Below are 144,179 nucleotides of genomic sequence, written 5' to 3' on the forward strand. Positions count from 1 at the left end.
AGATTTCAGTTGTTCGTTAATCGTGTTTGAGGGAAGCATTTCGTGCGAATGGTATTGTTGGTGATAAAGTGTCATATTGTGTTTATTTTTCGTATAGTGACGAGTGTTGTATGTTTTGTAAATGATTACGCGATCGATGAAAAAGGCAAAAATGATGGATAGTGAGAATGACGAAATTGTTAATATGGCGAACTCGCCAACAGAGGAAAACAGTATGATGAATAATGAAGTAGAAAACAATTTAATAAGCAGGGAAAATAGTCCAGAACCAGTTCAAAACTTTTCACAATTAAAGAATTTTCAGAATACGAGATTAACGACAGAAGATTCTGGAATAGTATCGAACACAGATAGCTTTACAGCTATGACGAACGAAGCTGGTTTTGCGGGAAATGTTAGGGGCAAAAAGAATTTCGAACCAGTCAATGTGGAGCAGTTGATGAGTGCAATATTAAATTTGGGATCTGAATTAAAAACAGTGGGATCACGGTTAGACTCACTAATAGGAATAATTAAAACAGATATGGGAACATTGGCAACACGGTTAGAAACTGATATGGGAACAATGTAAACACGGATAGACTCACTGGGATCACAGTTAGGATCTGAATTAAAAACAGAGATGGGAACTTTGGCAACACGGTTAGAAACTGATATGGGAACAATGGAAACACGGTGAGAATCACGGATAGGGTTCAAATGGCTCTGAGCACTATGGGACTTAACATCTTAGGTCATCAGTCCCCTAGAACTTACAACTACTTAAACCTAACTAACCTAAGGACATCACACACATCCATGCCCGCGGCAGGATTCGAACCTGCGACCGTAGCAGGCCCGCGGTTCCGGACTGCAGCGCCTAGAACCGCAAGACCACCACGGCCGGCTCACGGATAGGGACATGCTTCAAAAACATGAAAGATGAATTAAAGAAAGAAATTAGAGAAGGAGTACAACCGATTTTGAATGCTCACAATAATAGATTAATTTCAATAGAAAACAGACAAAAGGAACAGGATAGAGAACAGGAAGAAAGAGATCGCGTGATAGTACAAAAATTTTCAGAGTTAAATTTACAACGTGCACACGATAAGGAAGAAGTATTTGAAAGAATCGAGGAATCCGTACCAAATGACAGAATAAATAACCTAACACAACAATATGGACAGTTAACTACTAAATGTGTCAATACTGAAACCCGAGTCGCGACACTTACGGAAGACGTAAATAAACAGAAAGAACAAATAGGTGACTTATCGGAAAGAGTTGAGGAGATTTCAGATAAATTGACGAATCTTAGTTTACATAGGGACAGAGATTCAGATGATACAGCTCCACTGCCATTTGCAGAAACAGAAGAGTACCAGAGCATAAATAAACATGTTGAAAATCAGGGAAAATTGAATGAACGCGTTAAAAGGGAATTTGAGGCATTACGAAAGCAAGTCAAACAAATTGAAGGCGAAATCGTAGGCAAAGACAGCAGAAGAAATTTAGAATCACAGATAACAGAAGTGTTTGAAGAAAGTAATTTATTTCATTTACGAGAAGCAACAAGACAGCGCCAGGCGCGCGAACTTGACAATAATCGACATTGGGACTGGGACAGACGCGGTAGGTCTTTGTCGCCACGAGGAGAGAACTTTGACTATAAACACTTCTTAACTGTTCGGAAATTTAAGATCTTTCGCAATTGTAAGAATGACACACATCCATGTTTATGGTTAGATCAATTGATGCACGCACTTCCACCAAATTGGCCAATAAGTCACAAACTGGAATTTATGCGTGGCTATTTAGGTCCTCAGGGGATTCACTACGCTAAGTGAATATGTGCTGTAGCGTGCACAGGGCCCCAAGCTGTAGTAGTGCTATTTCCCTTTTAGTTTTCTGCACTGCTGCCTACTCTTTTACTATTCTTTGCATCTATCAAAACAACTCTTCAACTATCAATCTATCTAGGGAGTCAGTAAATAATAACCGTATATGACTAATTTACCCAAAAGAGATTTCGGAAATTACCGTTTGGACTTACTATATTTTCTGCAACATTCATTCGTAGTTTAAACGAAATTTTTCCTGTTCATCTTCGTGACAATATTACTTCATATGTTGACGATATTCTTATTGCTAAACGTTCTTGGAGTGAGCATAACAAAATTTTGGATTCATTATTACGTATTTTTCAAGAGTTGGCATTACAGTGAACTTGGAAAAGTCTGAATTTGGTCGTTCTCAGGTGAAATTTCTTGGTCATATTATTTCTACAGAAGGTATTCTTCCTGATCCAGAGAAACTAGATGCTATTCGTAATTATGCTGTTCCTACTACAAAACGTGATGTTCGTAGTTTCCTTGGTGTCTGTAATTTTCTTAGACGCTTTGTTAGATTGGACAATTTGGGCACACGTCGTTTATGTGAACTATCTGGAAAGAATTCTAATTGGTGTTGGGATGAGGGAGCTCAATCAGAATTTGAACAACTTCGTGATGCTTTAGTTGCTGCTCCACTTCTTTCACATCCGGATTTATCTAAAGATTTTTGTTTGGCGACGGACTCATCATACAAAGGCCTAGGTGCACATTTATTTCAAGAGATAGAAGAAAACGGCGTTGTAGTACAGAAAACTATTGCATTTGGAAGTCGTGTTCTCTCTGAATCAGAAAAGAATTATTCGATTACGGAACTTGAAGCATTGGCTGTTGTATGGGCTTTCACAAAATTTCGCATATTTTTGTATGGCAGACATACTAAGTTTTACACCGATCATCGAGCTCTGGAATTTCTTATGTCAACAAAATTAACACATGGCAGATTGTCACGATGGGCGCTGTATCTACAGGAATTTGATTTTAGTATTGTTTACATACAGGGTTCTTCAAATATTATTGCTGATGCTTTATCACGTGCACCTATGGGTTTGAAACAAAGTGCTGAGGAGGACTGCAAGGAAAGCAATTATTGTTTGAAGTATATTAAATATGTTGCGTTCGAAAACTCTATTTCGTCTTTGCTCCAGGACATCGCTAAGGAGCAAGATAAGGATCCAATCTGGAAGGACATTAAGGAGAAGTGGAGGAGAAAGGAAAGCATAGCGATTAGACAGTATTATTTAGTCCGCAATGATATTTTTTTTAAACGAAAATCGGTCGACAACTCTTTTTGGTTAGTTTGCATTCCTGATGAGTGGGTTAATAAAACTGATTTGGTACACACATTTCAGTTATGCATACTTTGGTTCCAGCAAATGCTTTCATAAATTACGAGAAAATTGCTACTTCAGTAATATGGAAAAACGTATTCGATCTGTTCTTGCCAAATGCAAATTATGTCAAAAGGCTAAGCCGCCAACTATTTCTCACAGAGCACCGTTGTTTCCTATCATTCCAGCGAAATTAAAGGAGATGGCTGCAGTCAATTTGTTCGGCCAGTGGTTCGTTCTGCTAATGGTTTTTCGTACATTTTGGTAGCAGTGGAATTGACATCAAAATATGTGTGTTTTACACCTTTACGCAAACCAACAGCTCGTTCAGTATCTAACGCTTTCATCAAATATTTTCTTAAAGAAGTGGGTCATGTTGATAAGGTTATATAAGATAATGGATCACAGTTTCGCTCTAAAATTTGGCTTCGTACTCTACGGCGTCGTAAGATTAAACCAATTTTCATTTCACTTTTTCACCCTCAATCTAACGCTTCAGAGAGATGGATGAAGGAAATCAATAAATTGTGTCGACTTTGTCATCAGAATCACAGAACATGGGATCAGTATCTTCATATTTTTCAAAACAGTCTGAATGAACTCCCTAATGATTCAACTTCTTTGCCGCCTATATTGATATTAAAAAATAAAGCACCGACAAATCGCATTTATGAAATCGTTCCTTTTCGGCCTACATGGAAACTGCGGCATTCTGAAGTTGTCAACCTGGCTCTACGAAATATTGCCCTGCGGCTGCTAGAAGAGAGAAATCAGCTAAACGTCCTGGTCGTTTAAAAACCTTGTCAGTTGGTCAAAAGGTGTTAATTAAGTCTCACCGGTTGTCTCACAAAGGAAAGGGCTTGTGTCGCAAATTTTTTCTGCTTTATAACGGTCCATATAGAGTTCGCAAAATTATTCATGATAACACTGTCGAAGTAGAAACTCTTAAATCTCGGCGCTCTAAGGGAATACATCATATATCTAACGTTAAAATTTTTGTAGGATGATATACTTTTGAAAAATTTTTGTGGAATGACATACTTTTCAGAAACTAACAGCTAGATGTAAACATGCGGAGAGTACAAGGATACCGCGCTGTGTTTTGGCGGCGGCACATACTCAAAGCAACAGTCAAGTCTGCGCGCCGCACAAGGCAGTCAGTCGTTGACCGCAAACAATTACTTCCTACGTCACGCGCCTACAGCTGATCGAGCGCTCAGTGCGAATGCACTGACAGCCGTAAACAAATACACAGTTTAATTTCTCCGATTAAATTCAGTATAAAGCTATAGTGACTTGATGAATTATGTTATTAACGTTCAGTATTTTTTAGGATACGGTTGTATAAAATATTTAAGAACTTCAGGTAAATTCTGAGTGTCTCCGACGTTAAGAGGACTTGCTATCGAGAAAATTTCAGAAAGAATGTAATTTCCAAGAAGAAACTAATAAACTAAAAAGGTAACTATTAATTGAGTTTATTTTTCAGGTAACATATTTCCACTTAGGTACGTACTTTAGACGTAATTTGCTGCTCGCGATTACGTGATTCATACTTTGTGCTAAATTTCATGTTCTATGAATTTGTGAAGCGACGTGCTTGCGTACATTAACTGATTTTGACAATGATTGATTAATGAACAGGGTTGTTACTTGTGTATATTATGCATCGCTTGGCTGCTATGCTTTTTCACTGATGTCACATTTTTTTATTATGTGCCTTCTGTGCTTATTTATTTAAATTATAATTGTCACCTGATTAATTGTGCTGATGTGGTTATGTATGTAAGTTATACTTTGTGAATTATCTGCTTGCGCCTTCATTTTTACTTATTAAGATTACATATGAACATTTATTTGCTTATACTGATACGATGGTAATGACCTGTTTATTATGTAAGATACAAAATTGCTGCTTGCGTATGGATTGCATATTTATACATTTTTGTTTTGTTGTCATAACTACTCTTAATTTTGGTATATAGAAATGCTGATGTACTGTGTACAGACATGGAGTTTAGGTCACACTATGGTATTAATTATAGATTGTTCGCTTGGCACAGCCTCGTTGTAGGGATTGTGTTTGACATTCTGTTCTCTACTGGTATATTTACTCGCTATTGCATGTTTTGCTTACGCTCAGTGCCTTATATTTTAAGATAAGAAAATGAACTGCTATAATTCTACAAACGACATTGGTACAAGAAACTTCATTGAAGTCACATGAGCTGGAGGTTTTATGGAAGCTGTATAAATTTATGTTACTAGGAAGGAAGCTAACGACATGACATACCAACACTAGGTTTAGACCATTGACAGTTATTACACTGCATTCTTCGTGAGCAATTGAAATAGCAAGTGACACTTGACACAAGAAATACTCCAAATGTTTCCTTCTGTTTTGCCATGATTCTTGAAGTGGTGTACACACTGTGAAATATTACTATCATTCACACTCCGAACTCGTACTTACTTACTGAAAGTTATTCAAACTGAAGGCTGTTAGAGGTCATGTATGCATTTCTTTTATTTTATGATGGACAACGTAACCAAAATGTATTTTATAATTCATAATGAGTAGAAGATTTGGCTCAGGTGGACTACACAGAGGTTGTGTGTGGACATTGTGTCTTCGGATTGTATGGGATGATGAATTGAGGTTTGCACTAGGATTTTATCTGTACTTGTTCGAGGAGACTGAATAGAGGAAAGAGTTATGGAAGTGAAATGATATTGGTGATAAGGTTTATATGTATCGACGTATTGAAGAGGTATTATTGAAGTATTGAGATTGTGTGAAGTTGATGATTATTGGAGTTTTGGTGGACAAGAGGTAAGGTAAATGATATTGATGATAAGGTTTATATGTATCGACGTAAGAGGTATTATTGAAGTATTAAGATTATGTGATGCTGATGATTATTGGAGTTTTGGTGGATAAGAGGTAAAGTAAGTGAGGAGCATATTTTTTTGTTGTTGGTTTATATGGAACAAGGAGGATGAAGATGGCAAACTCGAACACTCAAGTGGAAAGAAGATTGTCTACACTCATACTTTGTTAAATCACTAAGCAGTATATACTTTTTTTTTTTTTTTTTTTGGAGAGAGGAAGTATTTGCATATCTTGGCACACTGACAGTTGTTCAGCAACTATACATTTTGATTTGGCTTGGCAAACATTGGTCTTGACATGATGACTATGACGTTGACTAACTATTATTGACTGTTATACACTGCTGCCATTACTACTTGATACACATGTCGAACATCAAATCTTTGTCAGAATTGCATTTACACAGATAACACTATTCAATTACACAGTAGCACTTAATGTGTATGAAAGATGAATGGATGTGTTTTGTGTGTTTTCCTTCCTAATCCCAAATAATTGGTACCGACCTATCTCCTAAATATTATTTTACTTGTTTGTTGTGGCTTGCACTGACACCCATAAATATTATAGGTTTACTGATATTTGTGTATTTGTAATATTTAATACGACAATTATCTGATATCATTTGTGTGTTTATTATAATTTGTATGTTTAGTGTAGTTTTGTAAAAGCAATTGTGTGTGCATTCAAACTGTTGTTAGTGCTTGCACCTGTTCAACATTGATGGGTGCCACTTGGAAATGTTTAACTTGTGCTAATGAACTCTGATGAACTGTCTAATTAGTGATGGGGAATATTATGGACTGTTACCTGCACCTGTTCAACATTACTGGGTGCAATTGATGGAACTGCTTCTACTGAAATGATGTCACTTGTTGGTGCCTGCACCTGCTCAACATTGCTGGGTGCCACTGATGGAACTGTTTCTACTGAAATGTCACTTGTTGGTGTCTGCACCTGTTCAATATTGCTGGGTGTCACTAATGAAACTGTTTCTACTGACACTTGTTGGTGTCTGCACCTGTTCAACATTACTGGGTGCCACTGATGGAACTGCTTCTACTGACATAATGTCCCTTGTTGGTGTCTGCACCTGCTCAACATTGCTGGGTGTCACTAATGGAACTGCTTCTACTGAGAAGATGTCACTTGTTGGTGTCTGCACCTGCTCAACATTGCTGGGTCCCACTGATGGAACTGTTTCTACTGACATAATGTCACTTGTTGATGTCTGCACCTGCTCAACATTGCTGGGTGCCACCGATGGAACTGCTTCTACTGAGATAATGTCACTTGTTGGTGTCTGCACCTGTTCAACATTGCTGGGTGCCACTGATGGAACTGCTTCTACTGACATAATGTCACTTGTTGGTGTCTGCGCCTGCTCGCCGTTGCTGGGTGCCACTTTTGGAGCTGTTTAATTAATGCTGATGAAATGTTATATGACTGCTATTTGCACCTGTTGACCATTGCTGGGTGCTAATGCTGGAACTGTCAACTACTTGTTTATTGATATATTGACAAGATTTTATGTGAATATTTGTATAAACTGATTTTTTTGTGTATTTACTGTTTATGAAATGTTATGAGACTCTTACGTGTACATATTCGTCATTGCTGACGCTATTGATTGAATTGTTTAACCACATGATACTTGTGTAAACTATTATTTAAAATCACATGTATGAAATCATTTGTATTCCTTACTGTATTTTATATATTAGGATATGGAACGGTCAGTGCAAAGCCAAAATTTTATCTAGTTATGCGATATTTAATTATTAATATTATCTTTTATTTTTGTCTGTATTTTTTTTGGACGAATTTGGTGGTATTTTCACCACCAATGCTGGCAAAAATACCATCAAATTCTGGCCCGTGGAGGAGGGGCATATGAAAGGTAGCTACACTGAGCCACAGCGCCAAAGATTGCGCCAAAGAGTTTTATTCCGCCGCCTCCACTGGCAGTGCTTATTGAGAAGTAGCAGTAGGCAGTGCTTGTTGAGATGTAGCAGTAGCGAGTCGTAGTTGAGAAATTGTGGTAGTGAGAGCTTGTTCAGATGTTGTCATATTGTTTTGATGGGCTATACACCAGATATTGTTGGATTGGGGATGCTGTAATGACCAGAGTGTGCTTTTCGTCAATATATATAAAGGTAAAAAATCCCTTTTCTTTCATTATTTCAATGTCTTAAACAATAATGCCTCTTGGTCACAGGTTCAGTCAACAAAGCATCTGGCTCGTGTTCTTGTATTAGACTGTATTTCTGGTTTCTATGTGCAATTATAGTATTTCTGTTTTTTTTTAAATTACTTCAGTATAAATGGTATTTACAATATCTTGTCTTATTGAGGAAGAACCGTGCCAGATGTGTACGTTGAATCACACTTCCACACAGAACAGCGACGCTTGTGCCTTGTTGTTTCTTAGCTTTCATAGTTGCTGGGGACTTAATTAATTAATTGTGTTAACGGAAATTTCGTTTCATTCTTTGTTGTTGTTTTATGCAGTCAGATTGCGTACAAATACTAATCAGGGCCAGCCGTTTGCGAGACTTCGTAGCCGGACATTCAGCTACTAAAATTAAAATTATTTGCATTCTATATAATTAAGCCCCCATGCACCATTTCTAAAACAGAGAATGGTACAATGTTGTTCACTGATGCACTGTGCAAGGTGATCAATTACGTAACGGGGAAGAGCAGCGCGCTGTGAGAGGACGGGCAAATTGCGCAGTCCTTGGCGCAGATTATGGGCTATGAAAAACCGGTGTGTGTGTGCGTGCGTTGCCTTCTGGGCGTTGCGTTGGGCGGTCGAGGCCATCCGGGTTCACGCCGGAGGTCAGCCAGCGCGCTGTGCGGCGGCCAGAGGAAGAAACGCAGGCCGTCAGTTCGTCGCGTCGGCGCCACCCGCGAAAGCTGTGATGTCACCCACGCAATTCCACAGAAAAGCGGCGTAACTGCCGCCGTCCGATTCTGTACAAGGGGCCACTTCTGGCAACGGTATGTTCCCAGATGCACCCCATACGACATCTGCGGTTGCAAATAATACAGCAAGCTAAACCAACACGAACGTGAGTTGCACGCGTCGGCTATAACGGTGAAAACTTCGTGAGCACATCTGTGGTGTGTACCGTACGCACCTGCCTCCGAACGAATATCAAATGTGTGTGAAATGTTATGGGACTTAACTGCTAAGGTCATCAGTCCCTAAGCTTACACACTACTTAACCTAAATCATCCTAAGGACAAATACACACACCCATGCCCGAGGGAGGATTCGAACTTCCGCCGGGACCAGCCGCACAGTCCATGAATGCAGCGCCCCAGACCGGGCGGCTAATCCCGCGTGGCTGTCTCCGAACGAATAGCTTGGCTTTTAAGCATCTATTACGAACAGTAGTATAAACCATTTATCGTTCTTTGTCGTTTCTTTCTCAAACGTAACAGGTCCCAACTTCGGTTCTCAGTCTTCAGTATCATTTTCATCAGTTAATGGCCTAAATTGAGTAAGTGATGCTGTTTTGGTGATCAGACACTGACGAAACAGCTAAAACGGAGGGTCTGGGGTAAATTAAATGTTACACGTCAGTTCATACTTTCTTTGGAAGGCGAAGTGAAACATATTATCTGGTAAAAAGTATTGGGGCACCGAATAGTGGACATTAGTGCGGAGTGTACGCCCGCCTTCGCCTTCAGGACTGCTTAATACCTGCTGGGGACACTTTCAGTGAAGTAAACGGAATGGGAACCAATTCGTCCTCAAGAGGTGAGACCAGTGGTGGTAGTAATATTGGTCGCTGGGATCTGAAGCTGAAGTTATAACTCTTCTCAGTGGCATTCGACTGGGTTCAGGTCCGTGCTCCAGGCAGGCCAGTCCGTTTCAGGAATGTGGTTGGCCACAAACCAATGCCTAACAGATGTTGCTTGATGTCAGGTTCAAATGTGTTCAAATGTATGTGAATTTCTAAGGGACGAAACTGATGAGTTCATCCGTCCCTAGACTTACACACTACTTACACACTAACTTGAAGGTAAGGACAACACATACACCCATGCCCGAGGGATGACTCGAACCTCCGGCGGGAAGAGCTGCACGATTAGTGACATTGCGCCTCTAAACGCGCGGCTGCTTGACGTCAGGATCCATTGTAATTTTGATGTAGAGTCTTTATAAAAACCCTAACTACGAAAGACACCGGCATACCGTAACACCACCTCCCACGCACTTCACTGTAGGCGCTACACCTAACCGTTGGTAAGATTCTCCAGGCATTCGTCAAACCTGGTATTTTACATAGAATTGCGCATAGTCTCCCAGTCGTTTCCAGTATGGTCGCCCTTACGAGGAACTGCTCGAAGTTTGTCCCCATTGCTTTAACTCCGTACCTATGCTCATTCTGCTAGTTACACTGTTGGAAATCGCGAGTGAGTTATTCCGCGGGATAGCATCCGACTGTTTTGCAGCCACACATCGCAATAGACGACCGTACCTGTCAGTCAGTAAACGAATTCTGTCTAGTTTTGATCTAGTAATTGTTGTTTCTATGTGTTTCCACTTCAGCCGCATCGCCAATACTCGACCTAGGGAACTTTAGAAGGGTTGGAATGTCCCTGATGGGTATGTTACTCAGGTGACATCCAGTCCATGTTTGAAGCCGCTGAGCTCTCCACACCGCGCCATTCTGCTGTTGCTATTTCTCTCCTGACTACACATTACTCCCCACTTTCCTTTATAGTGGCAGATCCGCCGGTCGTGACATCTAATGGTCAGTTCTGTGTAACATAGGAGTATCCGGATAGTTGGGGTCAGATGGTGTGCAGATTATGATTTTGGCCACTTCTGGCACATTTTACAAGCCTGAGGTAGACATTCCTCAGAATGTACGTTTGGAGCACGGCATTTTATGGTAGTGAAGCATGGAAGGTGGGGAACACCGGAACAGAATAGAATCGAAGCATTTCAGATGTGGAGCTACAGACGATAGTTGAAAATTAGGTGGACTGATAATGTAAAGAATGAGGAAGTTCCGCGCACAGTCAGACAGGACAGGATGATTGCACATCTGTTAAGACATCAGGGTACGACGTCCATGGTACCAGGGGGAGCTATAGAGGGCAAAAACTGTAGAGGGAGGCAGCGATTGGAATCCAACCAGCAAATAATTGAGGACGCTGCTTGGAAGTGCTACTTTGAGACGAAGAGGTTAGCACAGGAGAGGAATTCGTGGCAGGCCGCATCAAACCAGTCAGAAGACTCAATGATATATTCTGTCGAAGTGAATTACAGGAGCCGACCGGTGTGGCCGAGCGGTTCTAGGTGATTCAGTCTGAAACTGCGCGACCGCTACGGTCGCAGGTTCGAATCCTGCCTTTGGCATGGATGTGTGTGTGATGTACTTAGGTTACTTAGGTTTAAGTAGTTCTAAGTTCTAGGGTACTGATGGCCTCAGATGTTACGTCTCATACTGCTCAGAGCCATTTGAACCACTTTTTTGGAATACAGGACTGCCTCGAAGAAATCTTTCAAGGTAGCTACAGTCTCATGACTCGTATTTACTACAGCCGGCATATTCGTCGCGAGAGAAATCATCAACTGTGCTGATATTTAAGAAATAATTTTTATATCGCTTATTTTCCTACCTCAGTTGCAAATCTTTTACGCAATGACTAGTTGCAGTTGCATAAGGAATCCGTCGTGTCTGTACTGGAATTAATTACTAGTCAGCAGGTGGTGCTGACAGCAGGCCATCACTGCCGGGCAGGGCATATTTTGTATCTCAAGATAACGAGTGACGTGTGTTTCCGATACAAACACGACAGGTAACTATTGTAATTACACTGTTCCGAAGATAATCCAGGGAGGAAAACTATTGATACTGCAAAAAAGTGAAACCGGCATTGAAAAATAAACGCTATAAAAAATTTAGAGTCGTATATAGCTTATTCCACTGCGTTACAGCTATTCCGTCAGTGTTCAAGTCTCTAAACAGCTCCATCATCTTAATAAAGTGATACTGAAGAATTAAGTTTATTCTACACTACTGGCCATTAAAATTGCTGCACCAAGAAGAAATGCAGATGATAAACGGATATTCATTGGACAAATATATTATACTAGAACTCACAAGTGATTACATTTTCACGCAATTGGGTTGCATAGATCATGAGAAATCAGTACCGAAAACAAACAGCTCTGGCCGTAATAACGGCCTAGATACACCTGGGCATTGAGTCAAACAGAGCTTGGATGTCGTGTACAGGTGCAGCTGCCCATGCAGCTTCAACACGATATCACAGTTCATCAAGAGTAGTGACTGGCGTATTGTGCACCCAGGTTCGTTGTTGAGTACACCATCGCAGGCGCTCCCGTCTGTGATGCAGCGTCAAGGGTAGCCGCAGCCATGGTCTCCGAACTGATCGTCCATGCTGCTGCAAACGTCGTCGAACTGTTCGTGCAGATGGTTGTTGTCTCGCAGACGTCCTCATTTGTTGACTCAGGGATCGAGACGTGGCTGCACGGTCCATTACAGCTATGCGGATAAGATGCCTGTCATCTCGACTGCTAGTGATACAAGGCCGTTGGTATCCAGCACGGCGTTCCGTATTACCCTCCTGAACCCACCAATTCCATATTCTGCTAACAGTCATTGGATGTCGATCAATGCGAGCAGCAATTTCCTGTTACCATAAACCGCAATCGCGATAGGCTAAAATCCGACCTTTATCGTAGTCGGAAACGTGATGGTACGCATTTCTCTTCCTTACACAAGGCATCACAACAACGTTTCACCAGGCAACGCCGTTCACCTGCTGCTTGTGTATGAGAAATCGGTTGGAAACTTCCCTCATGTCAGCACGTTGTAGGTGTCACCACCGGCGTCAACCTTGTGTGAATGCTCTGAAAAGCTAATCATTTGCATATCTCAGCATATTCTTCCAGACGGTTTAATTTCACGTCTGTAGCACATCTTTTTCGTGGTGTAGCAATTTTAATGGCCAATACTGTATTAATTGTGAGGGAAGAACATGTCGAAAACCTGAGATGAGATTGTCTCGTAAATCGTAATGGAAGTCTAGGGGTCTAACTGTTTCGAGAGGGTCACATTCCTACTGGATTGATAAAACCCATATAATTTTATCATGGTTTGCGGCCATGGCTCAGTTATTCGATGTTTATCACCAATATTTGTTTTATTTCTGCGAGACACTTCGTGAATATATTCTCGTTTTTATGCTGTGACACCGGCATTATTTTATCAAAGTTTAAAATATTTCGACGATGATTTTGGTGTGAGAAGTCTGGTCTAGCCCAATATTGTGGTACTAGAAAATAGCCAAAAGCAGATATCGTGGTAGTTCAATAGAGTAAACGATTTATACAATGTAATGGCGGAACTTTCACGAAAGAAATCTCATAGCCTTCTTAAAAAGGCGGCGCACGATTTCCTTGGACTAGGGCTACATAAGAAACACAGTTTGCCGGTAGCGGCCAATGGTTGGTGTTGTTGTGCGCAGGCGACCACTACTAGTCCGGTCAATATTTTATATCTCATGACAGTGAATGAATGCTCGAAAGAAGCTGTGGCATACGCCAGCTCGGCTGCTGTGTGTGTGTGAAATCTTATGGGTCATCAGTCCCTAAGCTTACACACTACTTAACCTAAATTATCCTAAGGACACACAGACACATCCATGCCCGAGGGGGGACTCGAACCTCCGCTGGGACCAGCCGCACAGTCCATGACTGCAGGGCCTTAGACCGAGCTCGGCTGCTATTTTCCGTGTAAACTAGCCTTCTCAAGGCAATGTGCGCACGGTTGTAGCTTGAAACCTCCCTTCGGGACACGTTTACTGATTGAACAGTGAGAGCAGCCTCATTTTCCCGATCACGACTGAAAATGCAATGCGATATAGAGAACCACAGCGGGAACACCGGTTTATATTTATGCCCATCCATTACACAGATGGCTGTATACAGTGATTTCTCGTGGTCAAAAGAGCGTCAAAAAAGAGGTCTGCCATTAACTGAATACGAACTGTGCACCTCAGGGAAAAATTTGGAAATTTGTTGTAAGCTTCTACGGGACCAAACTGCTGAGGACATCGGTCCCTAGGCTTACACACTAGTTAATCTAACACAAAGTAACGTACGCTAAAGACGTCACATACAGCCTTGTCCGAGGGAGGACTCGAATTTCTGACGGGGTGAGCCGCGCGAACCGTGGCAAGGTGCCCTAAACCACGCCGCTACCCCTCAAACCACCCAGAGAAAACTCCAGCCTCCCCCTCCCCCCCCCCCCCCTTACCACAGCACGGTGTCTGACCGCGAAGAGGCAAAAGAGGAATGACAGAAGGAGAGCGGGGAATGGATCACTCCGCAAAGCGATGTATTCTCGTAAGGAACTTCGATGGCTTGCATGTGCCTTGGCTTAATATTTAGTATTTCTGGACAAGCTAGATTACTCACAAAATATTTTTGCATTATTATTTTTGGCGCGCTGAAGACATAATAAAAATTTGTGCTTCATACAAACTGACGGACAAAGACTATTTCGCTGATTTCCGTCGCTCAGACTGCCACGTAATCGCGACTAGTTCCATGATCGAAAAAAGACTTTCATGCACATAAGTTGATCGAAACATTGAATTACGTTTGCAACTTCGTTATGGAGACATGGAAACTTCCCCATGAATACTACTTAGAACTCCCGGACAGCCTTTACATAATAGGATTTGTCTTTTGAACGACAAATGCGTTGCACGTGATGAAAGATAGCGGTAAGAGAAGTAAACGTCTGGTATGGATTGCTGACCTCGAATTTTAAGTAATATTTACTGCACACTCCACTGTAAGCTTCATTCAATTCCATCAAATACTGTTGCATCTGACGTTACAATAGTGCGTGCAACTTCGGAACCTTACTACTCTTACCGCTAACTTTCATCGCGTGTTCCCTGTCTGTAAATTTAGCATAAAGTGCGTTCTGATGCTTAAACCAATGAATTACCTAAAAATCGTCCATCGATCGTTGTAATTCTGGTGCTCTTTCATCTTCAGCTAAATCTTCAATCACTTTCTGCATGGTGTTGTAATGCCGTTCCACAACAAATCTGCGGTACCTTCCTATTATGCGAATGCATAATAAGCTTCTACTATCCTCATCCTCCTCATATGTGATACCCGTCAATTTTTAAAGGCTTGTCACTATGGCACATTTGACTGTCTCTTATTGTGTAGCCATTTACTGATCCCATGAACTTCCCTTATACCACGAACAATTAGCGAAGGATTAGCAACGCTGACACAAAGATTGTGTCGAACTGAAAAAACAAGGAATGTTACTTATAATCCGTCTTGATTGCAAAAATGTTTGCCGGCCGGGGTGGCCGAGAAATTCTAGGCGCTACAGTCTGGAACCACGCGATCGCTACGGCCATAAGTTCGAATCCTGCCTCGGGCATCGATATGTGTGATGTCCTTAGGTTAGTTAGGTTTAAGTAGTTCTAAGTTATAGGGGACTGACGACCTCAGAAGTTAAGTCCCATTTTGCAAAAATGTTTATTCACATTACCAGTCAAACTTCTCTCTTGGATTCCTTTCATGTTAATTTTTTAAAACTGTTGTCATTTACGGCATACATTCCACTTTTGAATTTACTGTGGTGTTTCTGACTATCTGGGAGGAGACTGAGCAGTGGAATGTGTTACTTTTGCACATAAACAAGAACGATCTGTCACACTACTACACTTTAAAACACAGTTTATATGTAAATCGTGTCACACAGTCTCATACGGAACCTACATCCGCTTTCTTTTATATACTGTATATCATAAGATACTGCCATCCCTCTTCCCGTCTGTGTGAGAGGATGAATGAGCAAATGTATTTCTAGTTGCATGCTTGATGGTAGCAGACAAGCCTGTCTGCTAGAGAACAGTAGGACCAACGTTGGAACAGGTAGCTACACTTTCTAAAAGCAGAGAGGTTTCTATTCTTAGTATGGTCTTGTCCGTCCCTTGTCATGTTGGTATAGGAAGCTGCCTCTCTGGTCACTTCCGTTTGTATCTGTTAAACACCCTCGGTAGGGGCCCAGGCAGTCTGTCCACGGCGAGCGACTGCAGTGGTAAGATCTCCGGCTAAGCGCGTCTCTGCTAAGTCCGTAGGACAATGGATTTCTTAAGTTTAGCTCAACTGAAAATTTAATCACCTTTATTTCAGGTTTAGATTTAAAATATCTAATGTTATCCTAAATTGCAACGCAGTATAATTCGAGTTTGTAGTTCAGAATATCTTCCAGTCGTTGCTTTGTCGCTACTTTGTGAGTAAAGTGGAACCACGTGTGGATGATCCGTAACTCTAACTAAGAACATCAATCTTAAATGTGAATGTGCGTGAGATTATAACGTCTCTTCTTGAAAATATTTTTCAATAGAGCAACTTTTCTTTATGTTCAACCTACTTGGGGTGTACTTAGTGAGACCATTACCACGGGCTTATACAATTGTTTGACCCATCAGGTTAATAGTAAGACGATAGTAACCAGTTCGATGTTTTTCTTTAGTAATTTGTGTTTCGATGTAATTTATTTTAATTATCAAAATTATTATGGAGTTACACTTTTTGTGTAAACCAAGTTGACCACGTGAAGCATGTAGAGTAACATCAAAGTAGCCCTCAGCTATTCTTTTCGGGAAGATTTCACAGAGAGTTAGTATGAATTTAGTATACCAGTGTGTGGTAATTTCATGACTACAGGATTGCACTACGAACGTAACTTCTTTGGGTGAAAATTGAATCGGTTGGTTGTGGTTAATTTCCTCTTGCATATGTTTCAACGTTCTTCGTGTGTTATTTTATGAATGCAGTGTTGTATGCAGTCTCCCAATCTTGGCTCCATATTTGATGAGTTCTGTAAGATCACAAACTCACGTTTTCACAATCCTAAATAAGGCACCAGTTTAGTTATGAATCAAGTTTAATATGCTGAAATTTCAATGATCAATCTTAAAATAAATGTCCAAATGCGAACTAATTTATTTCTTCTTATTTAAATTCTCTTTATATATATATATCACCGGTTGTCGTAAGATGACTATTAAAAGATTATAATTAATGTTAGTCTCGTTGGGAATTTGGTAAGCTAGACCGTATACCTGGTGAAGCAGTTGCTCACTAGTTCAAGGTTATCTTCCCCAGACAACTTACAGCTTTTAACCCGCTTTTATTGCTGAATATCAGCACCGCTTTCAGAACAAATTAATGCAACAACATTACACCAGTCTTGGTTCCTCTAAAACCATCTTCAGATCTGCAATTTCGGTTACAGGAGTAACCTGTCCACACACAGCAACCTTCACATGCGTCACACAGCTTCCTAAAAAAATTATGGAAATGAATACTTCTACCTAGGGAGTAAATCATTTTACTCCCCTGACTCCTTGCTTCTCCTGCACTTCATCCCACACCATCGGTGGTTGGAATATTAATGTATGGATTTAGCGAAGTTGTAGAGGGTGGCCTGATGCCCTTTCTGTCGGAATTTATGCCTGCGACTAACGTTATAGCTTATGAAAGTGTGGGAAAGTCTCGTAATACTTGCGGTACATGGGAACTAGCCCGATATTCACCCAGCCGAATGTGAGGAACCGACAGAAAACGACATCCAAGTTAGCAGGCACACCGGAAATCGTCGTTACTCCGCCGGTCGGATTCAATCAGGGGCCTGCGCGTCTCCCCGAATCCCAGAAGCGGCGTGCTAACGTGTATGACTTACCAGGCGGGTCTTATACTCATGTATATCCTTTTGCTATTGTTACTTTTACTTCAGTTTAGTGTTCAGCCTATTACTTAGGGCTTTACAATGATATTGGAGTTCATTCTCTTTTGCAGTTCTTTTCGTCGTTTTGCATTTTCACTTTGTTTGCCAACTGGTAACTTTGCGCCCTCTTTTTCCTTTTCATTTCAGTATTCTTTCAAAGCACCTGTCAGCCCGTTTTTCTCTTTCAAACATGCTATTTATATTTGTCTGTCTTCTCCAGCCCTTCCTAATACTTCTTCTTTCTCAAGTTCCTGTATAGCTTATCTGCTTCATACTCCTACACATCTACATCTCAAAGGTTTCAACACTTTTTGATCTGCGTTCCGTAACGTTCAAGATTCAGCGTCATACAAACCAAACTTCACACCTTAAACAAATTAAAGGCGTCAATATTAACCCATTAAGTCCCAAATTAATTTTTTTTAAATTGAATTTTTTATTCCTTAATTATAATGTACATAGTGTATGAACCACAATAAGTACAAAAATAGCCAAAGAATATTTATACATGCTGATATAATGGCCGTCCTCAAAATAGGACGCTGGGATTTAACAGTATCGTATAGCATACTAAACGGTATTCAAGGCTTAACTATTTATTTCTTATGAAATGGTACAAAACACTTCACACACCGTGTTACACGGCATTTAACACAGTTTCCCGTTGCATTTAGCTCTTACGCATCTTCTTCGCGTGCTTTTTTTGTCATATGACCAATTTCATCAAAGCTGAAGTCTGGTATCACTTTCAACTGACTTGATGGGTATTCCATTGGATGTCCAATATTCGGTCTTCCAGTGTCCAATTTCAGGTATGTAACTGGACTGTAAGGCGTACCCAGATCACAATGTAGTAGTGATGGAGAGTAGGCTGAAGTTCAAGACATTAGTCAGGAAGAATCAATACGCAAAGAAGTGGGATACGGAAGTACTAAGGAATGACGAGATACGTTTGAAGTTCTCTAACGCTATAGATACAGCAATAAGTAATAGCGCAGTAGGCAGTACAGTTGAAGAGGAATGGACATCACTAAAAAGGGCCATCTCAGAAGTTGGGAAGGAAAACATAGGTACAAAGAAGGCAGCTGCGAAGAAACCATGGGTAACAGAAGAAATACTTCAGTTGATTGATGAAAGGAAGAAGTACAAACATGTTCCGGGAAAATCAGGAATACAGAAATACAAGTCGCTGAGGAATGAAATAAATAGAAAGTGCAGGGAAGCTAAGACGAAATGGCTGCAGGAAAAATGTGAAGACATCGAAAAAGATATGATTGTCGGAAGGACAGACTCAGCATACAGGAAAGTCAAAACAACCTTTGGTGACATTAAAAGCAACGGTGGTAACATTAAGAGTGCAACGGGAATTGCACTGTTAAATGCAGAGGAGTGAGCAGATAGGTGGAAAGAATACACTGAAAGCCTCTATGAGGGTGAAGATTTGTCTGATGTGATAGAAGAAGAAACAGGAGTCGATTTAGAAGACGATCCAGTATTAGAATCGGAATTTAAAAGAGCTTTGGAGGACTTACGGTCAAATAAGGCAGAAGGGATAGATAACATTCCATCAGAATTTCTAAAATCATTGGGAGAAGTGGCAACAAAACGACTATTCACGTTGGTGTGTAGAATATACGAGTCTGGCGATATACCATCTGACTTTCGGAAAAGCATCATCCACACAATCCCGAAGACGGCAAGAGCTGATAAGTGCGAGAATTATCGCACAATCAGCTTAACAACTCATGCATCGAAGCTGCTTGCAAGAATAATACACAGAAGAATGGAAAAGAAAATTGAGAATGCGCTAGGTGACGATCAGTTTGGCTTTAGGAAGAGGAAAGGGACGAGAGAGGCAATTCTGACGTTACGGCTAATAATGGAAGCAAGGCTAAAGAAAAATCAAGACACTTTCGTAGGATTTGTCGACCTGAAAAAAGCGTTCGACAATATAAAATGGTGCAAGCTGTTCGAGATTCTGAAAAAAGTAGGGGTAAGCTATAGGGAGAGACGGGTCATATACAATATGTACAACAACCAAGAGGGAATGAAAGAGTGGACGATCAATAACGAAGTGCTCGTATTAAGAAGGGTGTAAGACAAGGCTGTAGCCTTTCGCCCCTACTCTTCAATCTGTACATCGAGGAAGCAATGATGGAAATAAAAGAAAGATTCAGGAGTGGAATTAAAATACAAGGTGAAAGGATATCAATGATACGATTCGCTGATGACATTGCTATCCTGAGTGAAAGTGAAGAAGAATTAAATGAACTGCTGAACGGAATTAACAGTCTAATGAGTACACAGTATGGTTTGAGAGTAAATCGGAGAAAGACGAAGGTAATGAGAAGCAGTAGATATGAGAACATCGAGAAACTTAACATCAGGATTGATGGTCACGAAGTCAATGAAGTTAAGGAATTCTGCTACCTAGGCAGTAAAATAACCAATGACGGACGGAGCAAGGAGGACATCAAAAGCAGACTCGCTATGGCAAAAAAGGCATTTCTGGCCAAGAGAAGTCTACTAATATCAAATACCGGCCTTAATTTGAGGAAGAAATTTCTGAGGATGTACGTCTGGAGTACAGCATTGTATGGTAGTGAAACATGGACTGTGGGAAAACCGGAACAGAAGAGAATCGAAGCAATTGAGATGTGGTTCTATAAACGAATGTTGAAAATTAGGTGGACTGATAAGGTAAGGAATGAGGAGGTTCTATGCAGAATCGGAGAGGAAAGGAATATGTGGAAAATACTGATAAGGAGAAGGGACAGGATGATAGGAAATCTGCTAAGACATGAGGGAATGACTTCCATGGTACTAGAGGGAGCTGTAGAGGGCAAAAACTGTAGAGAAGACAAAGATTGGAATACGTCAAGCAAGTAATTGAAGACGTAGGTTGCAAGTGCTACTCTGAGATGAAGAGGTTAGCACAGGAAAGGAATTCGTTGCGGGCCGCATCAAACCAGTCAGTAGACTGATGACAAAAAAAAAAAAAAAAAAAAAAAAAAAAAAAAAACTGTAACAGTACGTCTGAAATCCAGTAAATCCAGTGCATTTTTCCCATGTACTAGTCTGTAGAAGAGCCAGGCATTTACGAGGGCCATTTCCAGCATATGTGTAAATAGGATCCAGTATAATTTTTTCCCTCTAATTACCGTCGCATATTTTCCAACTAACCAGTCATGGTGGTCAACACCTCCCATGTACGCGTTATACGACTTCAAAACGGCCCGGTGTTGCACTTGCGTCTTCTTAGTTGCTTGTCTACTGTACCGCGTAGCTGCTCCCAAAGGTTCAACTTTGTCAAAATTTGTGCCAATTGTAACAAAGCTGTTGTCGTGCTATCGAACAAATAAGACTTCACCATTCCTGTCGAACTGGTAGTCATGGTTTCCTCGAACTGTCTTTTTCAGTTCGTTGTTGCTCAGTAGTGGACAGTCACCAACTCGATTCTCTCTGACAGTCCCAGTTGCTCGAAAACCCACATTTCTTAGATGAATCAGAAGATCTCTACTAGTGAAGAAATTGTCAAAGTACACACAATGATTCTCGGGTTTTCAATGCAGTCGAGCATGTTTAGTACTACTCTTGATCCCAATAGTAGGTCATCCCTTGCAGTATCTTCTGGATCCTTTCTACAGTATAAATCAAATTTGAAACAGTAGCCACTTGCTCCACAAAGAGACCACAACTTATAACCAAATCTAATAGGCTTGCAGTATTCGAACGTGCAGCAATACAAATAACTGAAATGATAACACCAAGTCCCAGTGTCCTATTTCGAGTACACCAAATTTTATAATAATGGAAAACAATGAATATAACTTCAATTGAGCTAACAGTGCAAGTAGTTTAAAAGACACATTGTTGACCATAAATAATCACAAAAATATCTTTGCCACATATTTCAAATATTACTAAATTGTCGATAAAGTAAATACCTGTAATAACGAAAAGTGTGCCTTAGTATTCAATAATCAATTAACGGTAGGATTTATTGCTTTTTTAATTTCCTGTAAGCATACATTTGTTATAAAAAGCATCAACAAATGACATAGAACAGTAATAGTTGCTAATTAATAATTTATTGTGCATTTATAAATAAATATGTACTCTGTCCCCAAAATAGGACACTGGTACTTAATGGGTTAAAATCTTCTCTGTATAAATATAGTATATCCTATATTATACGCTATTATTTTCAGGAAGTAACAACTACATTGTTTCATACATAGGTACTTCTACACAATTTAAAAGACCAAAGAATATAAAGCAAAGAATATTCGTGGAACTTTTTACTCTCTGCACAAGAAACATCGTGATCGTAAAGGTGTTGTCTAATAATGCTCGTAATTCAGTTGAATTTAAGCAAGCTTTTTTCTTCTGACAGCGAATTTGATGTGAAGTTCAGAAAACATTTCGCTTGTGTTCTACCACCACGAAGCAGAATTAATATCCTTTGTCGAGCCTTGTTTCGCAGACTGATTATCCTATTAAAACGACCCGTAAAGGCTACCACAAACTTCCTAGAATATTGTAATACCTCTTTAATCTTCAGAAGTGGCCGTTTGAAAAATTCTGCTAGCTATCGACGATCAGAAGTGAACAAAAGCAGTACACAAAACACGGCGTGCTTTAGAATACCTGCCACGGTACTTGTATTTCAAAGCCGGCCAGCGTCCAATTAAAGGTACCTGCGTAAAGTCCGTCTGGCCTCTGGCCAACGCAATACGTTGTGCCGCTCCGTAGTTACACCGCAGCGTTTTAACGACGAGATCGTATTTTATGATTGTTAAGGCTGCTATGTGCCTGCGGCTGAATGTAGAGTGCCCGGGGTATATTTACAAATTGACAACTGATAAACCGTATTAAAACTGAATGTCTGACATAAACCAAGTGGGTGCAGAGCAGTTATAGGAGAGGTGCGGGGAAAAATATGTAAAATGATTTCCTAGAGACAGCTCTCTTCTATAGTGAATAACGTAGTGGTGCTCGTGTAAACTAAAAGTTTGCGCGTTAAGCAATAGGAACACGGTAGGGTCCAAACCATCCCTGTACTGTGATAAATGGAGGGACATGGCTCCAGTAGTATGTAAGATACGGCAATGGTGTAGCACCATCGTCATACTAAGAAGGAGGTGTGATAAAATAATAAAACATGCCATCGGTCACCATGTACTTTTTTCATTCCTTTACACAACTCAGTGCGTGCGCTCTGAGGATGGAAGATTAGGGGATTACGTCCCATCGACCAGACGATTATTAGAAACGGACACAGGCTCAAATTACAGAACGATGGGGAAGGAAAAAGCTATACCCTTTCCAAAGAAACCATCCAGGAATTTGCCTGAAGCGATTTATGTATATCACGGTAAATCTGCATTTGGATGTCAGGAGGACTATGTCAACCACAGTGCCACCTGGCTGGGTGACCCACTGTGCACCACCGGGTTTTTTATCATTTTGCAGTACTCCTCTTGCTCAGAGAGAGGTAAATTGGTCGACATGTTGCTGTTAGAAGCTTAGGTGATCGAACTCACTGGTATACATTTTGTATTACATATGTAATATGTCACTACTCATCTACTCATTGTTATAGAATCCAAATGTGCCATGCAGTACTGCGTAAGGTTTTAGAGATGTTTAAAACCATCTTCCTTTACATTTTCAGCCATTTTTCCCCATTTTATTTCCTTAAATTTTTTACTTGCCTGCCCTCTTTGAAGAAAAAAAAGTGTGTGTCTGTATGCACACAGAACTGGTGGTTTGTTTCAAGATTTGGGTGTTCAGCATAAACTTCTGAATTAAGTATTTTTTTGTTGATGTAACAGCATCTTGAAACCAGTATTATTGCGTAAAATCAGTAAATTTGGTTCAGTCAGTTGATATGATGGCAACGTATGAATTCATGATCTAGAGGCTAGAAAAAAAAAACACTTAAAAGAAAGAAGAAGAAGGAAATGCACCATGCAGGAATTATCCGAATGCGATGGAAATCGGTAGATGCGATGTGCATGTAAACATAAACAAATGATTACAGTTTCAGACAAACTTGATGATCTGTTCAAGAGCTTCACAAACTGAGCAACTCAATAATGCATTGCTCCATATCTGGCCCTTATGGCAAGCAGTTATACGACTTGGGATTGATTGGCAGAGCTGTTGGATGTTTTTCTCAGGGATATTGTGCTGAATTTTATCCAACTGGCCCGTTAGATTGTCAGTATCTCGTGCTGGTTGGAGGGCTCTGCCTCTAATACTCCAAACTTCGTCTGTTGAGTAGAGGTCCGTCGAACGTGCTGTCCAAGGTAAGGTTTGACAAGCACGAAAGCAAGTGGCAGGAACCAGCCGTTAGCGGGCGGGCATTATCTTGCTGAAATGTAAGCCCAGGATGGCTTGCCATGAAGGGCAACAAAATGGGGCGTAGAATATTGTTGATTTATCGCCGTTGCGTAAGGGTGCTGCGGATGACACTCAAAGGGCTCCTGCTATAAAAAGAAACTACACCGTAGAGCACCACTCCTAGCTGTCGAGATATAAAGATGGCTCCATAAAGAGGGCTCTTTTAAAGAACTGATGTCCATTTGTAACTGCTAATCTCCGTTTGTTGTGAGATCATGTCACAATCATTATTGCAATAACACTAGCCAACAGACATTTTGCATCTGGGATATGATACGTCAACTAGTGCGTATTCTGGTGTGTAGAATCCGAATATACCATTTGAAATGTTCTAGCGCGTACCAGTTCTGAGTTTTTAAAGGCTTTTTATTTTTCTTATTAATTATTTGGCTTTTTGATGTTCTTCTGTTTTGAGTCCGCAGCTCGAGGCCTCGCGGTCGAGTTCTCGCTTCCCGAGCGCGGGGTCGCGGGTTCGATTCCCGGTGGCGTCAGGGATATTCACCTGCCTCGAAATGACTGGGTGTTTTTGTTGCCTTCATCATCATTCATGAAAGTGGCGAGATTGGACTGAGCAAAGTTTAGGTTTTTGTACGGGAGGTGCTAACCGCGCAGTTGAGCGCCCCACAATCCAAACATCATCATCATCATTTTGTTCTGTTTTGATGTTCAGTTGTTTGTTTTTGATTTGCAGAGGAGATCTAGAAGATCTAAAAATCATTAGTAGATGGTTGGTGTGGTAATACAGTGGTTTGAAAGAGATGCTCAGTGAGTGTTCCCTGTGAAAGACAATGCAAAGCTTCTGTGTTTCAAACTTACACTAAGCAAAATGGCAACTAGTAAAGCTCGTTGCTGGCTAAACCACCTCGACAACTTTTGTTATGTGTATGGGAAATTCACTCCAAAAGCCCAAAGAAAACCAATCACTGATTTGGTTAAGAGGGCATGTAAATGGTATTTTGTTTCTCCTGTTGGTGATCAGGATAAAAATTTTGCACCGCATATTGCCTGCATAACCTGTACTACAACCTTAACTGAGTGGTAGAAAGGAAAACGCCGAGCCATGCCAATCGCTGTTCCGATGGTGTAATGTGAGCCTAATGGCCATTTTTTAGACTGTTACTTTTGCCTTACAAACTAGACATCAAAGAAAATATCCAAATGTATCTTCAGTGCATATTCCTGTGTCCCATGATGAGGGGTTGCCTGTTCCTGTCTGTAACTTGAAACCCACGGAACCAGACACCATCTCAAGTGAATCAGAAAGCATTGATCATATAGAAGAGCACTGCCCTCAGTATCATGACACTTCACCTCAGCTCTTTAATCAAAAGGAATTGAACGATATGGTTCGCGCTCTAAAACTTTCAAAACAGCAAGCTGGACTCTTGGGGTCGAGAATACAACAACGGAACCTTCTAGCTTGAGGGGCAAAAATTTCCTGTTTCAGATCAAGAGGTGCTTCCTTCGCTCAATATCTCGGTATGCAGAATTCAATGTGTGTGTGTAGAGATGATGCAGCTAGGTGTACAACATAATCCAAAGGAGTGGCGACTATTTATTCACTCCAGTAAAATCAGCTTGAAAGCAGTACTACTGCATAATGGCAATGTATTCCTATCGGTACCTTTGGCTTATGCAGTAGACATGAAAGAAACTTATAAAACCATGGCTTTGCTGCTAGAGGCAATCAAATATAAGGATCATGAATGGCAACATTGACATGATTTAAAAGTTGTTGCACTTCTTACAGGTATACAGGCTGGATTCACGAAATAATGCTGCTTCTTGTGCCTTAGGAACAGCCGTGACAACAAGAACCACTATACAGTCAAGGAAGTCATATGTTGCTGGAAACGTAAATGTGAACAATACCCCATTGGTTGAGCCCGGTAAAATCATTTTGCCTTCCCTTCATATCAAGTTGGGCCTTATCAAGAACTTTGTAAACGCTCTGGATGAAGAAGGAAAGGTTTCCATAACTAAGTGAGGCAAGGCTGAAGGAGGATATATTTGTTGGACCACAAAATAGAAAACTGCTGAAAGATCCAACCTTTGAGACCAAACTCGCAGATATCCAACTAGCTGCTTGGTCTTCTTTTAAAGCAAGTGTGAAGGTCTTTTTGGGTAACAGGGAAGACAAAAACTATGTTACCAATGTGAATGATCTGTTGGACAACTATAAGAACATGGGATGTAGAATGTCGCTCAAAATTCGCTTATTACATTCTCACCTTGATTTCTTCCCGGAAAATCTGGGAGCCGTAAGCGATGAGCATGGTGAACGCTTTCACCAAGACATTCTTACCATGGAACACCGTTACCAAGGCCATTGGAACCCTTCGATGACGGGTGACTGCTGCTGGGGTCTTGTTAGGTAGAATGATGAAACGGCAAACAAAAGAATAACTCCGTCGTCGCATTTTTCAAAAACCAAAGACTTTTAAAGGTGAAAATAACTTCTGAACTAATTTGGACCTTTTATTGGCACTGTGACCGTACATAAATACAAAATAGTATTGATTTCAAACGATCTGAATGTGTATTTTTGTTTGACTTAATTGCGTCAATTTTCGCTTTCACCATTTTTTATTCTGCTGTGCGGAGATGTGACGTCATAGAGAAAAACAGATTTTACCAGTGTATTCAGCATTCCAAAATTAGGTAAATCCACTCATTTACAATCCAGATGTAGAGAAAAAGTTTAATAGGAATTAGAGGCCGTTAAGTGCAAAACTAATAGTGTCTATTACGAAGGAGGTAGAGAAGTACTTAGCAGGATTACATTTAGCTATTAACCGATCTTCTAGCGTTCTATAAGGCACATGCCCCGCCAAAGTCAAACGCAATGGGTGATGAATCATTCGTTAATAATCTTAGATAAGTACGGGTCATCATTGAGGGACATACTAATTTGGACCTGAAAAACAGGGCAGATAAGCAGAAGAACATGACACTCCGGTATCAGAGTCCCGTAAACTTTACTGTTTTGCATTCCTGATGGTATAAAGGTAGCTACCTTGGCTGCGATGAGGAAATGACAACATCTTGAATAGAAGCAGCCGCTAGTAAGTCGAGTGGATACCGACACGAGTTGTGGGGCGTACCTGCCACACGACTGCACGTGGTTGGCTCTAGAGCTAATACGGGTTTTATAAGACGGTCGCACCTTATTGTTCGAAGGCTGAGAGTCGTTTTACAAATGAATTGACAGCTGTAGATAAATTACACAATATAAACGAGTGTTGTTTGTCGGTAGTCGCATTACTAGCACTTAACACAATGCAAAACATCTGGGTAGTGTCCTTAGTATTTTAGCTAAATCCCACCGATTAAAAGCTAAAACTGTTTAAAATATGAACTATTAAAATTCGGTTTCGTATCAAGAACAACTAGTTTATACTATATTAATGCTTACCGTTGAAAGTCAGATTAGGAAAGCAGCAAAAATTTACAAGGGAATCACGTCACACAACAGTGTACAGAAAAACTTAGTGAATATCAGAACCATAATTCAAAATGCAGTTAATATGAGATACGTAAGTTGTTACAGTGAAGGGACTACTCGTAAGGAAGGGTATAAGCAAACCGAAATAGGAGAGAGTGACTCTGCGTCTCAGATTCAGCTGACGGTTCAGTTCAAATGGCTCTGAGCACTATGGGACTCAACTGCTGAGGTCATTAGTCCCCTAGAACTTAGAACTAGTTAAACCTAACTAACCTAAGGACATCACACACATCCATGCCCGAGGCAGGATTCGAACCTGCGACCGTAGCGGTCTTGCGGTTCCAGACTGCAGCGCCTTTAACCGCACGGCCACTTCGGCCGGCGACGGTTCAGTGTTTGGTATTGATGTAGCGGTGGGTAGTGCGTGGTATGGATTTCTTAGATCAGTCATAAAAAAGTTCATATGGCGCAGCATTGACCTCAGTATGCATCCCACTTCGAAGACGGGTCTGGGGACACCCCGGTCAGCAGTGGGATATCAACGGACTGCCGCCGGCCATACGGCCAGAACAACAAGGAATGATGGGCTGCAGTGCCATATCTTTTCGTAGCAGGACCACTTTGGTTGTTATCTGCGACACCATTCCAGCATAGTGGTACGTCACCCCGTTTTGTTGACTTCTTATTAAGCCATCATGGTCTTACATTTCAGCAAGATAATGCCCGCCCTCACACTGCGACAGTTTCTACTGCTTGTCTTCGTGACTGCCAAATCTACATTAGACAGAAAGATCGCAAGCTCTCTCCCCATTGACAACGTTTGGAGCATTACGTGTAGGGACGTTCAACCATCTCCGGATTTTACGATCTAACGCGTCCGTCGGACAGAATTGCGGCTCTGATTTCTGCATGTCAAAATTAGGTAAGCGCATCCAAACAGAAACCATATGCAGGTAAACGCTTTAGTTTCTTGAATAGTGTTATATAAAATTTCAGAAAACGAAGGAAATCGGGGGAAAATGAACAAATTTAAAAAAAAATCTTGTTTGGTTTTCTTTGATTCGCGGTTTTCAGAAATTTTACGTATTGCTTTCTCGCATCAGGAAAGTACTTTTCCACACGTCAGTGCGACTTAAGAGGAAAAAAAAGCAGCGTAAAGCTCATCTTACTGGCGATGACTGAACCACAGCGAACCAAGTTCATCGTGGAACGCAATATAACTGAAATGTTTCAGTGTAGCAGTGGATAAATGGGGAAAAATAAAAGGAAAAGAAATATGCTATGGCTAGCAAGCATTAGCTGAAATATTTTTTGCATTATACCACATATCCTGATTCAGTACCGAAAATATTTGTATTGAATCTGACTAGAGATAAACCGTTGCTCACACACTACGGTGTGTAGGAGGATTGTTGGCGGTACAGAAGCAGCTATGCTGATTTAGCAAGTTGACAGGAGGAAACGTTTTTTCATTAATACGGAGCAATATTTAACGGCTTAAAACATTGCTTCATATCTGTGTGTACCAGCAATTTTACCTAAAATCGCCCGTAACTGATGTGCAAGCTTGGGCAAGAGAAAATTAGACCTGTATCAGAATTAATTAATTTAATAATTTATTTGGGGGATTTGCAAAATAAATAATTATATGAGGAAAATCATTCGCAGAGGATTAAAAACGTTAAAAGGACTGGGAATCACAATTTAATCTCTTACTTAAATAAAAGCTGTCACATAGCGCTACGGAAGGCTGTTTTATATTTAATTAATCGTCTGGCTTATGACCTTATCCTAATCTTTATACTAAATACCACTTTGGTAGCTTACGACGAGAATTTTTATCGGCACAACGAAGTAGTTGTGTGTCTTTCAGAAATATCATAATTTCCCATTCCATTGGAATGACTCTGCTCCATAACCGTGATGTAATGCAGGACAGAAGGAAGGTCAGCACCGGTCGTAATGTCCTGTGTCTTTTCTTATTGCGTTGCATATCTAGATTTCAACTGTCAGTACAGCTGTCGTCAGTGAGTTACAAGCAGTCATGTAAATTGAACGTAATTGTACCGACACATATTCCGGTGTATCTTAGACTGGAATATGCGTGGTTATAATTACGTTCAATCTACGTGACTACTTATAATTAGACGGCGGATTATTAGGTTGGAAAAAGTGCATTTTAGGCATTTCAGATAGTCTTTTTCAATACCTCAATTTAAATCTATAAAACCTAAAAGAACTCCTAAAAAGTATTTTGCAGAAGAGCTAAACATAACGTGAAATATAAGGTGTTGACAAATGAGCGTATTATTATTCACTTCAAACAAGGAAAATGAAACTATGTACAGCTGCACAACACAGCAAACATTATTTTATTTTAATGTTCAAATTCATGCCAAAACTTTCAGTTTATCTAAGATAAAAATACAGTATAAAAACATATTGCCATATGATGAAATGCGTGTAGTGTCTAATTTAATAAATTCAGTATAAACATGTGGTTTACAGCATTCAGATCATAAATGGCGTCACAATAAAAAACCAGGTTTTATGGAGACAAACTAAGCGCTTGTCAGTCAGTAGCAATTTATATATCGAAAAAGAGCATTCTATATCAACGGATTTGGGAGGTGCGGTAAGTGGTCGTGACGTGAATGCTGCAATCAGGGGAGCTGGATTTTCCACTAAGTATGTATGTGTGGTGTGCGTACTGTAAGACCTTCGGTACACACACCATCAGATTATTTGACTTGTCGCTCTAACGAAGTTGGCGAGTGTCAGCAATATGTCTCATGCTCTTATTGTGGCGTGTTTATCTTCTGCCATTAGGTCAGACGATAGAAATGCCACTTGCACGCTTAGAGTAGCAGATTGACGGTGAGCAACTTTAAACAGAACTTGATTAATTTTCACACACATTTATTAAAATAATAACAATCATAAACCTTATTTAACTTGATTCTGGATGCTATTTACAATTGACAACCTGAACTTCCTTTGGTCTTGGTACATTAATCTTATTCTCACATATCTCTGATACTTGACTAAGTGTCTATACATTTATCTTCATGGCTATTTACAGGAATATGATAATCTTATTAGGCGCCGACTGAAACTTCAAATGGTTCAAATGGCTCTGAGCACTATGGGACTTAACATCTGTGGTCATCAGTCCCCTAGAACTTAGAACTACTTAAACCTAACTAACCTAGGGACATCACACACATCCATGCCCGAGGCAGGATTCGAACCTGCGACCGCAGCAGTCGCGCGGTTCCGGACTGAGCGCCTAAAACCACGAGACAACCGCGGCCGGCTGACTGAAACTTGACTACAAACTAATGCAGACTAGTGCGGACTGACTCATTGGAGGTCTGTACACTCGTTATAATACCTCGAGCGTTCAGGTATCACTGCACGCGTGATCCGCGAGGAGAAAAGATTCTACGTTAGCAGCAATCTCATTGGCTGCGTTACATGTTAATACGCGGATTGGCGGAAGCAGAATCTGGTCCGTCTCTAAGGCAGCGCCATCTCGTAGTGCGGAGATGGACGAGCGCTGCGACTGCGCTGTTGTGCTTAACGGGGCGCGCTCTGTTGGGAAAGTTGTGTATGCGCTGACTACACGAAACTGTGTACACAACAGTATATTACTACACACAAGTACTTCTGGCCATTGTTCTACTGTAAAATTCCTAAAGTAGAGAAATATTCTCGTACATATGTCTCCCCGACATTTCGAGTTTGGATATAGTTCTTACGACAAAAATGTAGTCCTCTTTAGGCAGACAGATCGTTTTCCTGGAGCTATAGAGGCGGCACCCTCCGGGATATTTCAGGTTATGACCTGACCTCGATATCACTACGCTTGGCCTCCCGCAGCCATTATCGAAACCACTCACTGATGTTACACTGAACAAGTATGGTGGTGACTGCGAATGATTTTAACACAGAGGAGCATATACTGTCACGTGGTTCAGCGTGTCCTCGTGAAATATCACAATAAAAAGTCATGATAAGCCGACCGAAGCCGCCTTACATCCAGGTGCAATAACAGTGTGATCGACTAATACCCTGTACAGCTCTAGGAAACTCATGCTGTTATTCCTCTGCTGCTAACCACGTGCCCCAGCGGGTAACAACTGATTTAGATGGCAAGGAGGCATCTGGAAGTTTTTCTCTCAATGTCTGTATTCTTGATGGTGCCTAAACAAATCTTTAATTATCGTGGAGCTTAATTTATTTACCTTACGGAATTCTGGCCATAATTTCTCTGCTATACTACACTCCTGGAAATGGAAAAAAGAACACATTGACACCGGTGTGTCAGACCCACCATACTTGCTCCGGACACTGCGAGAGGGCTGTACAAGCAATGATCACACGCACGGCACAGCGGACACACCAGGAACCGCGGTGTTGGCCGTCGAATGGTGCTAGCTGCGCAGCATTTGTGCACCGCCGCCGTCAGTGTCAGCCAGTTTGCCGTGGCATACGGAGCTCCATCGCAGTCTTTAACACTGGTAGCATGCCGCGACAGCGTGGACGTGAACCGTATATGCAGTTGACGGACTTTGAGCGAGGGCGTATAGTGGGCATGCGGGAGGCCGGGTGGACGTACCGCCGAATTGCTCAACACGTGGGGCGTGAGGTCTCCACAGTACATCGATGTTGTCGCCAGTGGTCGGTGGAAGGTTCACGTGCCCGTCGACCTGGGACCGGACCGCAGCGACGCACGGATGCACGCCAAGACCGTAGGATCCTACGCAGTGCCGTAGGGGACCGCACCGCCACTTCCCAGCAAATTAGGGACACTGTTGCTCCTGGGGTATCGGCGAGGACCATTCGCAACCGTCTCCATGAAGCTGGGCTACGGCCCCGCACACCGTTAGGCCGTCTTCCGCTCACGCCCCAACATCGTGCAGCCCGCCTCCAGTGGTGTCGCGACAGGCGTGAATGGAGGGACGAATGGAGACGTGTCGTCTTCAGCGATGAGAGTCGCTTCTGCCTTGGTGCCAATGATGGTCGTATGCGTGTTTGGCGCCGTGCAGGTGAGCGCCACAATCAGGACTGCATACGACCGAGGCACACAGGGCCAACACCCGGCATCATGGTGTGGGGAGCGATCTCCTACACTGGCCGTACACCACTGGTGATCGTCGAGGGGACACTGAATAGTGCACGGTACATCCAAACCGTCATCGAACCCATCGTTCTACCATTCCTAGACCGGCAAGGGAACTTGCTGTTCCAACAGGACAATGCACGTCCGCATGTATCCCGTGCCACCCAACGTGCTCTAGAAGGTGTAAGTCAACTACCCTGGCCAGCAAGATCTCCGGATCTGTCCCCCATTGAGCATGTTTGGGACTGGATGAAGCGTCGTCTCACGCGGTCTGCACGTCCAGCACGAACGCTGGTCCAACTGAGGCGCCAGGTGGAAATGGCATGGCAAGCCGTTCCACAGGACTACATCCAGCATCTCTACGATCGTCTCCATGGGAGAATAGCAGCCTGCATTGCTGCGAAAGGTGGATATACACTGTACTAGTGCCGACATTGTGCATGCTCTGTTGCCTGTGTCTATGTGCCTGTGGTTCTGTCAGTGTGATCATGTGATGTATCTGACCCCAGGAATGTGTCAATAAAGTTTCCCCTTCCTGGGACAATGAATTCACGGTGTTCTTATTTCAATTTCCAGGAGTGTATATATAGCGAATGCCTCACAAGTTAATTCAGCATCAAAGGGTAGAGTATTTGAAGCAATTGAAACATTGCAACCATATATGCCGCAGCATCTGTGAAGGCCTGTCTTCATCCACGCCATTTGGACAGAGTACCCCATTATTGACAAGATGAGCAATATTTTCCTGGTTAGTCTTTAGGATTTGCTTTGAACGAATGAAATATGCCGTGGATGACGAATCTGGGTTCAACTTGCCAAAAATCTCATTTGCTATGTGCCGACCAAGTGTGTCTGTAGTTTCATCAATTGAAGTCCATAAGCAAGACTCCCCATATTTTCTTGGATTCTGCGCAATGCGTCAGAGCAAGCTAAATTTACATAATTTTTACACAACTTGACTATGCAGGAACAGACTGACGTCAGTACATCTCAAGCAAACCTTTGAATATAGGACTTGCTTGTTTTCGAAAAGGGATGTTTGCTGCCACAATAGCATGACACAAGTCATTGCAGAATTGGTTCTGTTGGTGGATTTATCAGATGTCTTTGTATAGAGTGTTCGCTTCAGTTTTTATTTTCGTTCAAAATTTGCCTTGTGTAACACTACATCTACATATTGAGTTAAGTGGAACTTCATATGACTGGGAACCTAATGTAAGAAATAAATAATATGCAATGTAGAATTGCGTATAAAAAGTGTTTGATATTGTCAATTTTAGCCAAATAAACAATAAAATAAGAAACCAACAATACTGTTTAGCAATTTTAGTTTTCCAACTATCCTGTTACTGCACAGGGTTTTTTACAACTCAGAAGTTAAAAAATCAAAGCTGGATGCATCATCTTAGAAACATTTGCACTGAACAGCCAGAAGATTATGGCTACCGATCTGCTATCGATATAAACCCATCAAGGAGAAAGCAGCGTCACCTGACAAGGAATAACTGCTCGTCAGACACATTCACGGTGCATGTAGTACCAGTGAGCACGCTGTCCGTCTGCGGAAGAGGAATGCGCCTGATCTATCGGAGTTTGATCGAGGGCAGATTGTGATGACCCGGAGGCTCGGCACGAGCATTTTTGTAACTGCATAACTTGTCGTATGTTCGACGAGTGCTGTGGTTAGTGTCTTCAACACGTGGCGGATCCAAAGTGAAACCACGTGCAGACGTCGTGGTGCTGGGCGGATATCTCTCATTACAGATGTCGGATTGGTAAAACAGGACAGACGGCGAACTATGGCGGTACTAACAACTGACTTTAATGCTCGACATAATACAAGTGTGTCTGAACACAGTGCATCGAACACTCCTAACGATGGGCCTCCGCGGCCCATGACTCATGTATGTGCCCATATTAAGACCACGACATCGGCCACTATGACTGAAATGGGCAAGTGACCAAGAGCATTGGATGTTGGCACTGTGGCAGAGCGTTGCATGGTCTGATGAATCTAGATACCTTCTTCATGTTGCCGATGGGAGGGTGCGAATCCGTCATCTTCTAGGGGAACGGCTCCTTTACGCAGGTACGGCAGAACGGACCCAAGTTGGTGATGGCTCCATTATACTCTGGGGAACACGTACATGGACCTCCATGGGTACAGTGGAGCTCGTGCAGGGTACCATGACGGCCAAGGGGTATCGTACACTGCTTGCAGAACACGTACACCCCTCCGACCTATCATGCATCCCCAAGGTAATGACACTTTTCAACAAGATAATGCGCCATGTCACAAGCCAAGGGGTGTGGTGGAGTAGCTCGAGGAAAATCAATGGCGAATTCCAGTTGGCGTGCTGCTCCCCCCCCCCCCTCCCCCCAACTCGCCAGATCTGAACCCGATCGCACACATCTGGGATGTAACTGGCGTCAGAGCTCGTCGCGGAATTATGGAGATTAGGTAACTTGTGTGTACAGATGTGGTGCCAACTCCCTCCAGGGACCTCATTTTTTCTATTCCGCTGTTATCCGTGCCAAAGGTGGACATACTGGCTATTAGGCAGGTGGTCACAATGTACTGGATGATCAGTGTATGCTTTTTCCAGTAGGTTTCACAGGTTATCATTCCTTACGTGTTCTTAATACGAAAATTGACCTCAGCAGCTTGCCGGCCGGACTGGCCGCGCGGTTCTAGGCGCTACAGTCTGGAACCGAGCGACCTCTACGGTCGCAGGTTCGAATCCTGCCTCGGGCATGGATGTGTGTGATGTCCTTATGTTAGTTAGGCTTAATTAGTTCTAAGTTCTAGGCGACTGATGACCTCAGAAGTTAAGTCGCATAGTGCTCAGAGCCATTTGAGCCACCTCAGCAGCTGAAAAATTGTGAAGAAGTGAAAAATTGTCTTCCGGTGTCTCTTAGCATATTTTTAAACAATATTTTCAAAGTAATCTGCTTCACAAATACTCTGACATCGAAAGATGCGAGAAGTAACTCGCAATTCCAACATGGAAGGGCATAAAAACAACTAATCTTTGTTGCACACTTCGCCTGGTGTACAGTGCGGGAACACTGGCAACCAACGTCTTATACGATCAGACTTTGAACTAGCAGTTTTTGGAATTTTCTTATAATGGAATATTCGCACACTGAACTAGAATAAATTTTCAACAATGAGAATGCCAGATCTTTATACGTCCAAAGTACTAGTTTAGTTTTGCTGGTGGATCATAACAGTTTGAACATGGTCTCGCTTTCGTTCAGTGAGAGTCTATGTATAACCAATTAGAGGTGAGGTAATTTACTGCAATGGCTAGACAGCTTTAATTTTCCTCTTGTGTATGTGTTTTTCATTTCTGATCAATTCAAGGCCTACTAGTATCTTTATTTCTAGAAAGGTCAGTCCAGGATTCTACGAGCTACACCCTTTTTTTTTTTTTTAATGTCGCCTTCAATTCTTCCACCTTAGATTCTTGTAAGCAAGTCAAATTTTTTTTTAATTCAAAAATTTTATGCAACGTTTAAGAAATAAGTATGTTTCAGGATTTTACAGCAAAAATAGGTAAAACAGGTGTTAATACCAAAATTCACTGTTTTAGATGCTATAAAATTAACGATTTCGGGTTAAATTAGGCATGAAACGCATAAATTAAAGTTTATTTGCTGCTAGGAATTCAGGAAAAGAACAGGGTTTCACGTACAGGCGCGCAGTCTACTTAAAACGCACTGTGAGTTGAAATCTAAATTCACAAATTAATAAAAAATAATTTATTACTTTCGATGTTGACCCTTTTCTGTCCTAGATTCCAGAAATATTTTACTACTACACTTTATAATGAGTTAAAGGATAGCATTAGTTGACAATTCGCGCTTTTTGTACATGACATTGATGAGGAAAAATTGCACTAAAATGTAATTAAGTATCTACAAAATATCACCCTAGAACTACGAGTAGGTCTTAAAAACTATATGTGCGAAGCTGTGCACATGACGAACAATAATGGGGGTATCTATTGGACAAATTACAAACTGAATCCTCGGGCATGGGTGCGCGTGTTTGTCTTTAGCATAAATTAGGTTCAGTAGTGTGTAAGGAAGAAAGCTTTTGACAATGTTGATTGGAATACTCTCTTTCAAATTCTAAAGGTGGCAGGGGTAAAATACAGGGAGCGAAAGGCTATTTACAATTTGTACAGAAACCAGATGGCAGTTATAAAGAGTCGAGGGGCATGAAAGGGAATCAGTGGTGGGGAAGGGAGTGAGACAGGGCTGTAGCTTCTCCCCGCCATTATTCAATCTGTTTATTGAGCAAGCAGTAAAGGAAACAAAAGAAAAATTCGGAGTAGGTATTAAAATCCATGGAGAAGAAATAAAAACTTTGAGGTTCGCCGATGACATTGTAATTCTGTCAGCAAAGGACTTGGAAGAGCAGGTGAACGGAATGGACAGTGTCTTGAAAGGAGGATATAAGATTAACATCAACAAAAGCAAAACGATGATAATGGAATGTAGTCGAATTAAGTCGGGTGATGCTGAGGGAATTAGATTAGGAAATGAGACACTTAAAGTAGTAAAAGAGTTTTGCTATTTGGGGAGCAAAATAACCGATGATGGTCGAAGTAGAGAGGATATAAAATGTAGACTGGCAATGGCAAGGAAAGCGTTTCTGAAGAAAAGAAATTTGTTAACATCGAGTATAGATTTAAGTGTCAGGAAGTTGTTTCTGAAAGTGTAGCCATGTATGGAAGTGCAACATGGACGATAAATAGTTTGGACAAGAAGAGAATAGAAGCTTTCGGAATGTGGTGCTACAGATGAATGCTGAAGATTAGATGGGTAGATCACATAAGTAATGAGGAGGTATTGAATAGAATAGGGGAGAAGAGGAGTTTGTGGCACAACTTGACAAGAAGAAGGCACCGGTTGGTAGGACATGTTCTGAGGCATCAAGGGATGACAAATTTAGCATTGGAGGGGAGCGTGGAGGGTAAAAATCGTAGAGGGAGACCAAGAGATGAATACACTAAGCAGATTCAGAAGGATGTAGGTTGCAGTAAGTACTGAGGGATGAAGAAGCTTGCACAGGATAGAAGAGCATGGAGAGCTGCATCAAACCAGTCTCAGGACTGAAGACCACAACAACAACAGTGTGTAAGCTTAGGGACTAATGACCTTAGCAGTTAAGTTCCATAAGATTTCACACACATTCTTGAACAAACTGAATCTGTGAATCAAATAATTGTTTGAGAGTGCTAATGTCCTATTGCAGTGGAACAATTATGTAGGCTGGTTGATAAAAGAAATGATATTGGTCGAATGTGGGGCGGAAGTGAATTGCAGTCGAAAGAAGGAAAGAATTCTGGTCAGACGAATAGAGGGCAATGTCAACAGCAGCAGGAAATGGTACAACGGGAGTAACACTCCTTATGAACACGAAGATAGAGTGAGTTACTTTGCATAGCCCAGTGATAGAGCTGTTTCCATTAGAAAAGACAGTAAACCCACACCAACAATACTCCAGGTACAGAAGATGAGGTCGCAAGGAGAAGAGGAACAGACAGGGATAATGAACGGGTAATTCAGTTCATACACGGAGATGAAAATTTAATAGTCACTGAGGGGACTGGAATGCTGTTGTAGGAGAAAGAGTAGAATAAAGTGTTACGGGATAATATGGGCTTGGTAGTAGGAATGAGAGAGGAGAAAGAAAAACTGAGTACTGCAATAAATTTCAGATGGTAATAACGAATACTCTGTTCAAGAATCACAAGAGTAGGTGGTATGCTTGGGAAAAGCCGTAAGACAAAGTAAGATTTCAGTTACATTACATTACGGTCAGGTACAGATTCCGAAATGAGATACTGGATTGTAAGACGTATACAGGAGCATATGTAGAAACAGATCACAATTTAGTAATGATAGAGAGTAGGCTGGAGTTTAAGAAAAAAGTGGTTCAAATAGCTCTGAGCACTATGGGACTTAACATCTGTGGTCATCAGTCCCCTAGAACTTAGAACTACTTAAACCTAACTAACCTAAGGACATCACACACATCCATGCCCGAGGCAGGATTCGAACCTGCGACCGTAGCAGTCGCGCGGTGAAGTTTAAGAGACTAGTCAGGCGCGAAGAAGTGGGATACGGAACTACTAACGAATGAAGAAGTTCTGTACGGCCTTAGATATTGTGATAATGAATATCTCAGTAGGCAGCTCAATTGAAGAAGAATTGACATCTCTAAAAAGGGCAGAATTGGAAAGAAAAACGTAGGTACGAGGAAGGTAACTGCAAAGAAACCATAGGTAAAAGATGAAATACTTCAGTGGATCGAAGAAAGAAAGAGGTACAAAAATATCAGGGAAATTTAGGAATACATAAATACATCTCGCTTAGGAATCAAATAAGTGGGAAGTGCAGGAAACTAACGTGAAATGGTGGCATGAAAATGAGAAGAAATAGAAAAATAAATGACTGTCGGAAGAAGAAGAAGTCAAAACAACCTTCGATGATATTAATAGCAGGGGTGGTAACATTAGGAATACAATGGGAATTTCATTGTTAAATGCACAGGAAAGAACGGATAGGTGGAAAGAGTACGTTGAAGGCATCTTTCAGGGGGAAGACTTGTCTGATGACGTGATAGAAGAAGAAACAGGAGTCAATAGATAAGATATAAGGAGTCTAGTATTAGAATCAGAATTTATAAGAGATGTGAAGACCTAAAATCAAATAAAGCAGAAGGGATGGATAACACCCTATTGAAATTTCTAAAATCAGTGGGGGAGGTGGCAATAAAGTGATTACTGACGTTGGGGAGTAAAATGCATGAGGCTAACGATATACCATCAGACTTCTAAAAAAACATGTTACACACAGTTCCAAAGATTGCAAGAGCTGACAAGTGGGTGCGAGAATTATCGTGAAGTCAGTTTAAAAGTCAGCGCTTCCAACATGCAGACAAGAATAATACACGTAAGAATGGAAAAGAAACTTGAGGATATGCTGGATGTCGATCAGTTTGGCTTTAGGAAAGGTAAGGGCACCAGAGAAGCACTTCTGGCGTTACTGTTGATAAAGGAAGCCTGACTGAAGAAAAATGAAGATACGTTCATAGGATTTTTCGACTTGAAGAAAGCTTTCGACCATGTAAAATAGAGCAAGATTTCCCAAATCCTGAGAAAAATAATGCTAAGCTATGCGGAAAGACGGGTAATATACAGTAAGAGTGGAAGAAAAAGAACAATGTGGACGGATTAAAAAGAGGGTAAGACAGGGCTGTAGTCTTTTGCCTCTACTGTTCAATCTATTCGTCGAAGAAGCAATGATGGAAGGAAAGTCAAGGTTGGGGAGTGAGATTAGTATTCAAGAAGAAAGGATGTTAATGTTGTAACATTCGGTAATGATATTGCTTCCCTCAGTGAAAGTGAGGAAGAATTACACGGCCTGTTGAATGGAATGAATACTGAGTATGGACTGAGAGTAAATCGAAGAAGGACGAAAGTAATTAGAAATAGCGTAAAAGAGAACAGCGATTAAATTAACATGATAATTGGTGATCACCAAGGTAACGAGGTTAAGAAATTCTGCTACCTAGACAGCAAAATAACGAATGACGGACAAGCGAGGAGGACATAAAAAGCAGACTAGCATCTGCAAAAACAATATTCCTGGCCAAGAGAAGTCTACTAGTATTAAACATAGGCCGTAATCTGAGGAAGAAATTTCTGAGTATGTGCGCTTGTTTGTCAGTGAGATGCTGACTATGAAAAACCGCAACAGAGGAGAATTGCAGGTGGGATGGATGTTGAAAATTAGGGTGACTGACAAGGTAATGAAAGAGGAGGCTTTTAGCAGGATCGTTAAGTAAAGGAATGTATGAAAAACATTAACAAAAAGATGGTACGGGATGATACGACATTTGTTAGCAGTTTAGGGAATAACTTCCACGGTACTAGAGGGACCTGCAGAGGGTAATAACTGTAGAGAAGACAAGTATTTGGATACACGCAGCATATAATTGAGGATGTATGTTGTCAGTGCTACTCTGAGATGAAACAGTTGGCACTGGAGATGAATTAGTTGCGGCCCGTATCAGACCAGTCAGAAGGCTGATAAAAAAAAAAAAAAACCGAAAGGTTGCATACCAAACTTACGTGAATGATGGTGAAGTGTATGTGACCCACATCAGTCCGAGAGGACAGGAGACATGAACATATTTAAGGACGGGTGGTGCTAACGGGAGCAGGGTTATTTCAACGACGGCAGTGAGGTAAATGAAATATTTTAACCGAAAGACACGTGAGAACTTGCTAGGAAAGCTTTCAAGAATCGCCTTAACAGTAGAAACTATGAAAATTCTACAGTCCGTTCCGTAATTACTTCGTACAGATGGTGCAGAAAAAAAAATAGAAGAATAACAATCCGCACACATGTGTGCAAGTCATCTCCCATCGCTTCGTCCTTGAATGACACTAGAACAAATCACAATACGCACCGTCTGTGAATGACAGTGGTTCAAATGGTTCAAGTGGCTCTCAGCACTATGGGACTTAACTTCTGAGGTCATCAGTCCCCTAGAACTTAGAACTACTTAAACCTAACTAATCTAAGGACATCACACACATCCATGCCCGTGGCAGGATTCGAACCTGCGACCGTAGCGGTCGCGCGGTTCCAGACTGAAGCGCCTAGAACCCCTCGGCCACTCCGGCCGGCTAATGACAGTGGTCTTCGTTGTGATTTGCAGAGAATAGCTGCAGCTAGATACTGCAGACAAGATAGTCACAGAATACAGGCTAGAACCTGTAAAGAACAATCTACGTTTCCCTCGGCTGTCTGTTATATGCGACTGAATTCCCAGACGTTAATTTTTTTAGGTCATTGCCCAGCAGTAGCTTGTTTTATGGATATGTGTTACCTTAGAGTATGTGCTAGTTACAGCTCTCAACTAACATGCTGCATTTTAATTCATTTACACCCATAGTATGGGAAAGAACGTCATTAGCACATATTACACACAAATTAGCTACAGATGATTTTTAGAATTTCATTGTCTCTAAGATAGAGACTGTTTTAAAAATACCGATATTGGAAAATACGCTATAAAATGACTTAGGATCACCTAAGAATAACTTAGAAGCATATACTCTAGATGTAGCGAAGCAGTTTAAATCATATCATTAAGGCAAGCCCTCCGGTCTAAATCGTTTACCACTTAGGTTTCTTTCAAGGGACTGTGTACTGATACAATACTCCATACTTAGCGACCATATATAACCGCTCGCTCGTAGAAAGTTTCGTACCTAAGGACTGGAAAGTTGCACAACTCGCACCAACACCCAACAAAGGAAACCGAAGTAATCCGCTGACTTGCTGATCCACGACATTAATAACCATTTGATGTAGAATTTTGGAACATTTACTGTATTCGAACACTATGAATTAATATAATTGCGTAGGCTTCCGCGGCCAGAGTCAGTTGACATAATAGTTTTCTGGGTTTGGTACCGCGTCATAATGTAAAAACTACTGCTGCTATAGAAAAACCAACGTTTCGGCCACGATTGCAGCGGCCTTCATCTGGGTCTAGTAGTGCGATCTGGCTATGCAGTGTCCTTTATAGCCGGCCATTGTGGCCAAGCGGTTCTAGGCGCTTCAGTCCGGAACCGCGCGACTGCTACGGTCGCAGGTTCGAATCCTGCCTAGGGCATGGATGTGTGTGATGTCCTTAGGTTAGTTAGGTTTAAGTAGTTCTAAGTTGTAGGGGCCTCAGATGCTAAGTCCCATAGCGCTCAGAGCCATTTTTTGTCCTTTATAGTTTGTTGTTAGTGTTGGCTGCGCATGCCATTACGTCATAATTTTAAAAGATAAAAAATGGCTCTGAGCGGTATGGGACTTAACTTCTAAGGTCATCAGTCCCCTAGAACTTAGAACTACTTAAACCTAACTAACCTAAGGACATCACACACATCCATGCCCGAGGCAGGATTCGAACCTGCGACCGTAGCGGTCACGCGGTTCCAGACTGTAGCGGCTTTAACCGCTTGGCCACACCGGCCGGCTTTAAAAGATAGATAGTTTCATTGGTCACTTCAGAAAAAATGAGAGGGAACTTTATTTTAATAGATTGTTGCGTTGGAGGGAGAACGTGACCTCTGCTGTCCATTGGCTCTTGTGTTATGTACCATGATTGGTGGCCACCGTCGAATGAGAAGTTTGCTGCTGTTTACCAACTGCTGGACGTCGGCCTCGCGGCGGCAGTTACTCGCCGGTAGTGCTCGCGCCTCGTGTTGACAGTGCGGTCTGTTGGGCTCTGATTGCTGGCAGCCAAGATGGGGCAAGCCTGAGTCCATCCTCCCTGTTCATGTTGTTAGGGTGTTTAATTATTTCGATGGCCTCTCTGAGTTTGCGTTTCGTCATAATAGGCTGTTTGGCCAACACACATGCTTCGCTGAACTTCATTTCGTTTCCGCAGTCATGGTGGTGTTCTACCACTGCGGATTTGTTGTGTTGCCCTAGACGAATATGACGCTCGTGCTCCCGAATGCGCGTTGCTATTGGCCTACCAGTCTACCCTAACAACATGAACAGGGAGGATGGACTCAGGCTTGCCCCATCTTGGCTGCCAGCAATCAGAGCCCAACAGACCGCACTGTCAACACGAGGCACGAGCACTACCGGCGAGCAACTGCCGCCGCGCGGCCGACGTCCAGCAGTTGGTAAACAGCAGAAAACTTCTCATTCGACGGTGGCCACCAATCATGGTACATAACACAACAGCCAATGGACAGCAGAGGTCACGTTCTCCCTCCACGGCAATAACCTATTAAAATAAAGTTCCCTCTCCTTCTTCCTTAAGTGACCAATGAAACTAACTACCTTTTAAAATTATGACGTAATGGCATGCGCAGCCAACACTAACAACAAAATATAAAGGACACTGCATAGCCAGAACGCACCATTAGACCTAGAAGAAGGCCGCTGCAATCGTGGCCGAAACGTTGGTTTTTCTATAGCAGCAGTAGTTTTTACATTATGACGCGGTACCAAACCCAGAAAACTATTATGTCAATTACGAATTAACTCAAAGAAAACGAGTTACTGATAAGCAGCCAACACGGATTCATAAAATATCGCTCTTGTGAAACACAACTAGCTTGCATGTGTAGGGAGTGCGTCTCAGCTGTGAAACTGGATTCGTGACTTCCTATCAAAAAGATCACAATTAGAGTAATTGCCGGACAATTGCAAAATGATTTAGACAAAACATCTGTACGGTGTGAAAAGTGGGAATTGACTCTAAAAAATGTAAAGAGAAGACATCGACATCAGTACTAAAAGGAATCCGCTAAATTTCGGTTACGTGGTAAGTCACACATGTCTAAAGACTGTAAATTCAATTAAATTCTTAGGAGTTAAGGTTATGAATAACTTCAACTGTGACAATCACATAGATAATTTTGTGGGGAAAGCAAACCAAAGACTGCAATTTGTTGGCAGAACACTTAGAAAATGCTACAAGTCTACTAAAGAGACTGTTTACACTACACTTGCCCGCCCTCTTCTGGGGTGTGCTGTGTGGAGTGGGATAAGGTAGGATTGTCGGAGGATATCGAAAAAGTTTAAAGAAGGATAGCTCGTTTTGTATTATAGCGAAGTCGGAGAGGGTGTGCCAGGGATTTGACAGCGAACTGGCGTGGCGATCAGTAATTCATTGCGTCAGGATCTTCTCATGCAATTTCAATCACCAACTTTCTCCTTTGAATATAAAAATATGTCGTTGGTGCCCACCTACTCAGGGATAAACGATCATCATAATGAAGTAAGAGAAATCAGAGCTCGCACAGAAAGATTTAAGTATTCGTTTTCCCGCGTGCTGTTCGAGAGCGGATAGGCAGAGAAATAGCTTGAAGGTGGTGCTATGAGGCCCCAGCCTGGACTTAGCTGTAAATCACAGAGTAGTCACGCAGATGTAGACGTAGATGCAGGTGACAGCATTCTCATCTCACCTGCAGATTGCTGAATACATGATACTTTTGCAGAAAACTTCCATATAGACAATGTAACGTCGTATGACGCACGACAAAGTGTCAGGATGGCGGCTGTCATTGAGGCTTCCCTTGACGGTGGAGCAGAGAAAAGACAACACTGGACATGGCAGTGGCAACCGCGTTGTCTTTTCAGACGTGTTCCCATTCGATGTACGTAATCACAAAGGACGTGTCCGTGCGTGATATTCCGGGAAGAACGTTACCAGATTCCAATCGTCATCGTTTTTCTTACCCGGCATCTGGTTTTATGGTATTGTATGTCACAGGGTGCAAACCAGAGCAGGTATGGGTCACACTGCCCATAATTAGGACTGCAGACGTTAATATTTCTGACGCGTTAAGACTGATAGCTCTGCCTTGTCTTCAAGGTCCCACTCACAATTTCCAACAACGTAACGGAAGACCGAATGTAGTCCTGATTGTCCTGCCGTGCTTCGAAACAGAGAGTGCTCGTCCCCCAGGCTTCTAACCTATCTGGAAACATCTAAGTATGTCACACTCCAATTCGCCATTGATTACGATCGACAAATTATGGTTTAGAGCTCAACAATGTGAAATAATGTACCCTTACATTTCAGCCAAGCTCAGTTCGACTCCATGACCACACAGGTTAGAGCCGTTTTTGCTGGCAAAGGTTGCAGCTCTGTGTACGAAATCCAGGACGCAGTGTACTGAATATATAACCTACAAATTTAATTGGTAGAGAACCTGCCCGTGAAAGGCAAAGATCCCGAGTTCGAGTCTCAGTCCGGCACACAGTTTCAAATAAGTTTCATAACAGCGCACACTCCGCTGCAGAGTTAAAATCTCATTCTGGAAACATTCCCCAGGCTGTGGCAAAACCATGTCTCTGAAATATCCTTTCTTCTAGGAGTGCTGGTTGTGCAAGTTCCGCAGGAGAGCTTCTGTGAAGTCTGGAAGGTAGGAGACGAGGTACTGGCGAAAGTACAGCTGTGAGGACGGGGCGCGAGTCTTGCTTGGGTAGCTCAGTTGGCAGAGCATTTGCCCGCGAAAGGCAAAGATCCCGAGTTCGAGTTCGGTCCGACACACAGTTTTAATCAGCCAGGAAGTTTCAAATTTAATTTGTGGTCTTCCTGTTGTAATGTATCAGCAGAGAGGGTAAAGTTACATTATCTGCTACTGTTCCTGGTGTTGAAGTTTTCAATATGGTTTAATAGAGAAGCCGCCATATCATCAACTGAATTGTTCAGAGTGCCCATCAAAGAATGTCTCTGTTATAAACTGTAATGGTATCAACTGTAAGCGTTGCAGAGTGTTGGTTCAAGGTCACAACTAAAGAGTAAGTCAGTTGTAGATAAGCGCAAGCGAAAGGACTGCTTGCTTTCCTGCTTCAAACGCCACGTATGTAATATGGATACTCCTGAGCGCAAAAAGCGATTTGTGTTCAGGAATTCGCCGGCCAGAGTGGCCGAGCGTTCTAGGAGCTACAGTCTAGAACCGCGCGACCGCTACGGTCGCAGGTTCGAATCATGCCTCGGGCATGGATGTGTGTGATGTCCTTAGGTTAGTTAGGTTAAAGTAGTTCTAAGTTCTAGGGGACTGATGACCTCAGAAGTTAATTCCCATAGTGCTCAAAGCCATTTGAATCAATTTTTGACCAGAAATTCGCCAAGAGTGAATCTGTGAATCCAGTTTAACGTGCATTGTGATCCCCAATCCGTCAAAAACATCCGCCAATGATACAGCAAACTCGAAACGACCAGATGTCTGTGTAAAGGGAAACATACGCGATGAGCATAAGTGCCCAAAGAGGATGTCGACCGTGTCAAAGCATCTTCCTACGTATTCCTAAGAAGTCTACCCAGGAAGCAAGTCTTGAACTTCAACTGCCAAAGACAACAGTGCGAAAAGTTTCAAGAAAATGTGCACGTGCGTCCATATTGATTGCATGCTTGAAAGCCAGATTATTACGGTGTACGTTATAACTATGCAAGAGAAGTGTTGCAGTTAGAAAATGACTTTCGTGATCGTATGGTGTTCACTGATGAGGAAACTTTTCATTTGAGTGAAAGATAAATACTCATAACGTTCCATAAACTTCCTCATGAAGCTTTACAGTAAAAAGACGTTCCCTGAAATTAAACTTTTCTTCGCTGTGTACCGTCTTCAGACGCACTGACCATTTTTTTCGCTGATGTTACCGTAAAATGGATAGCCTAGCCAGATATGTTGCAAGAGTGGCACGTTCCGCAACTATATGAATCTGAAAACTTTGTGTGGCAACAAGGTGGATCCCTCCTAGTTGTCATCTCATCGTAAGAGAGTGATTGCACGTCGAAGTCCCTGACCGATAGAATGGTCGTAATGGTCAATACGGGAGCGCACTTTTCCCGTAGCTTCCCTTCTTCTGACCTCACATTATGTATTTGTTTTTCCTTTGGGCTTTATAAAACATCTTATTTCCGTTCCGCCACTATCAAATGATTTTTCCAAACTTGAGACAAAAAACTGAATGGGGAATTGCATCCATTACTTTGGGCTTGCCAACAAGAGTGAAGGAACAATAGGATTTTATGTTGGATGTGTGCATACATTGAACATTTGTGAGAAAAAGTATTTCAGTTTACCTTTAATTTGGTGTCTGATTTCTTGCAATCAGCTGAAGTAATCCGTTGTAATGTAGCATTGAAACTGGGACTTTTTTACGGGTACCCTGTTGATGTAGGAAAGCAATCAATGATGTGAGTTCCAAACCCACTCACATCAGCGCTGCCTACCTCTAATTAGCAATCAGTAACGTCGTGGATGACACCGTCCTAAGCCGCTTGATCCTAGCTGCAGCGCCACTTCCGTACATTTCTGATAAATTAACTGCTGTTTGTGTACGGAAAGAGAGATCCAGCAGGTGTCCGACATTCAAATGTCACGGACACTGAGGCGCCAGGCACAACCGGCGGGAGACCTCGAGGGGTCCTTTGTCGCCATTTACAGCCACAAACGGATAGCAAATAATTACAGTAGGAATAGACGTGCAGTAGATTCTGAGTTTTTCTTGATGTGTTCCGTACGTAATCACTGTGTGTACACTCGTTGAACTACATTACATACTTACATTGACCTGTGTTGAGGTCCGGCGTTTCTCACTCAAGTCACGCTTGTACTCTTAAATCTCCTTTGGATGAACTCTGTAAAATGGTACTGTATCGTGAATCACTTGTTCATGCAGCCTTGCCCTTGTTACGACCATTTACCACTTTTATGGTAATGATCTCCTTGTTAATTCCCTCCTGCCTCTGACACGACGTCATTTCCTTTTCCTACAGTTATATTTAGCGGGCGTATTCTTCCACTTAGACCCTTACATGCTTAGGATGGTAAATACAGTACTTCTATATTCGCCTGGTACATTAACAGTAGGGTTATCGATTAACTAATTAAAGATAGAATGGCCTCACTGGAGGTATGTGATGTCGAACACGACAGTAGGTCAATAAAATAACAGTTACTCAAGGACATGTTACTTATAATACGTCTTGATAGCAAAATTTTTTATTCGTATGACCGATTTCGGTTCATTCAGAACCATCTTCAGATCTGACATTTCAGTTACAGGAGTAACCCGTCCAAATCCAGCAACTTTCACATGCTGCGTCACTATTTACACTGAATGAATATGAATAAAAAATTTTGCAATCAAGACGGATTATAAGTAACATTATACAATCACTGATTGCTGCTATCCCATCAGACATTATGTCTGTTTTTGCAAATACTCAAGGACAGTTGGTACTGATCACTTCTACTGATGTCTTAGCACAACGAAAATATAAATATGTTGCAAATAAATCTATTCATCATCTCTACCAAAGTGTTTATATGAAGGTTTTTATTATACCCAATCATTCTGACCAGTCGCTCGTAAATAACCTATTTTAATGTAAACAACTCCACAGCCTCTTCAGATGCTATTAAAATAAAAGAAGAATACGTATGCCTTCAAATGTTCTACATTAGTTTAATGCTAGCAAGAGACAATTTTTTAGTGCTATACGAGGTTAAGTTCGTTGACAAGACATATGTGACGTTACTCGAATTCAGCCCCAAAGCTAAGGTATTAGGTCACGTCAGAGTAGGCGTGATCATTATACTCCACACAGTTCCTTCTTATTGTGTCGCCAGCAGAAAATTCCGGCGTCGCCCAGTTATTTATTGACAGCTGTGCGTTCACGCCCGTACCGCGCACCGTCTAGCCTTCATGTTTATGAAGTCATGTCTCCTGAAGCGCAGCGCCTGGCCCTCATGCCCAATGTTTATGAAGTCATATCTCCTGCAGTAAGTGTCGTACAATGATGTAATTATATATGTACATTCGACGGAGTACGTGTTTGACTGGAATTAACAGCAACGAAGTAATAAATTTAAACGGCACCAAGCGGCAGTTTTCTACGCATCTCACTGTTTATGATGTCATGTCTCCTGAACGTCATGTCTTATAATGATACAATATTCTAAGTACAATTAGCTATATACTTGGACACGGACTGGGATATTTATTGCGAATAACGTAGCAAAGAAGTAATAAATTTAGAATTCATGCATGATGCGGAAGTTTCTCACGCATGTCATCGTTTATGATTTGAACCGGTGTCCTTTCGAATGGAAGTCCAGGGTTTTACCACCTACTTGGTGATGATCGAAGCAGCCAATTCTCTTTGTAAGGTAGTCAACTGTCAACACCGTAGTACAACTATGTATGGAGCAAGGAACGTTTAAATGAGAATACAACTTTCTCCAAAAAGTGTATGCACAAGCATCTCACATAACGATAGTCCACTTGTGAACAATGACCTACTCAAACTTTGTCACAGGATGAAACGTTTGGCAGTGCCACGTCTCTCAGTTATTGTAACAATTAAGTGAGTCCTATCGCATTGCAGTGCAACAGACAGAAAGGAGTACAGAAGTACAAAAATGTTCCGTGAAATTCAGGATTATAGAAACAAAGTCACCTAGGAATGAAATAAATACGAAGTTCAGGGAAGCTAAGGCAAAATGGCTGCATGAATAATGTGAAGAAATCGAAAAAGAAATGATTTTTGGAAGAACTGACTCAGCATATAGAAAATTCAAAACAGCCTTCGGCGAAATTGAAAGCAATGCCGTTAACATTAAAAAAGAACTGGGAATCCCACTATTAAATGCAGAGTAAGGAGTGGACGTATGGAAAGAGCTCAATGATGGCCTCTATGAGCGGAAAAACTGCCTGATGACGTGACAGATGAAGAAAAAGGAGTCGATATTTAGGATATAGATGATCCAGTATTACAATCAGAATTTAAAGGAAGAAGGGACAGATAAACATTCTATCATAATTTCTGAAATCGTTGGGGAAAGTGGCAAGAAAATGACTATTCACGTTAGTGTGTTAAACGTATGAGTGTAACGCTATACCATCTGACATTCGGATAAACATCATCCCCACAATTACCAAGATTGCAAGAGCCGACGACTGCGAGAATTACAGCACAGTCTGCTTAACACCTCGTACATCCATCATCCAAGTTGCTGAAAAGAATAATACACCGAAGAATGGAAAAAAAAATTGAGGATGTGTTAGACGAATTGTTTGACTATAGGAGAGGTAAAGGCACTAGAGAGGCAGTTCCGATAGGATTCGGCGATTTGTAGAAAGCGTTCGACATTGGAAAATGGTGCAAGATTTTCGAAATTCCGAAAAAAATAAGGGTTAACTATAGAGAAAGATAGGTAATATACAATACGTACAACATCCAAGAGAGCACAATAAGACTGCAAGACCAAGAACGAAGTGCTAGGATTATAAAGGGTGTAAGCAAGGATGTAGTCTTTCGCCCCTACTCTTCAATCTATACATCGAAGAAGCAATGAAGAAAATGGAAGATGGGTTTAAGAGTGTGATTAAAGGATATCAGTGATTAGGTTTTCTGATGACATTGCTATTCTCAGTAAAAGTGAAGAAGAATATCAGGATTTTCTAAATGAAATGTACAATCTGATGAATGCGGAATACTGATTGAGAGTAAATCGTAGAAAGCCGAAAGTAAGAGAATTAATCGTATAAAGCCGAAAGTAAGAGAATTAGCATGAATGAAAACAACTAGAAACGTAACACCAGGATTGATAATCACGAAGCGAAATAACTCCTGACGGTCGAAGCAAGGTGGGCATGAAAAGCAGACTAGCATTGGAAAAAAGGGCATAATTGGCCAAGAGAAGTGTACTGGTACGAAACATAGCCCTTAATGTGGTGTGGTAGTGAAACATACAGTATGGGTAACCCGGAAAAGAAGAGATTATAATCATTTGAGATGTGGTACAGAAGAAAGTTGAAAGTCAGGTGGATTGATAAGGTAAGCTATGAGGAGGTTCTCCGGAGAACAGGTTAAGAAAGAAATATAGACGGAAAACACCGAGAAGAAGACGAGACATGGCGTTAGGACATCTGTTAAGACATCGCGGAATAACTTCGATGGTATTCGAGGGAGTTGTAGAGGGTAAAAACAGTACAGGAAGACAGAGATTAGAATGCATCCAGTAAATAATTCAGGACGTACGTTGCTATTGATACTGTGAGATGAAAAGGCTGACGCAGGAGAGGAATTAGTGATGGGTCGTACCAAATTACTCAGGGTCTGATGACCCAGGAAAAGAATTATTCTGCATCACAGATACCTCTAAAAGTGGGTAGAACGCACTACTAGAAGCCTGAAGCCGCCGTGCTGGCGTCATAGTAGGAGAAGGTGCCGTGGAGGAAATACGTGACATATAAGGCCGAGTAAGTCAGGAACGGCCGAGCAGCCAATAAATTTGTGACATGCTTTTCATTTGCGTCTTGCGCAAACTACACCAAACTGCTGCAGAACCTTACGAGAAAGGCAGAACTGTATTGGAATGCTACTTGTAGTACGCCGCAGTCTAATGTCTCGTTGATTCATTTGATACTTTTATTACAAGTCTCCGTAGCTTCATTCCTGCTGGGAATACTTCAGTGGGTCAACGCAGTCGTTACATGTGCATTCGTGAAGAATGATGTACTCCACTCTGTAATGACATTACTATCGAAACTGTGATTTCATTTCACAACCAGTATATACTACAACTGAACTTCCCGCTATATAAAAATGCATGACTGATGGGTGGTCGTATCATCACTTTTGCGGTTTTCTGATTCTTACCAGGCCAGACAAGCTGGAAAGTCGATATAATTCGCCCATTTAAAGCGCAGTACAGGTACGGTATTTATCACAGGGAGAGAACACAGAATGTTCAAAATGCAGTTACAGCTTAACTTTTTTAGGTCAGGAAGTCTGTGATGGTTGATCCGGAGCTCATCTTAAAATATGCAAACAATTTGGCATGGTCTTGTTTTAAGGCTCCGGCCTAGTAACTTTTTTCAGAAATTTCACTACTTTTTTTGCAGTTCTCACTGTAGTAATTTTGCGATAGTCCTTCACACTCATCCCAATACATATTCGAGCGGACGCTGAAGACCTTACTGTCGTGTGCCGACAAAACGTTTTCCACGTCGTCATCACCAGTAATTGTTTGGATAGCTTCAGGCCATTTCTAAGAATTCTGGAATGGTATTTGTGAGATATTTTGCAGCTCACACCATACACGAAGAAAACGTTTCTTCACTGTGCTGCGTCTCTCTACCCACTTATTTCTTTGCTCGAGAGTCCTCAGTGTAGTGGATTATACTACGTACTCTAAAATAGTTGCTGACCTCGCCACGCAATCCTGAAGTAATAATTTCAGTAGCCACTTTTGTGTGAAATTTTAAAATATTTTATTCTCAGCAGTTTCAGTGGAACGATAAAGACCTATCCCATGTCAATCAGCGCAGCTTCTCTTGCACCTGTGGTTGTAAAGCCGGTTCGATGGAACACCTCAAAATAACACCCAGCACCGAATAATTACTAGCGATAAAGGATTAGGAAGTTGCTCACGTTAAATATACGTGTCGACAGACCTATGAACATACTTAGGCAGCGTGAAGGCTAACGTTTTATCAGCTATCGGCCTTATAGTTGCCTTAACCACCAATATTCCGAAGCGTGTCGACTGTTGGCGAATCGACCCCAAATATCCCTGACATTTCAGTGTCGGATGTCATCTGGGACGCTGCTTCCGTATACAGATAACTGTCCAGTCATCAGATATGTACTGTTAAACAGGGAGTGGAATAACGGTTGAAATATTGCGCCTGTGTTCCATTCGTGGTTTAGTGGTTAGATCGTGGGCTCCCAGGTTCTATTCTCCGTCAGGTCCGATTTTATCCTCTCGGAGATTGTGTTCTGTGTTGCCCTCATCTTTATTTCAGCATCAGCGAATGAAGTGGCGTAAAAAAAAAATAAAGAAGAGAAGAGGGCGTATAAGCATTAGGCATTCGAACTGCACCAGGTGTGCAAATGTCTCACGGCAAGTAATGACATGCGATCATTTCATTTCGTCCCTTTTCATTTGGAACCGAGCTAACACTTCGCCCAGGCATCAACACCATATTTAATCTTAATTTCCACGCTGAACTTGATTTCATAATACGCTAAAAAGTTTAGCTGAAGTTTATTAGTGATTCAGTCCTACGAATAATACGTAGTCATTAGTACTTGTATAACTTTTTTACCTCGTACACATGGGCATCAACGTCGCTCTCTTAACCATTTCAAATGCTCTGGCTACAACTGCGTAAATTGACTATTACTGTCTTAGCTGCAACAGACGTAATTTTTCTCAATCGAAATCTGAGGTACACATTTGTGAATGTTCACCCTTTACATCATTCGCAAGTTCTGCCAGCTATTGGGCATCACTGCGAAAATATCAGCAAGTCATTGAAGCAGTGAGTAGCAGCTCGTGACCAAGAGAATGGGGTCGGTTCGCTATATTGCACTTGTTAATTCAATACAGTTATTATTATTTTGTATGGTAATTATTGAATGATCATTTTATTATCTATAACAGTGGAGAATATTTAGTAACTAGTTACTAATCCATGAAATGAATCCATGTGTACAAAGTTTTGGAAACTAGTAAATATTTTTGTACAAATCTTGCAAATTAAAATCATTAAAAAATCATATACGATCATTACCACACGAAGAAAAATTTTTCTTCCTCCATGAAGATTCCAGGTTTGAAAGGGTTAATCGTTTTTGTACTATCCTAGTAGCTATTATGTATGTCGCTATTTGCGGGTCTTTATTTCGTTAACATATGTATATAGCCGCCCGAAGTGGCCGAGCGGTTAAAGGCGCTACAGTCTGGAACCGCACGACCGCTACGGTCGCAGGTTCGAATCCTGCCTCGGGCATGGATGTGTGTGATGTCCTTAGGTTGGTTAGGTTTAAGTAGTTCTAAGTTCTAGGGGACTTATGAACACAGCAGTTGAGTCCCATAGTGCTCAGAGCCATTTTTAAATCTCTCTCTCCATAACAAAGAGGTTAAGCGAAGCTGTCACCAACGTCAACGTTGGTTTAGACACCAATGTGCTTTACTAGGCATGGTCCTATTGGAAGTGGTATGCCCTTGCCTTTCTCCGATCTCCGAAATGACTTACCTAGCTAATTATCAGGGGACCTGCATTTCAACATGGACCTTAATCCACTATGCTACCTGGCATTTTTCACATAAACAAATTTTTCCAGAGGTGAAAGAAGTAAAAATTGACAGATAAAAATCCTAGGACTGGCCGGGGCCAAAACCCCAGACCTCTGAATTCACAATCTGGCTAAGAATATACAAAAATGTATCAGCAGCAGGAACGCAATACCTGTAGATTTAAGTTATAACTAATAAAAACGTCCCACATTGGAACAGATTATAGACATGTAGTGGCGAGACATCAAGAAACCTCCGTTTAGAATGTTGAGCAACACCACTGGTCTGAAACTTACTAAATTCTTGTGAATGAATAACGCACTGTAGTGAGAGAGCCACACTGAATTCAGATAGTGTAAAATTTTTTTAAAAAAATTTCGTCCTTGGCATTCTCTCAAAAAGCGATGATAAAAGAAGGCCAGAGTTTGAAATCCATGAATTAAGCTGTGTCTCATAGAGTGAGAACATGTGCCACAGTTTAATTAGGGGCTTAATGCTATCCAAAATAGACGATAGTTTCAGAAAGTCTGATTTCATGATTACAATAATACAGTCACTGAACTAATTAAGTTTTTCAAGCCTAGACTAACAAGTTTCAAGAATTTTCTATCATTTTCAAGAGCTGTATGAGTTACCATCATTTTAGTACTATTTTTTACTATTTTAGTATATTACATACGCAGACATAATGTTATGTGTGATGTAACGTACTACTGTACTTGAAAATAACAATTAATTATAGTGCTATGCATGAAAATAACGGAGTTGTTATAGCAACTTTACTACTCAGAAAATTACACTGGCATTCTACCGAATGGAGACACTGATGTCCACGGCTGCATTCAACCTGATCAAGGACAGTAGAATATGTGAAAGTAATAAGGTTCGCTGTCGCCCCCTTTTTCAATTCATTCAGTTATACACAAGCGTATAGTCACGCGGTAATACGACCTTTCGATGTCATCCACACAAGATATGCATACGCTTGGTATACTTCAGTGGGGGAAGATTAATGACCTTATCTCAGTATGGCATTTTCTATCAACATCCAAGGAAAAGATCAACAGAACAAGTAAATAATCAGTGATGCCTTAAGGTTCACAAATGGCTCTGAGCACTATGGGACATAACATCTGAGGTCATCAGTCCCTGGAACCGCTCGCCACACCGGTCGGATGCCTTAACTTTTTGAATATCAGTAACTCGAGCGTTACACAGCCCGTGGCAGACTACGTAAGCATCTCGCTGTGTGGAGTACCGCTAGGTACCAGTCACTCGCAAAAGAGAAGAGATGAAAGAACTTGCTGAATGGCCACCATGAAAAATCTTCCCAGACAATCTGCGATTTAGTCACAGTTACGTTGCATTCAACTCACGATGAGGATTATGTCAATTTTGTAGAATTAACAAACTGATTGAACATGTTTTCCAAACCGGTATTCGATCTCGGACCTTTGCCTTTTGATGAAACTGCTCTCTCAGTTTGTAAGAAACGACTGAATTGGAAATTTTATAAAAGGAGTTACGCTAGTGAGCTTTCCAGTTATATGCAGCGTATGCCTACTATTCGCTAGCCTACCTTTTACAACAATGGTGCGTTGAAGTTTAAATTCTCTGATAGCATACAATACTCCATGAGCTGTATTACGCCTTTCGTAACTTAAGCAATCTTTATTGTTCAACAAAGACGTTTAATAGCACGAGTTTACTTGAGGGTGCTCAGGCGAAACAAGCGCTGTATCAGTGTAAGAGGTACAGAGGCGAGCGAGTGGGCTTACCCCCACTTCATTACTACCGGCGCCACGTCATCATATCGCTCCTGGACTTAACATACAAAGGACTACATCATAATCTCAGAGTAAAATTAAAAATTAAAATAACTTTTCCAGACTCGGACAGTGTATGCTTAAGTATGTTAATGTTAGTCTCAGACTGATCAAAAGACTATAGCAGACGAAAAAATACGATCTTAAGAAAAAATAAATGACGATAAATAATAAAACTAGGAAGGCAAAAATTGATCAGAATACGCAAAAGTAAGTTACAAGTCTCAACTTGATCACAGCAATATTTTGGTAAAAATCGGCATTTTTACGAAAAAACTGAAGGCGCTAAATTTCAAAGTCAGAAAGGTTAAAGTTCGTATGTTACTTCAGTTACATATAAAAACATTAACTGTGTGCCACCAATAAGCCATCTCTATTAGTCTTCGAGTTATTTCCTACAAAACACATACGAAATCAAAACTATCTTATTCATGGTAGATCAAGTATAATTGGTATATCTAATAGAAAGTTCCAATTACAGCACTCTATTACATTCAGGAAACAATACGACAGTACAAAGATGCAAAACTGTATTTTAAATAACTATGAATACAAGGAATCTTAAAGAGGCAGTTCAGATATCATATTCTCCTGTTAATTCTGTTCTAAAATTTCTAGCCGGCAAAGTTTAAACGCAGTCGAGCTAAAACTTTTTGAGTAACTATAGCATGCTTAACTCTATTTATATAAAAAATAAGAAGATTGTAAATCATTAAACGACAGGGATATTAATTAATACATGTCCAAGAAAATGGGCCATTTATACAGGGTGTTACAAAAAGGTACGGCCAAACTTTCAGGAAACATTCCTCACACACAAAGAAAGAAAATATGTTATGTGGACATGTGTCCGGAAACGCTTACTTTCCATGTTAGAGCTCATTTTATTACTTCTCTTCAAATCACATTAATCATGGAATGGAAACACACAGCAACAGAACGTACCAGCGTGACTTCAAACACTTTGTTACAGGAAATGTTCAAAATGTCCTCCTTTAGCGAGGATACATGCATCCACCCTCCATCGCATGGGATTCCTGATGCGGTGATGCAGCCCTGGAGAATGGCGTATTGTATCACAGCCGTCCACAATACGAGCACGAAGAGTCTCTACATTAGGTACCGGGGTTGCTTAGACAAGAGCTTTCAAATGCCCCTATAAATGAAAGTCGAGAGGGTTGAGGTGAGGAGAGCGTGGAGGCCACGGAATTGGTCCGCCTCTACCAATTTATCGGTCACCGAATCTGTTGTTGAGAAGCGTTGTTGTACAGCAGCAACTTCTCTGACACTGACATTAGGGTTATCATCAACTGCACGAAGAATTGTCTCGTCCATTGCAGGTGTCCTCGTCGTTCTAGGTCTTCCCCAGTCGCGAGTTTTGGAATGTTCAGTGCTCCCTAAGACGCCGATCAATTGCTTCGAACGTCTTCCTGTCGGGACACCTTCGTTCTGGAAATCTGTCTCGATACAAAAGTACCGCACCACGGCTGTTGCCCCGTGTTAATCCATACATCAAATGGCCATCTGCCAATTCCGCAATTGTAAACATTGCACTGACTGCAAAACCACGTTGGTGATGAACACTAACCTGTTAATGCGACGTACTGATGTGCTTGATGTTAGTACTGTAGAGCAATGAGTCGCATGTCAACACAAGCACCGAAGTCAACATTACCTTCCTTCAATTGGGCCAACTGGCGGTGAATCGAGGAAGTACAGTACATACTGACGAAACTAAAATGAGCTGTAACATGGAAACTAAGCGTTTACGGACACATGTCCACATAACATATTTTCTTTATTTGTGTGTGAGGAATGTTTCCTGAAAGTTTGGCCGTACCTTTTTGTAACACCCTGCATACTGCTATCCGGGCCTAGGGCGGTTCATAGCAGATGTTCCGTTTGACCGTGCGCTGCATTCATATACACTCCTGGAAATGGAAAAAAGAACACATTGACACCAGTGTGTCAGACCCACCATACTTGCTCCGGACACTGCGAGAGGGCTGTACAAGCAATGATCACACGCACGGCACAGCGGACACACCAGGAACCGTCGAATGGAGCTAGCTGCGCAGCATTTGTGCACCGCCGCCGTCAGTGTCAGCCAGTTTGCCGTGGCATACGGAGCTCTATCGCAGTCTTTAACACTGGTAGCATGCCGCGACAGCGTGGAGGTGAACCGTATGTGCAGTTGACGGACTTTGAGCGAGGGCGTATCGTGGGCATGCGGGAGGCCGGTTGGACGTACCGCCGAATTGCTCAACACGTGGGGCGTGAGGTCTCCACAGTACATCGATGTTGTCGCCAGTGGTCGGCGGAAGGTGCACGTGCCCGTCGACCTGGGACCGGACCGCAGCGACGCACGGATGCACGCCAAGACCGTACGATCCTACGCAGTGCCGTAGGGGACCGCACCGCCACTTCCCAGCAAATTAGGGACACTGTTGCTCCTGGGGTATCGGCGAGGACCATTCGCAACCGTCTCCATGAAGCTGGGCTACGGTCCCGCACACCGTTAGGCCGTCTTCCGCTCACGCCCCAACATCGTGCAGCCCGCCTCCAGTGGTGTCGCGACAGGCGTGAATGGAGGGACGAATGGAGACGTGTCGTCTTCAGCGATGAGAGTCGCTTCTGCCTTGGTGCCAATGATGGTCGTATGCGTGTTTGGCGCCGTGCAGGTGAGCGCCACAAACAGGACTGCATACGACCGAGGCACACAGGGCCAACACCCGGCATCATGGTGTGGGGAGCGATCTCCTTCACTGGCCGTACACCACTGGTGATCGTCGAGGGGACACTGAATAGTGCACGGTACATCCAAACCGTCACCGAACCCATCGTTCTACCATTCCTAGACCGGCAAGGGAACTTGCTGTTCCAACAGGACAATGCACGTCCGCATGTATCCCGTGCCACCCAACGTGCTCTAGAAGGTGTAAGTCAACTACCCTGGCCAGCAAGATCTCCGGATCTGTCCCCCATTGAGCATGTTTGGGACTGGATGAAGCGTCGTCTCACGCGGTCTGCACGTCCAGCACGAACGCTGGTCCAACTGAGGCGCCAGGTGGAAATGGCATGGCAAGCCGTTCCACAGGACTACATCCAGCATCTCTACGATCGTCTCCATGGGAGAATAGCAGCCTGCATTGCTGCGAAAGGTGGATATACACTGTACTAGTGCCGACATTGTGCATGCTCTGTTGCCTGTGTCTATGTGCCTGTGGTTCTGTCAGTGTGATCATGTGATGTATCTGACCCCAGGAATGTGTCAATAAAGTTTCCCCTTCCTGGGACAATGAATTCACGGTGTTCTTATTTCAATTTCCAGGAGTGTATAAATACAGCCACAGAGGCAATGAAAGGTGACACTTTGCACCGAGATATGAATCTGTTCGTGACAGTTGAACGCCTGCTCGTGGTGTCCCTTGGATGACGTAGAACTGGATAAACTTGAGTGCGTTTTCGGTAAAGGTAGAAAGTGAACTCGCGAGGACTGTTCACCATCCTGGGTCTCTTTGATTTCATTGACATAGCTTTCTCTTGTGAACATAGCTTAGCATAGCGTAGCATAACAGCATGTAAACCTTTAAACGTTGATGTTCGGTTTTATGGGAGCGTTCCCTACCATACCATACTACCTTTAGCACGTTCGTATTTCTTGCTGAAAATTTATCACGTGGTTCTGACTACGAACGCTGAGATTTGCTTAAGATGATTTGACTCTAGTTTGTACCTGAATAAGCATCTGTAAGTGGGGTGAAACAGGTGGTGCCTAATAATAAACGGATTTTACTGCTGAAGCTATTTTATTTCTCAATGATTACCATATATCTTGGCCGTGGTTGGCCAGAATTAAACTGTGTGCTACGACCGCACTCGAACCTCAAATCTTGGATTCTGCCTTTCAAGGGCACTACAGAACTAATATTGCTATCAAGAAGCACCTCCTAGAGAACAACTCAAAGCTCCAACTTGTCCCAGACTTCACAGTCGATCTTTGATTATGCTGTGGGACTACTGTTTACAAGGGAAGGACACGTGGAGAGCTGTCCACAACAGAACGATTGTTGCTAAGATTTGATGCCGCACGGTTTTACTTCTCTCACATGCGGCGAACGCCAGGTATATTGTGGGAAATGATTTGAGTGTCAGGCTGTGGATTAGATAAACCCTCCTCCCCTCCCCCCTTCCCCCCCCCCCCCACTTCCCAATACGACATCCTTCCTTTCGAAAGGTTTGGTTCTGAATTACAGAGTGTGGGGCTATGAAGAGTATGGAAGAGAAGTGGGAAGAGGTGACAGCTTTTGAAGTTCGAACATGTCACTTGGACACTTAGAAATGGCTTAACTGATGACATACAACTCGGGAAACTGAGGTGAAGCGTGGAGGGGGGGAGAGGGTACGTAGTTCATTATTTTGAAATACAATCAATAATTCCATCATTTATTTTCGCTGTTACCGAACAGACGCAATAATTCCCCTTTTAAAATCAAACTTCCAGTGCTCTTTTTCGTAGTAGACTATTGTGGTGGAAGCTCACTGGAAACGTAAAATCTAGGAGGTTCTGAGGAAAAATGGTGGGTGAAAGTATGTTTTCGATCCCGCTGACAAGCGAGTAATTTGAGAAGGATATCGGGAAGAATGGGCGCAAAATCGTCCGTCACCTTGCATTCAGTTAAGTGGTTCTAGGAAACGACGAGAAAATTGAACAGGGAATACAGAGGGAGAACACGTCTCCTCTGCCACAACCACCACTCACTGCTGCTGTGCTGTTGAAGCATCGTATGATCCGTGCAATTTCAACCGGTGTTTTATATGAGTATGTCTGGTAACTAATGAAATAAAAATAAAACGCTTTCAAATATTCATATTTTTACGTCGTAGCATGACACAAACCAAGAACAACGCTACTCCGATTGCCCAGAAGGCAGTAGAAAGAACTTTTTGGAAAAAAAATAACGTGAGCCCGAATCAGTACCGATCGATAAAGCCAGAATAGTTTTGCACAAGACACACTCTTACACAGTTAAGGCTTAAAATTCAAGCACAAGAAAGTGAGAAAGCAACTGTATTCCAGAATCGACATACTGAATGCTCCAATGAGGAGATAAGAACTGCCGATAAAAAACCACTGGACCAGACATTTATCTTATACAGAAAACAAAAGCTATTCCCCATGTGACGAGTTTGTGTCGACTACTGGAGTAGCGACAGCCGAAAGCAGAATTTTGTGCCACAGAAATAATATCGCTACACCCTTCAAGTCTCACTTTTTCGCCCGACTGGTAGGGTATTATAGTTTTGCGGTCATTGTGGTATAGGGATAGCGTCTTTGAGTAGTAATCAAAAGCCGGCCGCTGTGGCCGAGCGGTTACAGGCGCTTCAGTGCGGAACCGCGCTGCTGCTGCGGTCGCAGGTTCGAATCCTGCCTCGGGCATGGATGTGTGTCATGTCTTTAAGTTAGTTTGGTTTAAGTTGCTCTAAGTTATAGGGGACTGATGACCTCAGACGTTAAGCCCCATAGTGCTTAGAGCCATTTGGGTAATCAAAACTTTCTGGGTACCGCATTTGAATTCAACCACTGCTTTAATTTTGAATAAAAATCATCAGTAATGGCGGCCTAAACTTCCGACATACGTTGTCACCCTCATTCTACCAACGGCATTGTCAAAGAGGGCGGACGGGTGGGCAGAGGTTCAGAGCACTCTCTTGCCATTGGTGTGGGAAACTACCCCTAGAAGACGGATGAGTCAGCAATGATCAACAGCATGAGAATGCAGAAGGTAATGGTAACCACTGCACTGAAGACACATACGGTATGTCGACGGGACGTGTGGCTTCCAACTGAAAAAAAAGGTAATGATGATCTTTCCATTGGTAAAAGTTTTCAGATTCGTCTCGCATTCGGATCTCTGGATGGGTCTGCCAAGGGTATTGTGATCACGAGAAAAAATGGAATAACGAGCGACAGGAGAACATTCTACGAGACGGAATATGAAATACCAGAAGTCTGTACCCAATCGGAAAGCTAGAGGGTCTGAAAAGGAAATTCAAATTTTAAAGTAGATATAGTTGGTGTCAGTGAAATGAAATGGAAAGAAGATAAGAATTTATAGTCAGACGAATACAGGGTAACAGCATCAGCAGCAGAAAATGATATAACGGGAGTAGGAATCCTTGTGAATAGGAGAGTAGGGCACAGATGAATCTACTGTAAACAACTCAGTGACAGGGTTGTTTTCCATCGAATTCGATCGAAAACCAACCCCAATAACGATGGTTGAGGTATTTATCCCGACTTCGCAAGCAGAAGTCGAGGATACTGAGAAAACGTAAGAGCATATTTAAATGTAAATGGAGATGGAAATTTAATGATCGTCAGGGATTGGAATGCTGTAGTTGGGTAAGCAACAGAAGAATATGGGTTTGGCAACAGAAATGAGAGAGGGAAAGACTGAGTCCTGCAATAAATTTAAATGAATATTCTGTTCAACAATCACAAGAGGAGGAGGAGGACTGCAGATGGATTACATTATGATCAGACAGAGAAAATCAGATATTGGACTGTAAAGGATACGAAGCTGCAGATATATACTCAGACTGTCATTTAGTAATAATGAAGTGTGGGCTGAACTTCAAGAGAATCTTCCGAAAGAACCAGTGTAGAAGGAATGGCGATACTGAAGTAATGAGGGGAGATGATATGCGTATGAAATTCGATAAGGATGTGGATACTTCGACGAGGAATACCATATTAGCCACTTCAGTTGAAGAAGAGTGGACGTGTAAGAAAAGAGTAATCTCAGATGTTTGACAAGCGTAGGTACAATGAAGGTAACTGCGAAGAAACCTTGGGTGACAGAAGAAATACTTGACCGTATCGACGAAGGAAGGAAGCCCAAAAATGTTCAGGAAAAGACAGAAGTGCAGTAACCATAAGTCCTTTAGCAGCCAAGGCAAAATGGTTTCAGGGAATTTGTGAAGAAACAAGCTTCGAAAAAGACGTGATCGTCGGAAGTACTGACTCGGCATACAGAATCATCAAAGCAATCTCTGTTAAACGCAGAGAAGAGGGCGGATAGATGGAAAGAGTACAGTGAAGGCTTCTGTGAGGGGAAAGGACTTACCTGATGTTCAAAATGTTCAAATGTGTGTGAAATCTTATGGGACTTCACTGCTAAGGTCATCAGTCCCTAAGCTTACACACTACTTAACCTAAATTATCCTAAGGACAAACACACACACCCATGCCCGAGGGAGGATTCGAACCTCCACCAGGACCAACCGCACAGTCCATGATTGCAGCGCCCAAGACCTCTCGGCTAATCCCGAGCGGCTCTTACCTGATGATTGAGGAAGAAACTACAGACGATAAGCAACACATAGGGGATCCAGTCCTAGATTCAAAATTTAGAGATCTCTGGGAGATTAATATCAAATTAAGCAGAAGGGGAAGATGAAATTCCATCTTAATTTCTAAAATTATTGGGGGAAGTTGCAGTCAAACGACTGTTCAAGTTGGTTTTAAGGATCTATGAGACTGGCGACGTACCATCAGACCCTCGGAAAAAATATCATCGACATAATTACGAATATAGCAAGGGAAGACAGGTGAGAAAATTATTGCAAATGAGACTAACATCTCATGCATCCAAGCTGCTGACGAGAATAATATACAGTTGAATGGCAAAGAATTAACATCATGATTAGCTTGGCTTTAAGAAAGGTAACCGCACCAGAGAGACCGTTCTGACTTCGCGCTTGATACTGGAAGCGAGACTGAAGAAATGTCAAGCTAAGCTCACAGGATTTGTCCATTTAGAAAAAGCGTTCACCAGTGAAAAATGGTGCAAGATGTTAGAAATTAAGAGAAAAATATGAAAAGACCGGTAACATACAACACGTACAAGAATTAAGCGTGAACTATAAGACTGGAAGCCCAAGAACGATGAGCTCGGAGTTGTGTATGCAGGGTTGCGAAAGACTGCAACCCTGTCTTTCGTCCCTGCTGTCCAAACTACACATAGAAGAAGTACCGATGGAAATAAAAGAAAGGTACAAGAGTCACCTTAAGATTCAGGTTGAAAGGACATCAGTGATAACAAAATTTAGTGAAACCGAGCGTGCTAGCCAGGACATCCCATTATTATGCACGCATGTATAGAGAAGCTATACAGATTCAGAAACAAAACAATATAATGTTAATAGAAAAGAGGAAGGCTTAAAGTTAGATAAGATACGGCGGTCGACTTTGCACCAACTACGTGACAATCGATTACCTTCAATCGAGAATAATGACGTTAGAGATAGACATACAGTCGGCCCCACGTGACGTACGGTAATGACCTCTATGCGCCCTCTATGAACGGTATAAACGGGACCTCCACGGCCTGGCAACCACTTTTTGACTCACTTCGGAAGATGTTGCGCTCAGTTGGCAACGAGACGTCAGAAAGAAGAAGTTTTACAGATCAGACCACGGCCTCTCAGCCCGGAAGTTTTAACTAATGAAGACGCCGACCCTGAAGGCCTACACCTTATGATCAATGATAAGATTCACTAGTGACGTTGCTATCCTCAGTGAAAATGATATCTAAATGCCTATTGACTGGAATGATGAGTACGGAATAGGGATTGAGAGTAAACCGGAAAAAGAACAAAAGTAATGAGAAGTATCAGAAATGAGAACAGCGAGAGACTTACGATCGAAACTGTCAATTACGAAGCAAACGGAGTTGAGGAGTTTGCTACCTTGGATTCAACATGACCCCACGATGGGCAAAGGAAGGAGGACATAAAATTCAGACCAACACAGGAAAGGAGGGCATCCCTGGCTAAGAGAAGTCTATCGGTATCAAACATGGACCTTAATTTAAGAAAAGAATCAGTGGAAAAACCAGAACATAAGAGGATCGAAGTGTTTGAGATGTGGCGCTACATAAGGATTTGAGAAGTTAGGTTGACTGATAAGATAAGCAATAAATAGGTTTTCCGCAGAATAGGTGAAAAAAGAAACATATAGATAAGAACGATGATAGGACAAATGGTAATACATTAGGGAATAACTACCATGTAAGAGGATAAAAATGTTGGGGAAGACAGAGCTACAATGCGTCCAACAAATAATAGAGCACGTTGGGTGAAGAGCTAATCTAAAATGAGGTTAGCACTAGAGAGGAGTTCGTGGAGGGCCGCATTAAACAAGCCCGAAAGATGACTTGAAAAAGTCCCATGCTCAGGCAATGAGGGGAGGAACAGCAGGCATTCTGCATCCCATTTCTAGGCGAGGTTCTGTTGGAGGTGGTTTGCTGTGCCTTCCTACGACCTGTTATGAGGTGTCTATTTTGTCTAACTGGGTGCGATTGTGATCTTACTTGTACAGTGTAGTGTTGGGTGTGTGTTATTATGGACGAAGGGAGGAGAGAGACCGAAATCCGGTGCCGGCACATAGCCTACTTCATTGCGGAGAGCTTTGGAATTTAATCTAGGCCATTGCCTCGAAGACTGCTGATCAGGAACCATCTCTCTTCCTCTTGCAGTCCACCACTACGATTCGAACCACCTTACCTTCGAGTCGAGCGTCACAGCACAGAGAGTGCGTTAGGACCATGCCTACAGAGGCAGCTAGGCGGGATATTAGATATACAACGTACAAACCTCTTTTATCCTAACATTAGACGAATAGTCACTTACTCTTCACAACAATTATTCAATTCGTTGCCTCAAAAAACTACATCAAGGCTCATCTATAAAATCAATTGGCTGATACTGAAACGATAGTCAGCGTATCACACATCTCTAAAAAATTTTCAATAATGTCTCTTGACAATGCTGAAACTATGATTCACGGGGCTAAATGACAGGTGTGGCAATGAAGTTCAATTCAAAACACCATGCAATAATTACAAGTTACAGTTTACTGTTTCATGTTTAATAGTTAGTATAATACTTCTGATACAATGAAGAATTGAAAATGCTCTGATATCAGACGACATTCAGGCAGCAGAAGCTAAATACTTTCCAGATCATCCACTTAAAGGTCTTCATTTCTGCTGTAGACCTATATGCGGAAACACTGTTACGCTAGTCATTTAGACTGACTGACACGTGTTCAAAGGATGTAACTGAAGTGTCACCATTGGCTCAAAGAATTTGTGACAAACAGTCGATCTAAATGTTTCCAAAGCTCAAATAAGCAGACTGGCTCAACAATATCTAACAGTTCCCTGCGAAGTAATTCAAATATTTCTTAAAGCTAACCACTGAATTTACGGTTAGCACTTTTACGATGGATTATGTCTGTGCAGTTTTCCCATCAGAAGACAGCGCTATACGCCCCTTAGACGACCGACACACTCAGAAAAGTATTGTGCATGCCTACAGTATGACCTGATACCGCGACATTTGGGTTATCGAAAAGTGTTCTCAGAGAGGAATGGAAAATTAGTTTCCAACATCAGATCATTGACCATACCGTTTGAGACGCACCACAAGATCTAATAGAACAAGGGTGGAGAAGGGAATTGGCCATGCCCTTTTCAGTAGGACCATAACGAAAATTCAGACAATCAATTTTGTGCAAAAACAAGAGTCTGTAACTGCGCACCCGGATGGGTATTTGAACAATGCTCTTATTTAGTGCGAGGCAATGCGTTAATCAGAACAGTGAGATTACATTTCAGTTAACATTCGTTAAATCTTTGAATGATCGCAACACATTCTCGATACAGTGGCTACCTATGTTTGCTACTCAGTGCCACTCCGTAGCCAAATCTCTCTGCAGGTTAGAGCTCTACACAACGTGAGATGTGATCTCACTGACCACGCACTTTACCTATTGGATAAGGGCACTGTAATAGTGACCATAGTGTCGTGGTCACACTTCGAAAACAATTTCACTGAAATAGAACCAGGGGGCGAAAGATTACCCTCATGTATTACCATCGTGGAAAACATTTTGTCGAACCATAAGGGATTGACAAACGGAATGCATTTCATTCAATTTTATATTTATGAGTGAAAGAGGAAGGTATTTTCCAAAATGAGAATTCGCACTTTAGTTTTGTATGCGACTCTATTTCAAATATTTTGTGCTATCGTGCTTTTTCAGTCTTTCCCAGTGTCTGATATGAAGTAACACCGTGAATACATCGACGTCGAGACGGTGAAGATTGTAAATGAAAAGTCATTGAATCAACAATGAATGTGAATTTTACCATACACCTCTAAATTTGAAATTTGATAACCGTACAAAGCAAACGACATAGAGTGGTGTCGTGTACCTTTTTGATGGCATTGCCTTGTGAGATGCACGTAATTCAACAATAAATATTAAAAATGAAACATGTATGAGTATAATGTATGTCTACGTGCGCTGAGACATGCTTGGAATGGCGTTAGCTGTCAACAGTATATGTCGCGTGTTAATGGACGTGTGTTTTTTAACACGCATTTGAAGTGAATTATTCATGTACTAGCTACTGTCAACGACCTCGTGACACAGCTACTGTTAAGGATTTTCCGCTATTATTCACTGTATGAAATAAGATGTATGTCCGATGATAGCCTGCTTTTTAATATGATTTCTAAAATAACGGGAGAACGTCTGCTGAAAATGCAAGCAATTAAAGAGTTCAATCGTGCTGAGAAGTAATTCAGAGCTAATTCTTCCAGGCACAAGAACATACTGCAAAACGGCGGAACGCAACTGCTAATAACCAACAGTCTGTTTGTACACACGACTCCGACACAATAGCAGCATTTGCTGATGTAGAGCACTCTGTCTGCTATGAAACGAAAGTTGTTTAACTTGAATTCTAAAGGGTAAACCGTCTTGGTAATTGCACATATGTACAACGTTAAGGCAAACACAAGGAAACACCGCGAGAATTGAGTGCTTGAACGTAATTGCAACTATTATCCAAGCCTGCAGGTTGCGCTGTTGTATGTGTATACGAGCGTCACCCGTGTAATGTCCATAATACGTTGCAAGAACCACCCGTGGTCATAACAGTGCGCTGTGTAGTTGTAAATGTGTTACGTTGGAGCCAAGCGAAAATTATCGGTGTCCGTACGCCGGATGCTCCCGTAACTAAGGTATGCTGCAAGAGGTGTCGCACCGAAGATTTAAACCGCTTACAAGGAAAGCGGAAAACCATCATCTGCTGAGTCACAACGCTAACGAAAGTGAGGTTTGAGTGATCGCGACAGACGATCAGTGGAAAGGATTTCGACGAAGTATAAGAGGACGACATAGTGAAACGTGGTAGGGGTTCAAAAATGTTCAAATGTGTCTGAAATCTTACGGGACTTAACTGCTAAGATCATCAATCCCTAAGCCTACACGCTACTTAACCTAAATTATCCTAAGGACAAACACAAACACCCATAGCCGCGGGAGGACTCGAACCTCCGCCGGGATTAGCCGCACAGTGTTAGGGGTTCGGTGATGATTCGGACGGCTATATTGTGGTTTCTATGAACATCGTGGTTACTCTGAAAAGTCGTGTTGATCATTTCGACTGATCATGTCCACCCTATTGTACAACGTCTGTTCCCCTGTGGTGATGCTGTGTTCAAAGACGACAGGATCCCTGTTCCACACATCTCGCATCGTCCAGGACTGGTTTTCTGAGCACGAGGATGAATTATCGTATCTCCTCTGGCCACCATAGTCATCTGATCTTAATATAATTGAGCCTTCGTGACCTATTTTGAAAGTAAGCATAGACAGGATATGAAAGTGAAAATAAAATGGTACGTTATATGTGAGGTCTTTTCACTTATTATTCTACGAAATTCTTTGAAGCACTGTGGCCTAAATATTTTCAGTCTGGTCCTCATTTGCCAGAAGACGATAACAATCGGAAGCTTTTGGTCGGACTCACTAACCTTTTAGATCCAACAGTAGCTAGCGAAGTAGCGGCTAGAGCTCCATAATTCAATATGAGCTTGCTGTGCAGGTGGCGGCTGTGTGAACCAAGAGCATTGTTGACACAACGTCTGTTCGGTGTAGTAATTTTTTATTATGCTACTTGGTAAAACGACACCGTACCATTAGACAGCGTTTACAGTCAGGGCCGAGGAAAAGGCTTCTTGTCACTGGCTGAAGATCGTAAACAAGTTGTAGGAGACCTCACTTAACTTTTATTTCTTAAGTCGTCTTTCTTCTGTCTTATCGTTCAGTTTTTGCGCGACTTCTTAGCTTACGCCTTTAGCGGGAAGCGGGGGGAGGGGGGGGGGCGTGGACGATTTCACAAATACAATGAGAATTTTTTTATTTTGCAAAACAATACCAGTCACATCATTTGATTACCCGGCCGAGTCACACAGCTGTGTATCTCAACGTCTCAAATCGTTGTGTGCCGGCCGCATCCCTGCAGGTTAAAACTGTCTGGCTGACTGGAATTCGCGGGCATTGTTCTTAGTGACTAAACCATCAAGGCACTACTCACGACACGTCCTCACAATACCGCTACTCCTGCCCTAACTTGGCAGAAGCTCTCCTGCCGCACGGGGTAGCCCGCGGTCTTGGGTGCCATGTCACGATTCGCACGCCAGTCCCCGTCGAAGGTTCGTGTCCTCCCTCGGGCATGAGTGTGTGTGTGTTGACCTTAGCGTAAGTTAATTTCAGATTAAGTAGTGTGCAAACTCAGGGACCGATGACCTCAGCAGTTTGCTCCCATTGAACTTACCACAATTTTTTTTTTAAATCTCTTTTGGGTACCTCCCAGGACTAGCGCTCCTGGAAGCAAGAGCACTGCAGGGAAATGGCTTAGCCACAGCCTAGGGGGTTGGTCCCACAAAAAATCTTTTATTCTACAGTGTACATTGTTAATATTCCTGGTCCGGGACAGTTTGTGCTAAACCACAACACGAGCACGAAACCCTACGTTTCACGTAATTATCTACCAAATGCGCTATTCCGACACAATTTACAACACGCCATCATGACTTTACTTGAGCCAGTGACTCGCTCATACTTTCGAAATTTCACTGGAATTCTCCTGTGTAACCTTCATGGCTCGCACTCTTTGAAGAAATGATATATCGAAGAAATGTCTTAACTACAGCATAGTTGATTGTTTCTACAATAAAATGTGAGGCTTAACCAACAAAAAATAAGGAGTAACTTAGATTTCTTAATAGTTTATTAACAGGGTCCATATGTTTCCACAATTGTAGAGTGAACGCTAATTTGAAACTTCCAGTACGATCAAATCAGTGTGCCGGACCTGGACACAAACTCGTAAACTTGGCTTCTGGGTGCCATGAGAGTCTAAAATGTAGGCCGCAAGTGTTGTGTTGTAGGCAGTGAGCTTGTGATTTTGGGTAATGAGTCGTACTTGCTTAGCTCCATTGGTAATGACATTTACTGCGGAAGCCGTTCGAGTCTCAGCCCCGCATACAGGTTTACTCTGCCAAGAAGTTTCAAACTAGCCCCTCCCCTGCTGCAGAGTGAACGATTGTGGCGATATCTTACACTGCCAGGAATGGTAGTTGGAAAGGTATACACGAAACCATATGTGCTATTTGAAGGCAGGAGAGACGTAGTGAACGACGCACACTGAGTAAAGCAGAAATGGTCACTAGATATCACAAGAGGCGGACCTGCCAGCCAGGACGTGGGAAGTACCGTGTCACCAGTAGAGAAGAAGTAACGGAAGAGTGGAACCGTCAGAAGAACCCAGTGACTTCGATCGCGGACTAGTCATGTCGTGTCACCTGAGCAACAAATGCGTCAGCGACATTTACACCCTTCTAAAGCTGCCCAAGTAAATTGTTGTGATTGTGGTGTGAAAATGACAAGAAACCACCAAATAAAGGCCAGGTAGATCTCATGAATTGACGGAGAAAGACCGTCGGGAATTCTGATGGGTGGGTGTAAAATTTCACATGATATCATCGTAAAGAATCACTCGTGAGTTCCAAAGTGCTACGGGCAGTGCACAGTGACCATAGGGTGTTAGAAAGAAGGTGTTATAATGGTCCAACGGCTTCTCAAAAGCCACACATTTATGTAATAAATGCGAAGCGACGCTTGAAGAGGTGTAAAGACCTATGACACTGGACAATGGGTGACTGGAAAGAAGTGATTTGGAGTGATGAATCAAGCTATAATCTAAGGCAATCGGATAGAGGGGTTTGCGTTTGGTGAATGCCTGGAGAACGTTATTGGTCTTCATGTGCGGTGCCAACATTTAAGTGCGGAGGAGATGGTGGTATGGTACAGGAGTGGTTTTTGTGGTACAGCGTACAGCAGAGGAACAGTTCGAACACGATGATTGTATCACCAAGTCATTGCTCGTACATCCTGGCGGAAAGGACTGGTCTGGCCAGATTCCTGACATATTCAAGTGGAACATCTTCGGAATGATCTAGAAAGTCGACTTCGCTCCAGATCCCAGCGTGCTGTATTCTCTTGTTTCGGCTTTTAGGAAGGCTGACGTCAGTCCACAATCAGACATCTCAATGTAACTGTCGCCAGCAGCGTTAGAGCCGCAATAAAAGCGAATGGCGCACACATTCCATACTACTGTCCACCAATAGATGTCCGGATGCTTTTGATCAAACAGTTTAAGGCTGTTTGGGCAGCCGTGAGTTACGCCTGAGTAGCTTTGTCGGCAGGAGCAAGGCGCCTGATTCCAGGTTCAGATTCTAGTCCGGCACACAATTTTAATCCGCCATGATTTGTTGATATTGTGGAAACTCAGCAGCGGAAAAAAAAGGTTCAAATGGCTCTGAGCACTATGGGACTTAACATCTGAGGTCATCAGTCCCCTAGAACTTAGAACTACACTACTAGCCATTAAAATTGCTACACTAAGCAGAAATGAAGATGATAAACGGGTATTCATTGGACAAATATATTATACTAGAACTGACATGTGATTACATTTTCACGGAATTCGGGTGCATTGATCCTGATAAATCAGTACCCACAACAACTACCTCTGGCCGTAACAACAACCTTGATACGCCTGGGCATTGAGTCAAACAGAGCTTGGATGGCGTGTACAGGTACAGCCGCCCATGCAGCTTCAACACGATACCACAGTTCATCAACAGTAGTGACTGGCATATTGTGACGAGCCAGTTGCTCGGCCACCATTGACCAGACGTTTTCAATTTGTGAGAGGTCTGGAGAATGTGCTGGCCAGGGCAGCAGTCGAACATTTTCTGTATCCAGAAAGGCCCGTACAGGACCTGCAATATGTGGTCGTGCATTATGCTGCTGAAATGTAGGGTTTCGCAGGGATCGAATGAAGGGTAGATCCACGGGTCGTAACACAACTGAAATGTAACGTCCATTGTTCAAAGTGCCGTCAACGCGAACAAAAGGTGACCTAGACGGGTAACCAATGGCGTCCCATACCATCACGCCAGGTGATACGCCAGTATGGCAATGACAAATACACGCTTCCAATGTGCGTTCACCGCGCTGTCGCCAAACACGGATGCGACCATCATGACGCTGTAAACAGAATTTGGATTCATCCGAAAAAATGACGTTTTACCATTCCTGCATCCAGGTTCGTCGATGAGTACACCATCGCAGGCGCTCCTGTCTGTGATGCAGCGTCAAGGGTAACCGCAGCCATGGTCTCCGAGCTGATAGTCCCTGCTGCTGCAAACGTCGTCGAACTATTCGTGCAGATGGTTGTTGTCTTGCAAACGTCCCCATCTGTTGACTCTGGGATCGAGACGTGGCTGCATGATCCGTTACAGCCATGTGGATGCCTGTCATCTCGACTGCTAGTGATACGAGGCAGTTGGGATCCAGCACGGCGTACCGTATTACCCTCCTGAACCTACCGATTCCATATTCTGCTAACAGTCATTGGATCTCCACCGACGCGATCAGCAATGTCACAATATGATAAACCACAATCGCGATAGGCTACAATCCGACCTTTATCAAAGTCGGAAACGTGATGGTACGCATTTCTCCTCCTTACACGAGGCATCACAACAACGTTTCACCAGGCAACGCCGGTCAACTGCTGTTTGTGTATGAGAAATCGGTTGAAAACTTTCCTCATGTCAGCACGTTGTAGGTGTCGCCACCGGCGCCAACCTTGTGTGAATGCTCTGAAAAGCTAATCATTTGCATATGACAGCATCTTCTTCCTGGCGGTTTAATTTCGCATCTGTAGCACGTCATCTTCGTGGTGTAGCAGTTTTAATGGCCAGTAGTGTACTTAAACCTAACTAACCTAAGGACATCACACACATCCATGCCCGAGGCAGGATCGAATCTGCGACTGTAGCAGTCGCGCGGTTCCAAACTGAAGTGGCTAAAATCGCTCGGCCACACCGGCCGGCAAACTCGGCTGCAGTGAAATATTCTGAATGTGCGGTTACAAACAGTTTATTAACGGGCTAGAGTTCCTTCGAGTCCCTTATTGGTTCACTCTCGCATATAGCGAAGAAGTGGGTCCTTAGGCATTGGGGCACTGTAATTTGCGGAACAGTCCACGGAAGCGATGGATGTCTGGCTGGCTGCGGCCCTAGTCCGACACTCGGCTGCCGGCTTTTGCAGCGCCTGCCGCGTACCGCCGTAAGCATCGCACCCTCGGCTTCGCTCCGCCTCGCCGCTACCGCCGACGCGGACGCGAACGCCGCCTTGCTATATTGCTTCGCCACAAGGCTCTGGGCGGAGGCTGCGGCCTCGTAAAGACTGCCGCACATATGAGGAAATTCCAAAGTAGTTTCAGTCGCAGATGGGACCAACGCCGCCGCGGACGGCCTGCACTGGCCCGACCCAGGCCCTCCCTTCCCCTCCACTCCCCTATCCCCTCCTCACACCGTCCGCCCCTCTAGAGTCCTTCTTCACTTTTGTAGCCAACAACGTGTCTGCCTCTTTTATTTTTACTCCCGGCCCCCCCTCCGCCCTTCTCACCCTCCCCGCCTGTATGCCACGCACACAACCCCTTCCCTTTCCGTCCCCGACCCCGCCCCCATCCCTAAGCTGGCGCGCATCCTTCGTTAACAGAAGACGATCGGTCACTCCGCTAATAGCCTCAGCCTGCCACGTGTTATTAATCGCTTTCAGATTTCGGCATATGGAGCTTTGAAAGAAAGGTATACACACTGTGCGTTCGCTGGAAGCCTCTGTAATGTTACCTTAAGTAGGCGGGGTGATAGGGGAGACTCACTACCATACTGTGCTGTGCTCTAAAGTACATTCTCAGAAAACTGTTTCTCAGATTAAGACCTATGTTTGATTCAAGTAAACTTCAGTTGACCAGAGATGCCCTTTTATGCCAGCGCTAGTCTGCTTCGTATGTCCCCTTTTCTCTGTCATCATGGGTCACTTCGCCAGCTAGTTAGCAGAATTCCTTAAGTTCCTTTAATTCGTGATCACCAAGTTTCAAGGTGTAACTACAAATGCTATTTTCGTTCTTCTCGTCAGACTGTTCCACGTTGCAAGAGAAAGGAAGAAGAGGGTTGGGCTGTTTGGGGGAGGAGACCAAACAGCGAGGTCTCGTCGGATAGGGGAAGGACGGGGAAGAAAGTAGGCCGTGCCCCTTCAAAGGATCCATCCCGGCATTTGCCTGGGGTGATTAAGGGAAGTCTCGGAAAACCTAAATCAGGATGGCCGGACGCGGGATTGAATTTCGTCCTCCCGAATGCGAACTCAGTGTGCTAACCACAAAGGAATAAGAACTGGATGGAAAATCTGTCGAGAAGCAAGCGCTTCCTAACAGACACTGTGGGGGGAAAGTGAAACGAAAGTTACTCGGGCATGAAGGGGATGGCAGAAGACAGGAAAGCATGGAGAGTTACCACATGAAATTCTGCCTTTGAGCATTATTGATGACGTCAAACACTACTGATGACGTCAAAAGTACGCCTATCTATGATTTTCCTTGTTCTTGCTTTTAGCAATTTCTTACCCTTATCAGTCCATGCTCTTATAGAATTAATTCCTTCTGATTGACATTCATTAGGTTCAAATTCCTTTCCTTAGCAATCTTTAACGCCGGCCGGGATGGCTGAGCGGTTTTAGGCGCTACAGTCCGGAGCCACGCGACCGCTACGGTTGCAGGTTTGGATCCTGCCTCGAGTATGGATGTCCTTAGGTTAGTAAGGTTTAAGTAGTTCTAAGTTCTAGGGGACTGTTGACCTCGGAAGTTAAGTCCCATAGTGCTCAGAGCCATTTGAACCATGTGAACCCATCTTTACCGTGTATTCTCCTGTGACTTCACTTTTTTCAGACTGGCGTTTCCAATTGCATACCTTACAGTTTACTTGGCTGGCGTTAGTTAGAATGACAATGCAAAATAGTGCGTAAAAGTCCCCCCAAAAACTGTCCCATCGGAGCGTTCGAATTAGTTTAGAAACTACAGTAGCCGGCCGGAGTGGCCGAGCGGTTCTAGGCGCTGCAATCTGGAACCGCGCGACCGCTACGGTCTCAGGTTCGAATCCTGCCTCGGGCATGGGTGTGTGTGATGTCCTTAGGTTAGTTAGGTTTAAGTAGTTCAAAGTTCTAGGGGACTGATGACCTGAGAAGTTAAGTCCCATAGTGCTCAGAGCCATTTGAACCATTTTAGAAAGTACAGTTGCAACTTTCAGGCTTTCAAGTAAAACAAATGTATTTTGTAAACAAACAATTATGCATCTTTTCTCAGTTCTAAAAAGTATGCTCCCTAGTAACTTCAATATTTGAGAAACCAAATTTCACATAAGCACAAGTATATTCTTCGCGCTAAGATGTTCACTCGGTTGGTGCCGTGAAGTTTGTGAGAGTCCTCCATTGTCGGCAGAGCTCTAACAAGAATAGTTCCCAAGAAAAGTCCTCTGCGTAATCGTACCCCATGGACTTGTGTGTGCCGGTCTCCATTAAACTGGGCGCACGTTGACCAAATGTGGTGAAAACCACTATCAGCAGAAAGTCGTTCTCTACAGCAAATGTGGTCTTTCAAACACATTTCAAGAATGAAAAATATGATGTAGCGGTCGTAGTTTAATTTATTTAATTTAATTATTCAGTTGTCTGAACTACGGGTATTTTGATAATTCACTGACACATATCGGCCATTGACCATCTTCAAAAGGACATTCTGGAATGTTCTCGGTTACCCATTCGAATGGCGTCGTCCAAATAGTGCGACATTCCGGCAAGGTGATCTGTTGTCATTTTCATGCGGTCCTCATGACTGATTTGTCTTTCGCTGAACGTCGCCTCAAAATGGCAACAAGTCAGCTTGTCGAAATATCGCATAATCTGAACCACGCTGAATATGTGGAAAATTTCAAAACAGATTAAATGCATTCTCAATTGCGACTATGGACAACCTTCAGCTAGAGAATGAAATGACGACAAAGAAAATTTGTGCTGAACTGCTGAACTGGGACTCAAACCTGGGTTTCCCACTTTTCATGAGCAGTCGCCTTACCATTTGGCTATCCGTGCACGACCCACAGCCGAATTAAAAACTTCAATATCTCGCCAACCACGCGTCTAGAACCTGTACTCGTGTATCTACATTTTACTTGAAAGTCGCCTGCCCGGTGTTGGCGGCTAAAAACGATACTCCAGTGCCTGTGTTATTGCGATTCACGATGCAAAGTTCCTTTGGACACGTATCCATGCATGTCCAAAGGCATTGCATTATCGTATTTCAAAATAGCTTTACGATGGCAAAGTGTAAAGTCACACTTCAAAAAAGACTTGATATAAATCGATTAAAAGTACCTCGACAATTTTGTTGCTACAAATGGTAAGTGTGAGACTTGATTAATATCACAATTTCTGCACTTATGATTTGTGCAGACAAGACTGAAGAAATACTTACCATAAAAATGAATGTATTCACTCTGCGGCGGAACGTGAGCTGATCTGAAACTTCCTGGCAGATTAAAACTTTCTGTCTCACTGGGACTTGAACTAAGGACCTAAAGACTGAGCTATCGAAGCACGACTTACGACCCGCCATCACAATACTGGTGGAAGTAAGGCTGTGATTGAGGGTCGTAAGTAGTGCTTGGATAGCTCAGTCGGTGGAGCACTTGTACGCTAAAGGCGAAGGTCTTAGGTTCGAGTCCCGGTGCCCATGAGTTTTAATCTGCCAGCAAGTTAAATCGTATGAATTTATATCAAGTCAGTCTGAAGATAGTCTTTGATTAATGAAATGTTTGTCGTTCAGACAAGTAAATAATTATGTTATATATGATTGATTGATGGAATTGTAAGTTGCACACCGTAATATTAGGCAAGGTATTATTACCAACTTAGAATTAAATGAATGGAAGGTCGTATGGCTGTATTAGCTGGTAGTCCTTTCAAAGACCCACGACCGGTTTCGCGTCTTAAACGTACATCCTCAGGTGTACTTAAGTAATCACTTCACTCCTGAATGAGAATTACAAAAGTGAGTGGGATCCCTCGTCGCTTATCAGCATACTACAAGGTTATTAAACTCCAATGGTGGGAAATCCGTAAGTTGAGAAAATGTTGGTGAGGAAGTTCCAATAAGCGGGAGGAGTGCACACTAGACCTTAGTGGAGGAAGACTGCATGACACGAACGTGAGAGAGGGTGAGAATTGATGTCATTAGTGGAGGGACATTACATGGATAAAGAAGGAATTCGCCGGAAGTGGTTTGTAACAGACGTAGAAAAACTAAATGAGTATTACCGGGCGGCCGCCGAAGCGTGCGGCTCTCAAATAGGAGAAACATGGCTTTCACTTTAATAGGTAACAATTTTTGTTCTTTAGGACGCTGGAGAGCTCCACAAGTTAATTACTGTACTACTGAGACCGTCGTACCTGTTATATGAGAAGATTTTATCTACCACTCACAATCTTCTTTGTCTAAACATTGTGGCGCCACAACAAGTGTAATGACTTACATAGGTGCATTACGCTGAGTTGGTGAAACCAGGTAGAGATGAAATGGGTGCTCTTATCAAATCAGAGCGTTATATCCAAGAACACGTTAAAAACGTGGCTTGGCTTACAACATTCCTATTACAGCTTACAGGAGACTATGTTCTGTGTCTGTGAATGCGGCGAATCAAATTACCAGACAAAAGAATGCCCCGAAGCAGGGGTCGCTCTAAAAAGCGAGTGAGAAAATAAACAACTTGAACTACTTCAAAACAGTTAGTTCAACAAAACGTAAATATCATTAAATTTCCGGTGAAAGACTGGCTTTAAGTCGGGGACAAAACCCAACGTATGTCAACAACTAGCAAATGCTGTTGTCATGGTTATGTGGAGGAAAATAGGTGCCAATGCTTCACTTGGAAGTAAGATCTTCGATGAAACACCAGAATCAATAGGCGTCATGTGAAACCAGTGATGTGTAACGACGGTGCAAAATGAGCTGGGATGTAAAATGTTTATGCCGAGCACATTCGCAAACAGCCGTAACAGCTGGAGTTTGTGTACAAATGGTAAAATTGCATCCTGTGAACCTTGCGTTACACACTATGTGCCCTAACATTCGTAACATACTCTTACTCCAAGGTTCCTACATACACCGACAGCAAAACATAAAGTCGAAATGGCCTATTCCTGGAACCAGCCTACATTTACCCGATATGGATTAAGGAGAACAAGGAAAACCTACAAAAAGGCGATGTGAATTTGAAGACAACCTTATGAGCCAAAACAGTGAATGACGAGCTTTCAGTCTGGTAAGCGATACGCAGGTTTCCCTGCAAAGAGCAAGCTCTGGCAAACGATCACTGCTGAAGCTAACATTTCATGGTCTGTGTTAAAATTTACCAGAAAACTTCCGAGTGAAGAGAGCGTGTCACTCACAAATCTCCGTCACAGTTTTCATATGACGTCGTTTGTATTGAATTGAAACATGTATTTGTGGAAAAGGAAGAACTTTGCGTGCATTTTCTTTTAGGATACGGATAGGAAATGTACTACCCGAATGCATAATTACGGTGTGTCTTTCTCTGTGGTGTCCACAGCTCGTGGTCTAGCGGCGCCGGCACGATAGCGCGTTCGGTCAGAGGGCTAGCTGCCTCCTGTAATAAAAAAAAACCTGAGTGAACGGATTAACGAAGAACCTGAACATGTGTCATCAACGTCCACCCCAAACAAATTCAACGAACAATATAGAACAAAATGAGATAAAAGAAAAGTGGCTAGAGTTTCTGTTTCTGGATCACGGGGTATCGGGTTCGATCCCTAGCCGGTTTGAGATTTTCTCTGTTCGAGTACTGGGTGTTTGTGTTTTCCTCATAATTTCATGATCATCATCATCATCATCATAATTCATGACAGTGCAAAATTGAACTGCATAAAAATTGGACTATGTAAAAATTGGGTCTGTGCGGGTGCTGATGACCGCGCAGTTCAGCGCCCCACAAAACAAACATCATCATCATCATTCTTTGTGGGCCAGAGATTTGTGCAGAATTTTCGAGATGAAACATACAGTGTATTTAATTCACTTTTCCACCAAACAAGTTATGAACGCATGAAACAGCTATTCATTTCGTTTTGTCTCTGTTCACTTTATCATTTATTTATTAATCCTAGATTTGTTATTCCTCCTGTCAAAGAAAAATCAAGACGCAAAATGTGAAGTAATGATTGTAATACACCACAAATAGACAAAATTTTCGTTCTATTACTTATTTTTTGCCTGTCAGGTACGTGTATTGCACATTACACTGTGGTAAAAATGGAGAAAACGTTTCTTCACAACACAGGAGACTGTGAAAGCTGCTGACTTTGCTGTATAGTTTTTCGCTGAGATGCTAGCCTGTGGTGTAAAAGAAGAGGCTTTGGAATCTTGACATTTAAGGAAGGAGATAAGCTAAATTTTGAGGCTTTCTTTTACTCGTGCAACGATGACGCACTTGACAGCTTAAATCAACAGTTAACAACTCAGCATTCGAGTCCTATCAGGCAAACAATTTTCAAAAGTCACGAATATTCCCCGTACTATTTGTTTTCCTTCTCCACCTACTGTTTGATTCACACCGAAATATGTTGGCATGCTTCAGGAATATGCGTCAAATATTCGTCGTCCATTCGACGACCTCCCCATCTTTATCGGATATACATTTGTCTTTCCGTGTGGAGACATTGCAATGCCAAAACTTTTTTCCGTTATTAAAATATGAACACAGGTGTTAAAAAGCAGGTACAGTTCCGTGATGCTTTATGTACCACAACGGGTGCCGACCAGTGTCTAGTTATCGCCAAGTCTACACACAGAAGCTGCCACTAAAAATACTATTAGGACAATTAGTGTACCTCAATTATAGTGATTTACATTGTCTGTCAAGCCGAATAACCATGCTTGTGAGGAATTTGTAACATTTAATGTCATTCTATGGAATGTAGAGTAGACATTAATTTAAAGGACACCTTTTCATGAAAATATGATTGTGACCCATCGGGAATGGAAACCGGTTATGGCAGTAAATCATCGTACAATTGTAGATGCTAATTAGTAATAGTGTACTTACATTTATGAGAAAAGAAGGATACTGAAGTGTTTGAAATGTGGTGCTATTAAGAAAATTGGGATCACTGATAAGAAACGATGAGGTGAGAGAGGAAATGGTGTTGTGTGATGTCCTTAGGTTAGTTAGGTTTAAGTAGTTCTAACTTCTAGGCGACTGATGACCTCAGACGTTAAGTCGCATAATGCTCAGAGCCATTTGAACCAACCAGTTTCCAAATCCCATTTGACTGAAATTAATTTCTTTATACGACATACCGATTGTCTTTTCCATGCATGAGATTGTTACCTTAGCACCAGTTACTTAAAGGTAGCCACAGATGCAGTGTAACTTTGATAAAGATAAGCCGCTCTGGATGTCAACAATAAATACTTATTGGAATTAACCAACTTCGAGAACTGTTTCATTTCATCGTAGGAAAATATATGACAGGCAGTGGAAACTCCTACAGACAGCGTGCACATTAGTCTGCACACAAGCTGTTGATTAAGTTTATAAAATTCTGATGATAATACACTGCAATAAGCAGAACGTGACCACTAACTTATTTGAAATATTAAAGAAAAGAAGTTTATTTACAAAGGGCAGCATGCTTGTAGAGCTACAACAAAGTGAGTCACTTCCCATAGATTGACTTTCAATACGACACAGCAACTGGCGGAATTATCACTCTCGTACAAGTGTCGAGTCTCCATTTAGAAGTTCTGAAACTGCACTGCCAAAACTCTTAATCTCTAACTTAGTGCAACATCTAATGCGGCCGCTGTTTTATGTATTTTCGGGAATGTTCCGTTTAACACAATGCAAAAATATTGAAATAAGTACCTTCTCTCCAGCGCAACAATCTAGAGTTTATATGTTGGGCATATATTAACTGGAATAGTTCGTGACCAGCAGAGATGGTGGTAGGCTACTCGGAAATTTCGCGGGCCCGTGCGCCGCCTCCTACGAGGGCCTTCGAGCACGCAACGTCATCGTTCACGGCGCGACACGTCACCTTGGCCTTCCCCTCCAGTGGCCACCGTCCCCTCAAGACATTCCGCTCGGCGATTTCTCCGCATTACCGCGCGCACTTCAGCCCAGCGGCCCAGATGGCGGTTCAGCGCAATTTCAGCCGACGATCTCAGTCTCGAAAGCAGTAACCGCGGCGTGGCACGGAGCCTGAGAACAAACGCCACTCCCAGCGGCGACAGAGGCACCAGAATTTTACTGCCTATCGACGAGGGGAACAGCAGACGTCGACGCAAAACGGTACCACTGCGCTGAATTCTTCATGAGAGCACTCCACCAGTCGGACGAAACACCCATCGCCTCCGGCTACTGCGGTTCCATTCTCCTGAAGGCTCCCTCACAGTATCCTCTCCGCCGCCAGTATGATTTCTAACTGGTCATAACAGAGAGCATGAAGGCTGCCTCGGATTATCACCTGCCCGATCGATACGAACGGCAGTTCGTCTTAACGGAGAGCGTGCACTCCGCCACAAAATAGCTACTAGTCTTGATGGTATTAGACCGTACTCACACGGGACTTCGTTGCTCAAACACAGTTACATAATAGTGCTTTTCAGTTACTTACAAAAGTAAAACAAAAGTGCAGAAGCTGTAACGGGTAAGTGCAACCATCCATTCATTGATTTAAAATTAGAATTACTCGTATTTTGCTTCCGAAAGCGGTAAAAATTCTGCACGCAGAATTTAATACTTTTAGAAAAGTAATTTCCTACCACATAACACATCTCCCTTTACATGCATGAACGTAAAAACACCATAAAACGCCATCTGGGTCGTGTTCAGAAACGTAGCTATAACGACAGTCCGTGAAGTATTTGTTTATTGAGCAGTTTTCCCTCTGAAGTCATGAAATTTTACTTAACATCCGCCACGCACTGCTCATCCGTTGATATATCGATAAGATAACGTTAGACACCAAACTTGAATAACTTATCAAACAATATCACTAGTAAGCAGCAACAATCATCTATATATTACGTCATAGCTCATGCCACTTCGACAACAAAACTGCAAAATTTCGAACGGGTTCATCGTACATGGTCTTAGACGTGGAGGAACCTGTTACCCCGTAAAACTCTTCGTGGAATCATTTTTTTTGTTGTAAGTCCGGATGTTAAAGAACTTCTCACGAATTTGATGTGTAGTTATCGCGTCCATACTCGTATCAACGTGGACTGTACTTCCTTGTGGACACCGGCACGTTTCTGACGTCGAACAATTGGGAACTTTCTGAAATGTAGGAACTCAATGTAGAAAATTTACGCGTTTCATTGAATTTCAACACTGCGATTCTTCACGAGTGAAAATTAAATATTATCACTTTAGCCGTAAGTTTACACTTTAATTAATTTAACACAAGTACAACATAATTGTATGCAGGCAATCAGTTCTGTAATCTACCACGTTCTATAACAAAAAAGTACATTTATTTAAATAACTCACCCTCTTTTCAAGCATAGCCTTCGTCGAGTTCAAAATGGTTCAAATGGCTCGGAGCACTATGGGACTTAACTTCTGAGGTCATCAGTCCGCTAGAACTTAGAACTACTTAAACCTAACTAACCTAAGGACATCACACACATCCATGCCCGAGGCAGGATTCGAACCTGCGACCGTAGCGGTCTTGCGGTTCCAGACTGCAGCGCCTTTAACCGCACGGCCACTTCGGCCGGCCTGATCGATATTTTAACGTGTAAAACAGCACTCAAATTGGAGAATGAATCGATGATTAACACGCAGCAGTAGAGCGGCCGTTTGATTGTAGCATCAGCTGTCGCTAAACAAACAGCCGTAGGACGTTACGGGATGGTCGTCAATGAAAAGGCTCCGAACAGAAACAATTGCGCTCTTTACGGATGGCACACAGTGTCGCCCACTTCCAAAGCGACCTGCGAGGAGGACGGCAAAAATATGCCAGGAACAGGCTATTGCCCCGTCCGCAGGAACAATTTGCAGTATTTTTTTCTCCTGTCAGAGGGAGAGGGAGAGAAACAGTGAGAGAGAGAGAGAGAGAGAGAGAGAGAGAACGAACGCACCCGCTCACGGTCCGCAGCCGATTCGGCCTCCCGCGTGCGGCGGACTCGATGTGGCGTTCATTAGTATGTGTTAATTTTTGGTCGCAGCGGGCCCCGTCGTGCGCGCATTTTAATGAGCGACGGAATTCCGTCGCATGCGCGGTGCTGGCCGTTCCGCTTTTGATATTGCAGCTTTTGTGGCAGACCCCCCTCCCGTTCGCCTACCGGAGCGCCAGCGAAAATTATAAAACGCTTTGATGCGATACGTCTCCGCCGCTGTGCCCTCCCCCGTACCTCCCTCCCCCCCTCCCCGCAACCCCTAAACCCATATTTTATTGGAAAAAATGCGATGTGTATGGAGTGCCGCTCGGCTGACATGAGTTGACAGCTGTGGCGTGGAAAGTCGTGTGTCACAGTTAACGTCCGGCCATAGCCCTCATGCGGCTACGTCCGTCAAGTGTGTGTGTGTTGCAGCAGACCCCTACTGCAATGACGTCCCACATTTACTGGCCAACTGACGAGGAAAAACGGGCAGCAGCCTGTTAGCACGCACCCGCCTCACCCCAAATACCCGAAAAAAGAAAATAAATAAAATGAGGGTGTAATTATTGGGAACTATCTTGTAAACGAGACCACTAGCAAAATGTGCGCAGGTTTCGATGCTACATTTCAATTAATATGATACCATGTACGTTGTTCTCGATTTTCGCCGATAATACGCTTTGATCTCCGACGTTAAATGTATGTCGCAAGCCATGAATGTTTGACGAGTCGATAACTGTTCCGCTGATGTAAATAAATAACCCATTGTCACGTTTAAAATGAATGACAAATTAACGCGGTTGGCTCCGCTTGGTACGCTACGTGCCTGTAAATCACTATAAGAAATGACGAGTTTCAAATGTGAGTGCAATGCATCAGTACCGGTTGTCTGCGTTTAGGGCAGGATATACAAAAGTTTTCCCATACTCCAAAAGTTCTTTGCTGTATTGATCCGACGACTCAGGTGCTTTGAATAAATATTCGACTGACCAAAACACGAGAATACGAAAAATTGTAAACGTTACATTTTTATACATTATATAATAATAAAATTATAAAATAATTTCTAATTACGAGGCAAATTCATTTACTCATCACACTTTACTTCCAATCCCTGTGCTCACCTCTGACGAGGAAGCAATATAATATACTTCACGATACCTTCTTTTAAGTGACAAATTCACTTTCCGCTGGTTGCGCGTATGATACACAACTTTACGAATCCACTTCTCGGGGACAAGTTAATGAGTACCATCATACGATCTATTTTCGAAAAATATCATTCTTAACACTACTCGAAACGTATAATCTCTTAATCAGTGTTATCCCATTTAATTTCAGTTACCTACATTAAATGAGGCGCTGGACTAGGATCCAATTCACCGTCTTCTTATCCCTGAAATCTCTCTCATTTTTATCGTTCATTTTGACTCTGAAATTATCTAACTTTTCTTTGGGAAACTATGTTAGCTAACTGCGTTGTGCTGTCTGCATTGCATAATGTCTACATTGCATTTTGCAATGCAGAATACTTATACAAACTTCGACAACAGGTAAGTCACCCCAGAGATCTTGCATGTTTCTTCAGTACAACAGACACAGAAGACAAAAGTCTCAAAATTTTTCACTATGTGCAGCTGCATCTCATTTCTACAGAAAATTCCCAGGAGTTTACTGCAAACAGACGGCGAAGAAGAAGATGCTAACGATTACTTATTTTCTCAGAAGTAGAAAAATCAACTAAAGCAGAAAGCAAGTTATGTCCACTATGATTGAATGTTATACTAATCCGTGAAATTAAGAAAACATATTGGTCTGGTTAGGTCCCGTATCTTGGAAACGAAATTATACAGTCATAGAGCTAAGCAAAATATAATTTTTGTGCAGCCTACCATTTGTACGAAGTACAATATATGTTAAACTTATACAGTGACCTACAAGCCAGCCAATGTTCCCATGATCTAAAGACCGCTGAGTCACTTTTAAGCTGGCATGGTGGAACGCTAAACAGTAATAAAATGCGGGGTTACGGGTTACAAAATTCAGTTTCATGACATTACATGGTCATAACTTGCCATTCTAATAACGATGTCTTGAATGATTCTTTGATTTACCTACGATTTCGAGGAGCGTAATGACTGGCACAGAAAATATACCAAATTTAGGTAATTTTATGGACATTCCGCATTATTTTGCCACAGCTGTTAATACTTCAATGTATAAATAAAACACCACCTCAGCTGCTATTAATAGATATCTTACTGTTAATTGTCAGTTCATTGACCAAAAACACTCCCCGAATTCCTAGGTAAAGATCAGCTGAAGAAAGTGAAAGAACGTAATCTGTAGTGGAAATGAAGGAATTTCTTAACGGCAATGGTGGTATTTATATCAAATTCCTGTAGTTCCATTTTAATAGTGTGCGTTTTTATGGGATATATAATGTATGTATACCCAAAACATTTACACTGTTGAATAATTTTTAATGTAATACATAGCCAGCGCAGATTCACAAATTTCGCTCTTGTGAAACACACCAGGTTTCTTTACTCGCACGAAATTACGCGTGTTTCGAAGGGGCTCTGAAGCTTCGAGAAAGCTTTGGACAACATTCTTCACAAGGGATTCCTAAGCAGTTTGCGTGTCTGTGGAGTGTCGCCTCAGCTGTGCGAATGGGTACGTGATTTCCTGTCAGAAAGGTTACAGCCAATATTAACTGACGGGAAGTCGTCCAGTGGAAGCGAAGTTATTTTCGGGATTTCACAAGGAAACACTGCAGGGCCTTTTCTTATAGGAGACAATCCGAGCAGTCCTCTTAGATTGTTTGCAAGTCATCTACCATCCAGTAAAATTAGTTGGACATTTAGAAGAAGGTGCAAAGAATTGACTAAAAAGACTGCTTACGCTATGCTTAAATGTCCTCTTCGGGACTATTGCTGCCGGTGGCGGATCATTAGCAGACAGGATTGACGAAAACATCGAAAAAGATCGCTTGTGTTATCACGAAACAGGAGTGAGTGTGTCATGGATATCATAGGCGAGTTGGCGTAGCAATCACCAACACAAAGGCATTCTTCGTTGCGACGAAAATATAAAAATGTGAGCTCATCCACCTTTTATAATAAAAGCGATTAAAGTTTTTGCATAATAGTTCTGAGGATAAGGGCTTGCTCCGAAACGCGACATTTTAGTTAGTTTGCGTTACGAAATGTGGTTGAGCCGACATTTCAACAATGGTCGTGGAATCACGAATCGGCCTCGGATAAAATCAATTTAAACGAAATTACAGTCTCTAACTTTTCATCCGAACGCCAAATATTTAGTTTTTGATTGCCATCTACATAGTGAGAAATGACCAGTGACACATTTAACAGAAATCGCAGTTTACGTGGATGTATTTAGAAGCTCATTTTTCCCATGTGTTATTGAGAGTGTGAAACGGTAGAGAAATAAGTTTCTTTAATTTACGTCTATCGTCACAATGGTTTTTGTTTAACAGATTTCCGGTTTCGGTCTTTAATGACCATCATCAGATCTGTTTCACAAAAATAAAGTCCTAATGTACTGCAGCCATAGTGGCATCTTCAAATGTTAAATGCGGAATCAGCACCAGCATCTTCAAATACGTGTAAACGATTTATATGTATTTGACGGTGCTGGTGTTCAATCCGCATTTAACATTTGACGATGCCACTACGGCTGCAGTACATTAGGACTTTGTTTTAATGAAACAGATCTGATGATGGTCAGTAAAGACCGAAACCGGTAATCTGTTAAGCAAAAACGATTGTGACCATAGACGCAAATTAAACAAAATTATTGCATATACGGGTCACTGCGTTTTTTCGCGACGATGTCGCAGCTTGTGAAGGTAGAGAAATAGTTTGCAAGTTGTTTTTGGCGCCCTCTGCAAAAAATTTAAGAAGAGTTTGCAGATTAATCGTGTAGATGTTGGTGATATATGAAAAGGATACAAAACTAGGTTACATCGAATGGAAAATTTCAGTCTCACGGTTGTTAAATGTGGTCCTACCGTCAGTGCCTTCGGTGCTTTTACGACCGCCTCTAGAACGCGCGGCTCCCCCGGTAAGCACGCAGATTATGTGCGTGTGCGTGTGTGCGTGTACTCACTCGGTTTGTCCAGCTCGGTAAGCAACTCCTCGGTGGTGGCTTGGTCGGCGGCCGCCGCCCCCGCGCCCAGCGACAGCAGCATCAGCAGGAGCACCACAGTCAACGACGTCGACGCCCTCATTCTACCAGACGCACCCACAGTTAGCACCAGACTGACAACTGCACAGGCGATCACTGCAAACCGCTCTCTGATAACGCACCGCCGTGCCCTACGCTATCACACGACTCTCGCACAATCCGCTGACACGTCCTTGCACTCGCTCTGCGCCGGATTCGTGGAAGAACTGGAACGTTTCTGGCGGTGCAGCACTGTCTGTTTTCATCACAAGTGTACAAGGTTGTTAACGAGGATGGAAACGCTCGCTTGTCTCCGTGGTATATTTATATTCTGCCGCGTTCGTTTGCCGATTGACAGTGCGGGCTAAACTTTGTTTCTTGTGAGGCCGAGCAATAGTACGAATGGTACTACGAATACGTCACACATTTCACAGCAGTGTAGGAATGGCATTAGTCAAGTACAGGCTACAAACACGCTTACGGTAATCACTGTTCGCATACAATCACAATTCTCTTTCTTTTAAGGTGCGCTTAAACTTTTTGACACAGTAGAAAACGGTAACAGCAATTTGTAATTAGTAATTTTCTCCTAGTGGAATTATTACGTTTTTTAATACGATATATATGTAGTGGAAATGTTAACACACACACACTGCTCTGTTATTGTACCACGTTAAATAAATTCAGCGATTTAGTTCTAATATTGTGAAACGTTATGACGGATCAGTCGAATAGTTTTATTCAGCGCATTGCCTCTTTGGCCTACGAAGTAGAGTGTTTGTTTGTCCGTCCCTGCCGATTACTTAGCAGCGCCTTTCTGTTTGTTTGCTTCCTACAATTTTAGTTGTTCCACCACAGTGCACGCGGCAAGTGAGGGAATTGTATAAAATTTACAATGCTACAGATACACTTTTCTTGTCGGCAGGAGACTGTCTCTTTTCGCCACAGCAAGTGGCGCTAAAACTCGCTACATGTAATGGCAGGAGTACTGCACGTTAAGTAATGTGAGGGAATTATTGAAGTGACGGCTAGAGGGAGTTAGAGAGAGAGAGGGAGAGAAAAAAAAACTGGAGACGGACGCTCGCCGCGGTCGGAGGCCGCAGAACGCATCAATCACGGTGTTGCGTCGTTAGGCGCGGCTCGGGCTGCGTCGGCGGCGGCAGCGCGCGGAGGCGTCGCGCGGCGGCGGTAGACGGCATGGCGCTGAGCGGCGGCACGGCGGCTGCGAGGCCAGCGGCAGCGGCGGCGGCGTCTCGCCTGGGATGTGCGCGCGCGGCCCGACTGCCACAGACTGAGGCGAGCGGCGGGTGAGCGCGCTGCGCGCCTACTGCGCCGACGCCGAAGACCCGCGCCGGGGCGCTGCGGGCGGCGGGATGCCTGCGGGCCAGGCGCGGCGAGGCGAGGCGAGGCGAGGCGAGGGCCTCTCCGGCCGGCCAGCGGCTGCGGCGGCGGCGGCGGCGGCGGCGGCAGTCTTTCAGACACGCAGCGCTCGCGGCCCGCCAGGCCGGGAGCCTCAGTCTCCTCTCCTCCGCCTCCTGCTCCTGTTCCTCTTCCCGCCGGCCTTCGCCGTCACCCGTCGCCGTAGTCGCCACCGACCAGCTGCTTCGGTGAGGTGTATACCACACGCGAGTGTCGCTGCTCTTCCCCTCTCGCCCACACAGCCCTGCGCAGTTAGTGAAAAATCGGAGTACAGACGACGTCTCTGTTGTCGCCAAGCCTGCAGGGTTTCCTGCGACGTAGCGAGTGGAATGCACGCAATTTCTTAATCACAGAGCGACTCAAATCTGTCAGTTGTGAAAACGATTGGCCAGGAAAACTGGAACAGGAGCTACCCTGACATATAGCGAAATTTTACTTATTTGGCAGCCGGCTGCAGTGGCCTAGCGGTTATAGGAGCTTCAGTCCGGAACCGCGCGACTGCTACGGTCGCACGTTCGAATCCTGCCTCGGGCAGGATGTGTGTGATGTCCTTAGGGTATTTAGGTTTAAGTAGTTCTATGTTCTATGGAACTGATGACCTCAGATGTTAAGTCCCATAGTGCTCAGAGCCATTTGAACCAACTTATTTGGCATCTAGTGTAGTACGAAGAATGTACGACTAAGGGAAAAATACTGCTGTTACACAGATTGTGACTGAAATCGGGGACCGAGCAGCCGCATTCTACTTTCCTCAGCACCTTTGAAATGTTTCCCAAAATTTTGGCATCCGACCATATTTTTCCAGAAGAGAACGTTTTAACAGGCAATTCACATCTCACTCCACAAGATCCCCTAAATATAACTCACTCACGACATATACCTCGCTCACGACCAGTAGCCCATCCACTCCTACTTGCCCATTCTCTCTCACTCATTCAGCCTAGCTCATTGCCATTCTCTCACTGCGTCTGTCTCCTGCCTCAGAGTCACTGTCTTTTTCGTTCTATCCTGTTACTGCTGCCTCCTCTCACTATCACACTCTTGCTCTCTCTTACAATTACTTTCTGATTCGTTCCTTCCTATTGCCGCTGTCTCTTCTCACTGTGGCGCGCGGGATTAGCCGAGCGGTCTAAGGTGCTGCAGTCATGGACTGTGCGGTTCCTCCCGGCGGAGGTTCGAGTCCTCCCTCGGGCCCGCCACGGTGGTCTCGCGGTTCTAGGCGCTCAGTCCGGAACCGTGCGACTGCTACGGTCGCGGTTCGGATCCTGCCTCGGGCATGGATGTGTGTGATGTCTTTAGGTTAGTTAGCTTTAAGTAGTTCTAAGTTCTAGGGGACTGATGACCTAAGATGTCAAGTCCCATAGTGCTCAGAACCAACCTCCCTCTGGCATGGGTGTGTGTGTTTGTCCTTAGGATAATTTAGATTAAGTAGTGTGTAGGCTTAGGGACTGATGACCTTAGCAGTTAAGTCCCCTAAGATTTCACACACATTTGAACATTTTTTCCTTCTCACTTTCACTATCTCTCTATTCCTCATTGGTACTGTCATACGCTCTGTCTTTCACTATCAGTGGCTCTCAGCCTCTTTCACTGTTGCCTTTTTATTCCTATCCCACTGCCATTATCTCCTTCACTTTTTCCTACCACTGTTCTGTCACTGTAAAATAGTTTACACTGTCACTGTATCCCTCTGCTTCTCTCAACTGCCACTGTCTCCTTCGCTCTTTCTATGCCACCGCCACTGTCTTCTATCTTCCACTATTTATTACTTTTTACTTCTCTTTCCCATTGCTCCCGTCTCCATCTCTCCCCGCATAAATGGCCGGCCGCGGTGGTCTAGCGGTTCAGGCGCTCAGTCCAGTACCGCACGACTGCTACGGTCGCTGGTTCGAATCCTGCCTCGGGCATGGATGTGTGTGATGTCTTTAGGTTAGTTAGGTTTAAGTAGTTCTAAGTTCTAGGGGACTGATGACCACAGATGTTAAGTCCCATAGTGCTCAGAGCCATTTTTTGAACAGGCATAAAAAGCATGAACATGTTCGCATGCCATAATCCTTAGGAAAAATTTTGAAGGTGTTAAGCAAGGTAGAGGAGGCGGCTGTTAACGCTTTTTCAGTCAGACTTTTAAACAGGAGCATTATCGCCTTTGCTGGCCTATATGGCCGAGCGGTTCTAGGCGCTTCAGTCTGGAACCGCTCGACCGCTATGGTCGCAACTTCGAATCCTGCCTCGGGCATGGGTGTATGTGATGTCCTTAGTTAAGTTTAACTAGTTCTACGTTCTAGGTGACTGATGAGATCAGATGTTAACTCCCGTAGTGCTCAGAGCCATTTGAACCATTTTAAAACCATTATCGCCTTTATTGTGTTCCGATAGGATCATTATTTCGCTGGTTTCTTTCTTTTACCTGCTACAGCTGGGCGGGGCAGTAAAAGTTTGATAGTTTACTTATATGAAATTGAAATGAAACAGAACTAATTTTACATGTCAGACGAGATTTTATGCACACAAAAATTTCATTCGTGTTTCATTACTACAACACGCGGTCCCCAGACTGCTTCTGATGATAAGCGCGACATTTTACACTGTATTTCCCCGTCCTACGTCACTAAAGAAGCTACGATTTTGCCTCACAACAGATTTTTTGTGCTTTATTATTGTGGCGAAGATATGCACGAAGCCCACGTCTATTACAGTAGTACAAGTTTATATGCCACCTAGCCCTGCAGATGACGAAGAAATTGATGAAATGTAAATGAGATAAAAGAAGTTATTCAGATAGTGAAGGGAGACGAAAATTTAATAGTCATGGGTGACTGGAATTCGATAGTAGGAAAAGGGAGAGAAGGAAACGTAGTAGATGAATATGGATTGGGGGTAAGAAATGAAAGAGGAAGCCGCCTGGTAGAATTTTGCACAGAGCATAACAAAATCATAGCTAACACCTGGTTCAAGAATCACGAAAGGAGACTGTATACATGGTAGAAGCCTGGAGATACTAGAAGGTATCAGATTATATAATGGTAAGACAGGGTTTTGGAAACCAGGTTTTAAATTGTAAGACATTTCCAGGGGCAGATGTGGACTCTGACCACAATCTACTGGTCTACATATTAGTCAAGATTCTGCCTACGAAATTATCCACAACGGCCTTGGGTTGCATAAACTTTGTGCAAGATGGGTCTCAAAACAACTCATAGAGTTGCATAAACAATCGCGCTTAGACATTACGAAAACATTTGGATGGCTATGGAAACGAAAGGGGTACCTTCTTAGACAGGATCATTACTGGTGACGAAACATGGATCCATCATTACGAGCGGAGAGTAAAGGGCAGAGTGTTGTTGTTGTGGTCTTCAGTCCTGAAACTGGTTTGATGCAGCTCTCCATGCTACTCTATCCTGTGCAACCTTCTTCATCTCCCAGTACCTACTGCAGCCTACATCCTTCTGAATCTGCTTAGTGTATTCATCTCTTGGTCTCCCTCTACGATTTTTACCCTCCACGGTGCCCTCCAGTACCAAATTGGTAATCCCTTGATGCCTCAGAACATGTCCTACCAACCGATCCCTTCTTCTAGTCAAGTTGTGCCACAACCTCCTCTTCTCCCCAATTCTATTCAATACCTCCTCATTAGTTATGTGATCTACGCATCTAATCTTCAGCGTTCTCCTGTAGCACCATATTACGAAAGCTTCTATTCTCTTCTTGTCTGAACTATTTATCGTCCGTGTTTCACTTCCATACATGGCTACACTCCATACAAATACTTTGAGAAACGGCTTCCTGACACTTAAATCAATAGCCGGCCGCGGTGGTCTCGCGGTTCTAGGCGCGCAGTCCGGAACCGTGCGACTGCTACGGTCGCAGGTTCGAACCCTGCCTCGGGCATGGATGTGTGTGATGTCCTTTGGTTAGTTAGGTTTAAGTAGTTCTAAGGGGACTGATAACCACAGCAGTTGAGTCCCATAGTGCTCAGAGCCATTTGAACCATTTTTGAACTTAAATCAATACTCGATGTTAACAACTTCTCTTCTTCATAAACGCTTTCCTTGCCATTGCCAGTCTACATTTCATATCCTCTCTACTTCGACCATCATCAGTTATTTTGTTCCCCAAATAGCAAAACTCCTTTACTATTTTAAGTGTCTCATTTCCTAATCTAATTCCCTCAGCGTCACCCGACGTAATTCGGCTACATTCCATTATCCTCGTTTTGCTTTTGTTGATGTTCATCTTATACCCTCCTTTCAAGACACTGTCCAATCCGTTCAACTGCTCTTCCAAGTCCTTTGCTGTCTCTGACAGAATTACAATGTCATCGGCAAACCTTAAAGTTTTTATTTCTTCTCCATGGATTTTAATACCTACTCCGAACTTTTCTTTTGTTTCCTTTACTGCTTGCTCAATATACAGATTGAATAGCATCGGGGAGAGGCTACAACCCTGTCTCACTCCCTTCCCAACCACTGCTTCCCTTTCATGTCCATCGACTCTTATAACTGCCATCTGGTTTCTGTACGAATTGTAAATAGCCTTTCGCTCCCTGTATTTTACCCCTGCCACCTTCAGAATTTGAAAGAGAGTATTCCAGTCAACCTTGTCAAAAGCTTTCTCTAAGTCTACAAATGTTAGAAACGTAGGTTTGCCTTTCCTTAATCTTTTTTCTAAGTCGTAGGGTCAGTATTGCCTCGCGTGTTCCAACATCTCTACGGAATCCAAACTGATTTTCCCCGAGGTCAGCTTCTACCAGTTTTTCCATTCGTCTTTAAAGAATTCGCGTTACTATTTTGCAGCTGTGCCATATTAAGCTGATAGTTCTGTAATTTTCACGTCTGTCAACACCTGCTTTCTTTGGGATTGGAATTATTATATTATTCTTGAAGTCTGAGGGAATTTCACCTGTCTCATACATCTTGCTCACCTGGCTCTCCCAAGGCTGTCAGTAGTTGTAATGAAATGTTGTCTACTTCCGGGGCCTTGTTTTGACTCAGGTCTTTCACTGCTCTGTTAAACTCTTCACGCAGTATCGTATCTCCCATATCATCTTCATCTGCCTCCTCTTCCATTTCCATAATATTGTCCTCAAGAACATCGCCCCTGTATAGACCCTCTATATATTCCTTCCACCTTTCTGCTTTCCCTTCTTTACTTAGAACTGGGTTTCCATCTGAGCTCTTGATATTCATGCAAGTGGTCCTCTTTTCTCCAAAGGTCTCTTTAATTTTCCTGTAGGCAGTAACTATCTTACCCCTCGTGAGATAAGCCTCTACATCCTTACATTTGTCCTCTAGCCATTCCTGCTTAGCCATTTTGCACTTCCTGTCAATCTCATTTTTGAGACGTTTGTATTCCTTGTCGCTGTTTCATTTACTGCATGTTTATATTTTCTACTTTCATCAGTTAAATTCAGTATCTCTTCTCTTACCCAAGGATTTCTACTAGCCCTCGTCTTTTTACCTACTTGATCCTCTGCTGCCTTCACTATTTCATTCCTCAAAGCTACCCATTCTTCTTCTACTGTATTTCTTTCCCCCAGTCCTGTCAATTGTTCCCTTATTCTCTCCCTGAAACTGTGTACAACCTCTGAATCTTTCAGTTTATCCAGGTCCCATCTCCTTAAATTCCCACCTTTTTGCAGTTTCTTCAGTTGTAATCTACAGTTCATAACCAATAGATTGTGGTCAGAGTCCACATCTGCCCCTGGAAATGTCTTACAATTTAAAATCTGGTTCCTAAATCTCTGTCTTACCCTTATATAATCTATCTGAAACCTTTTAGTGTCTCCAGGGTTCTTCCATGCATACAAACTTCTTTCATGATTCTTGAACCAAGTGTTAGCTATGATTAAGTTATGCTCTGTGCAAAACTCTACCAGGCGGCTTCATCTTTCATTTCTTAGCCCCAATCCATATTCACCTACTACGTTTCCTTCCTTTTCCTACACTCGAATTCCAGTCACCCATGACTATTAAATTTTCGTCTCCCTTCACTACCTGAATAATTTCTTTTATCTCATCATACATTTCATCAATTTCTTCATCATCTGCAGAGCTAGTTGGCATATAAACTTGTACTACTGTAGTAGGCGTGGTCTTCGTGTGTATCTTGGCCACAATAATGCATTCACTATGCTGTTTGTAGTAGCTTACCCGCACTCCTATTTTTTTATTCATTATTAAACCTACTCCTGCATTAGCCCTATTTGATTTTGTATTTATAACCCTGTATTCACCTGACCAAAAGTCTTGTTCCTCCTGCCACCGAACGTCACTAATTCCCACTATATCTAACTTTAACCTATCCATTTCCCTTTTTAAATTTTCTAACCTACCTGCCCGATTAAGGGATCTGACATTCCACGCTCTGATCCGTAGAACGCCAGTTTTCTTTCTCTTGATAACGACGTCCTCTTGAGTAGTCCCCGCCCGGAGATCCGAATGGGGGACTATTTTACCTCCGGAATATTTTACTCAAGAGGACGCCATCATCATTTAATCATACAGTAAAGCTGCATGCCTCCGGGAAAAATTACGGCTGTAGTTTCCCCTTGCTTTCTGCCGTAAGGGCAGAGTATGAAATGGAAATATCCAAATTCGCCATGCAAGAAAAAGTTCAAGAACCCACAGTCCGCAGGAAAACATGATTACGACTTTTCGCTACGCACAAGGTCCAGTACTGGAACATTATGGGGAAAGGGGCACAAAAATAAACAGTGTACGTTACAGTGAGATGCTTACCGCCAGACTAAAACCTTCAATTTGAAGCAAACGCCGAGGATTTCTGTCAAAAGATGTTGTGTTGTTGCACGACAATGCCCGTCCACATGCTGCTGCCCACACTGCTGAAACGCTCCAGAAACTCAAATTTGAAGTATTGGATCATCCTCCATATAGTTCCGATCTTTTCCGTTATGACTATCACTCGGTTGGCCCACTCAAACAGGAAGTAAGGGCCCTTCTATTTGCCTCGGACGAAGCAGTGAATGAAGCGGTGCATTCCTGGCTTGCTGCTCAACCGAGAACCCTCTTTTACGAGGGCAACAGGAAGCTTGTACAACGATGGACCAAGTGCGTTGAAAGGCAGACTCTGTCGAAAAATGATGGTCTTGTAAGTTTCGTATTTGATTATAATAAAATTTTATAGCTACCTCGCGGATTGTTCTTTCTTCTTCCCATTATATATAAATGAGAAATCCTTGTCACAGGCTATGAAGAGAGTGTTCTGATCAAAAAATCTCAGCTAAATTGTCTCATCACTAATCTCCAGATTCACGACAATATACAGCAACGTAAGAGACAGATTAAAATTTCGATTTTGTCCCCCACAAGTATCACTATAGCAAACCCATTTTCTTACATGACAAGGAAGATTTGCACATAACGTAAAATACATGAAGCAACTTCTACGATCCTCTACCTGCAGGAAGACATGGATGCTTCGTCTTCCACTAGATTGTAGATACAGAAATTGAAGCAGCTTAACTGCCGTAGGTAGTTTATCTCAGAATCCGGGAGTTTAGGCAATGAAAGAACACTCTGCAAATAAAGCACTGTAACACACATCTCAGGATCAGATCTGAACAGTTATACATCTTCCTTCATTTGGGACCGCGCCACTTCAGCTCTTCGAAAGCGTAGTTGATGTGACAGTTCCAGCATTTTCTTTTCATTTCATCAGTTGAAACCGCTGTTTTCTTAATTTCAAAACCTTTACACGTATCAGAATGTGGTGAATGGAATGAAAGATTGAAAGCTGGACTAAATATCTGTCTGTAAAGAGGGTCCTTTCCTGGGGTGTAATCTCGTTCTTCAAACCAGTCCAAATACAATCGATGCATTTTGGCAACTTTTAGTTCGGGATTAAAATATTTTAAATAAGGATTGTTCTTCCTGGAATAGTGATGGTACCTTGGGAATAATTCTATGTGTTCTTTAGCTTGACGTTTGACTGCCGCTGGAGTTTTGTTTGCAGGTTTACATTTGCCACGATGATCTGAAACGACTTCTCCTTTTTGTTTGTAAAAAGTAAAAGCATGATCTAGCCAACCAAGCGAAATATGGAAGGTGTTTTGGAACGCAAGTCTGGACACATTAACATTAGTACCATCCTGTTTCTTCAAGGTATATGTACAAGTGAAATAACGAAGTGATTCTGTTATACTACATGACCGCTTCTTCATTGTTTGTTGCACCAATCCACAGATAAAACTTTTTTGAACTAATTCACCTTTTTTGCCAAGGGAATAGAACCTTTCAAAATTCCACCGCCTGTCTTCGGGACAATAAAACTTACAGTTTTTAGAACAACTGCAGTGATGGAAACTAAATTTCTTGGACTTGCCAGTAACTTGGTCCATCTTCTTTATAATTCGTTTCCACAAATTAGGATTTCTTGTTCTCATTCTACCATTTTTTGAATGGCAGGAGGGTCATCTTCGCCGGCTCGTGTGGCCGAGCCGTTCTACGTGCTTCAGTCTGGAACCGCTCGACCGCTACGGTCGCAGGTTCGAATGCTGCTTCGGCCATGGATGTGTGTGATGTCCTTAGGTTAGTTAGGTTTACGTAGTTCTACGTTCTAGGGGACTGATGAGCTCAGAAGTCAAGTCCCATTGTGTTCAGAGCCATTTGAGCCATTTGAGGGTCATCTTCAACATCAACAAAGTTTCCACTCGCATCCAGATCAGCAATTTCATCTTCTTTAAGGACAGTAACTGATGTTTTACTCGAGGTACTTGGCATTTGTCCAGGATCTGTGAGAGTAGGGTTACCTCTTTTACTTTGTGGATCATTTATACAGTAGATGCTGACACAACAGACACTTGTAGTCTTGCTGTTTCAGCACTGGTTTGTCTTTTCACGTTTCTCTTTTTAAATTTCCTTTTGGGGATTTCATAATCAGAGTTGTCTTTTTCAGAAAGATTCAAAAAACGACGCATCATGAAGAAATTATCCGAATGGGTGGAAGTCGGTACATGTGATGTATACTCGTAGGTACAGATAAACCAATGATTAAAGTTTTTAGAAAATTGGACGATTTATTGAAGAGAAAGAGATTCACAAATTGAGCAAGCCAATGGTGGTGTTAGACGTCCTCCTGTGGGATATTGTGCTAAATTCTGCCCAGTTGGTGCGTTAGAACACCGAAGTCCCGAGCTTGTTGGAGGGTCGTGCCCATAATTCTCTAAGGGTTCTGAATTGGAGAGGGATGAACATTATCTAGCTGAAACGTAAGCCCAGGATGGCTTTCCATGAAGGGAAAAGAGACGGGACGTAGAATGTCGCCTACGTACAGCTTTGCTATAAGGGGCCGCGGATGACAACCAAAGGGGTCCTGCTTATGAATTAAATGGCACCCCAGACCATCAGTCCTCGTTGTTGGGCCGAATGACGGGCGACAATCAGGTTGTTATCCCACAGTTCTCCGTGGAATCTCCAGACGCGTCTTCGCTGGTCACGGAGGCTCATTTCGATGCGGGGCTCATCAGTCAGTGAGATTCCAGAATGAAGACGTGTTCTGGAGACGCCGCGGACAGTGGTGCGATACGATCTTGACTCGTCCACCATACGGACCGACAATCAGGATTTATTTAGGCACATCCTTCTTTGTTGAATAGGAGGACTACAACCGATATGAATATTACAATTGAACACCCCCGTCAGCTGTAATTTCGATATTAGTTTGTTGGCAACTGGTTTCGACCATATATTTTGTCATCATCAGGCCCTATAATTGATATGAAAAGAGCTACGTTAGTAACAGGATAATATCAAAAGCAAAATTGTACATAAAATTAAAGTATGTAATACGTAGGTTTTTCCGTTGTTTAAAAAGGATCTATGTACGATCTTACTATGTGTATTGTAAAATATTGAAACAGAACTTGTGTATTCATCATGTATTACTCTAGGTCAGCAGTGCTGTGCACGTGGTCATCTATGGTAAAAACTCGATCACTGTTCAAAAAATGTAACGTGAAAATAGAATTGCGTACTTATGTACCATTAAGACCCGTTACGGGACCTATATGTACTTGCTTGCTAAGCAAAAAACATGAAAACCAATACATATCACAAAAAACGACCTAATTAAAAATATGTAGTGGGTGACATCACGCAAATAAATTTCCACTAATAATTGGCATGACCATGCACACGACATAATTACAGTCATAATCCAGTGGAGTCAAGTACATGCACCTGTAAAACTGGTCTATGTCGTAAACAGCAACAAAAATGAAAATGACTGTCAATATACAGTATAGAAGCTAATACAAAACACTCAAAGACGTAAGCGAATACAAAGGACTCACCGATCATAAACTTATAGGGCTTCTATGAAGGTAAGGTAGGGAGAGGGGGAACAGTTGATTGGAAAAAGTCATTCATCAAAACTATAACTCTGTTGGGTCATAAGTTACAAGTGTATCATGTTGGCATGACCAAATTACTAAAGCGTCAACACTATTGGAACACAGTAACGTACGAACTCTGTGTTCGTATATTTAGCATATTCATACGTGTTTTCATTAATGCACATTAACGTGAATTTTTACATCGTAGGGATCAATATCTCACGTTCGGGGAGTGCCATTTCTCTTCATAGCAGGACCCATTTGGTTGTCATTCGTTGCACCCTTCCAGCACATAGGATGCGTCAACGATACTCTACGCCCCGTTTTGTTGCCCTTCATGGCAAGCCATCCTAGGCTTACATTTCAGGAAGCTAATACCAGCTCGCACACGATGAGAGTTTCTACTGCTTGTCTCCGTGCTTGCCAAATCCTGCCTTGGCACGATATCCCTCAGGAGGACGGACACCCTACACTCTCTTAACCAATGACAAGTCATTGATCTGTATGCATAATGGCCACCTTGAATAAATCATCCAACTTTTGTACATGCAAATCATTGTACATACAGATCATATCTACCGATTTCCGTCCCATTCGGATAGTTGCTACCTGTTGCGTCTTTTTTTCTCTTAAGTGTAGCTAAAAGTCAAAAATCGCCAAATGCCTAATGTAATTTGTTACGTACTGCCTTCATGTCCTGCAGTTTTTGTCGTCAACAGTGTACAAAGGAATGTCACTGCTTTTCCCCTCTCGCGTTTCGAACCTCCAAGCGCCAATGAAAAAAGGAGGAGTCATCGTTCATCCAGACTGCAACATCATAGGTTTCACGAAGCCCTATTTAGTAAGCCGATATTTCTGCTTCTTCCGATGTTTTAGCGAACTCATTTAATATTTTATTCAAATAATGACGGCAACATCTAGCGGTTGTATGTACAACGAAATCTGACACGGATGAAAATACACGATACTAGATATGGGAAATTGCTGAAAACATGTTTCCGCAAACGAGTGATATTGTATAAAATTCCTTAGTCTCCCGCCGCTGGGCATTCCTCGCTGAATAGGTACTGGTCGTTGGTACTAAAATGAAAGAGGGAAGGTAACCGAAATATCATTATGTCGACGGTTCGACAGCAAAAGTATTTTGATAACATTTCCATTTCCGTCAAAACTCTTTTCAGTCCACGTTATTTTTCTACTCAATGAAAATGGCATAATAAGGAAAGCCTAAGGAATTTTGTTGAATAACTCTTCTTCCGGAAATAAGGGAACCATTTTGATGTTAAACATGACACTTAATTTAGATAATTTGCATATACATAAGGACACTTACGAATAAAATTGTAGCAAAAGGGTCGCAAGCCGGGTTTAGAGAAGAGGAATACGAAGCAGCCTAATAAGCCAGATGATTTTATCTTAAATGACAATGGTCATGAAAGCCTGTAGGTTACTAAGTTCCATTCTCCTCTTGATTACTCGTACGTTTATGAGAAACTATAACCGTGGACCTCAAACAATATTATTCCGAGTTATTAGCAGTCCTACGTCGCTTCAGAAACAATTGCAGTCTAGAATCATAATTGAATATAAGACCAAAATATGGTAAGAGAGAAAATATCTCTCCACCAACGCTGTCATCGAGTCTTCATGATATACGCCAAAGTTGCTTGTAGAGCTACATAAGAAGAGTGGCAGAAGGTTGTTCTCTCATTAGTCTTCTTCAGTTTACTTTTGGTGAACTGAAATAAAGGTTGCGACCAACGACGACTATTTGCATGTGTCTGTATTCTTGCTGAGGTGTTGAGCCACTTACATCATTAAATCATCGCAACCTCACAACGGAGGGGGCTGCAGCAGGGTAGAAGCGTGGATGTGAATAACATTTATTTCCTTCATCTCCTTACGACTCTCCCCTTAGTCTACTCTATAGAGCACTGATGCTTTGGCTTGGATGTGAGTGAGTCTGCTCCAACCCTCGTCTCAAACACTGTGTATATGAGGATTCGCTGGTGAAACACAACCATGGACTTTGTTGTCACGCTCAACGTTGGATCTTATAATTCATGACTTCATCATGTGCTATGTAGAAACTGCAGCTTACGTTTACGCTAAATTGAGTTGGCTTCAAGTCCTTCTAATGAGGAAGGAATCTATTATTTTTTGTCATAATAAGAACAGCAGTAATCCTCATCATAGATGCTATAAGCACCTGAACACGGTTAACAGAATGTGTCCCCCCCTTAATATTCCGGTTTTTCTGTTCAAGGAAATAGCAGCAGTGGGGCAGAAATCTTGAAGTTGTTAGGTTACTCTGGCGTATCACTACGCGGTATTGTTTCATTCTCTGCCACTATTTCATAGTCATTATTTGTGAGTGCTGAATCTGTGTGCTTGCGTTTTTTCGCGCTGGGACGTTATGCTATCGGTGTGGTTTCTGCTGTCGGCAGAAGGAAGCCGGTGAATATCATTAGGAGAGGTGCATCTTCCCAAGGAGATGGGTGGCTTTTGTGAAAGTGAGGTTGCTGCTATTGCAGACAGAGCCAACAACCTGGCACAGTTGTGGGCAGGGGGTGTCGTTCCGCCAGAGCCATCACTGTAGAATAAATGAGTTTTATATTTTTGCCCTTGCTGCAGGGACATCAAAGGCCGAGACGCCGCGGAACCACTCGGCCATCATGACGACGGCGGCTGCTTCACAGTCCAACCGAACCGAGTCGCCCTACCACCATGGATGGCACGAAAGGGTCGACCAGTCAGAGAAACACGTGCATTTATTAATGTACGTTTTGTGCACAATGAGGTTGTGCTGCTTCCCCCTGTGTTTTCCAGGAAATACGTGATATCTCGTCCATCGCATTGTCAACAGCATTGAATCATCATCTTATTTTTTTTTTTTAATAGAGAAAGGCTGTCAATCTCCATCTTAGATTCAGGACGGTCCACCAATTAGAGAGATCTGTCTTCGAGCCATCGATGACAGTCATTTGTCTCCAAACGACCTTTGAGAGGTAGTCACCTCCAGCCGCCGTCTGGTGCTGATAGGTGTATGACAATTGACTTGGAGAAATTGAAGTGCAGCAAACGGCGGAAGCGCGATCTACATCCTGAGCAGCTCCTTGCTTGCTTACTTTGCCACGCAGCTTGTCTTGCTTTGTTTGGCTATAATTTGTGGCCTCTTATTGTACAGTTAACTTTGATTTCGCGAGCTGCCCAGATAGGCGGATCATGTTGCACTTTCTGCAAACAATCTTTCACTCTTTTCGGTACCTCCCCAGTGTATTAGTCATTTTGTAATCTGGTTTGAGTTTTAGAGAACTTCCTCCTTTCTTAATTTTTCTGAGATTTATGTCAACCATTAGCGCAACTAGGTAACTGTTAATCTCCGTCTCCACTTAAATTTCCGCCACTGTCCAACGACTCTTCTATCGTCGGGCGATCTACAAATAACAAAACATAATCTGCTGAATACTCAGTTTTCTGCTCTCATTATGGTGATTGTAGTTATGCTTGTCGATTCAGGTCCACAACTTTTGAAAAAATTGAAAATTTGTGGCAAGATCTTATGGGACCAAACTGCTTAGGTCATCGGTCCCTGACCTTACACACTACTTAATCTAACTTAGCTAACTTACGCTATGGAGGGAGGACTCAAACTTCCGACGGGTTGAGTCGGACGGACCGTGACAAAATGCCCTAGACCGCTCGGCTAGCCCGCGCGGCTCGCAACTTTTGAAGTGCAGACGATTTTACTCTCATCCTTAAGGATTTTCCACCTATTAGCTGAGTTTGCTTTACGCCATCTCTCTTTTCTGTCTAAATCTCCAGCCCCTCTCCCCTTTTCTCTCTCTCTCTCTCTCTCTCTCTCTCTTTTTCCGTCCTTGCGGCGTGATATTCAGCTGGTAAAACACAGGTTCAAAGGTTGTCACTGACGGCGCAAAAGGTCGTTACGTTGTAAACATAGCCGAAGTTGCTGCTGTTATTAGCGCAATCAGGCATTTTTTTAAAGTAGGTAGTCTTCTGACTGGTTTGAAGCGGCCCGCATACGACCTCCAAGTGCTAATATGTGGGCATAGCAAGACACCTATCGTTCTCGATTATTTGGTAACTGTATTCTAGTCTCCGTCTTCCGCTGGAGTGCATGTGTTTCCTTCAGTAACATGCAAGTTGTTCCCTGATGTCATACGACATGTCTTATCAACTTGTTGCATCTTCTGGTCTGCGTTTACTACGTATTTCTTCCCTCGATGGATGCGGAACATTTCCTCCTTTTCTATCTTGCCAGTCCATTTAAATTTCAGTATCTTTTCGAGTCTCTTCTCTTACGCTTTTTCCACAGTCTATGATGTACATCCATACTGAAATATTGAAAGAGATGAAACATTTCAAAATCTCACTGAAACACATTCCACACTCCATATTGCCACGTTTCTTTGGAATTGCCCGAAGGCGAAGCATTACCATATTGTTTCATAAAATTTCGGGCGAACTGTCGGATGTCTGCAATTTGTTGCCACGATGTTTCGGTGCAGAGTCTTGTGGCCATCTTCAGACGAATGAGATGGTCGGGAGACTGCACGTTGAAATATCCTGGCAGCAATTTCCAGACATTCCCAAAATATTATAGAACAATCTGTGGGCCGAGAAAGTTTTAAACTGCACATTACCTCAACATTCTGTAATGGTACAATTAGGGCTCAATAAGAGGTCATTGCACAGGACAAGACCAGAATGCTGGTTTCGCTGACGTTCCAGAAAATCACACAAGACATATTTGACCGCAGTGCTGCTCAGCAGTACAGAATAGTAGGCTGCAGTCTGATAAGTGTGCGGCCAACAGTGTTTGTGAGGAAGGCGCGGCAGACGGCATCAGACAGTCAAAGCAAACAGGACAACTTCGGTTACGATACTTCGGCGTCGAGCCAACACTGGAGACGAAACTTTACGGTTCGTTGTAGGTCCGTGGACCAGAAGTCGGTCATCCTGCGATAAAATGACATCGTGTGTCTAGTGCTCGTTCACCGATAAGTGTAATCATTTCCCATTCGTAGCGACATGACTTCTGAATGTGATTATTCGGGATATCTTAGTGCAGTCACCAGCTAATATGTGCCGTCTTCCCATAACGAAGCATACTTTTGCTGGCTCTCGCGTTTTGTGGCTGTTGTCGAGGATGGCTTGGTATAACACTGACAGTTCTTTTCTCTCAAAACAGGGATCTTCTGACCTACAAGTACGCCATTTATGAGTAATGCTGATCACTTATTGTTCGATTCTTTCGGCACCTTCACGCGCCTTGCTATGAAATCTTTGCTACTGCAGTGAATTCAGACGTAAAATCGTCTTCAGATTGTGCCTTAAGGCACATTAGTCATTAGTGATTTTCACAAGTAACAGCAAAAAAAAAAAAAAAAAAAAAAAAAAAAAAAAAAAAAAAAAAAAAAAGAGCCTGGATTCTGGAAGGATGATGGTAACTAGATGCTGCATAATAAGTCAACCAGCAGAAATTTTGTTTTATTGGTATTTGCTTACAAATGTCTAAATGTAGACAGGTTAAATCACAGCCGATTCTTAGAACACTCAGGAAGAAATTCTTTAGCTTTTCAATCTCTGATTTTCCAAAATTGTAAACTTCTTGAGGGGTCGCTGTGATAATATCCATTTGACATCAGTGAGCCGTAAATCGACTTAATTGTAATTTCTATATTCACATTTTCGTATTTTCAGATACGCCGGTGTGTGTGCGTTAGTACAGCATTGCATGGTAAAGGAGAGTTTAATCGCCGGCCGTTGGTGGACGAGCGGTTCTAGACGCTTCAGTCTGAAAACGCGCGACTGCTACGGTCGCAGGTTCGAATCCTGCCTTGGGCATGGATGTGTGTGATGTCCTTAGGTTAGTTAGGTTTAAGTAGTTCGAAGTTCTAGGGGACTGATGACGTGAGATGATAAATCCCATAGTGCTCAGAGCCATTTGAGCCAGATTTTATTCTTCAATGAAGTTCAACAATAATGAAATATGTCATGGCGTATCCAGAAAATAATTTTATTTAGTTCAAGTAAACTATAGGAAGCATTAAAGTAGTGTGGCTGACGGTGAGACGAATCCGAAACCTGGCCTTATCGGCTGTCCATCCTCTTTCCCTCCTCCTTTTCTCTTCCTTCAGTTCTTCGTAGCAGTATGTGGGGATTCCGTGGTACTTCCTTGATAATCTTCCCCAGATCAGATAAGAATGTTGCATAAAATCCGTATCAAAACGAACTGATCCCTGTCCGATATGTTAAAGAATGTTAAAGTTTAACGTCCCGTCGTCCCTTTGCTAAAGTGAACATACGCGCGACTGTACTATATGCCTACTGGACGTCGAATAAATCACAGGGCTGAAGCGCTGATTGATAAAAACAATTATCAAATGCATAGCAGAGACCAACTTCGTTGGCGGTAGGAAATCAGCTTCTGAACCACTGCTGTGACTGACGAGATGGTCTTTGAGAGAAGAACACACGGTTTTGTGATCTTCGTAGATAGCCTTGGGACCACAAGGACCTATAACCGAGGCACCAGTTAGGGTTTATCCGAATGCTAAAGTCTGAGAAGCTTAAAGAAGGGTACCCGTTTCCAAGAGCAACAATCTCATCTCTAGTCATAACAACAAATCACAACGCTAAACTGACAGCTCGAATATTCATTCGTGACCTAGACACGAGGTCATCCCCGTTTCTGCTCAAGTAACGTTAATTATACCATTATTTTAAGACATCTCCATCGGTCGCATTATTCTTCAATCAAGTGAGCGTGACTGATTTTGTTCTGTGCTTTGGTGCACAGCTTAAACAATCCGTCCTACCTGAGCCGTGCGTGGCTCGCCGCCTCACCATTTGGTGTTTTACAGCCAGTTTTAACGTATTTCCATCTCACCACGTTGTTTTAAATTACTGGCGTTACTGAGTTGCTGTTTTGCCCGACCGTCATCGGCGCTAGTAGCGCGTATCGATATACCCCCTCTGATAGGATCTTCGCTCGGCTGCTATTACTTCCCGGTTGTCATCTGTCGTGGAGTCAGTCGGAACGTGCGAGGAGGGGAGTTCATAGAGGCAGTTCGGGTCGTTGAGTTGGGCCCTGGCAGTCAATTGCAACGCATCTGGACCGCAGCCCGGGCCAGCCAGTCGCCGGTTTGCAGCAGCAGTGAGCCCTGTGGACATCGCCCGCCTGACCGTTGCCGCCACGCATCACTTAAAGCCGGGTGGACTGTTGGTCGGTCGGTTGGTCTGAGGACATCTCCGTGCGGCGTAGTCGACTGGGCCGCTGGCGGTCTCTGCGCAGTGTCGGAGTCTGTCTGGAGCTGTCCGATCGGTACGAGCATCGTCGCTCGCCGTCTTCGGACTTGAAGGTTGAGTGGTTTTGAGCATTGCGTTGTTGGTTCCGGCGTTGCTGTTGTGGAGGTTTTTCCTGTGGGCAACAACGAGTGAACTGTTCGAGATAGCAGCCGTCTGGTGGAACTGATCAAATTAATTTATCCATAGTCAAGTGCAGCTGTGGAATTTTCTGCCTTGTGGCCGTTAGTGTTCTGGTTACCTGCCCTGGCCGCCAACGTAGTTTGGTCGGTCGGTCGGTCCGTGACTGTCCCTTGGTTGGGTTCGCAATAATTAAGTGCAGTTGGACCCACCACCTGTCTCGCCTAAGTGAACGAGGGCAGACCGATCCACTGGAGACTCCTGAATGCCGTTCTCTTAATTATCCTTTGGCAGTGTTAATTTTATATTTTTAATTTGGCAAGATCAGTTGTGGGCCTTCAGCCCTGGAAACATGTTCTCAGAGTTTCCTTCAAGTCCAAACATTATCGCCTTGTGCTCTTGAAAGATTATTGCAATTGCCTCTGAAAGATTTTACTAGTTATTGTGGGCCTTCCGCCGTTGGTGTTGCAAAAAGGAAATATTTAAACTTAATGTGTTGTTTTACCGATGCAATATATATATATATATATATATATATATATATATATATATATATATATATATATATATATATATTATCGTGTACTCCGTCGGGGCAAGAAATTGGTTGGTCGGTCGGTCCGTGACTGTCCCTTGGTTGGGTTCGCAACAATTAAGTGCAGTTGGACTCACCACCTGTCTCACCTAAGTGATTTGAATTCAACTTTGCGGCCTTCGGCCATCTTATTGCGTTTGTTTATCTCTTTCTGTGAACTTTGTTGGCCATCAACCCTGTTAGCATCTTAAAACATTGTGGCTTTCTGCCTTCAGTAATCATCATAGTATATTAGGAATTTTGAAGATTGAATCCGGCGTCCTTCAGACGCTCCGCATGCTGATCTCCTATATGAATACGATTTATCTTATTCGTAAATTTAACTGTGTGCCATGTCTTTTAAAAATTGAACTTATTCTAAAGCATCTGTTTGGAGGCCTTCAGCCGCGATGCAAATTTAATTCTTTCAAAAGTGTATTTCTGAATTAAATGATAAATTACAATTGTGAAATGAATCCGATCGCAACTCCCTTGGCCCTTTCCACAATCCTAATTACCTGTTAGCCCAGCGTCATTTAGGGGGCGTTTTATTACCTACACAGCTTTGTTAAGGTCGAATTGGCATCAAGTGTACCTCGTGTTTGGACAGGGAAAGGATTAACAGTGCAGCGCAAACTCCCAAACTAGGGAGAGTGTGCCGGCCGAAGTGGCCGAGTGATTCTACGTGCTCCAGTCTGGAGCCGCGCGACCGCTACGGTCGCATGTTCGAATCCTGCCTCGGGCATGGATGTGTGTGATGTCCTTAGTTTAGTTGGGTTTAAGTAGTTCTAAGTTCTATGGGACTGATGACCTCAGACGTTAAGTCCCATAGTGCTCAGAGCCATTTGAACGATCAGAGAGAGTGCCCGCATCTCGTGGTCGTGCGGTAGCGTTCTCGCTTCCCACGCCCGGGTTCCCGGATTCGATTCCCGGCGGGGTCAGAGATTTTCTCTGCCTCGTGATGGCTGGGTGTTGTGTGCTGTCCTTAGGTTAGTTGGGTTTAAGTAGTTCTAAGTTCTAGGGGACTGATGACCATAGATGTTAAGTCCCATAGTCCTCAGAGCCATTTGAACCATTTGAACCATCAGAGAGAGTGTTTTGATCTACATTCCGTAAATAACGAAAAAATATGCAGTGGGTTTCTCATTCAGATAAAGCGTTTGAGTATCGTTTGTTTGTGGGAGGCTCGTGTTGTGCCTTGTGCAAAAAACAGAACAGTCAACCAACACTTGTAGCATTTGGACAGCGGCACGGTCATGGCCTGAGGAGACTCTGGTTTACAGTTCCATGATATGGTCGGAATCAGAATACTATTATGTGGAGATGGAATCGACGGTCTTTGGAAGGACTTACCCAACGTCATTTGACATCCAGGCGGCACAAAGAGTAGCACTGTCATGTCACGCAGCTTGAGTCAGCAAACTGGACTGATTACAGCAACGCAAATTTCGAGAATGGCAGGACGACAACGTCTGGAGAATTATTCTGTCAGAACGGTGGTCCACTGGTGCTGCTTCACTTGACCGCGGCAGCAGAGGGAGGCGCACCTACAGTGTCGCGTCTAACGAAACACTACATGCAGAAGTGGTGCCAAGTCATCTTTTAGAGAAGATGTGGTTCTGTGTGCTGTATTACGATGGAAATAAGAAGTACGTTCTGAAAGCTCGGAAACTCCATTGACAAAAACAAATATACCACGGCGTCATGAACTATACACCTCGCATCACATTTTGACGTAGTCACCACCGGCGTTGGACCCTTTGTCGTAGAGTGCAGTCAGTTTAAAAAGGCACTCTGGTAAAACTTGGTGTCCTGCAATGCAAGCAGCTGACACAGCCCGTCCCACTTCTTCAGCATTGGTTTGGAAGTGAGTTCCCGAGACTGTAGATTTCAGTGCAGGGAAAAGGTTAAAGTAAGATCTTGAAAGATCGAGGCCGTATGCCGTATGATCTGATCTCTCCAATCCGTAGTGACGAACCTGATGCTGTGTGAACTTTGAGAAGTGTAATTTTTGCCCAACACTTTCATTAAAGAGCTCTGGTCTCTTTCGTTGGATGGTGGATCCGAGTTTTGTGAGGATGTCAGAGTAGCGTGCCGCATTGAAGGTCCATCGCTGGAGGAAATCTTGGAGAATCAGACTTTTGCATCTCAGAACGCTGTAGTCATAATCTTTCCTGCGGAGGCGAAACTGGGGTGGTACCACTGTGCCTTCCTTCCCTGAACATGTAATACCAGCGACCAACGTTTTGACGACACCTCACATCTTCGCCATACACGTGCAGTCGACCTTCATGGATGACGGACACACTAGTCTCACGTGTCCATTCATACGAGTTAACAGTACGCACTTACATTGGTGACCACGTTGTCACCACACATCCGTTTGCCGTCGTGATGAATACTCAAATAATCTCGGGCACGCCGGTCTGCTGCTGATCTCTCACATTCGGCATGTGTCATTTCTCCTCCGCTGACGCCCCTTCCATCGTTGAACCAGCATCGCGAGTCGTATGACGTTTGCATATGCCATCTGGTTTACCATCTTCTACATAAAAAAAAAACGACGAAACTTACTTTCTCAACGTACCTCGTGTCTGTGTGTGAAAGCTACGAGTACAGAGAATGTTCTCAGATGGCATTAGTGATCATAACATGCGTCCAGTACGTGGTGTGATAGTGCTGGGGTATCAGTGAATGCACTACACGAACACCCCCGACGGACATAGTCAATAATTTGAACATAAGCCGCAACGTTTGTGATGTATGCCTGTGTCCTACCTTCGACGTCTCTGGGACGTTATCTTTCAAAAGGTGAAGCAAGAACGCATGTTTCCCACGTCTCGATGCAGATAACGTTCGATTCTTGTCATAGTGAGGAAGCTGTTCATTTCTCTCACCCACCGAAAACATCTCATAATGAGTTGCTGAGGAAATGAGTTGCCACCACCCGCCACTCACGACGATTGATGGACGCTGGTTGACAGCTCAGGAAATAACGAATCACACTCCCATATCTTCCAACGACGCTCAGTTCGTCTTGGTGCCCTGTAGGGTCAGTGTCGTTGTTGCTACCGGAGGCTGCAGTCCTGCCTACTTAACGTGGCACTCTGGTAACCTCATATCAAACTAAATACAGTATTCTTACAACTTTATGATACTTCCTGTTCTTCCTAGTTTAGTAATTTTAACAGTCAGCAGTGCATTTCAGTGCTAATACTTTTGTGAAAATGAGCTTGGTTTAATTTGTAAAAGAAGACTTCAACGCATCCATTTTTTAACTATGTGGATAATGTTGTAAGCACCCCACCATATTTATTTTCGAACAGTGGCTCCGATACAGTAAACTGTGATAAGTGGGGGTCAGGGGTTAATTGAGCCTGCCAATAGAAAATGGAGACTGATTCCTAGGTCACGGACAGGACAGAAAGCTATCACTCAGATTCCCAGTTTAGCACAGGGGACAGAATATTGGCATGAAGAAACCGTAGCGACAGCGGTATTCTGCACTCTCGGGGCTACCACTCAACCTTTTTAAATTGTAAATTAGTTATTCTTTCCTTTATAACTGATTAAGGAGAGCTCCCAAGATGAAAGCCTGCCTGGGGAGCGTGTTCCCTATGGGGGTGCTGTTTATTTGGTCAACTACAATCCGAACTCTAATCATTGCGCCATTTTAATTAAGAAACTGGTTCCAGGCTGGACGATATTACTTTCAAAGAGTTTTGTGGCAGGACACGATCACTGAGACGATTACGAACCAACTTAATTAAAGATACATGCTGGCAACAGGTGAAAGTTATTTCATAGTAATAACGTGTTGCCGAATAGCATAGTTACTCCTTGATTATGGAAGACAAAGAGGTATAATTCACATCGAAATGGAACTACAGACACTTCATCTTCACCCGTAAGGCATCAAAATAAAGGACCCACGCTTTTGTTTTTACAGCCGATACACGGCAGTTACTTACGCAGTACTTCTAGCAGCCTATAGTCAACATCTTCCCTGAGATAATGCTAAAAACTGCTTCGCTCAGGGATCATAAGAAAGTCACTCCCGGTGTCCACAACAGGAGTTGCCAGGTTCAATTAACAGGTCTGTCGGGTTTTACTTAAGAGAACCTAAGGACAAATTTGTAAGTTAGGAGGTGAGGTCCTGACGAAGTGAAGCTACGAGCGAGGATTGTGAGTTCTGCTGGGGTATCTCAGACGGTGGAGGACTTGCCCGCGATTGAGAATGGTCCCAGATTGGAGTCCTGGCCCAGAACACAGTTATAATCCCCCAGGACCTTAAATTCAACGCACACCCCGCTGCAGGGTGAAAATTCATTTTGCAAACCTAACTCTAGTTTACCGGCCTGGATCTTAAGTGAACTGCCGAGACTGGTATGACAGACACAGATCTAGATCCAGAGTACAGATCAAGCTCCAGATTAATCTACCAGGAAGTTTCTTAAGTTCAAAATGGTTCAAATGGCTCTGAGCACTATGGGACTTAACATCTGTGGTCATCAGTCCCCTAGAACTTAGAACTACTTAAACCTAAATAACCTAACAATATCACACACATCACAGGATTCGAACCTGCGACCGTAGCGGTCACGCGGGTTTTTTAAGTGGTCTATGCTAAAAAAAAAAAAAAAAAAAAAAAACGCCGTAAAGGAGGAAAACCGAAGTATCTGCTAGTTCCAAAATATTATTTTCTACAAATTCATCGAAACTAAAAGATATTTCAAACGTACATTTTCTATTGAGCATTAAAGTTTCTTCCATTTCATCAGTGCGACTGATACAGCAACCAGTGTAAGATTTGAGATAAAAATACAGTCTTGGTTGTGGAGATTTTTTCTCAAATTTCAATGATGCGTTTCGTTTGTGCTAGGCATCATCAGATTATCGAAACTGGTCACAGCGTACGCTGTCCATAAAATTGACTGCACGATGCGAATACATCGGCAAAATGCGATTACAATATCAAAAAGTTGAAAATCCGCAATGGGGATTTCGGTATCCTAGTCGTATGTTTCCGATTCGTTCGCATCGTGTAATCATTTTTACGGACGACGTGTGTCGTGATGTAATAATTTTTACGGACGGCGTGTGCAGTGACCAGTTTCTATAATCTGATGATGCGAAACGAGTCACTGAAATTTGAAAATAAAACTCTTCGCAACCATGGCAGCAGTTTTATCTCTAATCTTTAACAAACTATTAATCGGTATGTTGGCTCTTAAGTTAAATGAGTAGGTATGTACAAAACTTGACCGAAAGAAAGCAAATGAAGTATATTTGACTACGACAATATAATAAGATTTTTCATGGCGTGTTTGACATCTGCTGAGGGATGATGTACTGCACTTGAAAATGAATCTTAAGTCAAAATCCGAAATTACATTTTTGAGAAAACAAATTTATTTACAGTCAAATGGCGAAATGTTGTCATTTAAATTAATTAAATATCATCTTGGATAGCAACATAGGCGTCAGACTCCTGTTATATTGACCTCCTGCTTCAAATGTGGTCGCTCAATTGTATCAAATTTCCATCGCTATAAAGTGTCCGAAATCAAGCAGTTGAGTGTTTTCGCCTCATGGAAGCTGTTCCCAACAAAACAAATTATTTGAATTGCTGAATAACCGATCCAGTTGATAAAAACTTCTTTACTTTAGTCTATGACCAGATTCAGCTTTTATATTGAAGTCATTTTGCAATGCTGCGGTTGATCAGTCTGTTTCACCACAGCACACTTTTCGTATTCCACTACAAAATGGCACGCATATAAAAGTCTAAGGTTGTCGTGCAGTAAAACATAGGATCTCTAAGCGACTGAATCGGTGTCCAATAGACACTTGCGGAGCAGCAGAGTTTTACAAACATTGTAAAACTAATTTAACATATCATTTCAGTCCTGAATCAAAACTCAGAACAGTGTACTCCTAAAGTTAATAGGAGCCGCCTGGGGTGCAATTGCCGCAGTTCTCAGATCATCAGCACTTATATACTCAGTTGCAGCATTCTGCTGTTCCAAGAGGTCAAGTAGTGCGCGCCGTAGAATATTTGACACACAGCTTACTGAAGTAATGCGACCAATCAGAGGCTGTAATCGCCCTGCATACATGCTATCACTTCTTAGTAATGTTCCACCACCATCCATAAGGAGATCACTTTCTCTGCTGAATGAAATGGTATTTAGTTGGGGAGTATGAAATAAACATAATACTTTAAACTAATTTATTTAAAATATTTGAATGCCCAGAGTGTGGAAACAGATTTGACAGGCAATACCACTCTTGGGCAAAGTGAATTTAATTAAAACGACTGCAACCTAAAGCAGAAATTAAACTCACAGTTAAAATCTTAATGTACTAAAGTAATTTCTACGTAAAATGATGGTGCCGGAGTTTTAAAAGTATAAAAATAAGTTTTTTTTAAAAAACGAATACAAGTTGACAACTGTAACTTCCAGCATCGGCAGCCATGCAAGCTCTCATGTACAAAGTGAAAACCTAATGGCAATGTGGTCACGACGAACAACATATGTTTACTTGCGGGTACGGCACAGCCACCACGTAACTACTTACAGTTTCAACAACCTTCTCAAACAGTAATAAACTACCTGAAACATTGAATGCATATAAGAATAACCACAGTTAACACAAAAATACAATAAAATAATGCCTTCACTCCATCAGCCGTAAGTGGTTCAAATGGTTCAAATGGCTCTGAGCACTATGGGACTTAACATCTATGGTCATCAGTCCCCTAGAACTTAGAACTACTTAAACCTAACTAACCTAAGGACATCACACAACACCCAGTCATCACGAGGCAGAGAAAATCCCTGACCCCGCCGGGAATCGAACCTGGGAACCCGGGCGCAGGAAGCGAGAACGCTACCGCACGACCACGAGCCAGCCGTAAGTACTTAAAACTTGAAAACTAAATTATTACACAATGGTCACAGCTGAAGGAGCCGCAAAACCTAAGGTACATTGCTTAAAACAAGTTTCTAACGGCTCAGGAATTTTCCAGAGCAAAACAAGGAAGTACTGATTGATAGCACTATAACTTAATTGCAACAGCACTCTCCCGTCACTCGGGTCAAAATTACACAGAAACGTTTAATGAATGACAACGTTTTGTTACGTTTGAAACACCTATTATTTGATATCTCTCTTTATTCTACGTATGGATTATAACGAACTGCACCCTCAGCGAGCTCTTAGTAAGGCGCAAGAGGCTGGAACTAGGAAGAATAGACAGTAGTCTGGCTAAAAAAAAATAAAGGAGAGAGAGACACTTCCTGAAAGAACGTAAGAAGGCTGATGTTAACCATTTTGATACCGACGCAGTCCGCTCCCGGTAAACTGGGCAGCCGCGTGGGATTAGCCGAGCGGTCTGAGGCGCTGCAGTCATGGACTGTGCGGCTGGTCCCGGCGGAGGGCATGGGTGTGTGTGTTTGTCCTTAGGATAATTTAGGTTAAGTAGTGTGTAAGCTTAGGGACTGATGACCTTAGCAGTTAAGTCCCATAAGATTTCACACACATTTGAACATTTTTAAACTGGGCAATTCAAGTAGGAACCATAATGGAAGCCACAGAGAGTGCATCTTTGAATACACTCTCCAACTACCGGGCTGTCCACGCAACGGCTCATACTGAAGCACACCACTGTAGAGGTACATCCGTCCACCCTGTCCCTGGCTAGTGCACCTCCTCGAACACTGAGCACTCTTGCTTACTGCCGGCCCCACTCCACTCCACTCCACGCTGCACTGACCTCTCCTGCACTTGGCCAATTCCGGAAACACAGCTGACTCTTCCAGCCGCGAACATCGGGTTCACACTGCTCGCAGACCAAAGAACTACCACTTGTAAGAGTAGTGTCGACAGAGCTTGCTACCTGCGCATCCGCGCCTCAGTATCTTCCACCTCCCGCCGGTCCCATGGCGACAATTACCGAAGATCCACCTATCTCTTACTCACAAGAAGCCTTATCGAAAATTAGCGCCCCACGGCTCTCTGACTGTATGAAACAGAATAAACAACAATCCAGAATCACGAATACATTCTGAATTTTCATTATCAGAACCCTGGTTATTGAAGTTCAGAAAACCATCTTGGCTCAAAGCAGTCGGTCTGCGTAACAGTCATTTCGAAACGCAAGGTGCCTGGAACAATCAATGACAGAAGCAAACACCAATGCGAGTAATTAAAACTCTCTTGGAGAGAAAAATAGTTTTTCATCTTCCTCTAGGGCACTGGTTCATTCTGAGTCGAATCAGGTGACCTGGACAGATTTGAAGCATTGCTGCACTAATGGGAATGGAAGAACTCTTCTCAATGTGACTGCGGCGGCTGGCAGCAAAATGTACATCATGTAACATTTCAGTGTATCCTCAGATCATTAAAATGGAGGATGGAAGATGTTCACAATTTGTCTGCAGAAGCTTCTGGTTGGATGAAACCTGGACATTGGGCTATGAATCCATTATGAACTTGAGAATGTATATATTTATGTAGAAAAGTACATATTTGAATGACAACGTAGTCTAGAATTTTCTCCTGACATAATACGGTATATAAATAAATATACCAAATAATAGATGTTACTGATTGTGAACAACGTGTTAAGTGTAATTTCTAGATGGAGAGAGAAAACGTGAATTATAAATCCTCAACTGTAAAATGATGTTTGGAAAATAAGAGGAAATAATAATTAACAGTAAATCTTGAGCTGCAGTCGGATATGTGTGTTAAGTATAAAACTTTTAAAACGAAAATTTAGTTCAGGAAAACAAAGAGCTTTTAGATTTTTTAGATATCGATAGAGTGCTTTCTATAGATCCTTGAATCTTATTAAGAACTATGGATTAATAAGATTTGTAGCACATTGCCTGTAGTAAAAATTTCTCAGAAGAGAAGGGACTGTCGTGAAACGAGAATGTGTGTGTGTGGGAGGGGGCGTGGTGGGGGGGGGGGGGGGGAAGGCTATTTAAAAGCATATACTACTCCAAAAAGTTGTCCTAATCAAATCCCGACACATTCAAGATATATGAAATATACAGTTGTAATACCCTAGATAAGCAATTTGGAAACGCTGTGTGATTCGTAAATTGAATACAAAGTGGTAACATAACACACGCACTTTCATACAATTAGCGTAATGAAAATAAAGGGGCCTGCATATCTAATACCAGTATATAGAACCGAGCGAAGTGGCGCAGCAGTTAGCACAATGGACTCGCATTTGGGAGGACGACGGTTCAAACCCACGTTCGGCCATCCTGATTTAGGTTTTCCGTGATTTCCCTAAGTCGCTCCAGGAAAATGCCGGGATGGTTCCTTTGGAAGGGCACGGCCGACTTCCTTCCCCATCCTTCCCTAATCCGATAGAACTGATGACCTCGCTGTCTGGTGTCCTCCCCCAAACAACCCAGTATATAGAACAACTAGTGTAATGGTTTGTAAAGGTAATGGATTACTATGAACATGTGTTAGTGCAGTACGTATAGGTTTCACCAATACACTGAGGCTCTCTCTTCGATTACATAAACATTGATTTGACACACAAAAACAGTTAATCATGAGGGAGAAGTTTTAAATCTTGATTCTCCTTCCTACATAACATCGCAATAAAGGGTGATATTAAGCAGAACAATGTCTTAGAAAACAATCAGCACAGTATCACACATCATTCTACGTTCATCGACACCGGAAAATAAGTAGCACCCGAAGAAGAACTTCTTATTACTAATATTGCTTAGCGGCAGCTCAACAAATGATTGCATTGCCATCCGAGTGCATGCAAGTCGTGCAACTGGCTCTCGTAAATAACAAGATGGCGCCGAAGCAATGTGACACGCGCAAGGGACTAAATATCAAGATCTGTAAGGTTCGTGGTAGAATGAAATCTAAGGAAGTGAATTAACAAGCAGAATATTAACTTCGGTTGTGCATACTACCACTGAACGCAAGACATTAACTGTACAACCTCGCAGGGATATTTCACCCTACAATTGCCAGATTTAGACTTGGGAGCAGAAGCAACATCCTTTTCGCAGCTCTTAAATCTGAGTGACAAATTAGTCTTTATTCGCTCAGGAACACTGAAACTAGCACACAAAGAGGGGAGCATTGGATGGAAATGTAATTTATTAGAGATAATCATACAGAAGAGAGATACACTTTACCCCAAAATCAAAGCAAGTAAGCCGGCCGGAGTGGCCGAACGGTTCTAGGTGCTACAGTCCGGAACCGCGCTGCTGCTACGTTCGCAGGTTCGAATCCTGCCTCGGACATGGATGTGTGTGATGTCCTTAGGTTAGTTAGGTTTAAGTAGTTCTAAGTTCTAGGGGAGTGATGACCGCAGAAGTGAAGTCCCATAGTGCTCAGAGCCATTTGAATCAAAGCAAGTAAGTAAATACTGTGATACGAGTAGACGAATTCAGTGCAACATCAAGAACGCGTCGGACCACCTTTCGCTGTAAAACATGCTGCATCACGGTCCGGCATCGAGCTGATTAGACGTCTGACGGTGCCCTGATGCAGATTAGACCTCAAATCTCGAACAGCGACCTCAAAATCATGACATGACAGCATCTGGCGATTCAGCTGGTTCCACACATGCTTTGTAGGGGAGAGGTCCGGGGAGCAGGCCGTCCACGCAAAAGTCGGAACGTGACGCAGGAACTGATGAGTAACTCCAACTGTATGCGGACGACCGTTATCTTGTTGAAAAAGTGCTCCTGATAGACAATACAGGAAAGGACGCACATAGGATTGAAGAACACCATCAATACACTGCTGGCCCGCTAAGGTTCCGTGTACCACAATCGGAGGGACCAGGCATCGTAGGCTAAGCACCACCCTTCCCCGCCTTTCTAAAATTTCTAATTGGACGAGTTTTGCCCCCTTTTCCTCTGTGTGTAGGACTTGTACATCTATTTTGTGTTTTTGATTATTCATAGTATGAAGGCTTTCACGACCGGATGACATATCTTCTGGTAAACCTTGCGGGATGTAAGGTCGTGGTCCATGAAACTCTTCAGCTCCTAACGTTTCGTCCAGTGCTTCGCTGGACATCTTCAGAGGGGTGTTTCTCCTCCGCTAAGTCGGCAAGACTCACCGGAGGAGAAACACCCCTCTGAAGATGTCCAGCGAAGCACTGGACGAAACGTTAGGAGCTGAAGAGTTTCATGGACCACGACCTTACATCCCGCAAGGTTTACCTTTTTGATTATTGTTCAGGCAATGTTCAGCAAAGGCTGAATCAGGCTTCCTCAATCTCCAGCTTCTGTGATGTTCCTTACGCTTGGTACAGATTGACCTCCCTGTCTGTCCAATGTAGCAAGTCAGACACTCTCAACATGTGATTTTATAAACCCCACCTTTGTGATAACTGGCTGTTTTTTTTCTTTTGCGTTGAACAAGAAACCATCTATTATCTGAGGGACATAGAAAAACACAGAGAAACCCTTTGCCTTCAAAATGTTACTCACGCTATTTGATGTTTTCCCTGTAACAGGCAATCTGCATCATTTCTTTTCCTATTTGTCTGTGTTTTTCATTGAATCACCAGATTCTATATACAGGGTAGTATCCACACAGCGGCATGGATCTCCGGTAGACAAACACTGTCTTCCATTCAGCATCAGAGCACAGAACATATATATTTATTTAACCTTTAACCTTTTTTTTGTCATCAGTCTTCTGACTGGTTTAATGCGGCCCGCCACGAATTCCTGTGTTGTGCTAACCTCTCCATCTCAGAACAGCACTTGCAACCTACGTCCTCAACTATTTGCTGGATGTATTCCAATCTCTGTCTTCCTTTACAATTTTTGCCCTCTGCAGCTCCCTCTGCTACTATGGAAGTCATTCCCTCTTTGGTTAACAGATTTCCTACCATCTTGTATCTTCTCCTTACCAGTGTTTTCACATTTTCTTTTCCTCTCCGATTCTGCGTCGAACCTCCTCAATCCTTACCTTATCAGTCTATCTAATTTTCAACATTAGTCTGTAGCACCACATCTCAAATGCTTCGATTCTCTTCTGTTCCGGTTTCCCACAGTCCATGTTTTACTACCATACCATGCTGTACTCCAGACATATTCCCAGACATTTTTTCCTCAAATTAAGGCCGATATTTGATATCAGTAGACTTTTCTTGACCAGGAATGCCTTTTTCGCTATTGCTAGTTTGCCTTTGATGTCCTCCTTGGCCTTCCGTCATTGGTTATATACTGCCTAGGTAGCAGAATTCCTTAACTTCATATACTTCGTGACCATCAGTCCTGATGTTAAGTTTCTCGCTGTTCTTGTTTTTACTACTTCTCATTACCTTGGCAGCAAGGCTACAGGCATTGTTGGGCAGGCGTGTTCATGTTTCCCCTGACGGCACTGGTGAGGTAGCTGCTGGTATTTCTACTTGGTCGCCCTCTCTGGGCGAAGGTAATCAACCTCCCAGTAAACAGATATGTACGGTTTAGGACCAACTCTTTCAATGGGACATACGTTTTGCTGATTTGTTTTTCAGGTTAGTAGGGAACAAAAAGATGCCATTAATCGATTGTTCGGTCAGGTAAAGGAGTTACAAGATAGCGCAAGCTAATTGGGTTTGGATGGGGAGGCGAATGGTACGGAGAACGGTAGTCCCAATGTGAGTGAGTTGGATCAGGCTATCGAGGACATAGGTGTTCAAGGTTCGAATAGGTCAGTCCCCCACTTGTCTGCTAAGTTACCATCCTATTACGTATTTTCTTCATGGTATTTCTGAACTACCCATCGATCAGTCGGCCCAGATTGAGAAGACGATTTGGCTGACTGTTCGTTTTGAACTCCACACCGACGCCTTACAAATTTCGGATGTCTTACAAATTTCACCTTCTCTTGTGCCTCGTTTATTATATCCCTTGACTCGAGGAATATTGAACGGCCTATTTGACAGGGTACCTTGAGTGACCTGAGGGGCCGTATAGTATAACTGAACTTATCGCCCCCCATTGGGAATGAATTGGAGCATGAACGTTGTCGGTGGGTACAAGCACCTACCGAGACAATGGTCGAATATATAGAGCGAGCCCGCACAGTTGTCGCTGCTTCACAGCTGGGAGTCACGGAACATGATAATGTTCTAGATATTTTGCTGGGAATGAGGCCGGAAGATCGATCGAGGGTTACCTTTGGGCGAAAGTCCACCACCGTTCTTGACTCGAGCGAACTGTTTTCCACTGTGGAGGCTTTCAGGCCCGCCGATGAACAGCATGACCGACACAAAGGGCTAGAATCCGCATCTCAGTTCCCAGTTAATGAGAACCGTGATCCACCCCCTAATCCTTTGGGTCACCGAGGTGGAGGAGGGGATCACTCTGTGCGCGAGTGATCCTTCGAGCGAGGTCCAAGAGCTAATTGATGACGCACCACCGGAGTGAGCCAAACATATTCCCGGTAAACTTCCTGGTTGTTGTGCTCGCATTCTGGCTGTTTCGGACAACTTTATTAAGCCGTCTAAGGTAACATTGGATGGATGGCACATTTATTTCTTGAATCATCTTTTGTCGACCGAAGGGACTGGAATTGATCGGGATCGTACCTCGACCATAGGACCTTTATTGGCATGGTGAGTTGGTTTAGGAAGTTAGTACCTAATTTTGCTCAGCTCGCCGCCCGTCTTTAAAGTTTGCATAAAACGGGTAAGACCTTGGTTTGGGTGGAGAACCAGCAGGCTGCCTTTGAGACCATTAAAATCGTCTTGAGTAATTCCGCAGTCTTGGCCATTCAGGACTTCGAGAAAGGCTTCTAACGGGTGCTTCTAGCGCTGGCATCACGGTCGTGGTCTTGCAGGAACATTCCGGGGAAAGGCGTCCCATCGCTTATCCATTGAGGAGTTTAACTGCTGCTGAATTAAGGTATTCCGTTGAACGGTGTGAGGCCCTGGCCGTTCTCTTCGCCGTCGAGAAATTTAAATTCTGCCTTAAGAACAGGCAGTTTGATTTGGAGACATGAAACGACGAGTGAAAATGTGTACCAGACCACAATTTGAACCACAATTTGAACCCAGTATCTGCTTAGTAGGCAGGCACATTAACCATTGCACCAACTGAAACACAGCATTGTCGCAACTGGGCGGACTATCTCAGCATGCCTTATGGCCGATCCACATTCTGATCGAGCAACACTTATTTGTAGTTCCTATCCATTTCCTACATGTTCACTCGCTGAGATTGCCACAAGAGGTCACATGTATGTGTGCATCCACACTGAAGCAACACTAGGATCCATTATCTATGCAGCAGCACCACCGTTTAAGATAGGAAAAGGTTAGCTTCGGTGTGATATTTCTCAGTGCACAAGTTACAGCCAGGCGCGGGCCTGTCGACAGTAAGTTGCCCTACCAGATGTTGCAAAGTAAAATGGAGGCCAAAGGACCGTAGACCTGCTGAAAAGAGTAAACGCAGCGGTTTGCATGGCACAAGTTACAGGTAGAAGGGGCCCAGGTATTATCAGCAGATGACACGGGGCGTCGATGCGTTTGGAAATAAGAGGCGCACAGCCGCGTATAAATAGGCGCCTGTTCACTAACAAGTAATTCAAGTGTGACAGCTCTCCTGGATGGCGGGACGTGTCACACCACCGGCTACATGCAGCAGCAGATGAGGCGCCAGCGTTCCAGTCCACGGCAGTTCGCTGGTTCGACCCTCTGAGGCCAACGCTAGGTCCACAGACTGCCAGCGGTGGGCCACGCCAGGCAGTCTTGTTGGCTCCCAGCACACACCGGATTCGGACGCCGAATCACGGGCGCTTGTTGTTGCCGCGATCTTAGCCATGCCGGCAAGGAAGCGCGCCGAAGGCCGCCTTGCAGCTCCCAGCAGGCGGCGCTGAGGCAGCAGGGACGGATACCGCTGAGTCTACTGCCGGCGTGTCCTGACGTCGTCACAACTCCGTGGCCGTAAAAGGCCGACACACAGCAGGGCATGGCATGGGACGCTGAGGCAGCCATTCCATGCCAAGCCGTTTTGCGGACAGTGAAGTGGTGTCCTCAGCCTTGTGGGACCCGGTGATGCAGACCGGGAGCAATGGGGGCATTGTAGTTGGGAATAATAAATCACTTGGAAAACTCGGAGGAGTTTCAATACAGCACATCCTGACAGCCCATCCTCATCCCACATTTTTCTACATCCAGCTAAGCCCATGAAATTACATGAAAGCGTGTTGTCTGTACTTTGAAGCAAGCCTGAAAGAACTGACATCACACAGAAACCCCTGCTGGTTTACATTACATGTAAATTGAGGGTGGATAGCGGAAGAAAGTAAAGAAAAGGAGGGGATCACTGCTCTCAGAGAACGAACATGGATGAAATCAATAGGGACTGCAGATAGGTGGCACTCCTTTGGACTGTGGTGCAACTGTGAGGTGTGCTGAGAGAGTCCGTGCAGTTGCAGTGATAATGTGTGACTGATGACCCAGTGGTTAACGAACCAACCTAGTAAGTAGGAGATCACAGGTTCGAACCCCCTTTCAGTACATACTATTACTCGTCGCTGCTGATTACGTGTAATGTCCTAACGCAGTTGGTAGCAGTGAGCCAGGCCTTTTCCTTTCCTTTCTCCCCTCTCCATCTCCAATTTACATATAATGTATAACAGTCCCGGGTTCTGCTTGATGTCTGTTCTTTCCGATATGTCAGAAAGAACAGACAAAATGTATTCATATAGTCCGACAGTCTAGTGGCCGACGCACTTAGTCACATATTCACGGCACGTGCTGAGGGGTAGTAGAATGTTACTCATCGTCTGTGAGTCCTGTTTGTGGGTGGCCGACGTACCGGAGCTCTTTACCGACCCTAAGTTTCAACAGGGCCAGGACCCACTTTTGGCAACTGTCAGAAAACGTCTGTTTACTGGGGAATGGGCCTACCTTTTCCCGAAGTTGGATTTGTTTGCCTATGAAGCTTGTTCCTTCCATTTCTTATTACTTTCATGATTTCTTGCTTGGGGGGGAATTTGGGGCTTCACAAGACCATCGCAAGGTATGACGATATGTGATCTGCCATCATATGAGGATATCCGTCCACTAGTGAGGGAGTGCGAGATGTGTAAGATGGGAAAATCCAGTCGCAACTCAAATGGACTTTTGCGGCTCGAGCGAGATCCACATCCCATTGATAAGTTGTTCGTTGATTACGTGGGACCTCCTCCTCGTACAAAGAGGGGTAACCTTTATGTGTTGGTTGGGTAGGTGCCGTTTGCAGTTTCGTTTGGCTTGTCCCTTGTAGGAGGGTAACCGTGGCGGTTACCATCCACCATCTCGCCAAAATCTTTTCCATATTCGGGCGTCCTAAGGCTCTGATGACTGACAATGCCCCCAGTCTCTGTGTCGAAGATGTTCAAGCGTTTTTGATTTGCTAACACTCTCCGACATGTCACTGCTATCTCCTGTTATACTCAGCACTCTTCCTCCATTAGGGTGAACAGAATTTGGCTTTTAATTCTGCTCAACACGAGGCGGTGGAGGCTACCACGGCCTCGTTAATGTTTGCCTAGCCCCTTAATTGCCCTCCAGGCAACTAGGGGAGCATCAATCGTCTGTTGCCTTACGATACAACTCCTGAGGTCTTCAATCGGAATTGGGATACGCCTAGGCACGATACTGACCTTGCTCACCGTTGCCACAGGAGACACTACAACCAGGAGAGGCAGCCGTTTCATGCTAAATCTGGGGTCAAAATATTTGTTCGTAACTTCAGGGATGCAGGTATTCCTAGCAAGCTCGTTCCGCGTTTTGTGGGTCTGTAGATCGCATCTCTGGTTCGTTTTCCCTCCTGTTGCTGGCCGGCCCTGTTGCGCAGCGTCTTCTGGTTTGAAGACTGTGGAAGCGACAGTTACTGGGAAATGAGGTGGAAAGAAGTCGACTGGAGCAAGTGTCTGTTGTCACGCACTAATGATCGGTGTTTTGACAGACAGGCTCTGTGGGAACCGTTGCACCGGGAACGACTCTACGATTAGCTGATTCCAGTGCTCTGAAACTGCACCTCTTTCCTGTCGTCGGGTCGTGTTGTGTGATCTAGTTTGGTAGCGTTAACAGGCTCTGTTGTTACCGCCTGCCCAATGTGACTGTTCCCTGAGTTGTGGATTTTTACTTTCCGGGAAGTATGGATCCGCCGTAGTGTGGTCTGTATCGTCTTGAGTCTGCCCACCTCTGAGTTCGCTGAGCGCAATGTGTTGCTTTCTTAAAACGTAACTTAGTTGTGATCCTCGGGTGTGACGAGTGTGGCGATAGGTTTTTATTGCTTAGTTTTAAGAAGGTTTCTCCTTGCCAAATGATACCTGTTACAGCGACTGTCAATGCACTTGCTGGGAATATGACAGAGGTCGCAGGTGCTACTGGTGCTGTTATGAACATTTATGAGTAATGTCCTCTTATAATTATGTTTTACATTCTGATCTGGTCAGATCTATTAGCATACCGAGTGCGCTGTCGGAGAGCCGTGAAACCTTCTCTGTTGGCACCCTTGGGTGTTGTAAGGCGATATTCCTTACCTGATCCTTGGACTCTGATTGCATGTGCGGGCCGACTTGTACCGGTATCTGATGACGGTACTATTATTAGAACCAGGATTTAAACCCGGAAGGCAAGCTCAAAGCGTTGTTTGAAAACAACTTAAACTATAATCAAAATATCCACGAGTGTACTGCCGGTCTACAGTGTCCAACGGGCACAATATTTCGGCGATCATACATGTCGCCATCATCAGGTGAACTGACGGACTGAGCTCCTGTGAACGTGCCGGCACGGAGATCCGTACGCTATGGCTGCTCAGAGGGAACTGGGTTCGGTCGCGGCGGCGGGCGATTTAAATACCCTCCTCCCGCGGCGCACTCCCTCCGCAGACCGCGCCCCGCGCCACGGTCGCGCGATGGAACAGATTGCAACGGCATCTGAGATGACGTCGGAGTGATGGCTCTGTCCGCCGTGGTCGTCACAACTATACGTTTGCTCGATTTACTCTTGATTAATCCAATCGCTGGTTCCCAAGCCTTGCTAAGATTATAGCCACAATCACGGTTTGTGAGGTCATCATTGGTGCGAATTTCGATGGCCTCTCTAACAACGATGTCCCAGATCTCGACGTCTGTACCAGAATCCTCGTGCGTATGAACGTGCCGGCACGTTCACAGGAGCTCAGTCCGTCAGTTCACCTGATGATGGCGACATGTATGATCGCCGAAAGATTGTGCCCGTTGGACACTGTACACCGGCAGTACACCCGTGGATATTTTGATTATCAAATACGCCGGGAGAAACTCAAGAATCACAACTTAAACTATGTTTCTAGCTTCGTTATGTTAATATACTTATCCTTAGTTGTTGCCTGTGTTTAAATTGTACTGTTCTTGAAATTATTAAACTAATCTGTTTGTCACCATTCGCGAGGTGGCAACTTATACTGGATTGCTTGTTCAGACAACTATTTGTTGAAAGTGTTATCGTACTGCCCGCATCTCGTGGTCGTGCGGTAGCGTCCTCGCTTCCCACGCCCGGGTTCCCGGGTTCGATTCCCGGCGGGGTCAGGGATTTTCTCTGCCTCGTGATGGCTGGGTGTTGTGTGATGTCCTTAGGTTAGTTAGGTTTAAGTAGTTCTAAGTTCTAGGGGACTGATGACCTAAGATGTTAAGTCCCATAGCGCTCAAAGCCATTTTTTTTGTTATCGTACTAATTGATTTGTTGGTGTTTCTAAAAATCTTCTTGTCGCCTGAAGCTTATTTTACGAGCGTCCTACTATTACCTACTGGGTCAACGACTGTTTGTGCAGTCTACGCATGCATTGGCCCGGCCTGACAATGGTGAGCGCACCGGAGGCAGCGTTTGGGACGCCGCCGCCGTTACCTCGTGTGAAGCAGTTCTACGGCATGCTGACTACAGCTTAAGTTAAGTTTTTTCTTCTCTGATTGGCGTTGGTCGAAATGGTTTCGTAGTTCGCGAATTTTTTGTCTTACGTCTTGGATCCCATTTGGTGTCGTACCCTTTCTGCATCAAGCTTTCCTTAGTCAGCCAGACCCTTTGCTCGCTCTTGCATCGATAAAATTTGTAAGTTTTCTTTAAAGACCGTATTAAATTTTGATTAGTTGGATTAGTTGTTGTTACATTTGACCTTTTAAAAATATTGTTTTAAATCTGTCCTCTCTTTTAAAGGGCTGTGTACAATTTTGGTTTGTCATAAAACCATTCTCTTAGCATTCACATTTCAATATGTTTAAACATTTGCCTGTTACTAAATTTGTGCCAGTTGTTGTTTAATATTTCTTGCTTTAAATTTGTCAGAGCTCTTAAGAGACGGTAATACATTTTGTGCCGTAATTCAGAACCCCTTTGTATAGCCTGGTATCATTTTGCCATCGTTGTTAAATCTGGGGACCGAAATTCTGAACCACTGTGTTCGTCTGGTGTCATTTTGCTATAATAGGGTTTTACTATTTATTTAAAAAAATTGTTTAATAAATATGAAGAACTTGGCAAATAATGAACGATCTCATAAGCTGGCTCGATGGAGCCCACAGACTATATTATCTGTGAAACTTCCTGGCAGATTAGAACTTTGTGCCGGACGGAGACTCGAACTCGGGACCTTCGCCTTTCGCGGGCAAGTGCTCTACCAACTGAGCTACCTAAGCACGACTCACGACTCCTCCTCACAGCCCTAATTCCGCCAGTACGTCGTCTCCTACCTTCCAAACTTCGCAGTAGCTCTCTGCATACTTGGAGAACTAGCGCTCCTGGAAGAAAGGTATGCAGGAGAGCTTCTGCGAAGTTTCGAAGGTAGGAGACGAGGTACTGGCGGAATTAGGGCTGTGAGGACGGGTTGCGAGTCGTGCTTGGGTAGCTCAGTTGGTAGAGCACTTGCCCGCGAAAGGCGAAGGTCCCGAGTTCGAGTCTTGGTCCAGCACAAAGTTTCAATCTGCCAGGAAGTTCAGCGCGCACTCCGTTGCAGAGTGAAAATTTCATTCTACATTATATGTCTTCACAAAACAGCATCAGAACTGTGAGTCCAGAATGAAGTGGAATACTCTTTAATTGGAGAGAACCATCTCACTGTTCAAAAGCAAAAACTGACTCCAAAGGCTTAAAATTGCCAGCAAAGTGGTTGCTGCAGACATTGTATCAATTAAGCGAAACTGGTTATAGCACCCTCTAATAGAATATAGGAAATATATGCACCGTATTGTACCCTCTTATGGTCGGCATTCAAAGTCATGTAGAATTTTGTTAAATATCTCACGTGCGCCGTTAACTCTAGAGGTTGTTTGTGTCCGACTACAATTCTGACTTTGCTTTAGCAACGTCTGACTAAAAAATAAATATCGCCGTCTATTGGAAACCAGATAGACTGAGGTGACATAACTCGTCGAATACCTTCTCATAAATTGTCTGTCATCCTTTTACCAACTTAGTGCGCCCTTAGGCAGCCGACGGCCTTGCCAAAGAGGGCGGTGAAGGGGACAGACGCCCACTCCCTTGCCCTTGGGGTGGGAAACTGCTCATAAAGGCGGAGAATTTACCATCGATCAAAGGCATGACGATGCACAAGGCAATGGAAATCACTGCATTAAAGACACATAATGGTTATCCATAGGACATGTGGCCTGTAATTGAGAAAGTGTTGTGATGACGTCTCCACTGGAAAAAGATACCGGTCTAGTCTCCCATTCGGATCTACGGGAGGGGGGCTGCCATGGGGGAGGCGACCATGAGACAGGGACTGAATAAACAATTAAACGATAACGTTCTTCGAGTCGGGGTCAGAAGTTTAAGTGTGGTAGGGAAGGTAAAAAATCGGAAAAGGAAAATCCCAAGGTTCAATCCAGTAAATGGAAAGACGACAAGGATTTCTGGTCACACGACTATAGGGTAATATCAACAGCATCAGAAAATGGTACAGCAGGAGTAGAATTCGTCATGAATAGGAAGTTAAGGCCCAGACTGAGTTACTGTGAACAATTTAGTGACAGATTTGTTCTCATCAAAATCGACAACAAACCAATGGTTCAAATATACATGCTGACATCGCAAGCCGAAGAGGAAGAGACAGAGAAAATGTACGAGGATATTAAACCGGTTAATCACTATGTAAAGGGTGACGAAAATTCAATACTGATGTGGGATTGGATTCTGGTTGTAGGGGAAGGAATAGAAGAAGGGGTGACGGGAGAATGTGGGCTTGGTAGTAGGAATGAGACAGGGGAAGGAATAATTGAGTTTTGCAGTAAATTTCAGTTAGTAATAACGAATACTCTGTTCAAAAATGACAAGAGGTGGAGGAATATTTGCACAAATCCGGAATTTATGGAAATTTGCTGTCAGATTACATCATACCCAGGCAGATGTCCCGAAATCGGACACCGGACTGTAAGGTGTACGCAGGACCAGATATAGACTCAGATCACAATTTACTAGTGATGAAGAGCAGGCCAAAGATTCAGAGACAACTCATGGAGAATCAATGCGTAAACGGGTTTGATTCGGAAGTACTGAGGAATGAAGAGATACGCTTGAAGTTCTCTGTGGCTATAGATACTACGATAAGGAGTAGATCAGTAGGCAATTATGTTAAAGAGGAATGGATACCCCTAAAAAGGATGAACACATAAGCTGGAAAGAACAATATAGGTATACAGAAGGTAACTGGAAAGAAACCATGAGTAACAGAAGAAATCCTTCAGTCGATCGATGAAAGAAGGAAGTACAAAAACGTTCAGGGAAATTCTGGAATACAGGAATACAAGTCACTTAGGAATGAAAGAAACAGGAAGTGCAGGGAAGCTAAGGCGAAATGACTGAATGATAAATGCGAAGAAATCGAAAAAGTAATGATTGTCCGAAAGACTGGCTCAAACACAACAAAAAAAGTTTTTCATCACTCCAGTTCTCAGAATTCCTGAAGACAGACGTTGACTGTGGATATTGTATCACAGACACAGTCCCTTTGATTGTTCAGTGATGTCACTAAACCCGCCCAAAGACGTAAACAACCACGCATGAGCAGCGCCTTTTAGACGGAGGGGGTCCAACAGCCGGTCAGTTCCAGTCATTGCACCAGGAAGGAGGTACACGGCTCGTGTTGCCTGTGGTTCAAGCATGCCTAAACGGTCAATACCGCAGTTCGATCGCGTCCGCACTGTTACGTTATGCCAGAGCTCTCATTAAGGGAAGTGTCCAGGCGTCTCGGAGCGAACCAAAGCGATGTGGTTCGGACATGGAGGATGTCGATGACATGCCTCACTCAGGCCGCCCAAGAGCTACTACTGCAGTGGATGACCGCTACCTAAGGATTATGGCTCGGTGGAACCCTGACAGCAATGCCACCATGTTGAATAATGCTTTTAGTGCAGCCACAGGACGTCGTGCTACGACTCAAACTGTGCGCAATAGGCTGCGTGATGCCCAACTTCACTCCCAACGTCCATGGCGAGGTCCATCTCAGCAACCACGACACCATGCAGCGCGGTACGGACGGGCCCAAAAACATGCCCAATGGACCGCTCGGGACTGGCATCACGTTCTCTTCACCGAGGAGTGTCGCATATGCCTACAACCAGAAAATTGTCGGAGAAGTGTTTGGAGGCATCCAGGTCAGGCTGAACGCCTTGGACACACTGTCCAGCGGGTGCAGCAAGACAGAGTTTCCTTGCTGTTTTGGGGTGGCATTAAGTGGGGCCGACGTACGCCGCTGGTGGTCATGGAAGGCGCCGTAACGACTGTACGATAAGTGAACTTTATCCTTCCACCGATAGTGCAACCATATCGGCAGCATATAAGCGAGTCCTTGGTTTTCATGGACGACGATTCGCGTCCTCATCGTGCACATATTGTGAATAACTTTCTTCAGGATAACGACATCCCTCGAACAGAGTGGCCAGCATATTCTCCAGACATGAACACTATCGAATATGTCTGGGATAGATTGAAAAGGGCTGTTTATGGACGACGTGACCCACCAACCACTCTGAGGGATCTACGCCGAATCACCGTTGAGGTGAGGGGCAATCTGGACCAACAGTGCCTTGATGGACTTGTGGATAGTATGCCATAACAAATACAGGCGTGCATCACTGCAAGAGGGCATGCTACTGGGTATTATATGTACCTAAGTGTACAACCAACTGGACCAACACCTCTGAAGGTCTCGCTGTATGGTGGTACAACATGCAGTTTGTGGTTTTCATAATCAATAAAAACGGCGGAAATGATGCTTATGTTGACCTCTATTCCAATTTTCTGTACAGGTTCCGGAACTCTGGGAACCGATGTGATGCAAAACTGTTTTTTATGTGTATATAAAAGTTAACACAACTTTCCGTGAAATTAAAAGCAACCGTGGTAACATTAAGAGCGCAACTGGAATTCTACTGCCAAATGCAGAACAGAGAGCGGATAGTGGACGTAGTACGTTGAAGTCATCTATGACGATAAGGGGGACATACATTGAAGTAAAGAAGTAGGAATGGATAACAATCCATCAGAATCCCTAAAATCATTGGGGGAAATGGCAATTACACGGCTATTCACGTTGGTTTGAAGAAAGCATGAGTCTAGCGACTTACCAGTTCCGAAGATTACAAAAACCGATATGTGTAACAATTACTGCACAATCAGCACAACATCTCGTGAACCCAAGTAGCTGACAGGAATAGTAGACAGAGGAATGAAAAAGAAAATTGAGAATGTGTTACATGACAAACGCAGCAACAAGACCCTTCGTAGGATTTGCCGTATTGGAATTAGATGTTCAAATTCAGGGAAAAATGTGTCAGCTACAGGGAAACACGGATAACATACAAAATGCACAATATGACTGGAAGACCTGGAACGAAATGCTCGAACTGAAAAGACTGTGAGACAGGGATGTAGTCTTTCTCTCTACTATTCAACTACACAACGAAGAAGCAATGATGGAAATAAAAGAAAGGTTCAGGAGTGGAATTAAAATTCAAGGTGACTGGATATCAATGATACGATTCACTGAAGACATTGCGATTCTCAGTGAAAGTGAAGAAGAATTACGGGATCTACTGAACTAAATGAACTGTCTAATGAGAACAGGATATGGATTGAGAGTAAATCGAAAAAAAGACGAAAGTATTGAGAAATAGGAGAAATGAGAACACCGATAAACATGATGTCAGGAATGGTGATCACTAAGTGGATGATGGTAAGGAATATAACCCATGATGGATTGAGAAAGGACATTAAAAGCAGACTAGCACTGGCGAAAACGGCGCTCCTGGCCTAGAGAAGTCTGACAGTATCACAGGCCTGACTTTGAGGAAGAAATATCTGAAAATACATATTTGGAACACAGCATTGTATGGCAGTTAAACTTGGACTGTGGGAAAACCGGGAAAGAAGAGAATCGAAGCATCTGAGATGTGTTTCTGTAGAAGGATGTTGAAAGTTAACCCGGCTGGTAATGTAAGGAATGAGGAGGTAGTCCGGAGAATCGGTGAGGAAAGGAATATGTAGAAAACTCAGACAGAAAGAAGGGACACGAAGACAGGACATCTGTTAAGTACCACGGAATACATTGTTTGTTGCTAGAAAGAGCTGCAGAGGGTAAAAACTGCAGAGGAAGACAGAGATTCAAATACATCCAGTAAATAACTGAGGACACAGATTGTAAGTGCTACTCTGAAATGAATATATTGGCACGAGAGAAGAGTTCTTGGTAAGTCGCTTTAAAACCGCCAGAGGACAGATGAAAAAAAAGAAAAATGCAGCCAATGGACGTGGCATGGGCTCAGTCAATGGAAGTTCGCTGCAGGAATATTGAGCCCTGTTCCTCTACAGCCATCCATAACTGCGAAAATGTCGCTGGTGCAGAATTTTGTACACGAACTGACCTCTAGAATGTCTCGTGTGTATGTTCGATGCGATTCAACTTGGGTGATGTGGGTGGCCAAACCATTCGCTCGAATTGTCCAGAATGTTGTTCGAATTGACGAGACTGTTCTTCATACCAACCGCGAATACGTGTGGCCCGGTTACATGGCGCAATGTCATGTATAACAGTTTCGTAGTTGTTTCGGAGCATGACGTCCATGAATGTCCGTTAATGGTCCTCAAGTAGCCGAACATCCAGTGAACCTATTCCATTCCATGTAAACACGGCTGACACCATTATGGAACCAGCACCAGCTTGCACAGTACTTTTTGACAAGAGGGGCCTGCAACCACCACGCTCCAACCCTGGCATCAGCTCTTAGCAACTGAAATCGGGACTCATCTGACGAATCCACGATTTTCCAACCGTCTATGGTCCAACCGATATGGTCACAAGCACAGGAGAAGCGCTGCAATCGATGGCGTGCTGAAGACACTCTTTTGCAGGTAGTCTGCTTCCATAGCACATTAACGCAAAATTTCGCCGCGTTGTCGTGAAGGATATGTTCGTCGTACGTTCTACTTTGATTCTGCAGTTATATCACGCATTGTTGCTCATCTGTTACCACTGACAAATCTGCAAAAATGCCGCTGCTCTCTGTCGTTAAGTGAAGGACATCGGCCACTTTGTTGTCTATCGTGAGACGAAATGCATGAAATTTAGTGTTCTTGACACTGTGGATCTCGAAATACTGAATTCCACAAGTACTTCCGAATTGGGATGTCCTATGTGTCTAGCTCCAACTACTATTCCGCGTTCAAAGTCTGTCAACTCCCGTCGCGCGGCTATAATCATGTCGGTAAACTTTTCAAATGAATGAACTGAGTACAAATGACACCTCCGCCAATGCATTACCCTTTTATAACGCGTGTAAGCGGTACTACCGCCATCTGTGTAAGTGAATATTGGTGTGCCGTGGCTTGTCGCTTCAAGGTATCACGGGAGGAAACGGAAGTCCCGAATATACATGCATTTTTCAGTCGTTATCAATAATAGCACACTACATACGTGGGTTGGAACTTAAATAGTGGCAACTATATATTCGCAACCCAAACAAAAGAGTTACATGTTTGGACCTGTTACTGCCCTTCAGAGTAGTCATCAGCGTTGTATAGAACCCGTTGCCAGCCTGGTGGAAGGCGTAGTATACCGTTAGGAGAACCTGTTCTGTTGGTGCGAATGTAGCAGTCCTAAGTTATGATGATTCTTGTATACGACAGCGATGGTGTTATTCTAACGCATTACGTTCCTCCAAGGCAGACAGTCAATGGACAGTATTACTGTTCGTTTTTGGAGCATCACCTGCGACCAGCTTTGCGAAAGAAGCGGCAACACTTTCTGCGCAACCCACCCATTATTTTGCACGACAATGCGCGGGCGCATACAGCGCAAGCTGTGGCTGCTCTGTTCGGACGATGGGACTGGGAAATACTGTACCATCCACCATACTGCCCGGACTTAAGTCCTTGTGACCTTGATTTGATTCCGAAGATGAAGGAACCACTTCGTTTCTTTCGCTTCAGAACTGTTTCAGAGATTCTATAGGCAATAGACCGCTCCATTTGCACCATCAACTGAACAGGCTCTGCCAACGGTATACTAAGCCTTCCCCATCGCTGGCAACGGGCTCTACACAACGCTGGTGACTACTTTGAAGGACAGTAACAGGTGCAAACATGTAGCTCTTTTCTATCGGCTGTGAATAAATAGTTGCCACTATTTAAGTTTCAACCCTCGTAGTTTTGAGATTTGTCTGTTAAGAAAGTATATATAAGCTTCATACACACGTTAACTGCTAAAGCAGTAAGAAAGACGAAAGGTACGTGAGCGTCCGCCACTTCGCAAAACATCTGCTTCAATTAAATAAACTGACCTACGAAGGCTGTACAATTACCCTTGAATTGGATTACATCAGTCTGTTAGCGAGATGAAACTGTCATTGTACCTCATGATCTCCCCGCAATTAATGTCACTGGCCATAGGAAATGTTAAGCAATCTTAATAACATCGGTCGACCATAAAACCTCGTAGCTTGAAAATTTGATACACAAATAGCCGAATAGGGAGGGACGACAATTATTCATGAGATAACTATTCACAATTTCAGAGAAAATGCGTGTTTCCTCACCAGGGAAAATTGTGTCTAACAAACTGGGCAACACGAATAATGAACTGAGACAAGAATATGTGACATCACTGTGTCTTTTATTTGGAGTGGAGCGAGGACATAAATTAAATAGCTTAATTTGATCCGAGCTTCGGTGTTCATGATGACGCCGTGATAAAAACTGAAAATGGTTTTGTAAAATGATCTCCAAGGCGACAAAAGTCCCTTTGGAGGCTCACAGAGCTCTTCCGAGATATTCAATTTCCCTTTGATGGTCCCGTAGCTGTACGGAACGAGCATCCCAGTGCAGTGACAGGTAAAAATGAAGAACTCCAGCGACGAACAGAAGTGAGATTGGATATGGTCTGCCCAAATAAAACGAAAGTTAAGGTACTTCTCTCAGCTAAATGCAGTATCTGTAAATCAAGCTAAGCGTAACACTTGCTGATTTCTTTTTCAGATGAAAACTTTTCATTAGGGGACTCACAACTGTTTGCTCATACACTGATTTAACGACTGGTGTTTAGGTCATTGCTACTATCGGTTTTATGGGCGTTATACCGCCATCTAACCAGCCTAAAAGTTTTTGTATTGCTGTGTGAGACATCCTCAGGAATAGAAATAACGAAGTTAATTTAGAAAACTAAAGATTGAAGGTAGTATAAAATGCCGAACTGCATAAAAGTAAGTATCTCATGGAGAAAACGTACTCTCAGAATTGGATAAATTCTCTTAAGTTCACAGAGTAAAGAGGGAAAGGCTATCAAATTCCATTTTCAGAAATACAGGTACTTAAAAAAAACTTTAGGGAAGTTAGGGAACACGTATCTTAAGAAAAATTGCAATCATCGTCCCTATAAGAATAGAGGGGTGACTAAGGATTTGATGGAATGGGGTAGAAGAATCTGAGGTCTGAGCTGCAATGCTTCGAGGAAGTGCATTATCAAATGAAAACTGCTTTTTGAGAAGCAGTGGCTACCCTAACAAAGTTGTATTGTGAAAGAGGTGGAGATTCTCACAAAAAAAGACCATCTAAAGGACAGGTTTTCCTCCCATTAATAAAGTCGGTCACAGATCGCTAAAGCAGAGTATTATGAAGAGACAGTATTTAAACCGACTACAAAACTCCATGAATGTTTGAATACTACAAAAGACCTATGCCCACAGCAGTCCAAGGCAAGAGCATAACTAATCCGTTGCAAGTGCTATGAAGTGTAAGTAAGAATTACTAAAACATGCATCAACATCCAGCTCGAAGAACACATAAGTAGTTGTCGTTTAAAAAGTAAAGATAAATCATGCACTGTCAACAGGGAATCACCAAATTCGAATTTCTAATACTGAAGTTGCAAGACCCACTCAGTATTACCAGGCCAAAGAAACAGAAAAGGAGGAAGACTGAAATTAAACAAGTTACAGGCCATAGTACTAAATAAAGCAAAAGAGGCCAAAGAAACATAAAAATAACACAAAAGGAGGAAGACTGAATTTAAAAAAGTTACAGGCTATAGTACTAAATAAAGCAAACACCTTAATCAGCTGTGACAGATCAGCTGTCGGTGCCTCAAAACTTACCCAGCGCTGCTTTGCGATATTTGGCAGTGCTCTCATCCCACCAGAAATAAGGACCCCGCAACGAACGAGTGACGTCACGCTAGTTGCCTTACCCGACATGCAAAGCCAGTGCTCGGTTCTGTCTGGGGCCCACAGGAAATCAGTATTTCAACCAAAAGGCATTCACTAAACGTCTGAACTTCGTCATGTGTTTTCTAGAACTTGCATGTATTTAAACATGCAATTAAGAATTATTAAACTTGTCTGAAATAGTAACTTGTGTCACAGTGTAGACAGTCACTGGAACTCCTACCACCTGAAGTGTGACTTGCTGTGACGCATGCCACAGGGCCCGTTTATCTCGTAGGGCCAACGTAGTGGTAGAATGACGTCACTACTCGTCCATAGCGTGGTTAAGTAAAAACAGTGTGGCAGTTTCAACAGGCTAAGTGTATTTTACTTCCGAAAATTAGCTAATATCGTCTTTATGACCTCTGACGGTGTTTCCCGCAGTAAGATTTGAAACGATAGCAGAGGTACATGCCTTAGATCAGTGTTCCAGAGCCGGCGTTTCACGGCACAGCGATGTATCCCTCCAAAGTGAAAGGTGTGATGTGAAAATTTACTCATCGTTCTTACCAATTAAAGGATTTCGAATTTGGACATACTGCGAATTTTCATGTGTTTAAAGCAATTCGTGTAATTTATTTCTTTCCATTTTAAGTAAATCTCGTTCATTCTTTAATTAATGAATCCATGCTGTTACCTGCAATATTTTCAAAGAAATCAAATGTAATTTATTTACTCATTATTGTGGTTATACTTTGCTTACCTTCATTATGTTCTCTTCTGCACCACAGCTACGGTTGCGTCGCTGGAGTGTGAGAGTAACAATGCGGATTTTGTGTACGCCTGTATTTCAGATTAAAAATATTTATTTTATTCCATCCAGGACTTTCTATTGTTCATTTCAGGTCTGTTTTAAAGCAGCTGTGCTCTGCAGTAGTATGAATATTGCGATTGCTACATCAGTAAAACTAAGGTGTTTTATTTTTTTCAAAGATCTCCAGTGACCACTCGAACGAGAAACCAGTGAAGAAATATTTCTTGCGACTAATGAATATTTGTTGCGTAGGATGTCGTCAGCGTTTGTACAGACGGAGCCGCTTCTACGGCAGGCCGAGTGAAAAGTTTCGTGGATAAAGTACGCGAAGTAAATCTTATCTTACGAGCCGCCCATTCTCTCATTCACCGCAAAGTCATTGCTGCTAATTCTTTGCCATCTCCTGCCAAATTATGAAGCACAAATTAATAAAAGCCGTGAACTTGATCAAACTGCTGTCCTTAAATATGCGATTCTTTAACGTCTTCTATCAAGAAATGGGATCAAGCCGGCCGGTGTGGACGTGCGGTTCTAGGCGCTTCAGTCTGGAACCGAACGACCGCTACGGTCGCAGGTTCGAATCCTACCTCGGGCATGGATGTGTGTGATGTCCTTAGGTTAGTTAGGTTTAAGTAGTTCTAAGTTCTAGGGGACTGATAACCTCCGATGTTAAGTCCCATAGTGCTCAGAGCCGTTTGAACCAATGGGATCAAAGCACATTACGATTCTGCTACATATAGAGGTAAGATGTTTGAGATTAGCGATGAGGTACCCGCATTTTCAACTATTGAGGGGCATGAGTATGTGAATTTATTTGCAGCTGATAAATTGGTATCCCAGTCGGCATATCTCTCCGCTATACAGAAAAATGGAAAGTAGAAGTGAAAACTTTCTGACTAGTATGAATAATAAACAAGGTTTTATTATTATGTTAAATTTAGGGATACAGAAATTAAAAATTGATGGAGTGAGATGTTCCCAACTGTATGGCCCCTTACTAACGTCAATAAGATCTTGATAGACTTAAAAACGTTTGGTACTCTTGTAGCAGAATTTAAAAAAATATTTTCGTGAGATCATTGAAGGTTTTGGGTTCGTGACACATTCGTCGACCTGAAACATCTTATGTAATTTAGGTTTAGGCTTACAAGAGAAACTGGCAGATTTGAAAACAGGCAGAACATTTAAGTCATAATTATGCAAAGTATCTTTGGATACATTTTGGTTGTCAACAAGCGGTGAATACCCAGCTGCCTCTGATATGGCGTAATGTATTTCTGCTGTTTTCAAATACATATTTATGTTAACTGGGCTTCTAGACTTGACTGAAATTAAAACATCAACGAGAGAGAGAGAGAGAGAGAGAGAGAGAGAGAGAGAGGGAGGGAGAGTCTAATTATCGATGAACCGATGAGGCTTGCTCTGACAACCATTCCGCCAAGAATCAGCCGTCTGTGTACAGCTAAGGAGGCCCAGGTATCACACTGAAGGTATGAGTAGAGTTATTTACTTAAAAATTCCTGTTAGAAAGGTCTGTTATCTACAGTGAATTAAAGTTGATGAGTTTTTAAACATGCAAGGGTTTTTTGCTGTTTTATAATAATAATAATTGATTACATAACATAATAATTCGTAATTGTATTGAAATCCACTCGATTTTGAGGGAGCAGACATTCTGGTGTGCCTTGTTGAGTCTAGGTCCGACCCAATGTACCATGAGTAATGAAAGGTAGCGGAACACAGCCTGAAAATAATCCCTGATCAGCAATTGAAGATAACTGCGTTGCTAGAGAAAGAGCGCTCCTGTTGCCACAACAATTACACGGCGTCTCAAGTGATTGGGATATCGTCTTATTATGAACTGCCCCTCAGCCTGACAGCCGCGAGCGGCTTTGATGGGTTAAAAGCGCGTAGTTCTCCCCATCAAAAGTCCTACAGGCTTTCGGTTTTCCGCAAGCCTCTGAGCTTTCCATGAGCCACCGTGTCAAAGGTGTGCTGACACCAATGCTGCCTGAATCCGAAACGTCCCCTTTGAACAATTTATACATGACTGTGCTTAAACTGTCACACAATATTTTTAGCGCAACGCAATCTGACTGTCAATAATCCCTACAAAAGAATGGCCCTGACTAACATTAACCTATACCTTTCACAAATCACTTACCTCACAAAAATCTTCGTTACTAGAACTACTGCAATACAGCGAGCGCCACTACTGCCAGCTAAATAAAAGATTCAAACTAATGAAGGCACCAACTACTGACAGGCATAGTTAGCAAATGAAAAATTTTGATAGAGAACAAATGATGTATTTACCTTAATAGTCATAATATATATAGCAGTTCATGACATCCAGTCTTACAAATTTCAAAACTCCGCCATCTCTCTCCCCACATCCACCACTGCTGGCGGCTCACCTCCAACTGTGCAACGCTACGCGTTGTTAACAGCCAGCTTGCGCTGCCCAACACTACAATGGCAGACAACAATGCAAACTAGCCACAGACTGCACACAGCACAGCCAGTGATTTTCACATAGAGCACTACGTAACGTTGCCAATAAGAAAACACAAACAGCCTACTTACATAGCCCCCATGCTCCCGACAAAAAATTTTACAAATTGTTTTGGGCACTGGCCAATACAGATTTGAAAAAAAAATTCATAATTACAGTAAGAAAGATATCAATGCACACACTTATTGATACAATGTTGGTCAAAAGCTAAAATTCTCTCACAGTTCATAAAGACAGTCCTGATCATTCTTCACAGTAAAATTGCAGTGTTTTTCTCGAAGTCCGAGCAGTAAAAGAAAATGCACACGGAAGGAGACGATTTCCATGCAGTCTTGAAGAAGTAGTGTTGTCCTTCCAACGGAAAGACAGTGCTGACTCTCGACATGCAGACAGGTGATGGGTCACAACAGAGCAAACCCACAGCAGAGTCATTCGAAGGTTTGAAGAATATTGGTAGGTAGGTCATCACAGAGTAGACCTACTGTAGTCCTGGTAGAGATTACAGTATTGGTGGGCCACCAGAGGTGCAGACCCACTGCAGTCCTTGTAGAAATAATGGTATTGGTGGGTCATCAAAGGTGCAGACCCACTGTAGACCTTGTAGAGACGGCCAACAGCCATCTGTTGCGACTGTGCAGGTGCACAATCACCATCGAAGAGTCTTGCGGAGAATATAGCAAGTCCATAAACCACCACTTGTCCACTCACAAAAAATTTGTTTGAAATGTCCTTAGAACCAGCAATGCTGTTATCCAGTCTCTTGCTGAATTATTAACACACGTGCAAACACTATCAGTCCCTACTTCTCACATATTGTCCATATACTATGACCAACAGGAATGTGTGCAGTGAAATGTAATTTACAAGTTACTTAATTTGATGAACTGGTGTCAAGTACAATTTTATAACATAAGAACACAATAACAAAGGTACAAAACACATCATTAAAAACATAATAATACAGATAACATTTGTAGTAATAGGGGCTTTACAAAAGAATAGAAATAAACATATACATCAGTGTTACAGGAATTATGACATAAGTAAATACATAAAAGATCAGAATAATTATTGAAACATCAACTTCACACATGAGCATTAAAACAGTACAGAATAAATAATGTCAAAACATCTTTACAAAGAAAATAACTTAGTATTTGAAAAACTCTACAACATAAATCTTATTAGCTAAACACATAAAGACCGGAAAAAGACAAATTCACATAGTGTAATAACACAAAAAAACAGGACAGGGTTTGTTTTCAGTGTGACATTTGGTACTGCAGTCCACCCCAAAACTTCATTCCATATATCTTTCCTCTTATTTCAACATTTGTTTCCACCAAAAAAATTCTATCCAAGCATGCTTTCTGTATTTATATGTTCACACATTTCTTTCCTCATTATTTATTTTCCATTATCTTACCTCATCAGTTATTTCCAAGAAAATCCTACATAAACCTGTTGTCTCTAAAACCTACTTTTTTGTTCATATCCTCTTTCAAAATACTTTGTTGGGTAAACCATATTCTTATAGCTTCTCAATACATTTCTCCCAATCCAGCACAACTCGTTCTCTTATATAGCCTACCCCATTTTCAGCTAACTTAAATCTACTGAGCTCAGATATATATACTAAGGGACGAGGCAATGCAGCAGCACAAAACAATTAACACAAACATCAATGACAAAAAATTCAAATTGGCAAAGCAATTGCAATATTACAACTAATATAAGGCACTGTGCAGCAAACAAGAAAAATAAATCCGTAGTAAAACTGGCTTAACAGCGTAATACAAAGTCAAATTCAGTAACATTATGCCTGGCAAACAGCAGCAGCAAATGCAATAACTTATATCTAAACATGACAAAGCTCAAGCAGAAAAAAATATTACACTAAAGACAACAGTGCAGACAAGGGAAATGTATATTCACATCTTAATGTCTATGTAATTAAAGTGGTGCACCACAAGAAGTTGTTCTACCAAAAAAATTACCAAGTAGTTGAAAAGAAAATTCCGTATGCAATTCCTGTGAAGGGAAATGTCTTTTTATGCTCCTTCGTTTTTTTGAATAGATCATAAAATTATTTACTGGATTTGTAGGCATAAAATATTTGTATTAGTACATCTATTAAATTTTATTTTAACCAATGCTGCAGTGCAGCTAGAAACTAGATATTAAACAAAATGAGTAAATAAATACATAAAGCAAGCCATATGGCATTTATCTCAACTAGCAAGACAATAGCCGTGAAATGTTTCTCGTTGTTTCATTAGGCATTTTAGTAAATATCATAAATTAACAACTCCACAGTATAATCATATGTTTTCAAGTTTGAGCGTGTTGTATTTGCGATGCTTTCTACAAAGGCATGTCAATAGCGAGGTTAATGGTCTCTTTTTTTTCTCCGCCTAATGGCTTTTTCTCAAGGCGGCTGGCACACCTGGCCGCTCACAACGCATTACGTCACGGTCTCTTACCTTTCTTACCGAAATATTTACGACAACAGTTTCCGGTACAGTGACAGTCTCATATAAAAATTTCACAGGTCGAGAATTTGCGTTACAAATGTGTAGAAACAAAATTCTATAAATATAACAGTACCCAAAAAATTTTCGCCGGCATTGTGATACATTCACACAGGTACATACATTTCATAACTCTTAAAGTACGATCCATGGTTTCCAACAACCTTTTTCACAAACCAGAGTCCCTAACCACTACTCATTATTCCTTATTTTATTACACATATACATATTCGTAGCCACATCTTCAATATTTCATCATAATAACTACATAGCATAATCAGATTACTCATATAGCATCAGCTTATTGATCATAAACATACCTCAACAGCATAATACACATCATCATCATAATAATAACATCATAAAACCTCAGCCAAATCTCAAAATCGTCGTAGCTTCCTCCAATAGTTTCAAAACCTAAAAAAAATTCTCTGCTCATGTCAGTAGTGTCATTTACCTCAAACTTACTTTAAAAATCATGATCCCACACCAAATACATCATTCAAAGCACTCATAGTATCACAATGGTTCCGAAAAGATATATGAACAGTTCACAAAGTACAGACAAAATACAATTTCATAAGTGTGAAGTTATCCAACTGTGTAATTACGTAAACATCTGTCACTGATGTAGTAAAATAAATATTTGTCTCTCTCAGTTAAATGATCAGATTGCTGTGTAATTCTGTGTTAGAGAAATATGGTACCGATGTGTAGAGTTGTATAAGCAAATACCATATTAGCTAGGGCTGCTTGTGCTTGCCAAACACATGGTACACAAAGTAAGCGTATACGCCCCTGAGGATTAATGTAATTATACCCTCAGGTGTTACAGATTACAGCAATGGAATGAAATGTATCACAGAAAACTTTCTTTGTAACTCAAAAATCTTTAATAATAAATGTTTTAAGTATAAAATTAATCACTCAAATACGTGTACTGTAGCGCTAAACTGTGCGTCTTGTTGTAAGATAATCTCTGTGGAAGTGTCGTAGTTATCGTCCTCCAAAAGCTAAGTTCTGCAGAAGTCAATGTACTTACCTCATGATAAATAAAAGTGAAATGCTTTGTGTATAGATATCTTAGTTATTACGCTTATTGCCGTGATGAAGAAAGTACTGTGCCGTAACGTATTGTTGTGCTATGGAAAAGGCAGTCTCATTGTAGCTATACCACAAAAGTTACTACTAAAACATGTTTTACTTTCCAGAATAATTCAGAAAAACTGTGCAGATATAAAACACATACACCGCAAAAGCAACATTGTAAATTGTGTCACATATTAATAGCGTCGTGATATAATCGTGTAGCTATCAAAGAAACCAAATGCTAAGTCATCTTTAATCTCACCAAATGTACTTCAAATAAAGGGTATCTTTTCAAGTAAACCAAAATGTTGCATTAAAATCTCATTAGCAGTACCAGTATATGTCGTAAGTATGTAAGCCTGATAGTCGTTACGTAATCGTGCAACTAACAAGCAAGAATGTACAAATACAACACTGTGTCGTCTGTTCACTATAACAATGCATTCGTAATTTCTGTTTAAAAATGTTCCCTAGATTCTAGACTGGATATTTAACTTCAAACATTGTTGCATGTTAACAGTTTCTTAAGTCTGACAAAGCATAGTAGAAATGTGAAGTGAAAAGTTTTATGGCAAAGACAAAGGTAAAAAGCAGATTATCTCTCAATAAACGGTTTTACATGTGAAATGTGGTGCAATCCTTTCCTCTTCATAGTACTCAGAGTTTCAACTTGAACGCAGTTATCATGCAGTATA

Source organism: Schistocerca americana, chromosome 4, assembly GCF_021461395.2.
Source record: "Schistocerca americana isolate TAMUIC-IGC-003095 chromosome 4, iqSchAmer2.1, whole genome shotgun sequence".
Lineage (NCBI taxonomy): Eukaryota > Metazoa > Arthropoda > Insecta > Orthoptera > Acrididae > Schistocerca > Schistocerca americana.